Source organism: Plectrocnemia conspersa, unplaced genomic scaffold (genome assembly GCF_051122295.1).
Source record: "Plectrocnemia conspersa isolate PC_06_02 unplaced genomic scaffold, ASM5112229v1 ptg000013l, whole genome shotgun sequence".
Lineage (NCBI taxonomy): Eukaryota > Metazoa > Arthropoda > Insecta > Trichoptera > Polycentropodidae > Plectrocnemia > Plectrocnemia conspersa.
In genome coordinates, this window is record NW_028277177.1 from 28,860,381 (window position 1) to 28,983,315 (window position 122,935).

A 122,935-nucleotide genomic window follows, 5' to 3' on the forward strand; every position below is an offset into this window, starting at 1 on the left:
AAGGATTCTGAGGATGTAAACTCTGATAATAAAGCATTTCTCTAGTTAGAGGCGTTTAATTCCGTCGAGAGACGGTGGTCCTTCGAGAAGAAAAGACGCCTATCTCCAAAGGGGAGAGGTCGCAACAATTATATTATAAATAAAAAATTAAATCTGTTGTTTGCAGTATCAGTCTTTATCTTAATTTACATTGATATGAAAGTATTAAGCAGTTTTTAGGATACACCAGCTGGTCACTTAGCAATGACTTTTTATAGTATGTACCGTAGATTTCATCTAATGGTCTCTCACTCCTCCACGCGTCATTGTACTATTTCCCTCGAGATTTAAGTTTACTTCAATATGTGTGTGCGCCTTTATCTCCTTTTTGGCAAATGGAACAATCGTTGTTCGAAGAGTTTTCCCATATTGAATTGAAAGTCCGTTCGTCCAGCAAGTGATAAACGGTCGCTTTCCATTCCTTTTGTTTCCTTCGTGGCACAAGGATAAAGTCATTTATCACCGGGAATGTTCTGTTTTTTTCTCAGGCACTTTGCTAACAAGTGAAGAAATCCTGCGAGATGCCATGAGTCTCCGAGACGGGTGTACAATATGTCGAGTGAAAGCTTGAAGATTTGTAATTCTGCATGTGTACATAACGTACACCAATGCGCATTTGCGGAATGGTACAACAGCAACTGTTCTCTGCAAACTAGCAAGTAGGACACGTGAGATGAAAATTTAACTATGTATCTCAATTGTGAACATAATACTAACTAGTGTAGTAAGAGTAAAAGTTTTCCATATTTATTACCCATTCAAAATATAATTTATACATACCACATAATAATAAATATTAATATATTTATTAAATCACGTAAAAATAATTAAAAAATATTATTTTATTTGAGCATAGCTTCTTTAAAGAAATTACGACTTTATTTACCTAATTAAAGTAAAGTATCTATTATTATTATATTTATAATTTTAATGTATCAAATTGTAACCGCAAAATGAGTTATATCTTACTCACGCAGAATTACGTAAAAAATTCTTATAAAAAAAAGGTAAAATATTGTCATTGTCGTGACCATCACCTAAGCGTAAAACTAAAGCATAAAACTAATTTCTAATTGCGGCTTTTTAAGAAAAACTATATTTGTAGCACAAGATTGTTTCTAAAGAGCGAAAAACGTCCCTAAACTCTAAAATAATATATAAGCGCGAACAAAGCGTATTCACTAATATTTTTATATAATCATGTCTAATACTTCCATCAGTAGGAACTTAACTTAACTAAAGACGCAAGACTTAAACCGAACTTAAACGCCAAACGGAGCTACGCCCAGTATAGACCAAGACGCCCTAAGAAAGCCGAGGAAGTAGCCGCTTTCTTCATCACGTCAAACTAGGTGCAACTAAGACATTTTAATTATGATACTAGAACATTTCTGGGATCGATATAAGATATTAAAATAATAGTAGATGACTTTTATTACATCATTCTAAATAACTATAGCTTGTTCACATTCAAGAGTCAGCCGCTATAAATACAAATACATGCATAAGTCACGTGATCGTTGGAATATCAGAATAAACAAATTAGTTTATTATTTTTGCGATCGCTGGAGGGTAATATTTGATTGTAAAAAATAAAACATATTTTGCAATATATAAAATAATTGATTAATTAATGAAAAGAAAATAAAAACAATTTAAGTATACGATGTTGATGATATCGTTTAAATTAATTAATAATTATTGATAATTTGGATAAACAAATATTTGTTTTATCTCATTTCCATGAATTACTTTTAGCATTATATGTAATATGTTTAACTCACAACGCATAACACAATCGCGACAACAAACCAATACCACAAAAACTAAAGAACACATAATACTCATGCGATGTACAGTATTTCCGCTAGATTCTTGAAAGTAATCAGAACTTATCGTTACAATAAAAGACATTTCTATAATATTATATCAAGGACTGTATAATAATATATGTACACCACCTTCTCCCAACATTTTTGGATCATGGTTATTTTTATGGAATATCTTACGTAACACTTTGTTTAATTGTAATTTTCAGTGAGAAATTTCACGACGTTTACGACTACAGAAACTGCCACTTATACTATTAGGTATTTATACTAGTTATAATTTCTTATAAGGGCAGACTGCGCAAAGAGTTTCGTAACGCCAACGGTTATGGTCAGCGAATCAGGGTTCAGCGTTTGAATATTATATGCTGTATATCGGCCGGCGGAAAATTATTCCGGATGCCGGCCGATAAAAATCTATCTTGGGACTAGACTAGTTGACTTTTGACTGGTGATTCATATTTACTTTGCTGTTGGTTAGTGATCTCGCTAAAACACCAGTAAGAAACATTTAATACTAATATTTTGCGACTATGATATTTTAAATTTATTACAATAAATCATTAGTTGTATTAATAATAATAATTATAAGCTATGCAATACCTAGACAAGGGACCACATTTGGGGAAAGTATTCGGGAAAGTCCCCCCCCCCTTCCTTCAGATTTGTCCAGAAAAATTAAGGTCATTTAAGGAAATACTATGAATTTTAATGAAATCGAAATATCACTAACTGGCAAACGTTTACCACCCCATCCAGCTCCTAAAAATCTGAAATAACGTTCCTGATTCTGAAGAAAATATTTTCGGATTATCCTTCAAATAAAATCTAAAAAAACAGTCCCGAATCTATTCCAAAAATATTTTTTAAAATATGTCATTTCAGTGAAAATTTATCAGAATACATTTTCACCGGTAGGTATTTATGTTTTTATGAGTGAAAATATAATTAATCTGGCAGGTGCTAGTAAAATTATATGATTTCAACTTTTCCTTATGTAATAATATATACATTTACATACTTATTATTATTTATTCACATACGATGCATAGATGGTTGTATTTTTCAGTCAAGTTATATTTTCACTAGTGAAGTTCAAATATATGTTCCCCAGTAGATTTATATATCTTCTAGCGAAAATATAATTGAACTAAAATTCTATGCTGCTCTAAAATGTCAATGAATCTCAATTTGACAGTTGCGAAACGTACATTTTCTGTTTAAACCAAAACCTAACCTGCACGAATTAACTAAGCCCAACTTGATCTAATGAAAGGTATAAAACTAATACAATTTTATAACTTTGATTAGGTCAAGTCTGAAATACAAACTTAGACAACTCAACTCTCAGAAGGAAATAGGCGAAAAAAGAAGTAGACAGAATACTTATTCATTGCTGACAAAATCCACTTATAAACACTTGTTCTGATTTATTTGAGACATGCCCAGCAAAATTTTTGTCACGACCAAAATAATTGGACGAATATGTACACTGTTCTGTTTCTGTTGGATGCGAGAATGAGCTTATTTATTAGTAAATATATAAAAAATACTTACATATAAAGTGTTTCGCTGGTCTTTCGAAGCCCCGCGAGGGTCAAAGTCGCACGTGAATAAAAAGATCTCAACTTCTCTTCGAGAAGAGAAGTCAAAGCAACATATATTTTATGAATAATATGCAGTGGCGTATCTATGGGGGGGCGGAGGGGGCGGACCGCCCCGGGCGGCACTTGCTTGGGGGCGGCATATTCGCGATGGGATTGTCTAGTGTGGTTCTTAACCACTTGCGTACCGCGAGTTTAAAGTTAAACGTCACCTCAATGCCGCATGTTTTTAAATAAAAAACAAAGCCTTATAAATAAAGTAAAATAAGATTTATGAATTTATATTTACATGTTTATACAAGCTCCATCAATTGAATCCAAAATTAGTAGAAAAACACGCTTTTATTGTCAGGGTTGGCACTTCCAGTATTTTTTTAATTAATTAATTTATGGTATATTAAAAAACAATCACAATAAAATGTAGGGATTGTACCTAAGAACTTAAAATCACAATTAGTACTTGTCCTTCGTGTGATAGATAGTCTTTGAAGCACTTAGTTGGACAAAGTGCAACCAGACATTGTTGAGTGTGATATTTCGATAGACACTCGAGTGGCACCCCCTAGTGGCATATCCTGTCAAAACGTCGTAATTAAAAGTAAATACCAATCTTTAAAACCATTTCTAGTTCCATAAAGGTAGCCAAAGAGGTCTTAGTTTAAAAAAATCTAAATATGATGACGCGTCGTGTTCGCGTACAGCCAGGAGCCCACCTGTCTGTACGCGTCTGCGAGTCTTACTGTCTGTAAGAGTCTGCGGCATTGGTGGTCTGCTCAAGTTTTGCCCACCCGTGGGTCCACGGCACCCTAGTGGTTAATCCTGAATGCACTAATAACAAGAATAACAAGAGCTTAATAATAACCAATTTATTATTTTAAGAAATGTTGATTTTATGACCCTGCAAAAAATGTATGGGGAGGGGGCGGCAATTTTAAGGATCGCCCTGAGCGGCACATACCCTAGCTACGCCACTGATAATATGTACTTAATTTTTCCGTCAACGCTCTATGAAATTATAATTGGATCCTGGGACGATGGGAAAAGAAGATAAGTGAGAGTTTTGTTTTCCTTTCATAGGCAAATATAGTATAATGGGCCGGAATTCTCGCCAGCCTTTTATTAAAGTTCAGTTACGGTAATCAAATCAGGATCTGAGAACTCAGCCGAGCTTAACGTAAATTGTCCGATTTAGCCCGGCGCCAGTCGACCATACGCTGGAGTTCGCCGTCAACAGTGTGGGAGAGTGAGGGACCTCTTTAGAGCTTGAAAAACTCCAGGCTCTTAAGAGGAAGCAAGCTTTGTGAACACCCAACCGAGGTAGCGTCCTTTGGACTACCAATAACGAGAAAAGCACTGCATTTCAACCCCAGTTGCCTAATAAGGGCTCGGCCCTTAGGGACCGGGAGCTAAAACTAGAACTGAGGCATCACGAAAGTGGTGTTCAAGGATGAAGCATAGAAATGCAGGAGCATGCAACTCGAATGCTATGCAAAAGCTATGCAACAGATTTACAGGTGGTCAGGAGAGCGTTTCCCAACAACGCTCGGGAGAAACACTACTAAGACTCTAACAAATAACGTAGTACTACGGGGGGGTGGATCCCGCTCATCTGGCCCTTAAAAGCTAGATGCTGCCTATTGGGTTGGTCTCGCAGGGCCCTATAAAATCGAAATAAAAATTTATAAAATTTTCTCTATGGCGTACACTCTGAATAATCGCGATTTAATTTCATTAGATGCTATAAGAAATCAAGTCATAAAACTTATGGATCTTTTTTCATATGCGCATGTATAAAAACAACGGAATTTAAGCATGTTGCTGGAAAGGAATTTCGAAAACAATAGACTAGCGATATGACGCTAAAAATTCCTTACATTACATATTTTTATCCCAATAAGATTAGGTACCATTTCTTAATAAAAACCAGCATATTCATTATAAAAATTTATTAGATCACAAACTCAAAATAAATAAACACATCTACAAATGTACAATTATATTTTTTTTAATTAACTGAATTTTCAGGTACCCGTCATTTACACTCATTGATTTTCAATTAATTTATATTCCCTTGAATTAAAAAATGCCAATCACAAACAACCTTATATTCGAATATTTGCTAATAAAACAACTTGTATAAAATAAATCAATAAATATTTATCGAATATATGTATAATAAACTAATAAATAATATTAATAAAAACATAATTGAATATCAATTATATTTTTTCACTATACTTTTTAAATATTTCTTCAACATGTGCATAGAAAATTATAATAGACACCCATAATTTGTGCTATATTCCCTCAACGGAGCACCAGGAATACGTGAAAAATATTGACAAATGGTCAAAAATATACCACAAGGCACATACTCAATCAATACAATACAACCAATTAAAATTTTACAATTCACTATATATTTTAACTACTGCTTTATAAATAAATATCAATTACCTAGTAAATGGGAAAACATCACTCGGAAGATTTCATATAAAGCTTCTTTAAGTGTACATTCTAAGATATTACATTATATACCTGATTATTACCAATCACTCAGTGAGATTACATTATATTATGGCGTCTTAAAAATCTAATTTGGCAATGCAAGTGTTAGAATAATTCATTGAAATAAATCTTATAATATTTTATGTCATTTAATAGGATGTATTGATTCTTTCGTAGAATTCATAAGAATATTTAGGCAATCTTCTATGTATGTAAATATATTTTGTTCGTATATTATATAGTTATATATAACTGGCAAACGTGAGGTAGTGTAACCGAATGCTACAACTCTAAAAACTGGCAAAACACTATTAACTAATAGTATTCGTTTGGTAAAAAACATATTTAGTTATTTATAATAGTTCATTCGTATTAATTCTAGTCAACAAATAACAAATAAAGCTATATAATAAATATATAAGTTTTGAAGCTCAATTGAATATTTCCCATAATCATAAAAAATAATTAATCAACCAATTATTTTGGAAAAAATCTATCTTTCAGTCAAATATATTGAATTAAATATTATCATTCAGTTAAAAAATTAATAAATCAAACATTTTGCATTTAACATTATATTATTAAACCTAACATTACCATAATATCACATTAATTTTAGAGCAAGATTAAGAAATCAGATTGACGGCATTTACGACTGCTTCGATTGCAGTCTTTGAAACCTTGCTTTGAGTCCACCTTCTTTTTTTGGTTCATTTTGTATTTTGGAAATCCTCTCCTCGTGTTGACGCTTCTTCTCCTTCAACCTAAAAAATAATTCAACGATTAGATCTAACTTTCATATATCAACTTTCAAATACCAATCATACCTCTCTTTAATAATCATCTGTTCCTCCTTCTTCCATATATCTTTGAAATCGCGGCAGAATGGAAACCACAAGTCAAAGAATTCCTTAGGAGTGCAATCTGCCATCGGACCGGATTTTGGAGAGAACTGATAGAATTTCATGGTAGTAATAAACTTTTGCTGACACTCGGTCAAATTATCGCTCTCGGTCAACAGTTGCTTTTCTGCAGCTCCTAAGAAAGTAGTCATTTTATCTTTGAAGGGCTGCAAGTTATCTTCTGAAGATCCGGCGATGACTTTATCGGATTTACTTCGACACGCTACAACAATTCAATATATTTATAAGTAATCCACAGCTAAATATAAAAGCTATAACATACCTTTCCATTGATTCTGTAAAGCATTCAAATCAGCTGTAATATCTTCGAACAATATACAAGAAGCTCTTCCAATATCACCAGGCTCCGGAATAGGCAACGGAGAATCAATGCCCTCTTTGCACTTCGATATATAAGTTCTTACAATAAAGTGCAAAAGTGTAACACTAGAATCTTTCGACTGTAAACACAAAAATTAAACAATGATTATCAATGGAATAACTTATATATTCATTTTTAGAATTTATTTTTACCATAGGATTTACCTTAACGTCTCGCAGTTTCGACAAAATTTCCAATCCGAATCCGTCTGCTTGTCCTCTTTGCATATTTCCTCCATTCATATAATTACCTAGCGTCAAAATAATAGCAAATAGCTTCTTCAAACCTTTGCTCGTGATAAGAAACTAAAATTTTATATAAAAATATCACTAAACAAAACCTTTCATAATAATTTTAATCAAAATATGAATAACCAACATCGCAAGTTCTCTTAATATTATCCAATTTACTAGATAAAGCATTAATGCAATCATCAAATTCGGCCTGGAATGTAAAGCATGAGATTCGTTCTGCAAAGTTCTGTATTTCAGACAGATCCAATAGAAACTGCTCGGGTTTATCCAACGGGATCTCAGGAAAGTTCTTCAAATGCGCCTTTATCTGTTGAAGTTCTTCGTCAGTTGCTCTCTACAATAAACATAAACAATTACAGATCTTCACATCTCTAAATAACCTACAAATACTTACAACTTCGTATATCTGTTGTAACGACTCCAAATTCACTACAGTTATATCAAAAGTATAAACGGCATGTTCAATTTCGGTAAAATCCACATGTAAACTCTGTGCTAAGATTCCTACATTCTGGAACCGCTTCCCATCTAAAATTTTTGCGGCCTGCACTTTAGAGACCTTTTCGTTGACTTTCTTTTTGGTCGGTTTTCTAGTGATGACTTGCCTCGAAAACAAATCTGCAAACTCGCTTATATTCTCCAAGTTTGTTTCTTCAATTTCCTACAAGCAAAACAGAATACATATATGGTTATAAGAAAGTCTGTATATATTTTAATTTTAAAAACTCACAAGCCATAGAGGTTTAGAGACAACATCGTCTACCACAGGTGCTACAAGATTTGGCGCACTCGGTGCCAAAATTCTAGTCCAATATAAGGGTTTCATGGGTACTGTAGGATTCACTGGATCTTTTCTCATTGCTAATAAAATAAATAAATTGTATTAGTGATCAATATATCTGTACTAACATCGTATTCGTTTATAAAATAATGTAAAAACTGTCAAATACATATAAAATCCATGAAATATACGGTTGAGGATCTCAAGAAACAAATATAAAATATTGATTGCATTGATTATATTTGAATTGCTGCATAAATTTTATAATAACCGATTTATTAAGTAACTGCTAATCATGAATCATGAAAACGACAGCTTCGTTCTGGTAACTGCTAACAGAAGCAAACAGAACGCACAAGAGTAAACCACGAGAAAACCATTAGCATTACTTAACATAATTAAAACTACTTATATAATTTATTTATGATATTCAACACCCGCCTAGAAAACAATACGCATTTATTTTGCCATCATCTAGAAACGACCACAATGGTATCGCTCATAAAATCTAAAAACATAATCACGAGTGCGTAGTAAAAGTGTAATCGTAGTAAAAGTGTAATCGAGCATCGCCCGCGTGCGCCTGGCCCACACCAAACACATCTTTCCAAACTATGACGTGTGTAATGGTGACAATAATATTAGTGCATGGATAAATAATACCAAATAATTAATTTTATAAAGTTTTAAAATGTCGGACAGTAAAATTGATAGTGAAGACCTAGCACCTTGGGATCCGGTGCTAGGTCTTATAATCAAGAGTGGCTAAGCGAGCCAGTCCTGCAAACGAGCAAAGGAAAAAAGCAAAAGAAAAAAAACTATCACGAACTATTGACTAGGCCACACATCGTATATATATGAATCCCTGGCCGGAGAAGAAGGTAAAAAACAATGGAAGCCAACACACCCCAAATTATTGTATATGTAGTTTATAATATGAAATCACTTTTTGAAGTACTAGAAGCTCGAGCCGGAAATAATTATTAAACAAAGATAATCGAAAACTCTCAAGTAAGGTTTCAGTTACGAAATAAGAATACGTATCTATCGAATGTGAAAGAGTTGAAAGAAAAAAATAGCAAATTTCACTCATATCAAAACAAATCTGATAGAACATTTAAAGCTGTAATTCAAAGAATATACTACTCAACAGAAACGAAAGACATTGAAGAGGCACTTAAAGAACATGGCCACAAAGTGAAACCATTACTGACACGTGAAACGCTCAAACAAAAAACTAACAAAGACATATGTATATAAAATCGTAAGTATGCTCAACATTGTAATAAAAATCGAACCGCTGCGTAAACGAATAGAAATACCTCAGTGCATGCGCTGCCAAAGGTACGGCCACACCAAAAGCTTTTGCAATCGCAACTCACGCTGCGTCAAATGTGCAGGTAATCACTTCACACAAAATTGTGAAAAAAGGATAGAGTAAGCACTGCCCTTTGTGTCTTAGGCAAAGTCAAACTACAAAGGCTGTGTAATCTACCAAGAAATAAAAGCGAGAAACTTTCCTCCTATGAGAGAGAAAATAATACCTAAAGCAACATCCGGCAAAAACTCATCCAAAACCCAACCCAGAGTTAATTATTCTGACACGGTCAAAACGTTAACACACCAAAAGACTAACTGATGATGAATAAACTTGAAGACATAATGACAAAGCTAATGGAAAGGATGGACTCAACGCTAAATCTTCTAACACTGGTCATTTCTTAACTCGTGTCTGGGAGATCAGAATTAGTGATTATTATATAATTATAATTCCGATCATTATAATTATAATTATAATTCCGATCACAGATTAGGTTTACCTAGATTTCCTAATCTCACGGATGAATATCGTGGTGATTAATTAAAATCAAGCTAGGTCGTACATATCTGGTATTGAAACTTCTCTAATAATGAGCTTATACAGCTTATAGAGAATATCTTATATGTATTAAAAAAAAAGTCATAAAAATCAAGCATTACAGGATTATTTTAAAAACTTAACCGCGAACGAAGTCACAAACTACTCTATTTGGAAAGCAACAAAATAAATAAAACAGCCGCAATTGCATATACCCAAAATAAAACCAGAAAATGGAAAATGGGCAAAAAACAATAAAGAAAAAGTTACATCTTTTTACAGACGAACCATTCTAATCAGCTTGCGAAGAATTTAAAAAAAGTCCAATACAGGAAACGCCTGAAGAGGAAGGAAATCTAATAAAGCAAAGGCTAAAATGATATCTTCAGTTGTGAAGTGATTCGCTGATGGGCGACTAACCCACCTGGCATTAAATGGACAAACAAATTGTTAATGTCCCATAAGTATAGATTATAAAATTTTCATATACAAAAAAATGGGCTTTATTAGTATGATTATTGATCTAAATAAGCCTTTTTATCATTTGTGGGAAAATAATGCATTGTGATTATAATATAGTCAATGTTCTCACTTGCTCTATGAGGTTGCCATCCTCCAACTGGCGGTGCTGGAAACGGCACTGGAGCTGATCCAGAGCCCGGAGGAGGCGGTGGAACTCCAGGTCCCAACGGTGGTGGCGGTATTCCTGATCCTGGTGGAGGTGGCGGTATTCCTGGTCCCGGTGGAGGCGGTGGTATTCCCTGTCCAGGCGGAGGAGGCGGAATTCCAGGTCCAGGCGGAGGCGGCGGTGGTGGTATTCCAGATCCAGGCGGAGGAGGCGGTGGTGGTATTCCCGATCCTGGCGGAGGTGGCGGTGGTGGTGGAATACCAGGCCCTGGAGGAGGTGGCGGCGGAGGTGGAATACCAGGTTCAAATGGAGGTGGCGGTGGTATTCCAGGCCCAGGCGGAGGTGGTGGCGGTGGTATGAATGACTCGGGCGATTGTGTAAAATATTCAGGATCCATAGGCGGCGGTGGTGGTATGCAAGGTGCAGGAGGAGGTGGTGGAATTGGTATATTAAATTTCTCTACGATCGGTGACACAGTTTTAACGTCCGTTTCAGTCGTACTATTCTCTAAATTGTCAAGCTCGGTTGTGGGCGGTGGTGGAAGCGTTACAGAATCGTCTGTTGTTTTGTTCTCTGCATTTGAGTCGTCATTTTCGGATACGTTATTGTCTTTGGTGAGCGGCGAAGGTGGCGGCGGCGTTAGCGACGTCGGAGCTTCTTCAATGTCGGGCAACATCGACGACGGAAAGCTTTTTGTAATCGAAGGTCTATGCATTAATAATTCAGTCTTCTTCTCTAATCCGTTGGACTCACTGGACGATAATGACATAAGATCGGGAATAGACGGCGGAGGTGGGAAGTCAGCGTCTGACATCGGCGACAGAGAACGCATGTTGTTCGTATTCATATCCATTTCCGGCAGAGGAGGACTCATACACGAAATGGGAGAATCGCTTAAATTCTCTGAATCGGCAATCTTGTCCATGACGGTGAAAGAATTTTCTGATTTTGTACAGCACTCAAGAAATACGTCATCCTTTGACTTATCATCTTCTTTTGACGTGCAAGAATCGTACGATTTCGCCATTTTCGTCTCACTATCCGCAGTCAAATCGTTATTGAAAAACGGCTCTGCTCTCTCAATCTTTCCGAAGCGATTCTCCAATTCGATCGGTGATCTTACAACATCCACGTTTAACTTTCTTTCGGCTTCGGGTGAACCGAAATCTCTTAGAGCGTTCTGTGTTAAGCTTTGAATCTCGACTAACGTTTTATACCTATCCAACTCCCTCGAGAGATTGGTTATTTGATTTTCTAGCTCTTTTATGCGTTGATTGTTAACATTAGATTCACTACAGTTCAAATAGTTGATCGATTCACAATCATTAAACTGCATTTTCATATTAAATATTTCATTTTCGCCCTTCGGCGATTCTAGTTTATTGTCTAAGCTTAACTTCTTTCTTCGTGCACTAGGAGTGGATTGATCTGGAGTTTTTACGTTAATGACGTTTTCTTGAGCCGGAGGCCAAGCTGCCGTTTGGATCCGTCCGGGAGTAGCCGGCATGGCGGCTGGTGCTTCTGTATGAGCCCAATAGTACATCAGATCCGGCTGAAAAAATAATAATCAAGCATGATTAAATGTATAAAAATAATTAAAATAAATAATAGATCTAATACCCTGAATATAGACTCATTAGGAGCATCTTTGTCTGTAATCTGACGAAGCACCCCAGCCGCCAACAGATGTGTGCAGTACTGGGTGGCCAAAATCCTGAGATCCTGCCCAGTCAGCAACATCTTCAGATAATGGTCGTCCGCGAAGGCGGACACGAACCAGTTTACCAACATCTGACCTGCAAATAACAATAGTGCATGAAGTGGGTAAGTAAGTGGTGGAGAGCAAGTTTTGCAAGCAGCACCGTTGTTGTCATGTACACATATATTCTCAACGCCCACTTGCCGCCAATGTGCTTAGAACCAGACTGTTACTCTAAAACAATAAATCAAAACACGTCCATAAATCTCGGGCATTCTAATAAATTCTAGAGAGAGAGAGAGAACGATACCTATAGAACACGGATGTGTCCTTATATGGCGCTTTAGAAAAGACACTTTAAAATTACAGTCCTTAAATCAGTGTGTGCTTATTATTTATTAATGTAAGTCAATTGCGAACCTTCTTTGATATAATTATAAATCAATAGATCTTTAAAACACATTTCAAAATTCAATAATATTTTTACACTTTTCTTAATAAATTATGATTATTTATTCAGTCAGTGTAACTTTAGTGAAAATATATATATTCCGAATAAATACAGTGTATATATTCTAAATCAGTAACCATAACCATATTTATAAAGAGGCTTATAATATTATAAATATAATATAAGATGTTGTTTTTGGATCTTTGTGATACAAAAACTTTTTTAGCAACCAACCGCATTTAGATCATTAATTTAAATGATATTTACAGTATGGTTTTTATTAATCAGGGTCAGATTAAATATCAAATGATCAGAATAAAAATATAGGATTTTCAGAAATAGAATGATCATGTGAATTAAAAAAATATTATAATATTTGTAAATATAAATGAGCAATAAATTATTTATTTTTTATATTTAATCTTCCGTTGTAACTATACAGGTGTGAGCCAAATATGTTACTACGGGGTAAATATGTATCAACTTGAATCAATCAGATATAATGAATACCTACAAGTATTAACCACCAGACAAATTCTTGAAATTGGTGACATCTATATTAATAATTATTAATTAATATGTGTAATATAATTTATAACCAATAGATGTCACTGCAGCTGGGTCAGTTTTTTTAATAATAGCGCATTTTTTATAATTAAAAATTTGAATGCCGCTGCTGGGGATTGAACCCGGAACCTCAAAGTTACTAATCTGAGACGTTACGTACTACACTATTCCGTCTTATCTTATAAAATAACTCACTCGCACCTAAGCTGTTAGATAGGCAAGGAGTAAGCGAGCGGTAGCGAGAACGAGCGTTGGTCAGAACAGTGAACACTCCATGAATAACTCTCAACGAAACTGCAACGAATACTACCCAGAAGTTGATTTAAATACTAACCAGATAACTGTAAGCCAAAAAAATGCCTATAGCGACACCTGTGGTCGTCCAAAATAAAAAAACAAAAATGGTAAATATATTTTTTTTTAATAAATCCACTTTGCCGATATGTGAATGACAGTTGTAATAATAATGGTTGCAATAACATAACAATAACAATAACGATAACACTACTGCCAACTGAAAAAAATGATTCTGACCAACTGTCAAAATATTTGTTTCTTTTTAATATAATTTCTAACCTTTAAATATAAATTCCGACCATAAAATATAAATTCTGACCATCTAATATTTATTCTGTCTGCATATATTCTGACCTTTTAATATAAATTCTGACCCATGTAATATAAATTTTGACTACAACTATATTGAAATTCTGACCCGAAAAATACGAGCCAAATAAATTGACCCTAAAGCACTCCAAGAAAATGTAAAGCTGGTATATGTTCAGTTTTACCATTCATAATTATAACCTGACATTGATTGCTATTTACTTTTAAATAAAATCCGTCAGTATTCGTACTAATATTTGGTCAGTTAATAATTATAAATGATATAAACAGCCAGTATTTTTTCAACCACTGACAATGAAATTCATAATGATCAGTTTAGGGCTGTATTTAAAGAATTTTTGATATTAGTTTTTTTTACTTTGGTTGTAAGGTCCACCTTTTGAACGTGGGAATTAATTTGTTACAATTACCTGATTAAATTACAATAAAACTAATTTCTTAGGTCATTTGCGACTTGCTAAGAACAAGTCACGCCGAAATTGTACAAGGGCACGTGCCGATCGCCTATTTGGGCGGATTAAAACCACAAAAGACAGGTTTTAGAATTACAAATGCCCAGTGACAGTGTTGCCAAATCTCCAGCTGTTTAAATTATGACCGTTAGGCAAATGCATTTTTATAAGATAAGTGACAGTTTGGCAAATACGTCATTTAAAATTTATCAGACGTAGAAAAATGTTCAGACAGAAAAAGACGTCATAAAAAACTTTTTAAAAATATGATAGCTATCTTTACCGATATTACTACGGACTTATGATACGAGAGTACTGGTAAAAGTGTATTCAAACCGAATTTTATTTATCAGCGCTCTCCTATTGATTAAAATTCGGTTTAGATGTATTTCATTCGAAGTTTTTTTATAAAATTACTGTAAAAAATCTAAATATGAAAGCTAAATAACCGAGCGTTCCCACTGTAACGGCGACGGCAAGATTTTATTGATTTAATATTAGATAATTGTTTTTTGCGCTTTCCTATTGGTCAAAATTCGGTTTAGACATGCTTTATTTATTTCTCATTTATATTTATAGTCGTAATATTGTTATAAAAAGTCGTAATATGAACGCTAGATAACCGAGCGTTTCCACTGCTGATTTTATTGCTTTTGACGTGGATTCTAAACGGGGACTCCCTTGAATTTAGCTAGAAAATGTATGACATTTAATGAAATACAGTGAATATTGATGAAATATAAATATTTAAAAAACGACTACTGACTGGCCAGCTTTTGTCCACCCCCCTAGAAAAGTCTAAAATGATGTCCCTACAGTTCAGTGCCAATGCGAATTTGATGGATTGGAATGAGTCAGCAGGTATCATCTGGACGTTACATCATTGTCTAACTAGCTATTTAGTAGACAATAACAAATAAGTAAATTTCTACCCTGAAGCTACACATTGGCCAGACGGTCAAGAGTAAGAATAGCGAAGCGCCTCCCCTAAACTGTAAAAAAGTATATAAGCGCGCGAGCACAACGTACTTGAAACACTTCCACCGGATACTTATCTGGTCAGAAATTTCCACAAATTAAAACTTGACTTGACTTAAATCATAAATCAAAGAGTTCAAACCGATCTTCGGAAACGATTTGGAGATTATGAGATTGTGATTTAAAAACCGTATTTATAATAATTAATAAAATAATAATATTATATAAATTATTATCTTTTATAAAAAACCGTCAATAATTTAATTAAACAGTCAGTACTTATTATATGAAAAAATATGTTGGTACAATATTTTAACAGAGAACAATAGTATTCGTTGCTAGACTAAAAATCTAAAATAATATATGTGAAGACAAAAGTTATTTCAATTGTATTTTAATTGTAATATAATGATATCACAATCGATGCTTTACTGACCGTTTGTCAAATAGTTGCTGACCATGCATTACTAACCGATCAATTAAATATTACAAGTTACTGACTAATATTCTTTAAAAAACTGAGTATCTCATTTGATGGCGTCAGCTTCATACATATATTAAAAATAATTGTTTGTCAAAAAAAAAACTAATGATGTGATTAATGTAGTGACGTTGGATCTTTCCATATCGATAAATAAAGTTCACTGAAACTATTCTAAAACTACTTACAAAACTTCGTCCACCAGTGATGCACCAAAATTCGATAGCACAAGCACTTCGACGCATAGTCTTCTTCACAATTCACCTTAACCATCGCCCGCACTTTATTCACCGCGATGAAATTCTTGAACATCCAAAAGCCAAAGTTTCCAGATAGCCTGAGAGGACTCATCTCGTGCACCACAATCCTCACAACTCCAGATCTCAAATCGCACTGCAGAACGATGCTGCAGCTGCGTCCGTAGTAGACAATCTCACTGATGGACATCTCCAGGCGTAGCTTCAACTCCAGCTTGGATAGTGGCATCTAGACACGCCAGATCTACGCCAGTCGCTCAGTCCGACGACAGGTCCCCGAGAGAACTGAGTCGGATCTCTCGCGACGTTCGAAAGGCGCAGAAGTGCCCACACGAAACAGCCATGTGACATTCGGGCAACGGCTGTAGGTAGAAGAGCGAAGAATGAGCAGAACCAGGCGCGGTTTGCCACGAAACCACACTGATCTACACAGCCTAATTTATCTCGACAGGTCGAACGGTGTCTTATCAGCGAATACACACAGTGGCTTGAGTGTGTATGCCAAGAACGTGCACACTTTCGATTGTCGCAAACTGCCGATTAACCCTTCGATGACCTGCACGGTCCGTATGGACCCGTGAGAAATTTCAAAATAACTGGATTGCCACGATTTATACATTAAAAAAGCGTGCCTCTCTAAAGCATATGCTCTTGAAAATCAAAAATAAAATCATATTATGTTTAGCTTGTTTTGGAAAGAGGAGTTTTTTCAACTAGCCTCTCAATTATGTAAGCCTCGATGAACATTATTGATTCCTTCACAAGTCCTTTACCGATTTAATATTATACTTGGGTCTCTTTTTATGCGTACTATTTTATACGGTTTATATAGATATATTACAAAACTAAGTTCCAAATTATCACCATACTCAAAAGATGATTTATTAGAAAAAAACGGAACAAGCGCTCGTAATTTGGATTGAAGATCTAACTAAAAAAAATACCTATATGTAGTTATTTAATCAAGGAAAAGGCTCTTAAGTTTTATGAACAAATATGGCAATCGGAGCCATCTACAAATAAAGAATTTTTAGCTAGCAATGGATGACTGACCGTGTTTCCGAGTTCCTTTCACAATTTGAAGAGACTACATCAGCAGACGAAGAAGAAGAAGACGGTAGATACAGCCCCAATCAAGTGCTTAACGCGTCCTAATAAATTATCAATTCCTAAAAAATCGATCTCTAAGACCACGTGCTTTAAAAGGCAAAGATTTTAAGAATCTGTCTGTACATTAGATGGCTAATAGAAATGTCTGGGTAACAACTGCTGTATTTAATGAATGGTACACTAATTGTTTTATACCGGACGTGGAAATATATATGAAGCAGAAAGCTCTCGATTTTAAAATTCTATTGATTGTTGACAATGCATCATGTCATCCATATTTAGAACATCCTAATGTACAGGTACTGTTTTTTCCACCCAACACAACAAGCATCATCCAACCATTGATCATGGATCAAGGCATAATTTCTACTTTCAAAAAATATTACATTAAGAGCACTTATCGATCTATAGTGGATAAACTAGGAAATAAGTCATTAATAGTAACTGGCATTTGGAAAAAAAATATTTTGGACTGTTTAGAAGACCACAAACTTTAAACTCTTTGAATGCGTTGCAGTCAATGAAACCACTCAAACATCTACATTATCAGCTGAAATAATATATTTAGCACACGAAATTTCTGGGGAATGTTTTGATGCATTTACTGTGTTAATGTCGTGAATGACAGTCATATTATTGGTATAACTATAGATATCGTCGAAGAACCAGAAAACGAAAATAAATCGGAAGAATCTGAAACTCCAGTCATCCTTATTGCAAATGTATTTCGAGAATGTCTTCAACTTGGTAGTAAATTGACAAACCATTTCCTTACATGATATTACTTATTTTATTTTTAACTAAAACTTTCGTTGTAACCTAACAGGCGTACGCCCAATGCGTTACAATGGGGTAAATCTGTACCAACTGAGTAAGGCAATCAGATATAATGAATACCTACAAGTAAGTATTAACCACCAGATTGAAAGTCTAAGAATTGGTGACATCTATATTAATAATTATAAATTATTATGTGTAACATAATTTATAACCAATAGATGTGACTGCAGCTGGGGCCAGTTTTTTAATAATAGCGCATTTTTATAAATAAAAATTCGAGTGCCGCTGCCGGGGCTCGAACCCGCAACCTCAGAGTTACTAGTTTAGTATTTTTTGGGTTAGAATCCTAATATCGATGTAATATCTTATAAAGAAAATATATATTCGGAAAAAATGTTATTTACCTCTGATTCTTAAATGATGACGTTGGTTCTGGCAATTTTTGCCAAATTCAATTTCGGCAACCAAAGTGTTAAACCATAAAAAAGTTATTCTAATTAAGCAAAAATTATATTATTACCAACAGTGAGTCCAACAACCTAAACCTTTAACTCATTTAAACGACCAATTTAAATATTATTAAAAGGAAATAACTAAATCGCCAAACAAAATACCTAACAATACAAGAGAAGACCCAACGTTAAAGAATTGCGTAATAATTGGAAGATTTTACGGACCATCCAAGCTAACACAAAGTTTCACCTTGCAGTATACTAACATATTTCGTTGGGCCAATAATCACGCGATGCAATTGACCCACCAACATCCACATATGTGATTCGTCAGAGCTGTCTCGAATCAAGAGTATAAAAGATGCGACACTTTGTCACAAAGCGAACCGAGAGAGACTTCGGCGGATCGTCCAGAGGAAATCACAACAACAATACCAACTTGTACATAATAAAAATAAAGTTTTACCAGCTTTTCCGGCGTCTATTTTGATTGCAAAGTCACACCCTTTTGGCCGCAATACCAGTAATTATGAATTGTTGTTGATGTTTAAAATAACTGTGTATATAAATGTTCAATAGTAGAAAATAAATTCTGAATACATACATTTTTTCACATTACCTTTAGAATGAAATTGGTTTATACAAGTAATAAATATAAATAAAAAATCATAGTTAAATAAATATATTAACAAATTATTAAAAAAAAAGTTAAATTATGGAAATGCTGATATCATGTTTTTTCATGGTCCTAGTATGCAACTGAGCAAAATCTTAAACGGGTGGCATTTAAATTAAATGATTAAATATAAAGTAAATTCATAGCATGGCAGCGAAGGGGAAGTAGAACGACATTTTATACAGGGTCCTTAAGAATAACTATGCAACTTTGAGAATTTTATATAGAGCATATAAATAATATATCATTTTTTTTATTAAAAATATTTCTTTATGGATCAATGTTTTTAGTAATCTTACTCATAGTAATCACACACATAAAATTTCGTCATAAAAATAACGTTTAACGTGTTTTTTTCTGATAAGTGATAACAATACACACAAATTCATGCGAAATTAATCCTGTCCACGCGTCCAAAGCAGATACGACTATTTAAACAAGTTCAAAATACAAAATTTAGCGTGCCCAGGATTATTACTTTATCTACAAACTTATCTGGGATAGTAACTATTTGCATAATATGATAAAGTCTAGGCACCGAAATTCACAATCAGATAAAAATAATTAAAAAACATTACCTTCAAACTTTTCGTATATTTGGAAGTCCAACTTCTCGGGGACGAACTTCGGCTTGAAAACTTTGGACTCTAAAGTGGCTCTGTCCAGGGTCAATGAAGCTACTTTCCTCAGGACATTGGAATCTGCTCCAATCGGCGAGTCGCTCATGGAAGAATGTCTTCTGTGGTCTCTTGAGTCATTACCTATAAATAATCAGCTATATGTGAATAGTCGTTTCAGGGTTTGTTTGTATACACTTTCTTAATTATTATAATATAAACACATTCGTTCCGGTGTAACGTATTGTACGTAGTTGCGTTATCAATTAGCAAAACAGATCTAATTGTTAATTGTCCTATTTTTAACAAATAGAACATAAAATGTTTCGTAAATGTCGGTTAGTTAGCATTAAACTCGCGTAAAACAGAGGAAAGAGTCGTAAAATGATTTTTTTAACTGCAATGGAATCTCAAGGTATCCATAACTTTTAATATTAAATCCATACTTTTTGTAAACTAAATCTAACGAACAATAAATAAAAATTGACGTAATCGTTTGTGAATTCCGTTGGAGTTACGTAATTAGACAACTGTCTATAAGCAAGGCCATTGAAACTTTTTTATGTAGGTATGTACAGAATAAGTTATAAAAAAGGACACATGCTTAACATTAAATTTACAAAATGAGTCATTGTAAGTACTAATAACATTTATATTTAATTTGATTTCCGATAATAATAATTTAATATAACAAACAGAAATATATTGATTCGTTAAAATGTGATTTGTGTTATATCTAGTCATAGAATATCCAAATCAAAATAACCTGAATTAATTTTCTTATACCCAAACGCTATTTCTAGTATTAAATATTTGTACATCTTCATTTTTAGCCATTTATGAGGGATATAACCAAATTTGAGGACACAAAAACTGCTAGTATTAATCATATCGTCTTGAAACTTTTGTAAGTATCTCGGCTATGTTTTGTAGCCAGCCTGATCCGCCATATTGTTACAAAATGGCGACTATCCGCAAAATGTATATAAATCTCAACTCAAGAAATCTTATATTTTTTTTACATTTTTTGCTATTTATGTATGTGGAATATAACGAAATTTAAAAACACAATAACTGCAATAATTTTATAAATATCAACATGCAATTTGTTCTAAATAATGTTTGTAAAAATCTTGGCTATGTTTGTTAGCCAGCCTGATCCGCCATCTACTTTCAAAATGGCGACTATCCACAAAATGAAGAGAAATCACAAATTCATTAAAAAAATCTTTTAAATATTTTCTGCATAACAAAATTTGAGGACACAATAACTGCAGTGATTTTATAAATATCAAGATGCAACTAGTTCCAAAATAGCTGTAATAAAAATCTCAGCTATGTTTGCTAGCCAGCCTGATCCGCCATATTCACAAAATTAAAAAATTAAAACTTTATTAAATGAAAGTTAGAGAAAAAAATGTGAAAAAAAATTAAATATTTTTTATTACATTTTTGCCATTTATGTGGGATATAACGAGATTTGAAAACACGACAACTACCGTATTTTATCATATCCAACATGAAACTTATTCTAAAAATAACTTTTTATAAATATTTCAGATAAGTTTGTTATTAAACCTAATCCGCTTTTTTGTTTCAAAATAGCGGCTATTAAAAAATCGTAACTTAAAAAAGTAAAAAGGTATGAAAAGTTTAAAATTTTATAAAAATCGCATATAAAAAAATCGTAGCTTTGAAAAAAGTAAAGAGATCAAAAATGTATTATTATAAGCAATATCATACCTGGGGCTTTAAAAAACAATGATAAATTATTTTGGGTGCGATATAACAGGTTGCTTATTTAAATTGTGTTCAATTAATGAATCATTTTTTGTAACAGATATGTGCATTTATATAAATACTTTGTTCCATATAACGAATTGTTTGTGCATTAATGTTTTTCTTCGAAAAAGAAAGAATTCATATTCAACCTATCCAACAGTAATGCACAAACAATTCGTTTTATGAAACAATTATTTTATATATTGCATATTTAAATTTATTTATTTTTTGTACTATTTAATAGGTAATTATTTTGAGAAATATATGCATTTAAATATATATTTTTTATTCCAAAAAACAATTTTTTTGTACATTAATGTAATGTAAATCTCCGGAAAAGGATTCATTGCAGAGAGTTATTCATAATGTGAACATATCACTATTCTGACCTAATCTGTCCAACAGTAATGCACAAACAATTTGTTTTATGGAACAATTATTTTATATATTGCTTATTTAAATTGTCCTCAATAAATTTTATCAAATTTTTTGGGTGCTATTAAGCAGATAATTATTTTGCGAGATAAATGCATTTAAATAAATAGTTTGCTCCATATAACGAATTGTTTGTGCATTAACGTAAGGTAAAAAAGATTCGTTGCAGTGATCGTTGTTCTGACCTAATTTTATAACTGTAATGCACAAACAATTCGTTTTATGGAACAATTATTTTATATATTGTTAATTTAAATTATTCTCAATTTCTTTACTCTTTCCAATATCGATAATAAACTTAAACTTCAAAATGTACATTATCTTCCATTGATATCTCATTAAACCCTCTATAAAATATTTTCCTCATAAAAATTATCCAGAATACAAATAATCTGTTTTAAAAAAGAATTATCTTGATTATGAATCTATGATTAACTAATTTTTTCATTAAAAATTGGACTTGAACCACATTCATCTATAACGGTTTATATGATGAGCTATATTTTGACAGATGAACGTAATATGAATTATATTCAAATTATTTAAATTAAAAATCAATTACATTACAAATGAATTTAATCGACCAAACACAAATCACGTGGTTTGTTACTGCCGTTATACGATGCGTTCTCACTGATTCGCCGACAATAAACTGTCATAGATCATACATAGATAGCGATAAAACATATGTATTCTACTAACCTTGTGCAATTTCGCTGGGTTTGGTAGGAAGAATCTCGACTTTTCTATGCTTAGAGAGCGTGAAAGTCGGCTCCTTTAACTTGAAGTCCACCGCCTCCGTTCCCATTCCTATGCCGCTGTCGTCCGCGTCTGCAGACACTTTGGGCTCTTCCCTGGCGAAAGTCTGCGTAGGCAACCTGGAGCCCAAACCCGAGTCGACGGAGCGAGCGCTCTCCGTACACGCGTCGGGCATTATGAGCCGTTCGAACCTCTCTATCTGCTCCAGGCTGATGGTGGCTTCTCTCGACTCTCTGCGGCTGTCCTTCTCATCGGGCGTGGCGGTCACGCTCTCCTCCGAATAATAACACACGTTCAACTCTGCTGCGAAACCTCCGGGAGTCAAGGGGTCCGTAAAAGCGGCCGATTCCGAGCTGGAGTCCTCGGCACCCGGCGACTTCTTTCTCGCTTTGTTTTGGTTTTGGTTCTGCGAGCACGGTTCCGGTTCGACGACCGCTATCCCCTCCTTCGCTTCTTCTCTTTTGCTTCCGCTAACTTCGAGTTCGACCACCGGACCAGACGGGTTCGCACTTCGAGTCTCATCGCACGCCGCTTCGACGCTCTCCACAGCTTCCACCGCAGCCGAAACGAAACTCTGATCTTTACCCTTCTTCTTGCTCTGGTTCTTGTTCTTGCTCTTCTTCAACTTAGCCTCGCCTCCTTGTAGATTCCCCATTTTTTAAAGCCGGATCAAATCCCCATCATGTCCGATGATACGTCCGCCTACAATCTACATTCAGATTTCAAACTGCCCATGCGCAAACTGCAGCGCGGCCGATCGATATTTGAAACAAACTCCGTTTATTTCCGACCATGCTATCTCGAAGCGGGTCAGAGTTCAATTCATAAATGACGACAATAAAATAATACGCATGGCGCACGACTAACTCAACTTCAAAAGCGCATGCACATATAAATTGAAATCGATAATTATCAGATTACTTACAGTAATCGAATCGACAATTGCAGTAAAGTGTAAATGTTTTTGTTGTTTAATTATATATTATATTTTTCGAATATAATATTCACTTATTTCATTTTCAAAAAGTATAGATACACTGTACAGTAATAAAAAAATATTTTATTTCATCAATTAAATTATTTTTGATTTAATCACAGGGACGTCATACATTTTTACCAATAGATATATATTTATATTAGCGAAAATATAATTTAACTGGTATGCTGCACAAAAATGCAAATAAAATCCAATTTGACAGTTGCGAAACGTCCATTTGCTGTTCAAACCCAAAGCTAACCCGACGAAAGTTCTAAAATTAATTATAGTTTAAGCATATTGCTCCATAGTTTGTCTACGCTTGGATATTACACTGTGTTTAAAAAATATATACATATATGCTGTCCATACCGATATTAATACGAACTTTTGATATGAATGTTGGGACCTATTTATACTTAAATATAGATTTTCATTACGACCAAAACTCGACGGCACTCTGGTAGCACTGGCGTGACGAGTTTTCTCCCTACTGACAACCCTCGGCGCGTCCGCGTGTACCCGTAATTGTATAAATAACCATGTAAACATCTTTATTTCTCAATAAAATACTACTGCAGCCGCTCAATCTGTGTCTAATTGCCACCCGTCACCATTCCGTCGCCAAAAAAGTATTGGTAAAAAGGTATTCAAACCAAATTGCATTTGAAGAAAGAATAAAAATGAAAAAAAAATCAATGAAATCGAAATAATAATAAAAAAAATATCACTGACTGGCAAACTCCCCCCCCCTCCTCCTGGAAAAAGTTAAAATGTCGTCCCTAATTCTAAACCAGAAATTCTCAGGTTATTTATCACAGAAAATCTAAAAAAATACAGTCTCAAATCTATTCCAAAAATATTTTTTTAAATAGTTTCACCAGTAGATATCTATTTTTACCAGTGAAAATATAATTTACTTGTACTTACACTTAATTAGAGTATAGTTCGTACGCCATCGTTACACAACACAATTTTAGTAATTTATAACTACAATACAAGTTACCAATAAATTGAAACAATTCTTATACGTAATAAGCTGATCACTGAAAGAATATTTTATGGACGAATTAAATAATTAATTTTAAGCACATTTTAAACTTACTGCGACTGAATTCTTTGCTTTCTGAATTGTTCTTTTTACCTTTTAATGAATTTAATTAATTAGCTTATATCGACAAATATTTTTCACAGATGCATTTTTTAAAGGATTTGAATGAAAATATTTTCTATTCAGTATTTCTTAGTCAGCTGTATATCAGATTTTTTTATTTAGTATTATATTTTGTCCAACTAAATGATTATTTGCAGTCATTTTGTTAAAACTAGTTGCTAATAATTAGTGAATTTACTTATAATATTTGTTAATTAAATAATTGTTTTTTAGTAAAATTGATAAAAACAGCGCGAGAAAATGAATCTGTTCTGATTTATTTGGAACATGGTTGACATAAATGTTATGACCAAAGCCAACCATCGAGGCGACCCTGAATCGCTTACAGTGTCGACATCCGCCAATCGTAGCGTAGCGACTGTTTGTGGACTTTATTGTAAGTCATCAAGCAGCAATTGTGTGAATAAACGTGTTTTCATTGGTCCTTCGAAGCTCCATTAAGACACCATTAAGAAACAAGAATAAATGCCAGCTTCTCCTTAAAAGAAAATGTCAAAACATATTTTTTTTTAATTTAAAGGCAGTTATAATTTTTGACTGGCATATGTAAGCTTGAAGTCAAAACTAACAGTATACAGTAATAATAACTTTTTTCTAAATGTAATTTCAGTTGTGTTCTCATACTACAATTTATTACACTAAAATAGCTCTATTTTCCCCTTTAAAATCTTTCCGCCCACATAAATTAGATTAAAATAACTATTTATTAAAGTATTACTTATTTTAAGGTACTTAGTATTAAATATATTTACAATACAATATTTTAGGATATTTTACTGATAACAGTAAAACGAGGATATAAGAGTATAAAACCAAATAAACGACAGCCCCTTGTTTTTTACGTTTATTTAAATCGTATTTGGAATTTAATTTAATTTATAAATACTAATAATTAATTTATAAGTTGTATTACACTTCTTCTTTAAATAAATAATTTATTTTTATTTTTTTGTAACATTATTAATTATTTATTATTGAGAATCACTGATATAGATAAAATTAAATTATTTTGATACAGATTTTTATCTATTGTTGACGTATCTTGCAATTATTATGAACATTTTTGTTAATTTTTTAATAGATAAGATTATATAATTAAACAACTCTGATAATATTATCAAAATAATAAAGTAATTTGGGCCAATTTTCTTTTTAGGTGGCAACACTAAACAAAGTTTGTAATGGCAACTGTCAATGTGCTTTATAAAAATATTTTAACTTGTCTTATCTGCGAAAATTACATATAATGGAGAATAATTACTTGTGGAACGAGCGTTCGTTGAAGCCTCCGCCAATTATAACTTATAAAAATCAAAATGGCGACGCTGGTGAATATTTATTCTATATATATTGTATTGCGAATAATAACATAATTTTCTATTGAAATACAAATTTGCTACATTAATTCTAGATTAACAGTTCATATTCTAAGATCAATGTGAATTAATTAATATACGTTTGTTTTTAATTAGCCTTGTGTATTAGTATTGATAATAATATTGAATTGCTTTATAACCTAAAAATTAAATATATTTTTTGTAGATTTCAGGTGCATACAAACAATCGTCGAAGATGCAATAGATCTACTTAAAAAACAAAGTATACTTCACAAAGACGCCGCTGTCATGACCAGACTGCATTACAAATTAGGCAAGAAGTTTAGGTGTGATATCGGCTACTCATACTTCAAAAGAGCACACGTGGCCCTTTTGAAATACAACAACTTTCCCATTTTAAAAGACCTTCAAACGTTTCTAGACGTTATTACATCGAACGTTTACATATATGTACCATCGAGACAAATGCTCGATTATGTTCTTACCAGATTGCAAACGTTTTCAAAGCTGATGTGCCGAATCGTGGTATGCTCTAGAAAATGTGGCACATTTTACTATGAGAGAATTAGAAGAGGCGACGCTTGGTGGTATTCTTTAATGCCGTATGCCGTCACATCTAGAATTTGGTATATCACTAGACATTTATTAAAAAATTCGTGTAAATGGTACAATTTCCTGCTACCGTACAGAAATAAATTGGACGAAGTCGGAGTGCCATTTGTCCCGAAAGATTATGACTTTCCGTCAAATTTGAATGATTGGCTAGACGTTGAATGGCTGGATCAAACTGCAGGACAATGCTGGAATAATTCAAAGATCTATACACTGCTCAATGTTGATCCGGTTGAGCCAATCGTGGAAGAATTGAACATACAATTAAACAATAATCACAAAGAGTTCATAACGTACGCAACAACTAATTCTATTATTATTGATGATATAGGAGAAAGTATTTCACGCGATACGTTTCATAGTACCGTTGAATTGGAAAATACTAAGGAAACTAAAAAATCAAAAGTAAAAAAATCAAAACATTGTATCGATAATATAAAAGATAAGAAAAGTTTAGTGAATTTTATACAATCAGAGGAAAATTATAGAGAACAATCGAGTAAAAAGGCAATTACTGCTGATATGAGTTTTATGCAGTGGCAATCTCTGAAAATGATAGTCGACAATTTAATTTATAAGATGAATACTACAAACGAAGAGAAAATACTAAAAAAAATTAAAAGGACTTGGTGTGAGAGATGTTTTAATAAATAAAATATATTTATGAATTGTATCTTTTCTTTAATTTAATTTTAAAAAATAAACGTTTGTAAAAATAGATTAATACAGAGAATTCCAAGTCTTCCAAAGTTCTTGAAGATTGTTCATATATACTTTTAAAGTATCCGAGGGGCACTTTATCTTCTTATCTCTTAGTGACGTACCAATTATACGATTGGAATCTACAATTGTTAGTGACAGCTTAGAATTTAATGTGAGATCTCTATGTATTGCCAAACTAGAGATATTATTTTTATCTAATTTGTTGACAAGGAAAGCTTTTTTCCTTCTACAAAGAAACACTATTGAGACTGTTTTAGAGATTTTAATAAGAGTATAAATCACTATCGTTATGTCATCAGCAGATAAAGCGATTAGATGTTTCTGTTCGTTTTACATCACTTAATATATACCAGTCGGAGCGGCCACTTTTTTGAGTTGCTTCGCTCCGACATCAAAAAAAAAAAAAACTTGCTCCAGCTTCGCTGTGTTTAATATAAATGATATAATTCCTATTTTTAGGAGTTAAAATAGTTCTACAGAAATAATAATTCTGTACGAACGGCGTATCGCGATTTACGGGAAGATTAAATTTCATCATACTACTGAGCGAACAATTTGCAAAGTAGTTTGGCGACGGGTGGCAATTAGACACAGATTGAGCCGCTGCAGTAGTATTTTATTGAACGATTTGAAATTCCAGTTACATGTTGTTTATAAATGTCGTCATTCAGAATATTTATGAAGCTTGCTGATATTATGGCTTTTAATGCCTATAAGATACGGATCCATAAATATTCTGGCGAATCAACGATCGATGCCTTTTATGATGCCAACGATCGATGTTTATTAAATTTACCGATAGGAGGCGTATTTCATACACATCCTATCGGCAAATTTAGTAAACGAAAGTGTAATTGAACGATAGGAGAACTTTTATTTGCATAAACCGCATAAGTCTGACTAGGAAATGTGTTAATGTGCGTGCATACACAATGACAAAAAGGCATAGCATGGTCTCGTTCTACGCTTAATTAAAAATATTTCAGTTTTAATAATTCAACTCTTCTTAGTCGACAGTTTTGATAATTTAACTTTTCTTAGTATTGAAAAATGAAATTTATTATGTGATTGACCACTTTGTATCATCAAAATCAGTAAAAATGAGTCTTTAATTAACTATATTATTTTTTTTAAATTAGTGAGTCTTGCGTTTTGCTAGTGGTGCAATTTGAAGGGTGAGTATTGAGAGGCGCATGCGTGGGCCAAAACTAAATTTGCGCCCCTGCCCTGCCCTATTAATACTTTAATAAATAAATTATTGTGGTAAATTAATATTCGATATTACCCCACAAAATGCAAAAAAGTGATTATTAACTAAATTAATATCAATATCTATACATAAAATGTAATTATTGAAATAAAAATTTAGATTTTTATGCTGTAATATGAATTAAATGAATCGTTCGACATGGACAGTACAACGTGCGTTAAGACTGATTATAATCAATTTATGACAATTCGCTATTGGCCACAGTGCGTCAATAAAAATATGGCGTGACGTTTGGCAGGTTCCGGCTGTCAGGCCGCGTCTGGCTCCGAAACCGAACCGAACCGGCCTTGGAGTTTTCGACGCGAATCGTCCGCGCGGAGCCTCGCATTGCGCCACACGCACACGGGTACTTGTTATCTCACCTTGCCGTACACCCCTAAACTCGATAACAACTTTAATCTTTAATCTGATTAAATCGACGAATATCTTCTTGTTCGATTCTTTGTACGGTTCGGACTTGGTACCCGTCCCTTTCCAAGAACGTTGCTACCTAAAAAAGTAATTTGCATATAATTTGTATTTATCTTGCAGCTTCTCGTTGGACTTTAAAACCCGCTTAGATTATGCAAATATGGATATTGAGGACAAGTCGAACACAGTCAAGAAGTCAGGTAAAAGCGCACTGCCCGTGAAGTTGTGCGGAGTGTGCGGCGACAAAGCTTTGGGCTTCAACTTCAACGCTCTCACGTGCGAGTCCTGCAAGGCCTTCTTCCGGAGGAACGCCCTCGTCAGCAAAGAGTTCAAATGTCCGTTCAACGAACAGTGTCAAGTCACAGTATTAACGAGGCGCTTTTGTCAAAAATGTCGGCTAGACAAATGCTTCTACATCGGCATGGTGAAAGAATACATCTTATCGGAAGAGGACAAGGCGCTGAAGCGCGCCAAGATTGCGGAGAACCGAGCCAAGAAGAGAACGGTCAGATCCAACGACGACGAGGTCTCCAGTTCCAAGCTGATAAAGAGAGAAGAAAACGAAGACTCGACCAATTCGTTCGTCGATAGCATTTCGCCGAGTCCTTACTTCGATCTGCCCGCGGAGACGACTCAAGTGAGCGTCATCAAAAACAACTCGGCGGAAAGCAACGTCGAAAGTTCGTCGTCCGTCGACGTCTCGTATAAAAAAACAAACTGCGAAAATAGCGCACCTTATATTCAAAACAGCGCAATAAACGATCTGCTGTCGATGAATCAAGACAAAGATCACAACAGTATGATCAGATCCATGTTGACGACCTCGCCGCCCAACGACGATGCATCGAAATTATTCAACGCTCTCACCGACAGTAATATGGACCAACCCATTTGCGATAATAGCCAATCTACTAGTTTTGATGGATATCAACATAAAGCAGACATAGCTAGAGACGTATTGCAAGACGTCGAGAGGTGATTCTTGCGTATTTGCACGCATATATGGAAATAAAACGTGTTTTTTAAATTTCGTTACTATTTTAGAATACAATTGGAACCAAAGTCAATGAAGAATATATTGTGCGAAGCGATAAAGTTGGAGTTTGAGACGTATACTACGTTACCGCAGAGCAACAGTTCGAGTAGAGAGCTGAACGATGCGGAGCGAGCAAGATTAAACGAATTAATAGTCGCCAATAAGGCTCTGCTGGCGCCGTTGGACGATTACATGACTAGTCTCATTAACGATGAGTATAGATTTAAGGTATTACCTCATGTGAGTTGTTGAGTTATAATAAAAAAATTACTTATTTTTCACACTTATCTAAACTATCTTTATAGAGCAGAACTTATAAATGATGCTAATTTAACATTAAAAGATCAAATCAATATAAATTCTGCTTCAAAATGAACTCAACAAATAAGGAAAAATTTAAATAATTCTATTATTGTCCTTAATTTTATTACTCTAGTCAGAGAACAAATGGAAAAAAATTTTACAGTAAATCGTAAAAATATTATTTTTCTTCATCATCAGTGAATACTTAATTTAATATTTTTATGACATAAATATTTAATATAATAACACTTTTTGAACTGCGCGTGGTTTTCGCGAAATTCGCAAAACATTATGCTCTTTGGGAGAATTGGTGTAAATATATGCGAATTTTTTAGTTACTTTTAATATATAATATTTAAGGGCATCGACATACGTTGTTTATTTTGCGACACTTATCCTGTGGTTCTCAAACTATCGATTTAAATTTTATTTTTATATATACATGCTTGGCCATAATAATGGGGCACCTCAATAAATGTGTTATATCCTAAAAATAGTGAAAATATAAATAAAAAACTGATCAAGGTTGCTTAAAGTGTTTCTTTTAAGCTTATTTTTAATATTTAGTAGGCCTATCCTTAGCTTACAGCTGCAATCCTTTTTGGCATACTGTCAACTAATGACTTATAGGTGGAGGGAGACTATTTTCTTCATTCCATCTGAAATTTTTATCGCAGCTCAATTTCGGACTAGCAATTGTGTTGCGCAACCTTTCCTTTTAATTTTGTCCATAAATGCTCTATAGTATTTAGGTCTGGTGACTGTGTAGGCCATTCTATAATCGTAAACCAACCACTGATTTTTATCGAAGTACGGCACAGAGCGTTTTCTTGCTGGAATCGGATGGTAGGGTAGTCTGTGCTTGAAAATATTTTTCAGTAGGAATCCATTAATGTGGATTCCAACATTGAAATATAAATGTCACTATTCTTACTACCCTCGCAATTATACAGGTTTCCTAATCGTGCTACTGCTATTAAACCCCAGACCATAACGCTTCCGCCACAATATTTGACTTTAAGTACTATGCAATTCGCTAGATATTATTTTCCGACTCTTCGACGCAAGTGTACCACACTAGTGGTCGCAAAAACTTAAAAAGTATGATTATTTTAAAAAACGATTGCTTTAGAAATTTTTGAATAAATCTAGTTTTTTATATTTTTTTATAGTAATCAATTTTAGTTTAAAATTACCTTCTTTGATTTTGACTCACTGTGCTATCTTGTCAGTATCTCACACATTTGAAAACTAAATCTGAACCTATATATTTATTGTCTTATCTTCTTTGTCCTTTACCGCCTGTTGATTTTTTTTACTAATGTGCTATCGTAAATTACCGGGAAGTTTGTGTTGATGGAAATCAGAAACTGGTTGATGTCGAAGGATAATCATTATTTGATTCTACTTCTGTTTCCATCAATATATTTGCCTTCAAGGCCGCCGAGAGCGAACCCGAGCCCTCTGGAAACAATGGTTCTGGGCCTCATGACAAAAATGGCATCTTATATTGTAATACAATTTCTTAAATAAATAATAATGGTACGAGTTCACTCTTTTTATGCTGCAACAGCGACGGCACGGTTTTATTGCTTTTGATGTGGATTTTTGACTTAATTATGTTTTGTGCTCTCCTATTGTTCAAAAATCGGTTTAAATATTCTTCATTTGTTTCTCACTTAATGTAAGTCGTGATATTGTTATAAAAACTACTGACCGGCCAACTTTTACCCTCCCCTTTAAAAACGTTGAAATGACGTCCCTCTCTAAAAATTTATTTTCTTTCTTCAAAAACTTGGAACTAGTGCATTTATTTTTCGATTTGCAATGTACAGCCGATCATTGCACTCGCTTCTTAGAACAACGAAGTATACGGCTTTAGAAAGTGACATTTGCTTGATGGATATCTCCGAAATTGAATTGTGTAATGGGAATATTATGGCCTTACGGTGCTATTTGTCTTCCAGTGATATATTGTTTCCCGTGACTGTTTTGTAACAAATAAATATTCATTCAATGCACCGGAAAATCCTTGCGTGTTATTTATGGGGGATTCCTTTAGTTCTAGTCGTAACGAGAGTCTTTGTGTGCGATCGCACTATTGTCTAGTTTATCCTTATTGATAAATAATCACTTTCGGTCAGAGTAATTATGCGAGTTTCAAGAATAAGATCCCCTACAAATGAGTGCTCTGTGTAGTCCCTACAGAATTTATTATTTTATAAGTAGCAAATATAATTTATAAATATTTTTAATTTTATAAGTAGCACTATATAAATAACAAAAAATAATTCTCTTTCTTTGATATTAGTCAATAATATTGGTGAAAATTTTGTGTAAATGTGTGCATTTTTTGTTTTATTTTATTAAATAATTTTGTTGTTAAACTTTCTATTTGTAATTCTAAAATTGCACGAGCTATAATTATTTTAGTGAAATATAAAAATATATGGGCATTGTTACGTACACAATTTATTATTAAATGAAATAAAAAATTTTGTTTTTGAAAGAAGGGCGTTTCAAAATTTTGTCCTTGAAAAGTGGAAGGTAAAAAATTTTGTCGTCGAAAAATGACCGATGAGTCAATTAAGTTTGAAAATCTACGCTATATACTTATGCTAGTTTCTTTGATGGGCTCATTTTCATATTTAGTGAGTTCTGGCGTTTTATTTTGTTTTTTTTTACTATGATGGTGGTCCCTACATAGGCAAGCAGTACTATCTGAGTGTTTGATATCATAATATGATACCAAATACCAAACTATACAATATATTATATTATATAATTTAGTATTCTTAGATAGATTTTGCTCGTAATGTGAGTTACAGAATTAACACATTCTTGTCTTACAAGCCATTGGCGTTCCAAGCCACCAATTTAAGAAAATTTAACATTTTGGCATTCTAGTGATATATGTGGTTAGAAGAGTCATCATATTTTCCATCCTTCTTATGACTCAATGAATTGTGTATTGACTAATTATGGCTTTTTCCTTTCTAGACCCTCTATTTTTCATGACATTTTATTGCTTATCACATGCATTTAATTTGCGATTTATAAAAAATACAATTTACGGCTTTGCCTATCGATATTCTTATGTCTTCGTGCAATGAGTACATTATTGGGTAAAATTAAATGGCTGAATTATGAATGGCATAAAGGAACAAATTACAAATTGTGTCATTAGAATTATACACATAATTTTATATCCAGGATATAGGTAGTTCTTCAAAAAGGAAATAAAATTACATATACATATTTTTAAAATAAAATCAGATAATTACTGAATATAAAAATAAATAAAAAAAATCAAAATAGTCTTGAAAAAAATTATGTTGCTTAGGATCAGCTTTGTACGAATTTTATCGTTCCTTTTACAAAACTTATGGACTTTTGTTATTTTTATCAAAATTGTAAATTTTTTACCCTAATAAAATATAACACAAATATTGTAGATATCACGTGTCCTTCCTAATTCTTCAGTAAGCAAAAGACCAGTTACAGATTTGATTTGATCAATGAATTCTCTTGATTTCTTCTGATCTGTCTCAAGCAAAGATTTATTGATTATAATGGTTCTATCACCCATTAAAAATATGTAGAACTTGAAATTATTTTTCTTCTAATATTTTTCTGTAGCTTTAACTTGTTTTTTGTCATTGTTTTTTTTTTTTGGATGACCTTATGTATGTATTATAATTTTTATTGCAGCCTGCTCAAGGCCAAAGTGATCCAATGCTATTAGGCATCATCAATCTGACGGCAGTTGCCATCAGACGACTCATAAAAATGGCTAAGAAGATAAATGCCTTTAAAAATATGTGCGAAGAAGACCAAGTGTCTCTTCTGAAAGGCGGCTGCACAGAAATGATGATACTCCGAAGTACGATGACTTACGACTGTGCCAGGGATACTTGGAAGGTGAATTAATTAAGTGAAATTATACAATGCTATTTAATTAATACAATATTTAATATTTACCAGGTGCCTCATTCTCAAGATTCCATGGGTAATATAAAAGCTGACGTTTTAAAATTGGCTAAAGGAAACATTTATCAAGAGCACGATCGTTTTGTGAGAACATTCGACGCAAAGTGGCGCACGGATGAAAACATAATCTTAATCATGTCTGCAATTGTTTTGTTCACACCGACGAGACCAAAAGTTGTACATACGGACGTGATTAAATTAGAACAAGTAAGATTTATGTAAATCAAATAAAATTTAGTTTTCTATAATTTATACATCACTAGTTTTTACGCAGCAACAATATTTCAGTGTTTATTCAATCGCTACATTTCAAAGTATCTTATTCTACTGTTTTTAAATCAATCGATCTAATAGTATTTTTGCATTTAGAATCGCCAAAAACCTCCTTTAAAATGATTGTTTGAAGAAGTATAACGTAATCTTGCAAATTAAATTACCATTTATATCTTTTCTAATTGTATTTCAGAATTCATATTACTATTTATTAAGACGATATCTCGAAAGCATTTATCCGGGGTGTGAAGCAAAATCGGCCTTCTTGAAGCTTATCCAAAAAATCATGGAGCTGCAGAAGCTGGCGGAGGAAGTGATCGGAGTGTACCTGGACGTGAATCCGAGTCACGTAGAACCTCTGCTCATAGAAATTTTCGATCTAAAACAGCAACAGTGATAGTTATGTCGTCTATTCGGGTTTTATCGTTAATTAATTTTTAGATATGTGATCATATATGTACAACGTTTGTAAATACGATATTTTGTTACCAGAGGTTTATATAGCATATGTGTATAATCGTAACCAATTTTATTTTTTTATCATCCCTTGATTAAATTGTACAAAAAAATATATATAATGTTATATATTAATTTTATTGTGCACAATGACATCAAAGTTGTTGAGAGTGTATATTTTTTACGTGCCAAAATCATTTTAAGAATTTCTAGCCATGTTATGTTAAATTTAATTAATCGTACCTCTGACATTGCTGTGGTTGATCTCTATTTTTATTTATATGTTTTTAGTACGAAACTGTTAGGTTGAGTAATAAGTCACTGTATTTTTTTGTTCATATTTAGTTTTACAGACAGTTTATGTACAATGATATTTTAATTAGATTAATCAGCCTTTCAAGATAGTCTCATTTTATTTCATTTGCGAGTTTAGTGAAATAATATAATTATGCAACAAGAAAACACTATGATTTAATACTGAACCTATTGTTTATCCAAAGAATCTAACATGTTAACCGATTTATAGATTGAATACCTTACAAAATCTACTTTTTTTAAAATATGTAGTTCATAAAATTATTTTTAGTTATTCTGTACATCAATAAAATGTTAGTTTTTACACATACGCATTGAATATGACTAGTATTGCTATGACCTGTCTCGTATGTATTTCAATGAATCAAAAACGCCATTTTCATTCCATCGTTCGACTGATGTAACCCACTTTTATTTGTGTACATAAAATATGATACGAATGCAATACAATATATATAGAAATTATTTATTGTATGTGTGCTTAGACACGATTAGGTTTGTTTGTTACCTGTGAATTTTATCATGGGACGATTAAATGAAATGTGGGGACAATCAGTGTTTGTACAGTTGAATACCGGCAGAGTAGATAATTATGTGAAATTTTAATACTCTAAATATTGTTTTAAAATAATGTACGATACGTCCGTTATGTACATATAATGTATATAAGAAATGTCTCACAATGTAAATTTAAAATCGTCTCGTGCCTTATTGTACGTAAGGTGATTGACACATTTATATGAAAAAATATGTTTTAATTTTTTCCAGGTATTTAAATATTGGGGACTTGCAATTTTGCTCAATTTTTAAATATTTTATAAATTTATAAAAGAAATCCGGGATCTAGGGTATATACAAAAGATATTTTTTTATATAATCTATCTAATTTATAAATAATTATTTATATTTTATTCTGTGCCTCCATTTGGCTATATATGGAACTAAAACGCTTTAACTATCTGTGTTTGATTATTCATTTTGCTGATGTTTTTATGTCTTTTACCATTCTCATACGAAGATCTCGATTAAGCCTCACGTTTATCTTCTCACTTACCTTAAAAGCATCTCAATGTTTTTGATTGGAAACTTTTTATTTCGACGTTAGATTTTTTGGCTGTATAATAGTGACATATGTTAAGGAGCACATATACTTCAAAAATATTTAATAAAACAATTCTACGAACGTCACAGATTTTTTTATAAATAAATCACTTGCCAACAAAAATAATGCAGCAATACATCTGTGCGTCCTGTGTCGTTCTACTCCACAGAGGTATCTGTTTTGATTAACTATTAAAAACCATATTTATTTATTTTATCAAACAATTTTTTAATTTTTAGATCAGATCTACGGATTTACAGTAAATGGTAAATTCAAATAAAAAATAATAATTAAAAGCTGATGTAAATTTAAAATATTTTTGCAAAACATCGAGTGAATAATCGCTAGCTTTTATGAAATTCGCAATTGATCCGCAGTCTTAAAAGTCCTGTGGTGTACAAATAGCTTATCGACAAGATAAGAAAACATAGAATAAACTTCATGCAATTGAACAAAAAATATGTTAAGACGTAATTAAAATAATCAAAGTCAAAAACAGACTAAGCCCTACATAATCAAAGATTGTGATGTTTGGTTTAACAAGTGAGCATTCCTCAGCAATTTTAATTGTACAAATGCCGACAATAGCACCATAAAAGCTTTAAACATTTTATCAAATGATAAAATTGTAAATGGAATTTCATTGCAAATTTAAAGTACGTGCCAAAATAGCAAATCACATAAACTAACCACTTTATAAAAAGATTTTATAAAATCTATATTAATCCATACTATTTGTTTAAATAAATTCCGATATAACCTCGCTGAAGTATTTATGATGTAACTCAAATTTTAAATCTATGTCCATATTGACTGTATTTATTTTAGAATTTCCCAGTTTAACTTTAATTTATGTTATTTGAGCTGATTTGCTTTCACTGCTTCTAATTATTTCTGGATCTTGCTTGTATAATATTTTTATGCAACTACAGATCTTCTATTCTTTGTAGTGAGAATATTAGCAATGTACTGTGGCGATTATTTGCCAAATGAGATAACGACGTCTCTAGGAAACAGACTATAATTTATTAGATGGAGTGATTTTCGTTCCATTTAACAATTGATATAGAAGTATGACAAGGTAGCATTAAAGAAAAATTTACCAAAGTTCTTTCGACCCATTTTTAAAACCGTTTATCTCAAAATTATATTTAAACATAACATCCAAAATTGTAGAAAACGCTACTGTTTAGATATTTCTTTAAAAATATTTTTTTCTTATTAGCCTTGTGTTTTACTCCATGTAATTGCTCCATAAAAATCAGTTTATTTAGTAATAAACAATTTAAATAAATCGATTGGCTTCTGACATTCTTCCAGTATTTTGGCTCAATTCTTTTATTTTTCCCGTAACTGATTATAATGAAAAAAATACAGTAATTTAAAATCGCTACTATAAATAGTTAACATTAATTAAGAATGTCTTCTATTATTTTCGCAACCATGAAAGAAATACATTCCAATATAAAAGTATAGCTCTTATCACTATACAATTGGTTATGTTTAATAAATTATGATTTAATTTACAGAATAAAATATATTTTCTCGAAACTTGGATTTTATATCATAATATAATAAATTCTACATAACATAATCATATTAAAATATAGTTTGTTTCCTTTAAGTTAAATTATATTTTTTTAGATAATATACATTAATTCATAAAAATGTATTTATATATCCAATAACTGTGTCAGTCATCTTATATCTTTCTACTTTACGATAATAAAAGTGCATCTATTAGTGATATAAATGCATAAATATATTTTTATAGATAATTTCTGATCCTTCATCAAGCTTTATTATTGTATATCTTTTGAATATTTCAAGGTTTTATTAATTGAAAACTATAATTATAGAGTGAACAAATGTTGTTTATTTTAATGGTTGAGAATTGCTGATGGTGCAATCGGTTATTGTTGTCTAGATGTATCATTATGTATATGTTATGCATTTTCAATGTTGTTTTGTGCAATTAATGTTGATCATTGAATCGAAAATATATACAATATATAATTGTTATTTGTAATCTAAATCATATAAATCCTTTTCATCTCATGTTATGTTGAAAAATATACATAAAAATTAATATATAAATATTGTATCATCCATTTTTTGTATGGGTATTGTGGTGGTCGTCGGCGTCGATCTATCATGTAAGAGTAACAATGACAACATGTGTAATACCATCGAAACCAGAATCAACCTGTTGAAAATGATACATAATATTTAATGTAATATTACAGTAAATTTGTATTACCAGCAAAGGTATATTTTCATTGGCGTTATAGTGAAATCATATTCAAATACATTTTTACTAGCGAAAATATAATTTAACTAGTGAAATTATATGCTGCTCTAAAATGTTATAAAACTCAATTTGACAGTTGCAAAACGTCTGTTTGCTGTTCAAACATAAACCTAATGTAAATTATCTAACTAAACTATATTTGTAATCTATTATTTATATTTATTTAACTCTCATAATATTGTATTTTTTCGAACGATATGATCAAATACAGTTTGAATCAATTGCTTCATACATTTTAACTAGTGAAAATATAACTTCACTGGTAATACACATTCACTGTAATGAGGTGACCAGATTTTGAAAACATCAAAGAACACTAAAAATAAAAAGGTCATTATTGCTGCGGGAGCTAAAAAAGGTAATTTCGAATATTTTTGTTTGAGGAGGATAAATTCCTGAGAAAGCTAAAAAGAATGGGTCAATTCTTAAATTTTGTTCAAAGGTTATCTTCGAATTTTTTTTGCAGAGGAGAAATTACTACGGGAGCTGAAAATTTTAGTTCAAGAACAACATTTTTAAGGAGGACGTCTGGTCACCTTAACTGTAACATATTTATTAATATAAATGATTATATCAATACCAATATGAATATCCTGGATTTGAATGGTGGTCCGTCCCATCTTTGTCGAACATTGTGAATAGATATGAGAATTTTTGTGAAACGTTGACACCGTAATGGATTCCCCATAACATCAACACCATGAAACTCGAACCCGCTGAACAACCGTTCCAAATGTATAAACCTGAAAAGTAAGCATTTTTTATTTAAGTACTTAAATACTTTTTTTAATTACGATATAATATAGTTTCAGTTACAAGCTTTTTGAGAAAGCATGAAAAACAAGCAATATTGTCATTAAAATTAATTTATTAATTCAAGGGATGATGTCAGTTGCAGCATGCTTATTTTACTGAATCGAGAAATCAGTGGATAAAGAGAAATACATTACAACACAAACTAACACTCAAGGTTGATAGGCTTATTATATTGTTTACAATTTTTTTATGTAGCAGCTTGAACCCCAAATTCTCCTTACATTTACCATTAAATTAATTAAGTTAAAATGTTACTTAATATGGCAAGAATCTACTTGATAGATTAATGCTTTGCTCATGATCAATTTTATGGCAAATGTAAATATATTTGACTCAACTTGGTCGGATGCTCTCACTAAGAAGTGTTCATTCTTATTGGAAGTGCTTAAGTAGATAATTATGAGTAAGATTTCTCTGTATATTTTGCAAATAAAGTATATATATGATATAGGGTGTAAAAAATAACTTTTCTGGTAAAACTGTTAAGTGATTTTAAATGAAACTACCACCATAATTGATAAATACAAACTCACCTAATGTGCCATAGATTGGTTCTATAGGATTCCTGTTTGTATTGTATATACCAAACAATGCTGAAAGTGTTGCGAAAAATATCGATAGACTCAAAAACACAATTGTGCTAATGTAAATGTGTACGTTAAACCAAACAACTTCTGGAACTAAATTAAAATATTGTTAATTTGAAGTGAAATATATATATATATATATATATATATATATATATATATATATATATATATATATATATATATATATATATATTTATACTTAAAAATACATACTTGACTCATCTGATAGGACAATATCATTAGTACAACTTGGTTTCACATATTTTCCTTCGTAATACAGTCTCAACTGTAAATAATAGCATACATTAAAAAAATATTTAAAAATATATTAGATATATATAAAATCAAAGGCAACATTCTCCGTTTGTCTGTGCTAGGGTAAATGCATTTTTTTTAAATATAATGAGATTTTATTACTATAATATAAATATTAAAAAAACAGACAGGATGTTCTGCTACCAGCATTATATTAAATTTATATAATATTCTGTAAACAGAGACGTCATTTTTGCTTTTTCCAGTGGGGGGGGGGGGATCAAGAGTTGGTCAGTCAGTCGTAATTTTTTTAATATTTCGATTTTATTAAGATTCATAAAATTTCATTAAATGACATGCATTTTTCTGGCCAAATTCATTCACCCCAAATGTTTAGAATTCACGAATAGAGAATCGAATGAAGCATATCTAAACTGAATTTTTACCAACAGGAGGGCGCAAAAAATAATTATCCTTTCTCAGAAGTCAAAAATTCACATCAAAAGCAATAAAATCGTGTCATCGTCATCACTGTGGGAACGTATGAACTGACGTTCATATTTAGACTAGAAAAATATAAAAACTTATAATAAGTAAGAATCGAATAAAACACGTCTAAACCGAATTTCGCCCAATGTGATAGCGCTAAAACAATTATCCCTTCTCAGAAGTCGAAAATCCACGTCAAAAGCACTAAAATCGCGCCGCTGTTGTCGCAGTGGGGACGTTAGGTTATGTAGCGTTCATATTAAAAAATGTTATAACGATGTTATCACTTATAATAAGGGAGAAACGAATGAAGCACACATAAACCGAATTTTGACCATTAGGAGAACAAGAAAAACAACTATCATTTCTAAGAAGTCAAAAATCCACGCCAAAAGCAATAAAAGACATCTCTAATGACGTCTCTGTACGTAGACATACATATATGGATGCGCAAAAAACATTAAATTTATTCAAGCTCACAACTTTCAGAAGCCAAAGATTATTTACTATTACAAACCATTACAACATTAAAACAACCACAAATATTCAAGTGAATGAAAAATATAAATAAGAAAATATAGAAAAAGAAGTCTGCTTATACTTAAAAATATATACTTTTATGTATTATAAGGCAGCGTTATGCGACCAAAACGTACGCAGCAACGACTTAAACTGAAAAACGTTTTTAATCTGGTTCCGGGAAATATCGTTATCTCATTTGGTAAAATTTCGCCACAATAAATTACTAATATTTTCACTACAAAGGATAGGGGATGGTAACTGCATCAAAATATCTGCAGAAGAGTTTAAGTAAGATCCGGAAGTAATAATAGGCAATTTTACACAATCAAAAACATCACGGAAATGCTATACATGTGTAAAAAAGATAGAAATGTCAGAAAGATATATCTTGACAAGTTGAGATTACATCAAGATCCTAGCTAATTTTTAGTGGCATTTTGGAGAAGATCAAAGCAGGAGTATAGAATAAAACTTCCCAAATTTTCTGACGAACAATGGCTAAAAATACGTTGAAGAAATGTAAGAATAGCAGCTGATATATAAACATGTAATCTAGCGTTGAAAGCTTTACCGGCGCTTTTAATAGCGTGTGTGCAATTAAAACTACTGAAGAATACGCATATGTTAAGCTGAGCAACAGTCTCTAATAAAATTCACAGGCTTAACGTTGAAATTTTTTTACTTTTCAGTCTTCATTATTTTAACTACATGTCAACATAATTATTTCACTATTGTCTAAAGTGTATTTTATAGTTCAAACGTTATTTATATTCTGTACTAGCAATTTTCACTTCAACAGTATTTTAATACATAGATAAAGGACATAAAAAAGTAAAAACATTTACTAAATATTTCAATCGCACCTAATTTCACGTTGTTCTGGTTTATTTTGGGTCATGCCCGTTGCAAATGTCGTTATAGCCAAGAGATATTTTTATACTGATGGCTTTCATTTTATGCGGACACGATGATTTAGAAGTGAAATTCAACAAGTTAAACCATCTTTAGTGTTTTATTGTTCATGTGAGATTTTTGCCTTTGCTTTTATACACTTAAATTGAGTCTAACCTCATTTTCTCTAAGTTTTTTTGTCGGTCTACAACTATAAGCGCATACTTGTAGTTCGTAGATGCAAGTCACTGCGAAAAAGTAGAATTAATATCAATGCAATATAAATTAATCGAAAAGTATTCGGCCTGATTATATTATCAACTATGTTTTATGTATTTTTATGGCGACCGTTTGTTACGCCATGAGAGATGAATGACGTTTCTCTGAACCAGATAAGAGCTGCATGGCAATGAAAATTGACAATTTCTCAGATTTATATCATTAAAAAGTAATCAGTAATTTCCTCAAAATTGATTATAATTAATTATATATGTATAAACTTAAATGTATCAAGCAGAATACTTTTGCACCTCTCTGTATTTATGTACTCACTGTGTAGCGTGTTATTAACGTAATTTGTCTCATGTTTGCCGTTAAAAAGTCCATAACTAATGTAATCGAGTTTTCCCGACGTTCCTCCAGAGGAAAATCGACCGTCCAACTAAAACATACACTTCTATTTAGTATCCACATTATTCAATACAATTAAAAAGTCCAAACGTTAGTAAAATCTTCACTTCTAAGTGTATTGTGTTGATGCTTTTACCAGTTTTTGGTTAGACATTGAAATGAAATATTATTAATTACAAGTAGTAATGGCTCTGTATATATATTTTTATTTATATTTGACTATACTAATAGAAAATATTACAGATTTAAAATCAGTTATAGATTAATTCTCCATAGAACAAATATTTTAGCATCATGAAATAAATATTTCTACGACGATTTTTTATTTGTGCCTTTTTATTATTATTATGTATATGCTAAAGTACAGATATAGGGCCCTTTTAATATTGTTAATACATTAAAAAAAATATTTCAAATACATTTTGCGACCCAAAACTTGGAAAACGCTGTAATATGCACAAGTGCGTCTACCACATTTTTTGAGCAGTATATTGTTTTACAGTGCATTGCAATTAAAACGTTACACTTACCCAATTCTGAGTAGCTAGAGATATTGCTAGCACAACGATAGAAACTGAAGATAAAAAAAATGTTGCAAAAATCAACTTCTTGCGCGAGGTTAATTTAGTTTTGCCCATAATAATATTGATATTGGATCAATTGACACTATTATGGTAAAAGACTTTGGAGTACTGAGATGACACAAAATGTGGCAAAAATAGTTAAACTCATAGATAATATTTATCTATATGAATCTATTGATAAGATTAGTATAGAATTTTCATTATACGAAATGATCATATCTTTTTAATCATACGTATATACATATCTATGCAATAAAATATGTTGATACATAATGTATGGTGCTCATTAGCTAATAGGGTTGCCACCTATTATATCTTATAATATTAATTGGTGCAAATCTTAAGTCTTGTAATAAAAAAAATCATTTTTTTAAATATACAATTTATTGCTACTAGGTTAAAATATTTTCACAAAATTATCCTACAGAACAACTCTAGCCACTTATGATTCGATAAGTTTGTAAAAATGTTATTAATGATTTAAGGATCAAACTTGTAAGTGACGGCTAGGCTGAACTAAATCTAAATGTTGAAGTGGAAAGGCAACTTAGCTGCAGGGCTTCGTAGGTGTTTGACTGAAAATCTATGCTCTGGCTAGATCGTTAATAACAATTTGGTAATAGCAATGTGTGAACTGAGGTATATTCTAAATAAGTGTGTAAGTATAAAATTTTAAACATCACTCTCAAGAGTGATGTTCCGACTTTTATACAGATAAATTTCTGGAAGTGACTAAACGTTAATGAAGAATCAATTGTTTTTTATTTTATATTATATCGATTATGTGTGTTTTTATTAGTCAGTAATAAAATAGATAAGTAATGATGATACTCTTCGATGTCCGACACTTTTTGTTTTTGTATAGATACGGATTGTCCTTTTTTTATGTAAATTTGTAAAATGCATTTACAGGTGGCTTTTTATAGATATGAATCTTCGATAATCACGTGCGTCGACGTGACGAATAAACTTGCTCTGCATGTTGTAAATTCTAATAATAAAACAATAATTGCGACCAATTTCAGTCTCACGCTTGAAGGGTAGTCCTAAAAGCTATAAAACTATTATATTTCTCGTAAATGCGCAATTGTTCCCTATAATGGGATATTTTAGTAAAGTGATTTTTTTATAACGAAATCTAAGTCGATGCTTTAATGTATTTTTTAGATGGTTTTAATATTTTCTTATATTGTTAATGACTATTGACACCGCAGTAAACACTCTCCTATTATTGTCTATATGTCATCAACGAATAACAAAATCTGGTATCCTTATAATATTATAGATATAACCATATATTCAAATTAAAGGACATAAAAAAAATCTCTTTAAAATGTGTAATGAACAATCTCATAAAATTATTTTTCTATCCTTTCCAGTTGTATCTTTTTATAACAAAACTGAAATAGATTTCAGGTCAAGATTTTTATCGTGATAAATTTTATTTTCTGTTAAGGAAATAACAAAAAGAAACAACATAGGTTTTATTTGACTTTTTTGTGTATCGCTGTCGGTTCACGCTAAAGTTTCAACAAAACGGATTGCTTCCAATAAATTTTCTATGCAATTACTGGCTCGCGTGGGCAGATGCGAAAAGTTTTATGTTTTTGTCAGAAGAAGAAAAAAACGCGAGTAATTTCCGGCCGATGCGACAAAAATAAGGCTGAAAAATGGAAACTTGAAAAGGATTACTTACCTACATATAACGTATCACCTATCTATATGTATAATTCCGTAGTTCAATTTATGTTTTTCGATTCTAGGAAAGTTGGAAAAAAATTATGATTGCACTGTACAAGTATTGTACCACACAGATAAGTTTTTCCATTCATATGTAAAAATCCATATGAACTCTTGTTATTAATTAAAGTCGATTTAATTTTTGAGAATTTTTGCTAAAATACTCAAAATATATATATTTTATGATCTCTTGATTGTAAAGCTTAAAATCTATTTGCGTCTTAACTATACGATTAATAAAGCAGTTAAAAATCTTGAATTGAAGCTCTAGCGTTTTAAAATTTGCATAGCGAATCTGTCTACAAATTTTATACAATTATTTTTTAATTGAAAATTAAATATAATGATTTTTAAATCTCTGTGAGAGTCTGGTAGTAAAGTATTATTAATTATAATGTGGCGACCGTTCCTACGCCTAATTAGATATCGACGTTTCTCGGAACCACTTTAAAAATCATGATAATGCCTCTCTAAAAATATATATAAATCGTAAGCATATTAGACGTTTGTAAAAGGTTCCAAGAAACTCATCTCTTTTCCAATCGTCCGGATAGTCAAGTTTTGGGTCTTAACAGAAAAAACAGTTGTTTTTGATGCTCATCTAATAACAGTCTGATAAGATCTTTAGACAATAATAAAGAGTCTGGTTCCGCCGTGAATCATTTAAATGGTGAAATGCTTAATAAATATGTTAGTTTAACTATTGCCTTTTTCGGAAGCTTCCTCATAATTTTGCCAGTTAATCGGTCTATTAATATTAGTTATTATTTATATGACTACTTCTCTTAGTGTTACATATTTTATTTATTTATTTCCTTGGTTTTCTGTGCCATTGTTTAGTATTTAAATGTTATTTAGTTTTAAAAAAGAAAAAACATTAGTTTCAAATTTTATTTATCGCTTTGATTGGCGGCAGTTTTTGTTGCTTTTTAAAACAAATACTCTAATTATTTAGGTAATTATTTTTATTCTAAGTTTTAATTAGAATTGTTCGCCTTTGGTTTGATTCCATCTAGATTGATACCATCTTCTCTTAGCCAATAATTTTTAATTTACTATACTATATTTGCGTTAACACAGTCAGTTCGAGAGCTATTTATTTCATCATTATTCATAATTAAGAGAGAGTAGTTTGGGTTTACGCCCCTACTATTTGCTCTACAGCACACGATACGAATATACGTTCAATATACTTATCATTACTCCTGTTTATATTTTGAACAAATTAAAATCATTACTATATTTTTGTTGATTTATTGAAATATGAATTTCACAAAATTTCGCAAAAATTATATGATGCAAAATTCTACAACTATTCTTTTAATTCGTAAAACTAATTTAAGAATTAAATAGGTATTGAGAGCGGTGTATCTAAAAGGGACAGAAAATCCTTATTTAACATTCCGAAAGTATTGTTTCACAATGTCAGTTTTGAAACACAGTTCATTTCGGCATCCTCAAATATTTGCTGTAAAATAAAAATGTGAGTATTTGCAAAAAATACACTCGGGGGACGATAGTACACAAAAAAAACGACATTTTATTGTTATTATTTACCGTCAGTGATTTATGATCCAATCTTGCTCGCTCGTTATGCATCGGTTGATGGTTAGCACTCTAGCAAGAGATGTGAACAGATTTTTTAATATTACAATACAATTTTAATACAAATCACACAGAGTAAATTATTTGATTAGGTAATTATTATTTATTACTGATTTATAAGTAACCAAAAATATTTACTTTTCACTTTTGCAAATTTAAAAAAAAGTTGAAAGATAAAAAAAAAATTCTTTAAAATTTTATGATGCTTTCAAGTTTATAATCTGCGTGAGTTGCCGATTGCGGCACTTTAAAATGTTTCTGTTAATCGTTTGACTCGTAGTAGAAACACATTTTTGCTATCCATAATATATTGGGACGGGTGAGCCGTTTCACGTGTTTTTACGATAACCAAATTCATTTATTAAAATTGTCACACGGTCACGGACAAAAGGCGAGACAAGAGTGGTTCTGAAATATTTATTTGCCATTTTTTCTATCTTACTTTGGTTTCGTGACACAATTTAATCTTGACTGTGGACTTCAAAATTTAAATATTATGACTATCTTGGTTTTGCTAATGAAAAATATTTTTCATTAAAAATACGTCCTTTTTCCTGGGTACCTCTAATATATACAATTACTTACTAATCATTATTTATTTACATGCGATGTATAAATTTAACGAGTGTAAAAAATCAAGGACTGGAAGAAACGTTAAGTCTCTTATTAATCGATGGTGTATAGGCCGTACCTAACCACGTAATCGTACTTAAACACATTCGCCTTGACTTCCACTAGAACTTCAGTAGCATTTCGCATTACAAGAACTTGTACCAAGCGGAGTTACGCCGCATCGACTGAGACGATTCTTAGAAGCTCAAGAAAAGCAGCAGTTTTCCCCTTCGACAGTCCGATCAGGTCCAGTTATGCAGTCATCTGAATCGCCAAAAATACAACTATATATTTGGTACGAGTTAGAGACTACAAATAAATATAAATAATCATATAATTTGTCAGGAATAATGAGCCTTTCAATGCGCCGTTACGCAATATTGTCTATAAATGGATTTAAAAGTAGTATTCGTATATTAGTGTATTTCTTTGTATACGATTAATTTTATAGTGATTTGATTTATCTTTCAGAATAATGTAAAATAATAATCAACTGCATGGTAACATTTTTTATAGCGATTTTATACTAAAAAATATTATTTTAATTTCCATAATTAAACTTAGTTAAATTGCCCACGCAAAAAAGTATATTTTTTAACCTTTGCCACTTTGCATATAAATTTACTTCATGACTAAAATTAGTGTGCTTAATGAATACCTTATGGCGACCCTGATTTTAGAGATACCCCAAGCTTTCTTTTAAAAATCGATAGCATCTGGAATGCGAATCCTTTTAAATGACTTAAATATCTCAAGTCCGCAATACCCGCACTCGCACACATACATAAGAGAGCTTTTAAGTTTATATGTTCGGCAGAGATTCCTCCACGACCAGAAAGATCTTCCCGCAGCACTTCCAAGAGTTCCAAGTGGGCGATATAAAGTCTCGTCACGTAATTCGTCCGCCACATTTTTATAAAGCCTTCAATAATGGCCCGAGATTGTACGTATTGTATGCTACACACTTGTGAAAATTTTAATATTATTCACAAGCATAAAGATTAATTAAAATGAGTTTAATCCCTTGTGACCTAAACCACATTTCTGCTTTAAGATTTTATATATATGAAAATGCTTAATGTTTGCGTGTGTATGTGTATTGAAATCGGTAACGTGTTGGTTTAATGGAAAAGCGAATGGAAAAAGGAAAAATATAAGATTGCACAGCGTTGCACAGAGCTCTTTCTATGAATAAAATTAATTCTAGTTGTTAGATGGAAAGGCTATACGAATGAGATAGGAAAAATAAATAAATAATATTTTACCCATGAGACTTTATAAAGCTAAACTTTAAATGTAGTTACATCATTTTATTTCGAACAAATTATATTGGTATTGCGAAATATGTAGCTTTATATGTATGTACATAAATACATGTGTAGTTTATTTCTTTTAGCAAAATATCTCATTATTACAGTAATTTATTGGTGGATATTTAATTATTTTATTATATAAATTCATTAACAATACTTTTTTCCTAACTCTAAAATATATTTTTTTAAATCAGTTCAATTTTTTTTTATAATATTTGTATTTATTTAACCCATACTATTTATAAAAAATAATTTTATATGTAGCCAACTAATGGCCCACCAATTATTTACCACTGGGTGCCCTTTATTAGCGGAACCATTGTGCTCATTTCCCAAAGCCAACAACCGATACGAGTATCAAAACTATTCGGATCGCAACACAATGCATTTTGTTTCTAGATATATGTTGAAGATCATAAATAAATTGTTTGAGTACTTAACAACCAAATAAATATTTTTTTTTGTAATAACCTGAAATTAAAAACTATTTTTTTCAAAAGTATATGTATTATAATACTAGACCTTTTAATATATTTCTATATATGATTTTTAATGCCTATTTATTTTATCAGATTATATAAAATATTTATTATGTGTTCGTTTGCTGCTTCGATAGCTATCGAACTGACTGTGTTAACGCAAACAGAGTTTAGTAGTTTATGCTATTATCTGTAAACGTATACTACAGAGTATACAAAATATATTTGATACAAAATTCTAACCCTAATAATAGTTTTAGTTAAGCTTTTGTAAGGTATTTAATAATTTATATTTAATTTAAATGTAGCAATTTTATACAGGGTATTCTATTTAATATTAAGCAAAATATAAGCTTAAAATTACTTATTTAAAATGTATGAATTATTATTAAAATAATTTTTAGTATTTTTTTAATGTAAAAATATCGAAAAACAATCCTTAAAAGTCGTTACAATTAATGGATTTTTTTTCTACACACGTGCATAAAAATAACATTAATTAAGCACACCATTAGAATGTAATTTTAAGAATCGCTTGCGATATGATGCTAAAATTTAATTTCCGGCGCAATTAACGCCATTACAGTAGGGTCAACTTTTTTTCATAAATCATCGTTCTTCTTAAAAATTAATTAGTTTCATATACAGACATCACTGAGTTTTTTTTGTGATATTCATTGGTTTCAAAACAATACGTTTAAATAAATTGTAAACTTGATTTACCACTTACTTTGATTAATTTAGTCTTGTCCTCGCCACCAGTGGAGTTCATGCTAAATCGACACAAATACCATGGAAGTTTGGAGAAAAGCAGCATTTCCACTACGATCTGTTTTTGGTTTATTCACCTTGAATTGCCCGGAGACTCAAATTTCGAAGCAATGGAAACGGAGAAATTGTTGCTCTCCTATTAATCTGACAATCAGCAAGGAAATAACTCACATTTTAATTTTTACTTATCGCTTAATAAAATATATACTTAAGTTCAGACTCTGAAGTTACAGTGAAGCTCACTGTAAATCACCAGCTCGGAGAAAATGAACCTTTCCACTTCGATCGTCAGATTTGTATTTGCGTCGCCGGAGCATACATGACGACTTTTAAATACACTTGAATTAAATCTTGACCTTGACGCCAGTGGAGCTCACGACAAATCGATACAGATAACCATAGAAATCCGGAAAAAAGCAGCCTTTTCACTTCAATTGTCAAATTTATTCAGAAAAAAAATAATTTAAATATTTGTAAGTTAAATTTGAAGAAACTAGTAATAGTATCGCACATTAACCTTTTGACCGCGGATGACATCTATAGTAGTCAACAAGAAAATCACCAATATGCATTGCGTGTCATGAACTTTTGAGCTCTGTAATATGTTTTTTTGCATAATTTAAGGTTGAAAAACACTTATGGCATAAATAGGTGCTCCTCCACATATTAGCAAAGCGCGCAAAGTATCAGTCGCGGTGAAAGGGTTAATATTTAAATATTTTTATATTGTGGTAATGGGTCTAAAAATATTTTTTTCATAATAGGTTTTATAAATACATTATAATATATATATTTACAAAAACTTTATTTTTATAGTTTATTATACATCATGTTCACGTTTATAATAAACATGTATTATATTTTAATATTTTATATGCTATGACACAAATCACTCTAAAGATATTGGATTGTTTAACGTCCTGTCGGTCCATTCAAAATAGTTCTTCGGACAAACCTAAAATAATATTTATAAATACATTTTTTTATAATATTTAAGTTTAAGATATTAAAATGTATTACCATGTTTCTTTTAACCTCCCAAGCCTGCATGGCCTCCTTGTGTTTAACAAACTCTCTGCACCAGTCCTGATATATCCTGTGGTATGAACCATTATGCAATGGATGGCCGCACCTAAAATAATAATTATAAATAAAATAAATCTGAAAAACGCAGAGAATCTTCGATGTGTGTCTTAGAATAATGTTATCTATACAATAACGAGTTCTTTGAAAAAGGAAGCAACTTAAAGTTAGTATAATATATAGTTAATGGGTACCGACGAATAGTAAGATCCAACGAGATGGATTGATCTAATCTAGTTTGAAACTGCTTCAACCATAATAGATGCTCTTTGTTTGGCAAAGTGTCGGGAGAAGTGGAGGGCAAGGCGAGGAAAACGACGATGATGAAGAAGAAATCTCAAATGTTTCCTCGCACATTAAACGTCGGTATAATTGACAAGCGTCTATTGTTTGTATCGCAATTTAAACCCAATCGATTCCGTCATAATCCCCTCTTAGTCTTCGGCCTCAAAGTTTCACATAATTGAAGTCTAAGTGAGCCGAGGCAGATTAAAACCTTCAACTGCAGAATTAAGTTTAATTGGACGCCGAAGCTTCTAATTAGTTGCTAAATCGCAAATCGATCATTTTGACTTATATCCATATAAACGCGAGTGTTATATTATATAATATAAAATATGCCTTAATAAATATAGATCAACTACTCATAAAGTGCTGTATCAGATGTTGAAATTTTGATTATGCTTATAATCAAATTTCCTAATTTTCACGCTGGAAAATTAGGCCTCTTTCCATGAATAGTTAACTTGCGTAAAACATGCTTAACGAGAACGGACTTTTTACAAGGAAAACTTTTAAGCGATAATGTGATTTTCAGAGCCAATTAAAAGATATACCCCTAGAGACGTCTACATAATAAAAACCGAAACCATCCTATATAACTTTAAGCGTTTATAGAACAAAGTTTCTTACCTGTCTTCGTCTATGGTCAAATTGTAAGCGGCTATCAATCGATTTTCTTGCCTAAGTTCGAAAATTCCGGCGTCGTTCGTGCCTAATCCTAAGATCACCAAACTGTGGTCCGCAGTTAAAATGTACCTCTCAGAACTATGAATAAATTATATGTTTTAATTTTTTATTGCTTTTGAAAATCAAATTAAAATAAATCACCTGATTAAGAGGAAGCTGTCGCCGTTTCTCCTTCGTCGCCATATCATATTAGACCTTTTCATTACTTCCGGTAATGAAAAATGGCTGCTCATCATTACACTTTGACCAAAAGTGGCAGATATATGCTTGGGTATTATAAATTTTTCGCAACCCTTTGGAGAAGCGTTTTCTACGTCTTGATACAACCTGAAACCATATCAATAAAATACATCACATTCTCTCTTTCCGGAACATTGGGAATAACTAACTGAAAACAAATCCTCCCAATTTATTTTCGAAGGAAAAATAAAAATTACATGATACTTTGCAATGAGAAATAGGTTCAACATAATAGAGGCAAACTTTCACTGTGAGTTAAAAAAATTAAGTGGTTTTCATAGTCTACCAGTTTTTAACAATGCGTGGCATAGTTTATCGTAACAAGTATTTTTTGCTACTACTTTACTAGCAAAAAATGATTTTCTTTTCCTACTCTAATCGCCCTTAAAAGAACTATGTTATTAATCAGATAATAAGAAACTGCTCCGCGTGTAAATCGGCAGATTGTAAAATTGTATGGGAGCTTTTGACAGAGTTAAGCAATGAAATTTGTCTGTCGGCGAACCTAAATCTTTTTTTTTTTATAATTCAAAAATGATTGAATTTACTAGTAATAATACTAAGATTTGTATCTTCTGCCTCAAAAGTTTGCCGATCCACGAACTACATATATAGGTCAACGATATCGATAATATTATTTTTTATTACCTAATAGAACACTTATTCGTAATGCTCATTTCTAAACGACATCGTAATATCAAATTACTTCATAACCATTACCGTTAACGTAATATTCTAACACACACATCCTTAATAGATTCCACAATTCAAATATCACTCACCCGTGACGATAGGGTTCGCAGACGCTCAGATTAATATTCCAGCCGCAATAAGGGTCCCTGGAGCATCTAGAGCACCCTTCGTAGTATTTTTTGCAAATCTCGTCCGTCTTAATCTGCTTGAGCCGATGGCCAGAGGCAAAGTAGACACTTTTGTAAGCTTTGGACAGCGTCAAAGCCTCCACCGGCTCGTGATTGAAAACCTTCCACACGTCGGACAAAAATGTGTTGGCTACCCCTGAGTCGTCCCACTGGACCACTTTGTACACCAGCCCTGCGTCTGTCGTGGAAAGAAAAACAATGAAAGCTCAAGGATAACGCTAAGCAAACTCTGGCATTATAATATCAGGGAGTGCCTTGTGAGGGAAAAGCGTATAAAAGCTTCTTATTTTAAATTCTTTTTTTATATTTATAACCTCTATTGCTTTCATTGTTATTTATGTAGTAGATGATATATTATATTATACCAATACATAATTATAACTAGAAGAATGTGTATTCTACAGATATATTTACTCTCACATTAAAAACAATTTGATGATTTTGAGCTAAAACTTTTTTTTATAAATAAGTATTATATATTAAAATTATGTTCACTATAATCTAAATACAATAAATCCATCAGATATAACTTCTGATGCGTCAGATTTCACATTTAACCCAACAAAACACAACAATATCCGCGAGTGCCTCGCAAGCGCGTATAAAAAGCTCTTTTTATGTACTGTACTCTCCTTTTTTGATGTTCATCCTTATTTTTATCTTCTGGGAGGAGCAAATAAATATTTTTGCAAAAGTAATGAACGCCTCTTGATACTAATGGAAATGCTTTTTGCGCTCGGATTAAACCTATCAAACAAAACTGTTGGCAAGTTGTTCGGCTTAATGTGCATTGTTGTGTGAATTTATTACATTATTTTTTTGCTCAGCTTATGAAAAGTTTTAATAGATTTATTGCGCTAATATTATGTGTAGTACTTACTTGTGCCACAATAATAAACGTAATAGTTTTCCTCTTTGTCGCGTTTCACTCTATCCACAGCGAAAACGGTGAAATGTTCGTCCCTTTGAATGTACAAAGGCTTTCCATATTCGGCGTTTACTGTTTCGTACATAAGCGGATGAGATCTATGAACAATAAGCAAATACATACATTATATATTATATTATTTAATTTAATATATAATAAATGAAAATATAGTAATATTACAACAGAAAAATAAATAGTTGTTACACTATACATTAATTTAGTAACAACTCTTTTGCTATAAATTTAATTAAATATTATACCTTATATATTTAATTTATTAAAATAAGTTTTTGGCTCTTAGGAATAATACTTTTAAAAAGAAAAAATCAGTCAAAAAAACCTAGTAAAATTTTCGTTTTTTTAAAATTTTTATCGTCCACAGTTTTTCCTTCAATTATATTTTTATAATTATAAATGCTACTTATAAGTAACAGTTTTATGATTTTTTGTCTTAAAAATTATTTGAATTATTATGGTAATGTTTTTTATTAAATTTTCCATTGTAACTTGACAGGCGTAAGCCCAATGCGTTACAACGGGGTAAATCTGTACCAACTGAGTAAGTCAATCAGATATATTGCTTACCTACAAGTAAGTATTAAGCATTATATTTCTATTAAGAACTGTTTTAATCGTATAATGCTTCAAATATATAATACATACTATAGTAAAAAATATTTAAATTGGATACCTAGTGATGAAATCGAATAATATCAGTGCATTATTAAACAAAAAAAATTAAGTCAACCAATTATATTTATATATGGTAATATGGGGGCAAGCTAGTATGGGGGTCCGATCGAACTGATACTTCGCTTGTTTTGAAGCAAAAAACTATTTTTTTTTTATTTTATTTAGATGTAGTTTAGGCTTCTAAACGTTTCATGTAAAGCGATCTTTTTGTTAAAATACAAACCTACTGAGTTACGAGTGTTTAAGTTTTTAAACTTGTCGCCATTTTGCAAAAAAATGACACATTGGATTTTGCTAACAAACATACACAGGGTACTTAAGAATTCTATAATGTCACAAAAATTGCAATTTAAATATGTATAAATAAGCTCACACTGACCTTAACTATATTGCAAGTCTTATGAGCGTATGTATGGTGGGTCGATCGACTCATAACACTAAACGTGTTTTAAAAAAAAAAAAAAAATTTAATTTTAATTTTTTTTAAACGGTATCGTAAGTATATTTGAAAGCTCTATTTCGTATTAAAAATTCAAGTCTATATCTTTGAAAGGAACCAAATACGAGCGTTAACTATATGCCGAGTCGCATAAAAGCTCGTTCGGGAGCCCGGTCAATATACCGTAAGACTCGGTTTTTATTAAAAAAAATAATTAAAAATTGTTTTTAAATGCAAATTAAGTTTCTAAACACTTTTTGCATACGACATTTTTCAGTAGGATTTTATTTTCCAAAGTTATGACACTTTAAATTTTTACATTGGCCGCCATTTTGAAAAAAAAATTTTATATATTTTTTTCATACGAAACGTATAGTTCTATACGATACTAAAAATTTAATTTTTAATCTTTAAAACCAAGCAGTTAAGAGCGTTAACTCTTCTGAAAGTCTCAAAATGGCTAGTATGGGGGTCCGATCGAACTGATACATCGCTTGTTTTGAAGCAAAAAACTATTTTTTTTATATTTTATTCGGTTATCCAATTGATATTGCCCCATAATGCTTGTGTCAATATCAATTGGAATAAATACTAGAGATGGGTTGCTTTTTAATTTTTTAATCACTGAAATCTATGCAGAAAAGATTCCTTCATAATTTAAATAGGTTTTGTGATATTTAGACTTTTTTAAACTAATCAGCTTGTTTTTTTGATCAAAGATATTTAGTCATGATGTGATATCTACCATGACATACAACTAATTCTAGTGAATTCCTAATATAGAAAATCGTTATTTTTGAGTAATATTCTAATTTATTTTGAGCAAGAAGCAAAACGCTTTGTTGTGAAGCACGTTTTAAAATTCGTTATATATTTAACTCGCAAACTGACAATAATGGAGCACCTTTGTTATAATTATGTTGGTAATCTTAAATATTAATTCCATACATTTTACCTTTTTTATAGAAATGTCTGTGAATCATAAGTACTTCGTAAATATTATCTTTTTAATTTAAGAGATTTTTTAAAACCTGTTATATTTTTTCATCGGTTGAAATTGACTCAATTTTATTCATTAGAATATGAATGTCCTTTCCGCGCGAAAAGCCTGGCAAATATATTTTTTTAAGTATACATTAAGCTATCAGCTTAAAGTAGAAGAATTAAAAAAATATTAAAATGGATCAGGGGTAGCCAAACTTTTGATCAATACAGGCGACCTGCTTTTTAAATTATTGGCGGCGGTCTACTAACATCGTATGTGTTCAGTGATTATAAGAAAGTAGTAATTTAAAAGCAAAAATAAATTAAAATATAAAATAAAAAAAATAATGAAATTCAGAACCTGAACTATCCACTCGTGGAGCTCGCGCCAAATTGACACAGACCATCCACAACGCGGCAAAACTTTTTCGTTTCGTATTAAAACCAAAATTAATATCTTAAATATTATATTTTTGCGTTATATTATGCTTGTTTTTATAACAATATTCAAGTAGCTATTACCTAGTTGAAATTGAAGAATCAATACGGATATTATTTCTCCTGATTTTTATTTATTGGAATTTTTTTATTCATATATCATATAAAATCATATATTATTTTTATAATTACTATGAAAATCGAGCAGATTTAATAAGTTTAAGCACGTACAACTCAAAATAATATGAACCAAATTTGGAGCTGCGCGTTTTTTCAGTTTATTATTCAGTTATATATCCAATAATCGCGAAATATTTTACAATATCGCAATAATATTAATTTTATTCAAAGCGTATTTAAGCCTGTACATGTAACATAAAATATATAAATGAGTTGTACTGTCAATTGTGTTGTGTTTCATTCAATTTTTTTTAATACAAACGTTCGATAAGGGATCAAGGAAAACCCGTAGATTATAGATAGTCCCTTTAAGGACATGCAGACCGTAAACAGTTCTAAGAATTCGAATATCCTTTGAATTATTCGCTCAACGTTACCCCTAACCTTTTCTATTAATAAAATACGACTTTAAATATTGACCGAGTCCGGGTCAACAGATATTGTACAATGCGAATTTATACGGTGTAGTGTATATATTATATTAAATAGAGTAAGCTAAATCTTGTATACAAAATAGGGTAAACTTAAATCCATTCAGGAATTTGAGAGTACCCTTTGAGCTAGAATTTGATTTATCGCTACAAAATATTTGACTTCAAACCAATTAAATTGAAATCCTAGGAATATGTGTCGTAATTGAACTAACACTTCAATTCTAAAACCTTGATCGTCTACAAGCTATTTTCTTCTTCAGATGAATCTAGAAATATAGTAGATAGTTCTTAACTCTAGAATGGGTTGCTTAGCGTATTTGTCTTTCAATTTATATAATCCTTTGAGTAGTGAGTAAATTTAAACACATAAAATTTTTTATTTTAACACTTTTCTAATATTAAATTTTGTTAATTTGTTTTAGAGTACGCTCGGGATAAGGATTCCGGTTTGTTATTGTGTGCGTGAACTGTGTGGCTCAAAAAAATTTCGCTCAGAATATTTAATTTTTTTATTTTAAAAGAAAATATATGTTTATTTAACATACATACATCTGAGCTAAGCTGGAAATTTCAACGGACAATTAAAAATATATTATATAATTGAAGAAACCAGACATTGATGTCATTAATTAAATATTTGCAAAATTCAAATCTTTCTCTAGTCAAAAAAATAATGAAGTCTTTAGCTATTCTTCAAAAGCAAAAAGATATAAAATGGGGAAATAAATTATTCGCAGATTGTTTATGGCTCGACGACTCTATTAAATCATTAGAATCCATTGAATAAATTAAAAAATTATCATTGGCGCAACGATAAGAATAATACTTTTTTTAAGCCTTACAGAAAATAGTGTAAAAAAACCAACAACGTACGAAATAATGGAAAAAGAATTAAAATATTTTAATCCACGGGTAAGAGAACGAATAACTTAGTGTATATTTGAAGCCTTGATATCAATTAACCCAGATATGCCCAAGAAATTTTGTTAACTTGAAATTTCATTTATAAATAAAAAATAGTGGCACCAGTTTAATGACCTACCAATGGGACAGTGGGCATATCTGGATTAAACCAATATTAACACAAAATTATTTAAAATAAATCACTAGAGAAGATCGAACTTCTGTGCCACACTTCACTTTAATGACGAACACCAGCGTTGACGAATCAGCGACTGTCCTTAAAAGAGAAAGCGAGACAACGAAGTACACGCTACATCGCTTCTCCCTCTAATATACATGTACACGCACACAATAACAAACCGGCATCCTTATCCCGAGCGTACTTTATATACATATATTTTATATATTTTTCTGTTTTTGTGGAATTTTTTTATATTAATTTAAAGGCCCTCAATATTTTTTTATAAAATTAATATAACATATTTTTTAATATGTTCATTTACGTATTATTTTCTATAAATTAATTTACATCAAATTAAACTTGAAAAATTATTATATAAATATAATGTTTTTTATTTTTTATTTATTCAGTTATATATGTAAATATATAACTATATGAAATACCTCAAAATAGTGAAAGATCGGTCGCCGTACATGTACGGCGATACCGCTCAAAATTTTAAAAACATTGTAGATACTTTATTCTTAATTTAATATTTAAATAGTTGATAAAAAAATATTACTTTAATATCGCATTTACATTAGAAACACTATTAATAATTTAATAACAAATATGTATTTTACCTGTGGACTAAACGCTATGATATGAAATATTATATACATCACAGCATCGCTTAAATCACAACTCACGCATCGCAAATGCAATTTACATAAAATGTATTGATATCGACAGCTGTAATGAAAATAAATTTACAAAATCAATTTTATGCAAATTTGCATTGAGCGAGGGTGTATTTGAGCTGCGATTGAATTTCATAACCTCTCTTTTATAATATAGCGCGCATATTATATTCATGCCGAGATAAACGCTTCCGGATTAAGCGGTCCCGGATGGTGGCCTAAAAAAGTTTACGGCCCGGGAGCCATTAAGGTGAACTTCATCAAATCCCGATAGTCCCGTAACGACCGTAACGATCGTTGTTAATTGGCCAAGAAATTACTTACTTACTTACTAAGGTGTAACGTTTAAGTCACATTAACCTGGATGAATCGCTTTATCCTCTTAAAGGCTCAGTCCCGCAAGAGCAGCGTCTAACTCTATACTATCAAAATACTTATGGTCTACTAAGTGATCTATTGAAACTTGGACTTTATTTTAAAATAGTCTTAAGCAATCAACATCCTACATTTTAGCTACATATCATGTTTCAATCATGCTACTTTCTTGGAGTATTTTATTTACTAAGAAGATGGTTCAAAGACATTTACTGAGCAATTTTTAATAGCCATAATAAGTAGCATTATATACAATTTATTTTTTGCAGTGCCAATTTATTTGGCCACAAGTTAAGGTATTTAAATTATATTTATTGTAATAGTGTAATAATATTTTGATTATATAAGCTCTATGAATTTTTTACACCTATCCCAAGAATAATTTGTATCAGTGTCATATATTTTTTACGCAACTGTATCTTTCGCGAAAATCAAAGAACAAGAATATTATCGAAGCAAAAATATTGATTAAAAATTTTCTTTGTGGCAAATAAGCTGCAGGATTGATGAACAATGATAATTATACACAAAGATTTATAAATTGCCTTTAAAGCTAATATTTATTTGCACACCAAAGTTCGCAAAGAACTAGGCATGTTCAGACCTATTTATATTATATGTATATAAATAAATGTTTAGGCAAAATACCTGATGAAATTGACGACCTTGTCCGACAGTCTGGTCGTGTCTGGTACACAGCTTCCCGGTCGCGGTTCCGGGACTTTATCATCCGGAACCGGCTGCCGAGCGTCTCCGTTTCCGGTATTTTCCCCGAATTTTCCGGCAAAGGCACCCGCCAGCGACGACATTGTGAACGAACATATGGCCGATCCTGAGAAGACAGGATTTGTACCGCTGGTGAACAGACCGTATATCCGGGAGTCGTCTCCAGGAATTCTGTACACGTTCTCTGTACGGGAATAACAATAATAGATTTAAAATATTGATTAAATGGACTCTTCAAAATACATGTACAGGTTTATGACTCGTCTTTTAAAATACTGTTAATTATATATAAAGTTGAAGATTTATACACAGATGTATGATTTTTCAGGTTCTTTCTACTCAGTTTTAAAATATATAAACTATTTCTTATTTTCAAATAATTTTACAATCTTCTGAATATAAATGAATAAAAATAAATTCGATTTTAAATATTAATATAAAGTGTGATTACATTATAATAAAATTTAAATTCTTATTATACGATTTTTATGATATTTATCTCATAAAATAATTAACACAATCGTAGCATCAATAGTTCTTAAGACCCATTACAATAGCGGTATGACCTTAAAATTTAGTATTTTTTAGCAAAATCTTATATTTTTTCGAAATAATAACCCATCAAGCTCTTCTCAGCAGATCAATTGACGCGGCAGTAAGCTGCTAGCGATTAATTGCTGGCGGTGAATTGTGGGTGGTAATTGTTTCTAGACTTTTTCTTGATGAAACTAACTTTACTTTATTTTAAATCCTGATAAATATATTTTTTGAGAAAGTTATTTGCATTCTAAGCGATAATAATTATCCTGCTTCAAGTTCAATTAAGTCCATTTCACCACCAGATGTAAAAGAAAACGATTATTTACTCACAGTTAATTTTTTTTTTAAAAAAAATTATGTATTTACAAACAATTATATTATATTTAACGTATCAAAAAACACGTCACAGAAATCATAAGTATGCATTTATTAGAGTGATCATAAATATAGGAATTATTTTTATTGCTAATATGAATCCTTTTGGTTATTGTCTTTCGTTCCAGAATGATTTTTTTGATGAAATATTTCATTAACCGTAAAGTTTTATTTAAATTAGTTTTGAAAATATATTTAACAACTGATCCTGATCAGAATTTTAAGACAAGAATCACAAAAGCTGCAATGAAAAATAAGAAACTTGTAATAAAATATCTAGCTTTCTTTAAAAGGATTATTTTAAAAAGTTTCTTAGAGTTATCATAAATATAGAAATTATTTTTGTTCCGAATATGAAATCAGAATATTTTTTTGTAAAATACAATTGGTATTGACTGATCTTTGCATTGTTGTGATTCGCGCAGACGTACCAAATCAACCGTACAAAAGGTCTGAATCTTGAGAAAGATACAGAGATGGTCGAGTGACCAGACGAGACAGTTCAATTCGGCGACAAGACGATGTTCAGAGACAGTTCTGCGAGTCAATACAAGCAACGTGAGACTTTAAAGAACCGTGACGAAGACATCATTAATCTCAGCTTGGAACAAATAATATATAACTCTTCAATATTTCGCTTAGTATATATACGAGGTTAGGTCAATAAGTCCTTACAAAAGTTGATTCATTTTGACTTTTCAACATAGTCTTTTTTTAGCTTGATACATTTCGCCCAGCATAATCGCATATTTATTTTAAAAAATCTTACCTAGATTATGAAAATGAGGAGCGTTGCAAGACAGCGTGGCTTTGATAAAAGTAGTCCAATCCCTAGGATGTCTTGCACTTCCTTGATCGTTTAAGCAAACTCTCACAATCCTAGATTCGTGTCTATTACATGACCCATGCTCACGTATCAAAGCAAAGGCGTGCTCCTTCATTGTATATAAAGCTAAAAAATCTGGAGCTAGAAAAAATAGGTACAGATATTTTAAACACATTAAAAAATAATACATAAAGGCGAATGTGCGGAAGCATATTTTAACGCCAGTTTATTATGTGACAGCGGGCGTCACTCGCGACAGCCCAGGTAGGAAGTAGGACCAAGCCACAATCCACGCTAGCTAAATCCCTCTATAAAATTGTACGTATATATATTTCAAATCATTATTTTTTTTTTCAACTTTCATAAATGTTTGATACTATATATATAATTGAAACAGATAAAACAGTATGGCTATACACGTCAAGGTCTCCCGCAGATCCGCCCTATAGATACAATGCATAAGTTTGATTACCGTCCAACCATTTCGTATTGTACCTAGCGGTCCTTTTATATCCCAGTTCGCCCCTCTGAAGGTCCCATCGTACAAAAAGCCGATCCGCTAGGGTCGAATCTACGTATGTTCCCGACAAGAGGGCGAAGAAGGGACTGCCAACCCAAGCAGTGGCAGCCCTCATACTCGGCGACCCCGGGCACCGGCCCACTCCGGATCCTATGTGACCGAAGCGTATGTGACGGGGTAAGTGTTTGAGGTTTTTCTGAAAATAAAATGAATTTTGTACATGGAAAAAAATCGGTAGAGCAAATAAATCGGGTCACTTGCGCGAAGCGCGTGTATTCGTTGTTACACAATAATGCATCGGTTCATACCACAGCTTTTTGTTTTGGTTCATACCACAGAATTGTGAAATTGATCATCAGGATTATTTAACAAAATTAATAAAAATGTAGTAGGAAAATAGTTTTACAATTGCAATTGAAAGATAGATACCAAATGTGATAAAATTACCAGTATTTTATTCGTTAGTTACTCACTGACATTTCTATCAATACATTACTAACAAAAAAGCGCTCAAGGAGATAAGCTACAGCATTGTCGGGATCATCCATAATTGTTGCGTTGAAATTAGTCGTGCAAGATAACAACTGGGATAATGATTAATTATTATTACACAAGGTTATTTATAATAAATATTTTAAAGTGGTTAAAATACAGATATATTTACACATAATAACAAAAAAAAACAAGAGTAAGAAATAAAAACATAATAGAAAAGTTCTTAAATACAAAAAATCAGCAACTATAAAATAACAACTTTTATAATTTATTTATTAATATATATTATAAATCACCAAGTCTAAATGTATATATAAATTATATAGTTAAATGAGGTAGACATCAAGTAATTATTACATGATTTACAATAAAGAACGGTCTTTTTATATATTAGAGTTAATTTTCTCAGTTAACACTAAGGTAATCTAACTAGTTAATATTCAATAAACTACAATCTTGTTTTAGTGGTCTACTGTTATTGCTTGTTTAAGGACAAAATTACAGAATGTTATTATAGGTATATAAAGATGTTATATATAGATTTCAATTGTATATTATAAAGGGAAGCTTTATTGTAATATTCATTCATCTACCTAGAACCAATTTATTGGTTAATCTTACAATATCTAATATTAAAAAATAATAGCTGCTAAATAAACACATGTGCCTATAAAATGTATGTATCGTTATTATAAGATACTTACATATATCACTAGATCCCTTGGACTGTGAGCGTTGGTCCCGCATATGTACAGTAAATCTTCTCCGATGTTCTCGATGACATGAATGTGATTTCTGCATTCGTATATCTGAAATTTTATACTTTCTAGAGCGAGAGAATTTCATAATAGTAATAAAATTTATCTTTCGGATTGAAGGAAATGTGCGCGAAGGATTCGCAGAGATCGAGTGGTGATAAATGGATCAGCTTTTCCGCGCTGTCACGTTTTTTTTCTTATTTTTGTCAACAACTCTCTAATGAAAAATGATGTTTGCGAACTTATCTCTATCTTGGCATAAAAAATGTATATTCTTTTTATATTTAAATGAAATACGGAAACGTCAAAATAATATAATAATATATAAAAAAATATATACAACCTATTAAAAAAATATATAAATATGTAATATAACATAAAAAAAAGTTCTATATGAATTAAAATACTTTTTTTTAAATATGTGTAATTATTATATATTATATATGCCATAACGTGAGATCTTGTGGGATGTACAAACTGGCTTCTAATAAATTTGATGCGAGCACTGCACACACCGTTTCATCCCGCAGACAAGTAACACCGACTCATAAACTGTATAGATGTAAAGAAGTAGGCAAATATGAGCTCTTTTATCAATGCATATGTTAAATTACCAGTGAGTTGATCTACAAATAATTTTACATATTTAAACCCCTATGACAAAAGTTACATCATTAATCCGTATTATGTTTTAGTACTTGTCATTTATCCAATTAGATCAAATTAATAAAGTTTTCCTTTACCATAGTTAGCATATATCATCTCTACAGTGATTAAAAATATAACAAAATATAAAATGTATAGAATAGATTTAATTTAAAGATCATTCGTATTTATACCGTGATTTGGCGTTTTATGTTAAAAAATTAATAATGTAATGTAAAATGAATAATTTAACGAAAGCTCTGTATAAGACTTATATATTCAAGCTCGTTTTATTCTTAAAATACGAAACTCAAAAGCTGTACGTTCCAATTTATATCAACAAATCCTCAGTGGTATCAAATTCTAATATTTTAATGAAAGAATTTAATTATGAGTATCCTATTACCGTGAAGCTGAAAGACTTTAAGGAATAATTAGTGTGAATATAAATTTATTCTATGTACAATTTTATTGGCCATTAATGTTGTAATATATTAGTGTATTATACGTGTATATTTCCACGTATACAACAAAGCGTTCTCTTTTGAAAAATCACGTAAATAAAAGCAGTAAAAAAACCCAGAAAATTTATATGTACAGTATAATAATTACACATAAATAAATGTTAAGATAATAATACAAATTATTATTATTTACTTATTTTGTAGATAATCGTATAAAAATATGAATAACAAAATGTTATTTATTAGTTTTATATGAGATATAGTAAAAATATATTTATTACGTTATTAAGCCATGAAAAATAATATTCAATCACTTTTTAATGTGCAATGCTTAATGGCAATAAAAAAATTTCATTACTTTTTATTAAGGATTCAATTTTGAACTGATTTATCTGAGGAATTAAATAAAAAATAAAAGATTGTTTTTACATGTAATCATATAATACAAACTTAATTTAATAAAATATTGTTCTTTTTTTCTCATGTATATAAAACTATTTTTGTATAAATAATAGAATTATAAAATAATTACATAAAACAGACATTGTGTCGAAATCAGTTAAAAGACTAAAAGTGTCATGAAACTAATTGATATTTGTCACTTAAAGTTGTTTTTGTAAGCTAAAAAAATATCCATTAGTATTTCTGAAAAGTACACTAAAAAATCGGTAATAAATATTAGACACCTCGTACTAGGTATTTCACATGACGTTGTCAAATGTACCAATTTCAAATCAATGTTACGTTGTAATACACAAAAAAGGTCATAAGACAAAGAGTCTAGTTCTGCCCCGAATCATCGATATTGGTCAAAGCATCGAAGACTGGAAGGAATGTTCGACTTCCCCTCGATTATCAAGGGTATACATATAAGCTAGAGCACTCGTACTAAAAAAACTAACTTTCGCCAATTCATCCAGAGCTACCACTTCGCTTTCGACTTAGAATAAACAAAAGTTAAACTGAACTTACCAATGATATATAGGCAAGAACGTCGTATTAAATCGCTTTCATTTCAGGGTCCGGGGCGCTAAGCATTCTCGGGCTGGCCCTGATTGAACCAAATGGACCGAGACCCTTGGAAGCAATTTTTCACTACAACTGTTCGATTAGATCAACTAAGTAGTTGATCTAGTTCTATGAAGTGCAAAAACTATTCTACAAAGCCGAAATATCATTTGTTGCTTATTGGCTTGTGTTATCTAGCTTAGAGTAAATATATAGCAGCTATTCTTGTGACGGATTTTCAAGGTTAATCCTTGAAAATCCGGAGCTTAGCGACGGTGTGCGAAAGTTACAGACAGGTGTCCTAGAAGCCTTAGATTTTGTACTGAAAATGAAATAGTCAAATTTCGTTAATAATATTGCGTAATCTCATTTCTTCTAACACGATTTTAGCTTTCATGTAAGTAAAAGGTTTTACATCTCAAATTTCATAGTAATATAATATGTGATATATTAACCCTTTTAGTACCAAGTGAAATTAGGCGGTGCATGCTAAGAGTGCCAAACATTTTTTTGCCAAATATAGATGATTTTATAAATATATTTAAAAAAATCATTTCTGAAAATTAATTTTTTTTATTATAAGAACAAAATTAAATCTAGTTAATATAAGTAAATACCCAAAAAGTTATTTCATAATTTTATAAAAAAAAATACTAAATAGAAACTGACACCCGCATTCTAACGGTATTCAAACGGTTAATAATATGATTTTATTTTTATTTTCGCGTGAGAATCTCGGTTCAGTTTATATTTTTACAATTACTAGTTTTATAGAATATTAAACATAGAAAAAATAACAAGTTAACGGGCTCGATTATGTTATAGGAAAATGTTTAAGTACATCACCAATATGATATTTCTACGACAGTGGTTGTCAATCGTTGATCCAAATTAATTTAATTTAAAAGTAACTAAATATATCGATAAAATAAATATATCAAACTTATGGCAAAAATAATGGAAGACTGGTAATAGCCACAACTTTACATAAACAAACATATCGATTTTAGAAAAAATTCTATAAAAATACTTCAGACTTTAAACAAAAGCTTCCATTACTGCATCCATATTTTTAAACATCTGGCACAGATCCTACTTTTTTTATGCTGCGGTATTAAAAAATGCAGCGCTTCTAAAATATTTCTAAAAATTTAATTTTAAACAGAAAACATTAAAGAGAAAACAACAAATTTATTTAGAAATAAAATTTCAACAATAGCTTTTACGAAAGCATGCATATTTTTGAACATCTAGCACAGACCCACCCTTTCTCATGCAGTGATATAAACACAAATGGTTGTAATGCATTTATAAATATTCGTACAAATAAAAACAAAACAAAAAACTAGTCTTAAGGTAGTCATTCCTGTTTTTAATATGTTTACTTCCCTTACCTACAACATCAAATTTAGTGCATTTGGTTAATTTATGTATTGAAAAACATTTTTATGGATTGATTTTGTAAAATACTTTTCTAGGCTATTTATTTATTTAAATTAAATTAAGACCATCGTATCCTACTCTAAACTAAATTTAAATAAATACTACTAAAATAAATTAAAATTATATGATACGAACCGGACCAGCTCCTCATAGCTGATATTAAACAAATCAATGTGCAATGCAAAAGTATATTAAGGAGCTGGATAGTGACAGCCATAGTCATAACATCCTAGCTCTAACGGACATCAAAAAAGGACACGATCGTGATTCTCAAAGACATTATTTAATCTACAACTGGAATTTCTCGAGTATAGTTGAATCTCTAACAACACACCTTAGTAGTTCAAAGAAATGCAACATACAACGTTCTGTAAGAACTCTGTTAGAAAATGTGTTTAAATACAAGAAGAGATAATAACCAAATATCCTCTTATAAAGATATCTCAAGAACTATTTATGTACTTTTTCCATTAAGGCTGCGTATTTACTTTTTCAGGGATTCCAAATTATAGATTCTGATTCATGAATGCTTCAAACCAAAGTATCATAGAAGACGCAAAGAACTGATGGATAGTCAAAATAAAATGCGTTCTCCATAATAAAGCTGAGCATCTTGGAAGACTTATCACAGACGTCAGTTACGTGTAGAGAAAATCTTCACTTGATTTCAAATGTGATTATGGGGTCTTTAATGAAAGTTTCTTTAGTCAAAATGTTTCCACTGAGATCATAGGAATAAGCTGATGACAAATGGGATCAAAAAAATGACGCGGTATGGCATTAAAAGGCAGACGATTGCGCCTAGAGAATCTAAATCACTCTATAGAGAGAAGAAATCGAGTACATTAAAAAAAATCATCTGCATATCGAAGAAAAATTTAATTTATGGCATCAATAAATAACGTAAAGAGCAGAAGACCTTAAAAAAACTTGAGGAACCTTAAAAAAATTGTCGAACATTCAACAATTTTTTAATAATGACCCATGACAGACATTGTCGAAGGCCTACTCAAAATTCATATATGCGACGTCTACTTGAATTCCCGCATGGAAAGATTTTTTCACCGTTTTAATGAAAAATAGTTTAACTTAATATATATTTAAAATTTGTATTTATTATATTTAAAACACATTCATCTCTAACAATCATTAAGCATACTTTGAATATTCTAGTAGGGCAAGGGCTTACGACACATTTCCCTCGAAATTTATATACTGTAGGGATTTGTATAATGTCCGTGTGGGATAAAAAAAAAGGTTAAACGATACTTTTCTACGCTGTAGCTATGAATTCAACGAACTTCTAAACACCCTGTACGTACATACAAATAACATATGCACGCTAATAAATTGGGCTAAATTATTTAAACCGAATTATGGGAATATGGGATTACGTTTCGAACCGCACGAAAACTTTCCTAGGAGTTTCGTTCAATTCATTTGAATACATTCAGCATATGTACTTGTACATATACATAGTACGAATGTTCTTCTATGAACCATTATAAAGCGGCCCTTTAGCCCCGGTGTTAGTTCGGACAACCAGTCATTAGTCTTTCGTGACAGAAGCAAATGTTTTTGAATGGCCTCAACAGAAGCGGCGAGATCTTGCCCTGTATAAGGATTTATTATCGGCTATATTTTATTATGAACGCTAAGAGAAAAATAAACCGAGATAATTCACCCGACGGGGTATATTTATGCATTGTCTTCTTATTCTTAAAAGAGAACGAAATTAACGCTCTGAGATAATAAAACAATGAAGTGACCCAAAGACGAAAGTGAACCAACGCGGAAAATTGTTTGTGTTGTGTAAAGTTTTTCTTTTAGACATTTTTTCAGGAAAGTTAAAATCTATACTTTTATTATAAAGAGATCGGTGAAACTTGGCAAGTATTAAATAATTTGTATATACATACGTTTATACTTTTAGCAGTCTAATATAAGTTTGGCTAACAAGCCAAGTTTTTAACTAAATACCTTGCCGTTTAATTTTAGAGCTCTCTATATATAATATTAATTTTAATAGAATATAAAAATAATACAATTATGCTTAACAAATTATTGTAGTTTTCAAAAACTTAAGAACAATTCGTAGCAACATTTCTCAGAACCACATTGAAAATGATAATAAAAACCTTTCTAAAAAATATAAAAATCCTTGGCTTATCATGCGTATATCTTAGTGCTTTTAAAAAACACCATCTTTAGCCAGGTTTGAGTGATATCAATAGTGTTAAAGCACGCCGGAGAGCAGATCAGAGCAAAGATGACTCGTTTAAACCTAGTTTTTAGCACCACAGTGAGCCGCTATTTGCCAATCTCTCGTCTCTAACCAGACTCAACCTCATTTATTACATTAAAGGCGCTCTCTACCGTAACAGTAGAATTTTGAGTTCCCCCTTAAAGGGTCAGCTAAGAGTTTGCGCATCATTTTCATGAGAATGATAACACAAGAACACGCATCGCCTACAACAGCCCTTAGATGACGCACCGCCAAAGGTCTGCGCCCCATAATAATATGCTCCGTAAACCATATCCACAGTGGCGTGTTTAATTAGTGTTTTTTTATTTATATAAGATCCTCACAAATTAATGATTTTACTGCAAAGACTAATAAAAATATAATATAAAAATTACTACTACCAAAACTATAAATACTATTAAAAAACAAATAACAGTAATAGGCTGTTGACTTCGACATTATTGCAAAAAATAATTAAGCATAATTTTTGTAGCAGCTTTTGAATACCAAAAAAATATTTTTTTATTAGTGAAATAAATAATTTTATTCTACAGTTTTTAAAATACAGAAGTATTTATTTTGTATCAAAATCTATTTTATATTTTATTATTGAAATAATTAATTATAATTTAGATATTTAAATCATAAAATATTATTATATAACAAATATTTTGTGTACATTGACAAATCAAAAAAATATTTAAAAATATTTAATTTTTAACAAATATTTATTAATAAAAAATATGTTTGATAATAAAACCAGGTACAAGATATTATTTCCGTCATTCTTAATATTTTCTTTCTTTGTACGGTAAGATACATTCTCTTTTGCTCGCTCACGTGTTAAGTAACGAGAGTGAGTGAGAAGAAGTGGACGTGCGGAGCGCATGTAACGCACGCCCTTATCTCTCACTCACTCTCCTCACTGAACACGCGAGCGAGCGAAAGGGAATGTATCTCACCGTACGCTCCTAGTCAATAAACACAGAATATTTATTTTTATTTTAATAATAAATAATATAGATTTAAACACAAAATTTTATTATAATTCTATTTTGTAATGTAATTAATCATATAATATTTTTTACTAGTAACGTAAACATTAAAATATCAAACGAGAAGAAATTCGCATTGATATTTTTTATATATATTGTAGATACTATTAATTAAAATATAATTTGATAAAAATCGAACATCGATTTATCGAACAATAATATTTAATTTTTTTAAATTACATAATTTAATTTAATAATTTAGTTTGTAATTAAACTATTGAAATAAACGTATGTTAAAAACTTATATATAGTTTTTGTGCTACTAAAATAGTAGATATTACAGTATTTTATTCATATTCAAAATAACAAATAATGTAACATATGTATATCTTACATTTTTTTATACATTTATAAAGAAATAATATAAAATACAACATTATTATTTTCATTCCATTCAATTCGTCGATTGAGCGAATCAAAAATTGTCTGTTTTTTATATAATATTTTTAAAAAAAATACTGTGTTATTATATTTTTAATTAAATATGCAATATTTTTAAATATTAATTGCATGGGAGAGTGTATCATATATTTATAAACTAAACATGATGACTTTTTTATTATATCTCAATTTTTATATATTGCATACAATAAAAAATATAAATTCTCTATGCTTTAGATATACAGCAAGCTCTTAATTTATTTATTCTTATTTGATTTTTCAATAGATATAATATGTATTATCTAGTATATGGCATAATCATAAATATTTAAGCAAAAAATCATGAATGCTTTTATTTAGCGACAAAAATGCGCGCACCTTTTTAAAATTCAATTTTATTTATTATGTAAAAAAAAGCCTGGATAATTTTTACTTTTACCGTTTACTTTACTGTCCCTTATCGTGTTGTATTATGAATCATATATATATATATATATATATATATTTATATATATTTTAATAAAACGACAACCGTAAATTACAAAACCGCTCTCAGTATTTGCATAATAATTAATGTACATTTAATTACAAAGGTTTCGTTTTAAATTATAAAATAAAATAAAAATCATGAGACTTATATTCATATGTATTCACGATACAAACGGGAGTTTCCATTAAATCAAATACGTATTAGGCGAATGATTGAGTTATTTGATATATTTTGATCTTTGTAGAGATCTTGCAAAGGTATTTTAATCTAGGCTTGTTGGATATTGTTCCGGGAAACAAATTAGAGCTAAATTTATACAATAGTTTTCAATTTATTCGTGCTCATGTTGTGTTATATACTGTTGTGGATAGCTATAATAATATAATACAACAATATTAAAAACACACAAAACTTGGGAAAAACATGCGTTTATATAATATGGAAAAATCCTATTTTTATTGTAGTGAGGCAAAGTAGTAATAAATATATACATTAGGGAAAAAGTGACGAAGATGATGATGATGAATTGAAGCGATACTATCAATCTGATTGATAAAAAATCCTACACGATAAATGCTTTTACACTCAAGGTGCTGAAGAACTTTTACACGTGGGAAAACGATGCAGTTTTGCGCCACTTTTAATGTACAAAAAAATATTTTTAAGGTTTTCATCTGACTCACCCTCGCATATATACATATAATATATTATGTATGTCTCTATCCGTTTACTGCATAGTGCCAGGATGGAATATTTTTAATAAAACATTTTTCCCTCCGCATCTTTCTCCGCTTTGATTCGTCAACGTCAACCGACCCTCGACCGAAGGGTGAGCGTTATTCGCAAATTTCCCCATTTCATATCGCATCAATCGCGAACAACACGTCGGAAACACAAAGACGCGCCGAACACTTAATCACGAGCCGCCGCTGACTGCGGAGGGCCGCTTCAAATTTTCCGACATATTAAACCCGTCCGCGATCGGCTGCACCATTATTTAAAATTTACGTTTAACACAAAAATGAGGAACGGCCCGACTGGTAATTGGCTTCATGTGATGCATGGAGAGCTAGCGCATAATTGATAATAGCTCCCAGGAGGCTCGTTAAGTGCGCTAATGTGTCCATGAGTCATTTTAATACGAGCTATAAATTTAGGGAGTAATTTAAAGGCTATCTTTCAGTTGTCATAAAAAAAATTGTGATACTTAAATGCGTTATTTGTTACCAACGAAATGTGTTGTGTATTGTGTTTAACTAGACTTGTTCAACACCCAGGACACGAGTCTCAATTCTGGATAAATAATTCAAGTATGAATATACATTGAAAAACTTTAATTTTATCAAATCTGAAAGCTTCAAATATAATATTAACACACATTTTCTGCCTTTGGTTCACACTAGGACCATTGCATCGTCTTTGAAAACTAGAGGATTTTTTTAATGATTAAAACTTAAGATAAAAATAATCTATATAATCAAAATAAATTTGTAAGCAAACACTTTTGATCCTTAGGAAAGGGATTTTTGCAACACTATGTGTTTAGTAGTTGTGAATGTAAATGTTTTTCAAGCGAAATTTTAAAAATTCTCTAAAAACTATAACTTTAAATTGCCAACGTTCTTCAAAATTTAAGCACATATTTTTTCTGTATAGAGAAGCTAATACAAATTCACATTATTTATATCATATTTTAAATCCCGTATAAACTAAATATATTTTTTTAAATATTTTTTTTAGAATTTGATGATTTTTTTTACATATTTTGATGTGTTTTACAATTTGAATCGATAAAATCAATTGCGTCGTTAATTTTCAAGCGCGCCAATACCCTGGATTTCCCACCGTCAGACACTTTCGTCATCTGTCAAGCGCGCGCCGGGATACAGCTTAGTGCGATTAAATAAACGTTTAAATATGTTATAATCACGGCGTTTTTCTTACAAAGTGTCAATTGAAGATGATTCAAAGTGATGTAGCATTTGGAATTATAAACAATATAATCAAAACTATAAATTATGAGTGTGCCAGTAAGTGTTTGGTTATATGAATAATATATCACGGTTATTTTAACAAAATTACCATTTACTTTCTAGGAGCTAATATTAAAAGACAAACAGCGGTGATTGGGCAATTAAAGGTCTATATACCAAAGTTAATTAAACGTAATACAATGCTTGTAATAATGAAAAATCTCGTATTAGTGTAAGCAAAAAGTTACATTTTACCCACTATATAGTATCGTTTACAGTTAATTTTCAGACGCAATGATAGATTTAATAACATTTACGTATGGCAAACAATTAATATATGACATATTGCGTCAATTTTGTAAGCGATGAAGAGATGCCAATCTACGTGTTTAATCCTCTACAGTAACTTGACTCAATTTTGTTTTTCGGTTGTCGTTTAAATTTAATTTATGGATTATATTAGTAGTAATAATGTATTCAATGTTTACTCTTGATAAGGTCTTATTGTTTTTAATTATTTTTCAGAAACAATGATGGAACAATTTGATGACCTATATGGCTACAACGTAGAATTGTTATATATAAATAAAGAGTGAATCATCTCATGTTGAAGTCACTGTCAGCAAGTATTGTCTTTTTATAAAGAAAATACTACATAAGTTTGATGTAACTGAATATTTTGAATTTGGCTATTCCGAAAGAGGAATGATGGCACAGAACAAAAATTGAATAAAAACCATGACGTATACATATTTTGCCACATCGGAATTAAAAATAACCCACTCTTAGCTATTTTGGCTATCGATTATTCCAGGTATGCAATCACATATTTACAATCATTGTAAAATGTCGTTTATTAGATAACATTCAAGAAACTACACATATATAAGCTGTCCGTTGGCGTTATATATATAGCGTTCCAACTGCGACAGCGCTGATTTGATCGACATTAACTTTCAATCCTCATACATACTAAAAATATATTACACGTTCACGTTTATTTGCAATCTTAAAATCTAACGAATATGTGTATTAAATCGGAAGCAATGATAATGTTTATGTAATATAAAAGGAAAAACTCACTTTTCGGCTTCGGAGCCCGGCGACGGGAATTCAAAATTTGAAGATTTCAATACGAAGATTCTTTTATGATTGTTTATCTAATGTAATCAATGTATTCTTCTTATCCTAAACACATTATGTATATATTTAATTTTCATAGTTATAACACACTTAGTTAATTTGCAATCCGATTATTTGTAAAAGGAAAAACTCACTTTTCGGCCTCGGAGCCCGTCAACGGGAATTTAAAATTTGAAGATTTCATTACGAATATTGTTTTATGATTATTTATCTAGTTTAATCAATGTATTCTTCTAATCCTCAACACACTATGTATATATTTAATTACCATAGTTATAACACACCTAGCTAATTTTCAATCCGATTATTTATATTCAGACAAATGAATTAATGAAAATTATTGTCGCGTAGCAAAATTTTATTATTAAATAATAATTATTTAAAATTGTTGTCACGGTACTGTCAGCCATCTTGTTTTATATTTGAATGCTTATTTTTCATTGGTCGAAACAACAGAACGCATTACCAGCTGCTCGAAAATCAATCAGAGCAAATTAAATTTTTATTTTTATTATTATAATTTAATATATTTCATTAACATACACCGTTCATACAAAGCTATACGATTTAGAGAGTAGAAAATTGAGCATATAATTTTGACAGCGACGGCTTAGAACAATTATTTATAAGATTATATTTACTGTATTTTATAATATTTACTATTTAATTTTTTTATAATAAAACTGGTCTTGTTTATGACCAACAGTTAATTTTACTCTATGTTTTTAAAAACTATGTTAACCCATTGGCGTACAAAAAAATCTGTTCTACACTACACAATCAATAAATTAATTGAGTCTTTTCAAGTTGTTCCCATTGAGGAGATTGCTGCTACGATGTTGACGTGCTGTTGAAGCCTCGCTTCATGTTTAGCAGCAAAACGTTTTACAGAACTATGTATGTCTATCGTGAACATACCACAGGGCATTCACAATATTTTGTAGCACTTTATTTAAAAACTTTTTAATCATTTTAACACGGCACTGTTTGGCACATCCCCGTGTTTGCTTTATGCCGTATTGTATGCCATAAACTAATTTTAGAACTTGGTTGTATATCTTGATTTTATTAAATATTGATAGTTTAGAGTTTCTTCTTATAGCTTTCTATATTATATTGCAAGTTCTAATTTTGTATTTCTCACATGTTTTTTCCACCACAGTTTGGTATCCAAAGTCATGCTAAGGTACTTAATTGTATGGGAGTGTTGCCGTTTTTGAAAATTTGCAATTCATCGGTTATATTTTTATTGGTGAAGTTGATGTACTTTATTTTCAGCGGCCTGTTGCAGTTTTTTGATGGTATTCGCTATTTATTTTCCCACTGCCAGGATTTCTGTATCATCCGCGAATGTTACAATTGTGATATTTGTGGAAAAATCATACATGTACCACAAATATGGTATCGCCCCTAGAACACTTCCTTGTGGGACTCCAGCTTTTATTTATTTTAATTCAGAATTTTCATTATTTTGTTTAATTTTGAATAATCAGTTGGATATGTACGATTCAAATAATTCTACATATTACTTCTGTACTATACTGTTTAATTTTTGAATTAAGCCTCTGTCAAAAGCTTGAGTATCATCTAAACAAATTTATTCCTGTATAAAAAATCATAATTGAGAAATTGTAAACCGTTTTATTTTTCATTTCGTTATTTAATTTATTTAACTTAAGTCGCATTTGTTTATAAATTAATTTGACACCTATTTCTGAGAACCACCGGTTAAGTATAGCGCAATAATTTCAAAAAGGAATAAACTATGAGAAAAGAACTTGTCGCATATACGCGTTTGAACACCTGAATTTCCTCGATAATTTAAGAATTTTAAAGTAGATAATAAATCCTAAATAGAATTATACCATAAGTCTAAAACAATGATTTATATAAATTAAAATTAACTATATGTCCTATACATATTTTTTTTTAAATAAATTTGCTAAAAAATAAAAAATAAATAATAAGTTATATTAGGAACAATTCGTTATTAACTAATACATATTGACAGAATTTTGACAGATTTTGTACCGCAGTTTATTTTATTTTTGACCTGCCACTTAAAAATTGCTTAAATAAAACGAGTCGTAACTGAATATTGCTTACAAGATTTTATCTCGAAGTTTATATCATAGATACAATTTATTCATTATTTCAAAAGATATATTTCATTTTATTATGCAATAAAAGCCTATCCCTAAACAGATTTTGCACCGCAGTTTACTTATTTTATTTTTGGCCTGCCACTTGAAAAATGTTTATTTAAGAATAGCGTAGTATAAAAATAAGTCGTAACTGAATATTGTTATTAAGATTTTATCTCGAATTTCAAAAAATAATTTGTCTAAATCAATGTTTTCAACCTACGGCCCTCCGGTCAAATGCGGCCCACATTACTTAAAGTTAAACATTTAATTAATAATAAGATTTCAGAATGTTTCATTATTTTTTAGCGTTGTTTCTACATTATCTCTTAATAAAATAAAAAAGACAAAAAAAGCGTTTCATGAAAATGAGACTAAAGACTATTTTTGGATGGAATAATAAAGCATTTTTTCAATGCAATAAAACATGATTTTTTAAAACATTATATTTAAGTACTTTAAAAAAACTATTTCGAAAAGTGACTTCTCATTTATTAGTGAAGGGAAATATGTGGTAACGAATTTAAAATAAGTTTATTAAATTATTGTTTAAAAGAGTAACAGAAATAATGTCATAAAAATATATAAATACTTCTAAGTATTATTCCATAGCTTTGGACTGAGTACTTATGTTATAGATAAGGCACAACTTCTGTCGAAGAATTGATAATGAATTTAATATTACCGAAGAACTGACTTTCCTAGTTTCTCTAAAGAGTAAGTTTTTTTACAGATTTGTATTAAGCAGAAAAAGATTTCGCACTAATGGTTGAATATAGGAAAGAGTAGCGAAGCTAGTTGATAACGATACAACATTTCTGCATCACTGCATTCTATATCAAATATGCACAGTATTAAAATTGACATTAATTCAGGAGTTATTATGGAAAAATTTATAGAAAAACCCCTGTTTTCCGCATTCAATGCGGAATGCGGAAAATTAAAGGTCATTTGTGTGAATATATATTTAAAATAAAAATATTAAAACTGAAATTAACATTAAACAAATAATTAATAGTATTTTATGTATTATTTGATATATTTAAATATATTATTTAAATATAAAATAAACCCTCATATTTGATATGGCTTTATTTTGACATTTTAATTAAAAATTATAATATTTTTGCTCATACTAATAATTTAATATACTCTGGAAACATTAACAATTTATTTTTTGAAATGTTAATATAATTATAATAATATTGTAATTAAATGAGATATATTAATATTTATTTTCTAATATACATTTAGTTAAAAATAAACTATATAGCATTGCAGTACAACCATATAATCAAAATTATTAAAACAATCTAGATGTATATGTAAAGATAGCCAATCAAAAATCATAAATTTACTTTGCAATGAAATTTTCGAGTTCATTGTTCTGAAGAGTAATGACGAAACATTTCAGTCCAATCCAATCTAAGCAAAATCTTGAATTTGAAATTCATATTTTGATAACAATATAAATTACATTATTTTATTTTTTAGAGAGCATATTAAATATATAAAAAAATAATTTAATAGACATTTATTCTAAAATGCGCTCTTCTAAGTGAAGTCTAAAAGGGAACGACTTTCTCTTGGGATCTTGTGAATGTTATTAAAAAAAGTTGAATAAACAAAAAATGAAAGGTGAAGTATATTGCTTATGAAATTGGAACTCACCTCGGATTTGCCGCTCTTTATACATTTAGAAGTATCCGTCGCCTCCAGATGTAGCGAGTTTTTCTGAAACATTACGTATTATTTTATTTTCGCATATATATTTTATACAGTAGCGACAGTTTATCTTGATTGACTTTGATGTGCGTCAATTAAGTTAGCAGAAACTTAACGACGTTAACACTAAAAGCATGATACAATGCGTGATCAATTGAATTAGCTAAACGCGAAGGCGGAAATACTTGAAATCGATCACAACAAAGCCGAATCGGTAATGTTTAAAACGGTTTAGCCCGATTCGAAGTGGGGTTGAATCATAATGAGGGTGGAAAATAAAAAAAATGTAAAAAAACGCGCGGGCTAGGAAAGATTTTTAGAGAATAAAATATATAGTATAGTATGTTATGAATAATTTATTATATATATATTATTTGATACAATAAAAACAATCAATATTTTAATAAAATAAATATGAACTTTTGTATTATAAAATATCTTTTGCCTTAATATTTTTTATATACAAGAAAAAGTCGCATTGTGAGTCAAAATTTAATATTATTACATCATGTACACACACAATCGTATTATAAATAAATCATGCTTCGAACACTCTTACCCCCAAAGGCGGCGAAGCAACAAGATAGATGGATTTATACGAATGTAACAGAAACAAAAAAAAAGCAACAGCTAACCAGGGATTTGGATGCTGCATTCTCTTCTCGCCGCACCTCGAAGATATAAGCCAGAAGGCAATAAAAAAAATAATTTCGTATGCAGAGCAACATTTAAAAACATCTCGACCGACCGAACATTATTATGGCATTATTGTGTTTCAGTCAAATCACGTAGTATCCGTCATATTGCGGGCATCCCAAACGAGGGTCATATTTAGTGAATTTCCCTCTTGCCAAAACATAATATTTTGCCCCGAGTATTTCTTGAAGTATCTCGCGTTATTGACGCCTAAGGGAAACTTTATTTTTCTCCACCTCCTCCTTGGCGAGTAATTTTATTCGCCGGCAATTTGTTACTGCCCGCTACAGACATTGGAATCGCTAATTCGATTCTCTATTTCGACCCTGCAGCACGTTTTTTTCTTCACGAGACTTGCACGTATTCTCTCATCATTATCAACTCTTAAAAATGTGGAAAATGGTTGTGGAAGAAAAAGCAGTGGTGACTCATTACAGAAGAATCCTTATCACAAATTAAATTCCTTTCGTGTTTTGCCGCACCCGATCTGAATCACCCGCTCACGCCTTCGATCTTTTTTGTTAAATATTTTTTTTAAGCAAATTGTATTTAAATACAATTTGTCATTAATTATATGTTAAAACAGTTTAAAGAATAAACTATATATTATATTCATAGTTGGCATTTAAATTAAATTAATCAGATATTTCGAAATGACTGCTTAAAATATACAAAAGATACCTAACAATATGTTGTGGGGGGGCTTAACGACCGGCACTATATATTTTATAAATCATTTTATCGATCATTTTGAACAAACAAAAACAAGTCTCGAAAGCTAGACCACACAAAATATTTTCACAACAATGGAAAAGAGATCTTGCGACCAAACAATTGCGTGTAATAATTGGAAATATTTCATGTGCGTTCTACCCTGCGTATAATACTATTTTTTTACCCTTTGATTAACGAGTGGTAATTTGGACCGTTTCTAATTTATAATAAACACATTTCGTGGGTGTGTTGCAATTGGCTCAAAAACATCCTCATCTGCGACTCGTCAGAGCTGTTTCAAACCAGCAGCAAGTGGTTTTTGTAATGACGTTAGCCCATATGACAGACAATACGACAGATCCCAGCTGCTCCACAAAATCACAGCCGGCAATAATACAACTCTATATGCCACGATTTCTAAAAGCCGCATTACTGATACAACTTTCAAGCCCTGTTATTTTTACTTCACCGCCTGATAATGACATATACATTTTCTTATATATGTGGTAATTTATATAGGTAAATGATATAAAGAAATAAACTATTACCAGCTTTTCTAGCATATATTTTGGTTGCAAAATCACACCCATTTTGCCTTAAATTACCTTAGCTGGATTTTTTTGTATTGTAGAACAATATTTATTGTTAAAAAAATAGTTAAGTCAATTAATATGTGAAATTCTAAGCTGAATTTATAAGTTTTTCTATATATTATAATTTAATATAAAAAGATTCAAAGAGATATTTTTAATAGAGGTACATATATAATATTAGATAGTTATTATTTAATCAATATAATATAGTGAATTATATATTATATAGTGACTTTCAGGTCTTGTATGTCACTATATAATTATTCACAGTATTTTTTTATTGTTGATTTATAATAAATAATATATATTATTACCTTTATTTATTTAACTTATGTTGTATTTTTTATATTGCGCAAAATACTAATTAGTGTATTTTTTTTAAATATACATATGCTTAGAAAATTTTGTAGTAACTTATACTAAAAACTTTTTTAATTACAAAATCCAAATTTAATCATTTATAATAACATATATAAAATAGTTTAACTACAGATTTGGCATGTGTTAAAAACAAAATTGATAAAGCTAAGATCAACATGAAAATATAACGTTGTTTGTACACAAATAATTATAAAAATATTGCTTCAATAATCAGAAATAATTGTATAAAATTATACAAAATTAATTGTAACCTAACGAATACTTAGAATAATGGTCGAATTAAGTACTAAGCTTTATATTTTATTAAAATAAATTTTAATATTGATTTATAAAAATTGTAAAAAGAGCAAAATAAATTTTAAGTGAAAAGTTAATTTTATAGAAAATAAAGTATGAAAATAATATATAATATGAAATTACATATATCATATCTTATATCGAAAAAAGTTGTTTTTTCAATTAATCAAAGCTTTTAATGTTACACTTATTTATTTTATACATCTTATACGCAAAATATTCGCAACTAATAATTATTATTGATTTTACTAAATGAATAATTAGTGATTATCGTATATTTAGTAAGGTTATTATTTCAAATCATATGTTTTGTAATAATAGGCAGTAAGCCTTAATCCTAAAAAGGTTTTGCGCAGCAGTTTTCTTTTTATTAATTTTTCTTTGTCAATTAAATATTGTTTAATTAAAAATAGCGTAGTATAAAAAAATACAAAAATAAAAGGAGTCATAACTGAATATTATTTATAAGACAAAAATGTAATTAAGCAATAGTTATTTTACTTTCATATGACGAATGGATATATTTTTAAATCGCTATTATTGACGATATAAAAGCTAATTTATATAGCTGTTGAATATTAAAGTGATAATAATATTTTTATAAATGTTTTAAACCTATTTTGCGATCAAATTTATTTTTTAACTGATTTCTAAATAGTTTATATCGTAGATTAAATTTATTTATTATTTATTATACAATAAAAGCCTAACCCTATACAGGTTTTGCACCGCTGCTTACTCATTTTATTTTTTGACTGCCATTTAAAAATTGTTAATATTAAATTATATATTTTTATTTTATTACAAAAATTATATATTTTATCACAAAAAAATATTTTATTGTAAATCAATAGATTTCAGATTCATATTAAAAGACAATAAAATCCTAATCCTGAACAGATTTTTACCGCAGTTTCCTTTTTTTATATCTACCCGGCTAGTTAAAAATTATTATTGTTATAGTAACAATCGAATAATATAGCAATAGTGAGACAACATTTAATAAGCACTATAAATAGATTAAAAAGTAGCATATTTTTTCAATTGATTCTTAAGAAACATATTAAATAGCGAAATATTTTAAAATAAAAATGATTATGTAAAAGACTTTCCTGTAGTTAAAGATCTCTGTTTAAGACCAACATAGAACAGCTTTATATTCTACAACTTGTGTATGAACTTTTTTACTAATGATTTCATCATTAAAAATATACAAGTTATAATTAAATATTAATATTAAAGTTTATGTAGATTAAATATAGTTATTATTTTAAAGTACATATTTTGTATAATTTAACAATAAAATATTAAACCTAAATTTGTTTTGAGTCGCAGTTAACTTTATTGTGTGTTTGTTACAGTCAATATAATTTAGCGAATACACTAATTGTAGCCGAAATTTGTTTCACAATCATACATCTACCTATATGCAAAATAATACATGTACTTAATTAACGTAAAGCTATTTAATAACTATACAAAAAGGTAACAAACGATATTTATCTGATATTGTTCTCTTGTATAATATAAGACGTATACATTATAATGATATCAAAAGCTCATTATAATATTAAGTTCATATAAACTAAAATAGAATAGATCGACCTTCAAACTTCTAGTTATTGCTCATTGTTTAGTAATAGGGACCAACTACGATAGGACCTCAAAAGCTACCATAATTGCAGTTTAAGTTATTCTCAAATAGCATATACATATACAGATGTAGCTATTGAATTATAAATAGAAATAATAATATTACATTTCCAATTAAAATTTGCATACCATAAAAAAGGTTGTTTACATGCGCCACTAAATAAAAATCGAACAACCGCTCAACCCTATCTGTATAATTTACAGATAATGATCAGTAGGCTTGGCCAATATTGATAATGGCTAGCGAATGAATTCTGGATGTAATTCAGGCTTTGATTCAGGTTACACGATAAAAGTATATATACGTATACTTTGGTCCGTACATAATTCACCCTTTAACCCCTTAACGGAAACTTTTTGCAATCACCTATATATGTGACAATGTATTCAAACGACTTTTATAGCCAATATTAAACATATTGAAAATTCCTATCAATGGATATTAAAGAACAGGCTTGCTCGCGTAATCCTCATTGTGTATGTAGCCAACGTTTAACCACCCAGTTGATCCATATTTTATCACATGCATTCCGCTGCGGAAAACCACCACGCCCTTATGCATAATCTATCAGCATTTGCGTACACAGTAAAGAGACGTAGATATAATGGGAGAGAGAGAGCACTTGACTTTGTGAACACACTGTGGCCGCAACAGTCTGCGTTGTACGACATGAAGCAGAACAATGGCCACATTCGAAATCGGAAATGGAAAATAGTTTTGCAAGCGTACGAATGTGTGTATCTGTGTGTTTTGCTAACCAAAGTCTTCAAGTCTAAAACTATTGTATTCAGATACGCACGCACAAGTTCTTGTGTACAAGTTGAACATGATAAATACAGGATAAGGAAATTAATTGTGAATGTATGCACTTGTATGGACTGATTTTGGGGTAATGTTATCTGGGGGTTGTTTGAAAATTATAAATTAATTTTAAGTTGTTTGTAAAATAAAACTGCATAACTTTAATTTTAATATGTGTGCAAACGAGTTTTATTTGGTTTATAAACGAGGATCTAGAGGGCCACGAAAATTATGTATAAACGCAAGAAGTATACTAAAAACAATATATTTATATATTTTTTTAATTTAAGTTAGTGTATATGATTTATATATCAAATAATAGCAATAAATTAAAGCGCGCCAAATAAATTAACATATTAATAATTTTATAAAAAATATCGAAAACCTCTGTATTTTTATAAAAAAATCCACAAAAGCCAAAACGAAATTTAGTAATAGAAAGGTGTTAAAATAAATCATTATAAAATACTAATACAAAAAAGTAGTAAGATAAATCAAAGCTGAGAATCAGTGATATTTTTATAATAAAATAATAATTAATCAATTTCAACAGAAATATTTATAGAAATTTCAATATATTAATATTTAATTTCCGCCTTATTAAATAGCATGTTTATTGAAGGCCCAGAATTAGAAATGTAATTAATTATTTTAAGTCAAACTGCAAAATAATTCAATGTCTCAAAATGCTTACAGATATTTTAGGGTCCACAGTGAACACTTGTAAGTGCACAGCTTCTATTGAAATTGACGCACCGACTGTAAGAACGCACTAAATCTATTTATCATTTATTAAGCCAGCTAGTGCGGACTGTACGTGACAATAGACAGAATAAAAGTATCAATGGCCACTCGAGATTTTCTGCAAGAGTTATTTTTATATTAAAAAATAGCAAACTTTTAGATTTTTTTAAATATTTAACAGCCGTTTTAAGCCTGTTTATATGACAGGTTGAAACCTATTTAAACTCCAACGAAACGGTCATTATTACCATATAAAAAAATCTAATTACACTTTTAACTCGTTGTAATTGGTCATAGCATGAAAAATGACGAGCAATACATATCCCTCAAGCTGGCCATATGTATAAAATCGGATACACAGCGCCCAAATTAACAAATATTATTTGAGACTTGCTTCCGACAATAGATCAAGCTCCCCAATTTTTGAACACATGAAGATTTGTATGACTTGAACCAAAAGAAGCTGTCGATTATCAACAAACGAAATCGAGAAAGCAGCTGCTTCCCTCTTTACGTCAACTCTAGTCTTACTCGACGTCGAGAACCAAGAGCTTTGCAGATGAATGCATCCTCTGGACGTAGACAAGGATAAGATAACCTTGCGTATTCGCTCATAGAATTATCATATCATAATTTAAAACTGATTTTACCGATATATAAATAAAAATAATATTTTTTATACATTTAAATATTTTATCCATATATTAAATAAGTTCTAAATTTCTTATTTTAATAAAATTAATATACATATAAAATACAATGAAATAATATTTTCCCTAATAAGTCGCTCGTTGAGTGATTCACAGAATTAATTTGATTTCAACTACAAAAATGTGTGCAAATGATGCTTAAGTGAAAATTAACAAAGGATCTTTAAAAAAAATAAGCCTTGCGATGTAAGCAAATTATTTTTGAAAATATAAATGATCATATTATGATACATATATTTACTGCATATATAAACATGAGTATACAAATTATATAACTCACCTCGCAATCTCCTCTGCTGATGTCTGACAAATTCAAGCGAAACACATAATCCCTGGAATTGTAAAGAGACATTAAATATGCTATATATGTAAACGTATTATATTCGGTTCTTTAGAAAGAAAATTGTGTTAAAACTCGGCGCTGTTTTTCATACATTTATTTTTGTGTGGAATAATAAATAGTGAAATATAATAATAAATATATTTTTCGAAGAAGTAAAAACCAATTTAATAATTGTTTTTTGTTTTTGTTTTTGTTTATCTTACGACAACAAACAAAACAGATTTATGATCAGATCTTATAAAATATATTGATTATCGGATACTACAATAATATATATACATAAAAAAATATTTAGTGTTGTAAATAAAATTTGTTTAAAATCCGATCATTATTAGCTAGTTTCATTGCAGCCTCTTTTATAATGTAATAAAGCTGTTTCCTGATTATACATTTTTTACCGAAAAAGTTGGGAACCGCCGATGCAGATGTACATAAATATTCGCAGCGCGAATCAGTTGTTGTCTGGGAAAATTGACGTCTCAAAGGGGTTTATCCTGTCTTCCGTTCGGACACTTTTCCTACCTCGGTGGATGAAATGCAATTCTATCCGAGGGTAGACTTTAATAAACGGAACTACAAAAGGTCCTCACTATTCAGAAATATTTCACCTAGGAGACGACATCCAATCTCCTCGTCGAATCTCCTCTTTCTCTCTCGCTCCCTATCTATCCGAGAAGTCGTCGGTAATGAGGGCCTCTAGTCTGTGGAATTGCATCCGAGCAAACCGGTGAGACATATATTATATTTTCATATGGTAAACTATCTGGGAGATTCGGGAATCTTTCCGAGAATTCGCTGGATATTAGAGTCGAGCAAAAGGAAATTCTTTCGGATATGATTTCGATATGAAACGCATCGGCATCGCAAGAATTCGTTTCACAGTAGCAGAAATTAAATTATTCGACTTCTAAGTGTTATATTAGGAAAAACTATTAATAAATAAAATAATATTTCTATATAGGCTACAAAAATACATATTGTTCCATTTATATATTTATTTATATATTAGCTCATAAAAAAATAATAATTGACACACATACTAATTTAAAAACAGTGTTACATTTTATACTATATGGGTTAAAGTTACTTCTTAAATATATGTTAGATTTTTGTGGTATTTCAAAATAATGTAATCAAAATTATGTTTAAGATATTATTATATTTTTTCCTAAAAATACTAATTTGAATGATTTGCATAAGACTAAAATTAGTAAACTTAACTTTTTTAATATGTATATACAGCAATAATTTATTTATAAAATTAAAAGTATAATTAAAAAAAATAATCTATTTTTTTTTAAATTATTATTCATTCTTTTATATGTAATAAATAATAATAAAAATCTATTTTTTCAAAATATACTATTCATTGCAGGTTTTTTATGTCCACAACGTTTCGCTAAAATGTGTTTCAGCATCATTAAGTGTTTTTTTTTCTGGAGGAGTACTTTTTTATCACCGCACGATTTGACGCGCATCGATATTTTTGGTTCTCATTACTGAAAAACGTTGTATTAATATACCTCAAAATAAACTTATAAAATTCGAGAAGAAATGAAGACAGAAGACAATAAAACAAATTATCCTATAATTAATGTAAGTGATGATGAAATTATAATATTAAAAAGGTCTCGATGGACGTGATTTTAGATGACACTAACAGTAATTAAATGCATAATTATACGATAACAAAAAATAACTCAAAAAACTGTTGCTTTTGACTCCCTTGGCACTCGCAAAATCAATGACATTCTTCGCGCACGTGTCGCAATAAAAACATAGGGCACGTGCTCTTGTTTACAAACTAAATATAAGGTCATTTACTACATAAAAAATGAGAAATAAGTTTGATTTACTGATTTTGTTAAACTCACAAAATACAGTTGAAAGAACCTAATCCCAAATTTTGTATGGGTTCCTAGTCCCCTATAGCGTAGTATTCCTATAACGAAGTCACAATCTCTATTACGCTATAGGGGGGTCAACTATTTGAGTATGTAATTAAAATTATTACCAAATCCGAATTACAGTATTTTTTTTATTTAATACAAAACAGAATTGATTTTTGCTACTTATCATTAAACTAAAATTTGCACTGCGGGATATTAAAATAATTCTAGGACTGTTTAACTGTCATATTTTAGTTTTCGAAAAATTGACAAAAACCGACAAAAACAACAATTATTGTCTAAAATAAACGATACTATTATATTTAGTAACTAAATAATAATTAATTTTAACTCATAAGTATATATGAAAAAAAAACTCTTTTAAATATATTAGAAAAATCGAAGATAATAAATTATTAAGAGAACTAAAATATATATACATATAAAGATTTAAAATACCTTTATCATGATTAGTTGAAAATGATTTACTGATACACATTTATGTCGATTTATTATATATCAAAGTTAAGTAAATCCATTTATCTTAAACACACATAAAACTTTCTTAATATATTGTATATATCATTCTTTCTATAAAAAAACTAATCCTTTATTTCAACGATTTATACGATCACAAATGTTATCTGCTTTTTCAAAGCAACTCAAATCTAAATCAAGATTCATAACAAGATTAGCTAAATTTACTACAAATATCATACAATTATATAGATATAAATCTAAATAAATTGTATATATCCACTTAATATGATTATGAGTTATAGTTAGTGACAAGAAAACTTAAGTATGCTAATAGTGCATAATATAATTTACATGTACAATAAAATATATTTTTAACAGCTCAAGACAAATATATTTTTAAACTTTGTAACTTAACACAGATGCTGTAACGATATATTACGTAATCAAAGCGACTCTGCAATGGAACAGCATTCATATTTAATTTTTCTACCACTCTTGTTTCTACAGTATAATAATAAATTAAAAAATATTTTTACTCACATAGCTCCCACGTACAAAAAACCGGTGGCATCGTCCACGTGGAGCGTTTTGTAAAAAAGGTGGCCGCAGGTGAACTCGGAGATGAAATCTGTCAAAAATGACTCGCATCAAACAAAACGGTTACGCCACTAACTTCGTTCTTTCTCTCTCTCTCCGTATCATTTCCCGAGAACAAAATATTATATTACGATTTTATTTTTTTTACTCCGCACACAGCAGCGCACATAGTATATTATATCTCAACATCATGAATAGAAAATGATCTCGTAAATCAGCCGGAACTGAGGGGTGGCGCCCCAAGCCGCCTCGGGGGTACAAGCAAATGATTTAAAATGTGTCGTGACGTATTTATTTTTTCATCTATAACGTGTTATTTAATTTTTAAATATTTAACACTTTTTAATGAGTAAATTTGATAATTACATGATTTATCAAAACAAACACATAAGTCACTTTACCATTCTAAAATAATATTTTTTTATTTAGGATATCTTTAAAAGAGTCACTAACTATTATCCTGTTCTTTTTTGAGCCTTTTGAAATTACTATTGCAATATCGATGTATTATTATATAATAAAACATATATTAAGAAAAAATAATATTGTTCCTTAAAGCATATATTTAACAGCTCATTAAAAATATGTAAATCCGATATTTCTTCAATCATTAAATCGGATACGTAAATTCTCACCAAAGTAGTAAAATCTGGTGTATCAGTTCATGACAAAAAAATGGTTAAGTTGTATTTACAAAAATCAGTAAAGTTTACCGATTAAAAATAATATTTTTTTACCATTGCCTAATTTTCAATTTAATATATAAATTTATTTTTGCGAAAAATTTTGAAAAGAAAAATTGCCTAACTTTTAATTTAAGTTAAGATTCCGGGACTTTTAGAATTACTACTTAAATATTAATATACGTATGTGTTACATTAAAATAATAAAATATGTTCGTAAAAAAAATATTTTCTCTTGAAGCAGATACTAAAATGTGTATATATGATTTTTTCAATTATGACGTCAGATCCGGAAATTCTCGCGAAAGTTGTAAGAGCTGATATATCAGACTTTAGCAAGCAAAGCTTTAAATTATATCAGAACCAGAACCAGTTAAGTGAAAATTCATACAATTTATGATATCCTAGTAATTAAAGATAACTACTATTTTAAATCATGGTTTATTCTTAATAAACAAATTATATTATGCAATTACATTAGGTTTTAAATAAATTTTTTTTAATAAAATAACCATTTTCTTTCTTAAGACTCAAATTTTTCTCATCAGAATTTTCATCACTATTTAATCTGTATTTACTAATAAAAACATAAATATGTATTGATTAATGCTATAATGAAAATGAATTAATATGTTTCCTCTTCTATATAAAAACCCTTTATATTACAACATTTTATTGAAATAAAAAATAACTATAAATAATATAGTTATTTTTAATACTGGCATTTAAAATAAATATTTTATATTAACAATCTAATTAAAAGTAGTATATTTCAAAAATGAAACTATAATAATATTAGTAATTGCAAGACAATATAAAATATGATAAAGATATTGATTTAGGTTGATTTAAAAATCGAAATATAAATCTAAAAAAATTATATATGATTTTATATACCATAATCAGAGATGCTGCAGAAAAGAAAATTTACGTTGGTAAATGCTTTAAGATTCAACATTACTAAAAGCTTATAATATTTTTGGTTATTAAATTAGAAAAATAATAAAATAAATTAGCATAAAAATATATTTTTTATGATTTAGTTGTAAGCTTCAGATTTTAATATAAATAAATATAACAGCTAGAATAATTAACTCAATATTGAGAAGAGATATTTATTCAACTCTTTGAAATTTATCAGTAACACATAACCTTAAAAAATTTCACAGAAATTTAAATGAAGAATACGTTGTCTACTAATAAACTTACAACGACCATTATTTATATTCACACTGGAAAACCGTTTTAAACCACTGTGAAAATTACCCACACATTTAACGCTGCTTCAAACTAAAATACTAGCAGAAGATATTATGATACTAAAACCAGGAAAATTAATAGAAAATGTTACTGCTAACCGGTTATTTTAAATATATTCGAGGACTGTTCCTAAGCCAATATTCGAGGGCTTACCGGTTTGGCTTCCTAGAATAGCAATCAATCATAAAACAAGTTGATCTCATCACATGTGTCATTGATAAATAATTAAAGAAAAATATATGCCTAGTGAGACATGAGCTCGAATTCGCCACATATTGAAAGTAAACATTAAATGAAGGGCAAACTAGACTAAGCTTAAATTCATTTAGCATAACGTAAAATTAACTCAAAAAGAGTTGCTCCATTTGTAGCCCAAAATTCGATATGTAACAGAAAAATCGCTTTAATAAAAAATAATATATGAACAACTAATTAGACCAGTAATAACATACGCTTGCTCGGTACGGAGTAACGCCCGTTTTTTTTTTTAAATTTCTGAATTCATTAAAAATAATATAATATGTAGTTAAACTCTTTTATTAAACATTACTATAATCAAGATAAAACACTATATTAACCCATTTATCTCCAGAATCAGTGACTACGACAAGAGTATAAACATAAAATACCTAAGCACATATTGCATTTGAAACACAAATTTACTTTTTGTAGCTCAAGATTTTTTATAATTTAATTATTATTTAGAGAAATATAAAAAAACACTAAAACTCATATGAGATTCAAACTCAGGTATTTCAGATTAATTATAATACAGTATACACCAAACTTCTTAAAAACATAAATCATAAGACCTAGATATATTGAGACAAATACAAACACTAAAGATCAAGTATTAATAACTCAAACAATTCACAGTTTACAAATAATATTATCTTTTGAATGATAAAGTGACTTATAAATAACCAAAATCAACCCTTTTTATCTATAGAAGGAACGAGTTAGTTTTAGCGGCTGCTGTGGCTTATAATGCTACTCTAGTCTTAATTTAATAATTACAAAAATAAAAACATAAAATTTACCTTTATGTTTATGGTGTCTGGCGGTCGACATGCAGCACGACTCTTCCGAATAATATTGCCAAGCATTTTCGTATTTCGTGGTCACCCCATCAGCTAGAGCGTCCCAAGCGAGCGTAGAAAACACGAGGAGAAAAAGGAAAATCGGCAAATTTTCGCGAATGCCGGCCAAAGTTTCCGCCTTCGACGCCCTACCCATTCGACAACTTTTCCCGTTTCCATCGCCGATGCTCATGTTACCATATTTTTTCAACTTTCACCATCGCCTGAATAATGTTATGGAGCTGCGAGGATACCGCTTCTTCAGCAAAACTCATTATTCAGCAACTATAATAGGAACATACGTATGGGTGAGAGAGGATAAAAATTCAATTTGGAGAAAAAATGAGACAAAAAGGTTGAAGAAATAAAAAACTCAAGTATGATTAGAACTGTTCTATGTATACTCATTAAAGTAACAATCGATAAAGAAAATTTTAAATCATATAGACATATCTTAAATTATTTATAGTTTTATCATACCACACTATATGTTCAAAGGTAATCCTTTAAACGTTGAAGGTAAAACTTTCTCTGTCGTAAAACGTATAAGGGTGACTTTGAGCTAGTCGAAGGTAACTATATTTTATTAATATATTTCAAGTGTCATCAATAAATTCATATAACATATATTGGTATAGCATGTAACCTTTAATATGCTGAAAACTTCAAGCAAAAGATACTCCCACGTTTTTAGTAAATATTTAATACACTTTATAAGTCGTATTTTATATAATGTATATGAAAAATATATAAGAATCTACAAATATCTTACCTATTTATAATTAATTGAATTAATAAAATCATACTATTTTATCTATTCTTATATAATATAATTAACACTTATATTTATGTAATTGCTTTGTAATAATTTTTTTTTTTTTGTACTAGTTTTATTAAAGTGTAGATTATATTTTTAAGTTCTAGAATATATTTTTAAGGAATTTAATAGTAAAATTCTTCAAACTAATTACACAATATATATTAATATAAACTTTATTTAATACACTTGTACACAGTTGAATTTGTGTTTACAATATACAATCATATATATGATTGTAATTAATTTATTAATTTCTCTTTAAATAAAAAGTAAAGGAAAATTGGTCTATTAATAATTTATTTATTACCAATAAATCACTTAAATGAACAATTGCTAAAATGACTAAATTAACAATTGCTAAAATCTTTATGTAATTTTAAATATAAATAATGTAATTAATAATAATAATAATAAACATTTAAAATGGGTATACCACAAAACTAAAAGCATTGATAGCGCTTTTTCGAGAAGTTATACGCGTGTATACGACTCTAGGGATTCGTATCTTAATATGCCTTTTGATATTTAACAAATTTATTTTAAACTTTCCTTCGCAATATTTGACCACAATAAAAAAATTAAGTTCGAAACAGATCCTAGAATGCTATTGAAGAAATTGTACTGCTTATATTTTCTATGTATAAACTAATGTAATTTGCCATAATAGAAAGAAACACGTATTTTAAGTATATGTTTCTTTTTATTATCGCATTTTAATTTTCATTTTGCATCTATTCTACATTTAAGCATTTTAAAATATATATATATTGCATACTTTGTGCATGCAAAATATCTGAATGATTCTATTAAACTCATTTCTGCTAAAGTTTTGAGAAAAAATCTCAAAAAAAATTTTTTTTTTTAATTTACAATCTTAGCATACACATTTATTCAAATCTATAATAAATTTAAGAATATACTTAGCATGTATTTCAAATTCTAATATTACTAATTATAGAATATAATATTGACAAGAAACTTTTTATAAAAAAAGACCTTGTAAAAATCTCTGGCTAAGCACGTTAGCCAGCCTACGACATGCTATTAAAAAATAATAAGTTTGTAAAATATAAATTTTAGAAAAATAATTAATGAGATAAAAACGTCTAAAAATATTTTAACGTAATTTAAATTAAAAAAATATTTTTTTACATTTTTGGCAATTTTTATAAAAGCACATAATAATTGCTGTAGTTTTAATAATATCATCATTGATCAAAAATAGTTGTAAATACCTAAGCTAAATTTGTAACCAGCCAGATCAGCCATTTTATTTCAAAATAATGGGTATTAAAAAATATAAAATCGAAAAAATTTGAAAAAAAATGTAAATATTTAAACCATTTAAAAATAAAGATAAAAGTTAAATTTAATTTAGAAAAACATTTTTTTATTGTTTTGAATACCCATAATTTAAAAAAAAAAGACGAATCAAACTGGTTAGCAAAATTATTTTTAAAACGTATTTATTTTAATTTTATTAAACAAAATTATTTTTCACTTATCTCAACTCAAAAACACACAAATGACCAAAGAATATAATTTTCGTTTTACCTGTTTAATTTTTTCAAAGGATTTTTGAATTTCATCAGACTTGCTAACGAACTTAACCGAAATATATACAATATATATTTTCACGATATCATTAAGATCGTATTCTTTAAAATTCAAAATAATGGAAAAAAGCGTGAAAAAGAGCATTTTTTAAATTTTTATTTTGTTCCAATTTTGTAATGCGTCTTTTTTCTCTCAGATTTTAAAATCATATTTTTTTTAATTTTTGGCAATCTTTAATGACATCGTCTTTGTTAAAAAATAGATTTTGTAAATATCTAAATTTAGTTTGTTAACTAGCCTGATCAGCCATTTTATTTCAAAATAATGGCCATTCAAAAAAGTATAAAATCGTACTTTTAAATAAAAAAACTAGAGAAAAAAATAAAATTGTAACTTGTTTTCGCGTTTTTTTACAATAATAAAAATGTTTTTTTAATTTAAATTTAATTTTAGTAGTTTTAATGATATCGCCATAAAATTTTAAATTTAGATCTTGTAAAATCACAGATAAATTTGTTAGCTAACATAATCCGCTATCTTATTTCAAAATGGTGGCTAAATAAAAATTAAAAAAAAACTTTGCTCATCCATGTAGACACGATAACTACAATGATTTTACTGATCACGAAACTTTTTCTAAAAAACTGCTCAAAAATAGAAATTTGTAATAATGGCTAAAAAATGAAAAAATAAAATTTAGTTCGTTGAAAATCTGAGAGAGAAATTATGCAAAAAAATTTAACAAAATAAAAATTAAAAAAATGCTTTTTTTCACGTTTTTTGGTCATTATTGTGCATTTTTTAGGAAACGATAACTGCTATTGTTTTAAAGAAATCTTAATATCTCGGCTAAGGTCATTAGCCACTCTAATTAAATTTGATATTTTGTTTAAAAAATCCTTTAAAAAAAAGTTAAATATGTCTTTACGAATTTTTTTTTTTTAAATAATTTTGCTACCCAGCTTGATTCACTATGTTGTTTTAAAATTGAGGCTATGCAAAACAATAAAAAAAATTGTGTCTATTCTAAAAAATGAAAATCCGATAAAAAAGTTATTAGGTGACGAGCGTTTAAAAATAGAAATAAAATAAAAATTAATACAATAAAAAGTATCTCAGCTTAAAATAGTGTTAAGATAAAAATATAGAGGTCAAAAATATTACATAAAATATTTAAAAATAGAATTGATAAATTACATAAAAATCTTTTTTACAGAAAATTTTTATAACATATAGAATATATGTATAATATAATTTAAAAACACCTAATAATTATTAAATTTATGCATAAATATATAATATAATTTTTTTGTAGCAGATAATATTTTTTATATTAAAAAATAATATATATAATTTTTTTTAAGAGATACCACTCCCATAAATAATAAAATCGGTTATTATTTCTAATACAAAATCAAGCTATAATTTTTAATTTTAAATACGTTACTTTATATTTACTTAGATTTTTTAATATTAATAAATGTTATAGTTTACTGTGCAAAATGATCAGTACGTCTACATAAAAAAACCTTATAACAGGTTAACTATAGATTATAAAAAAAAAAAATATTGCCAATAAAATCGAAGCCGAATTTTACTTTTATATTGAGTTGTTTAATTTTTGTAGAAATATTTTAAATCATCAAAATATCTAAATATTCTAGCTAGCTGTATAAAATTAGTTACACTTAAATAACCACAACATTAAATATTTAATAAAAGTTAATAATTTTAATTTTTGACACAAAATCAGTAAATATTAATCCGAGCAAAAGTTATAAGAATCAAATGATAATAATATAATTAAACTGACGATATCAACAAAAAAATACTAATGTAATAGATATATATTTTTATCGAAAAAGAGTGCCTCTTTTGTGTCTCTAACACATATTGAAGGGACATATAAAAATAATAAAAATAGTAAATAGTTGTTCATAGATAAATACACCGAGTGCTATTTACAATTATATACAAAAATAAGTATCATTATATTAAATACATAAACTTATCTTACAGTTTTAAAGTCTCAAAACCCACGTAAAGTCACACTTTTTCACAAAACCTTGAGACGTACTCTCCCTTCGTTCCTCCACCGGCAACTGAACCATTTCACTTTGGGGTGAGTTTTCCCATTCGGGTATGTGTGTGCGTGTAATCACAATACGAATCGCGCGCATCCCATTCTCGCGGATTACCCTGAATAATCTCACACAACCAAATTTCAATTTGCTTGCAAAGTTTAACGTTCGAACAAATTCTAATGTGCTTTATTTATACACCCCGTCGGAAAAAAGATTAGAGCACTTTTTATTGGGCGCGTGACGCCATTTGTTCAACTTGTTTCGCGTAGGATATATTATTTGGGTCGCTCTCCAAACACCGATCGGAAATAAATCTCCGGTCGGTTAATACAATAAGGGTGAAATTTTTCAAACACAGTGTAGGGGTGTGCGACAAGACGACGGTGCACGAAATGTGAAATATTTAAAGAGGATTTTTGGGCCGCGCTGTATTTTTTTCTTTATCACGTTCAAAATTGGTTGCCGGAACGCGTGTCTCATCTCTTTTTATGCGAATCGGTATATTTTTTTTCAAGGACCTTTGTGCTTAAAATATTCATTACATCCTTTATATTTTAGTATGTATGGATATACTAATTTTACGGAAGATTTAATAGCGGTAAACTTTACATTTCTCAACGATATTTAAAATGTCAACGGTATCCTATTTACAGCAACCTTTTAATCACACAGTAATTTTATTTTATGGTATATATTTATATATATACTTAATAAAATATGAACATATGTAAGATGTAGATTTTATTTAATATAAATTTAAGGTTTCTGTATCTTCTGCTCGTGAAAAAAATTCATTAAACCCGAAAGTTTTTTTATGTTTTTGTTGTTTACATCCATTTTGTAAAACAGATTATTGAAATAATTTTATTTCAAAGAAATGCCATGTATTTTTAGCTCAGTGGTATTAAAATAAAAATTGCTCAGGGCGCATTCTCGATTTGATGTTTTTAAAATATTTCCAGAGCTCGGATTATCCATCATTTTAATAAGTAACCGTAACTTAATTACATACCCTCAAAACCTAATTGAAGTTTAATGTTTATGATGAGTTTTTTACAATTCCATCAATCTTAAACGACGCAAATCAAACTGCTTGTCAAACTTGAACGAACGCTGTAACAAACCATTAAAATGTTATTGTTGGATGCCAGTGTTAAAATATATATACGTTTTAAATGTTGATCAAATGATAAATTTAAAAGTATGTAAATCAATCGATTTATTTAGAGCAGTGATACACCAAAACATTTTGGGTAACAAAGAACATTAACAAGTGAGGATGAAACAAGGAATTCATTTCTAGTCAATTAAATTCCATCCTTAAATTTGTAAGGGGCTCTAAAAATTTAACATCAGCCAGTTTTTGCAATCAGTGAAAGAGAATTTACTAAAGAAACTCTTCTAAAATGTGCACGAGCTATATTTCACGATATTCAAAATAAAGATGCTATTATTTCTGAATCACAACTTATTAGAAAAATCATCAAAGACTGAACATAAACCTACAGCATTAATAAAAAAGGTTAGCCAATAGTTACAATGAGAGAAGAGTTGATAAAGGTAATACCAGTGCTAATAATACCAGATTGATACCAAAATAATACACCGTCATGCGGGTAAATCGTATATCATATATGCACGTTAGAGTGTGTAGTATAAATGTGGAATACTTAGACAGCTGCTAGATTCGTGGGTACAGTTCGCGGAACTACAGACGCGCGTTTGGCGTGTCATTTGCCTGTGTTATGTATGAATCGCTACAGTTTTTTTCTGAATTTTGACAAACCGAACTCAAAGGGTTCGCTATCACTGATCTACTGTTATGAAGATGATCTTTTTATGTCCATCTTATGCGACACTAATTTATTTAATAGTTTAGTGCCTTGTATTGTTTTTCTATATCTATCTTCAATCTAAAATAAAATCATTTTCATATATTATAAAAACCCAATATGTTATGTTGCTATATTATTGACAAAAGTCCACTATATATTCAGCTTTTTAGTAGATAATCAGATCACTCAAGTCGTTGAGACAGGAGAACGAACTTTTCCGAAGTCCATAATACGACACCGAATAAACAGCTACTATTTTGGTTATCTAGAGCAGTCCAAGGACTTCATGTAAAAAACTATGCAGTTGTTGAACTATTGGGTGATGTCACAAAAGCGGATTTGAAAAAAATATATTTTTATTTCTACAAAAGAGAGTGCGAATTGTATTCGTATCTGTATCTTGTTGGAACACAATTCATTGAATTATTGAGGGGTGGTGTCAGCAATCCATCGATGCTCAGCGATTTTAAACTTTGAAATGTAGGCTTTAAATTGCCACAAAGAGTGGAAACCCTCACAAAGTTATATAAAATAACTTTTATAATATTAATAGATATATACAGAGAGCTTAAAATAATAATTTAAATACGTTTTATAAAATTGATAAAATTTCTACAAAATCATAAAGCGACTATTATTTACAAAGTTTTAGAATTAAATTATGTAATTCTTAAAAATTGTACATTTTTACCAAGTATTTACCAAAAACTAAAACAAATTGAGTAAATAGTGAAAAATTTTAAGATTTTTTTAAAAATTTGCACTGCGCTAAAACTAAAATATATTATTAAAAAAATTGTAATATACTTATCGTAGTCTGATGTACATATATAATATTATATTATTTCCCCGAAATAAAATGCTAATGATTGTCTAGTAAACTACCATTTTTCTTGTCCATATTACTCGTTGAGCGTGAGATGCTCAGAATTTACCGCAATTACTTGTTAAAGGTGTGAGAAAATATTTTTAACTTGCAAAACAAGTGTATTCGTCACGCCGACATTATAAAAACCACGTGACACTTATATTTTGGGTGATTTTAAGTCACTTTGAAATTGAACAAATTTATTTTTTGTAAAACTTTTGTTGTAACGTGACAGGCGTTATTCCAATGCGTTACAATGGGTTAAATATATAAAACACTAGACTGAAACTAAATAGCACATTTTTTATTAATTATAAATAATTATTACAGCTTACAATCAATAGATGTAAGCTGTAATAACTGTATTCTTAACAACATTTCTCTAAAAAACTAGGTAAACTAAATTGTAATAATGATTATTTAAAAATCACTATTTTTTCTCTCTCCATAAAAAATTCAAACTAAGGTAGTAGTCATCATTTTTCATTATGTTAATTACAACAGAACCAAATACAATGACAATGTGTTTAAATTAAGACCGTCACGCAAAAAGCGATGATTTGGGGCAGAAACAGACAACAACAACGTCTGTTTCTGCCCCAAATCATCGCATTGCAAACGTTGAGAGTAAAAATAGAATTTAAAAAAAGTGTATAAGCCTAAACATAGCTGTTCCATTCTAATGGAATAATAAATCTTAATCATAGAAGTCTAACTATATATTTAATAGACAATAACAAATAATTCTGTTGCCGCTCTAAAGCATCGCATTGGCCAGATAGTCGAAAGTAGGAAGGGCAAAGCACCTCCTCATTACTCTAAAAGAGTATATAAATGCGAATGTGCTATACTCGCGATTTTTTACTATTATCAGATACTTTTCCGAACAGGAACTTCTTTACTACTTTACTCTGAATTAGCATAAAGACAAAAACGGCTCTAAGAAGACCAGAAAGCAACCGCTCTTTAAAATCGAATTGAAAATTAGGATATCTAGATAAAGCAATGAAAACAACATATATCTATAACACTGCATATTTTTTACGTTAGCAATAATTTTATATTCTATAAAATAAAAATACCAAAAGGCTCGCATATATTTATCAGCACAGTCCGAATGATTAGGAGTTTTTACTAATTTTTTAATCAATAAAATATGCAATAGATTAATAGCATATCTCATTGAGGGTCATGTGTTTAAATGCCAGATAAATAACAAGAAATCCGAGGGTTTTTAATTCATATCGTATTTAAGAGATCATAATTTAGTACCACAAAGTTGTATTTCCTAATATCACGATTAAATATCAAGGCGATTTACTAAACTCAATCAATATTAAATTAAAAATAATACTAGTTACATATTATTCGAGAAACCACACATTGTCATTGTCAGCCTTTATTTATATGATTGTGCAACAAGATAGTGATAAATAAAATAAAAATTAGCTGCAGATGTAAGAATCACAAATTTTAGATAATAAATTATTTTTACTACATTTTGATAAATATTTATATATAAAAAGGGCGACTTACGTGATTATATAACAACAGAGACAATGTAGAAAAAATGTGTAATACTAGAAAAAGAAACAATGACATTGCAATATTAAACAGATAAAAAATATGTAAAGAAATGTCCGTTCACTTTTCTGGTAAAAAATATTGTAGATAATAAATTAACATGTTTGTAAAGCTTACCTTATCAAAAATATATTATTATATTTAATTAAATATATATTTACTATCGATTTTTAAGCACGCGATATCTTAATAAAATATTGAATTCTTAAACTTTTTCAGCTCATATTATCCTGTCATGGTTATTAAGAATTTTTTATCTAGTCACAAGTTTTTTATATACTATAATGTAAATCATGTATCTACATCACTAATGAGTTGAACATTGAACTACTTTTTTAACGTCTAAAAAAATGCAATAACCTGCATAAAATGCGAAACAAATAACGCTTAGTAATGCTGATATGGCATTAATATAAATTTCAAGTAATTAGCCTTTATAATAAATGTATTTGGTACTAGATTATTTATGAGCTATTTAAAATACCGGTATGTGTCATAAAAATGTTTTCTTAGAACAGAAATGATAAAAAGCTTACCAGTAATCGGTTTATAAAATTTCCTTTTACGCGTAATAAAAATGTGAAATATTGGATTAGCAGTTGATTGGCACAACTCGAAAGTTTACTATAGAATTAATTGGATTTTGTCAGCGAAAGCTTCCCGTTAAAGAGAATAAGTTTTTTTAGGAGGAGTTAATCTGTAAACGGATGAGTCGTGATTATAATATAATACGTGGATTGAAAATTTCATGATTTTTTTAACCAAGGCTATGCTAATAATTATTATGTATCATGCGAATAATCGTGATCTATAAATTACCTTATAAAATAATTTGTTTTTCCTTATTTGTCGAATTTTATAATGATTTGACCGATTAATGTGTAATTTAACCTTGCATATTATTCTTAACTGATTTAGCCAGTTTAATTTTAATGCAACTATAAATATTTTGCTATTGTGTAAGTATATATTAATTATTTATAAATACACAGTCATTAGTGTATGTACAGAGGTATTGTATTCCAAGTTTCCGCTCAAAGTTGACAATATGCTGTTACAGACAATAACTTTTGAAAACGTAGGCTCTATATCCTATACCTACGGGAGGCAACCTTTTTGTTGAATAATTACACAAATTTAATAATTTAAATTAGCGGTATATGTCATTGTTTATTAGTCTATTATAATCCCATGTAAGATCAGAATTAATGTTGATTTTAAAAGATACATAAATATAAAAAATATTGTAGTAAAATGATGCAGATTTAAAACTTAATTTTGATTAAATACAATGGCAAAATCTTTTAATAAAAAAAATGATTTTGTAGAGATAAAGATTCAGTAATAATTTGTATATATTTCTATATTCCTATTTAACAACTTGTGTTGTTAAATGGGAATATAGAAACACTTACAGCAGTGGCTCATTGTGGTTTAACATGAACTTATTTAATTAAATCGTATAATATTATCATAACCGATAATTTTCAACGACACTCAAAAACAACATCGATTTGAAACTTTACAGCGAACAGCTAGTATTATAGTACCAAGTGAAAATCACTTTGCAACAAACGAAAATAACAAAATTCGATCATATCTCCCAATATAACCGCGGTCGGTTATTGTTGTTTGTGCAAACTTTCGTCGCGACTTAAAAACTATCCGCGGGTATAAATTGCAAATTTTATCACCCACCACCCCCTATACAGTGGCGTAGCTCTTGATTACATTTAGCACTATTTTTTTAAATGACACTCTCACACCCCTCCTAAATCTAAAACAAACAAGCAATTGTATTGCAAATATTGATATAAATTAATGGTTCACCAAAAGACACATCAATTGTACACCTGTGATATTTCTTCCTCTTCCTATTTATTAAATAAGCAATATAATTCTATAATACCTGATTTTAAATATGTTTTATCCTGATCTTTTTTTAACCTTCATAATCATAACTTTACCATTACGCATAAGTCCTTGCCGTTTATTTTTTTATCCACTATGAGTGATTGATTATCGACAACATTAATAGCAGATAGGAAGCATTAAATTTATTTTTTGTAAATCTTTTGTTGCAACATTAATAACGTTAGCCCAATGTTTTATAACGGGATAAACACAATCAACAATAAATCAGAGTCTGTATATCAGTGACATTTTAAATATTCATCACTACACTCACGAAAGTATTTGAATGATAACAATTATTTTGCGAGTTTATATTACTTTAACCGGCCGGCGGCCTTATCTTTGCTTTAGTGATCTAAGAACCCGCTCTTATAAGATGAAATTACGCATGGAAATCGACAGAATGCATTTTTTTATTATAATCTGTTATTAACAATTGTCTCACGATTTTTATTTGACAGCCGAAGAGATCTTTAATTCTGAACTAAACTTGAAATTTCAACGGGCAATTAAAGATAAATTATATAATCGAAGTAGCTAGACATTGATGTCATTAATTAAATATTTGCAAAATCCAGAATCTTTCACTAGACAAAAAAAGAATGACTTCTTTAGTTATTCTTTAAAAGCAGATATATATAAAATGGGAAAAGAAATTATCTGTAGATTATTTAATGGCTCGACTAAGGACGTTTTATTTTTTTTATTTATTCATCACTACACTCATCTATTAGATTTTCTGAAAGTTATTTTAGTCATATATGTATATGATAAAATTTATTATAACAAAAAATAATATACGAGAGTACTCTAAAAAGTCGCGATCGCGTCTTTTATTCCTGCACGTTGCGGCTAGGACGTCAGCGCTTGAGAACGCTGCTCTTGTACGAGCCATCCAGCTTCTCAAAGAGCTTGCCAAGCACAATGATGTTTTCAGAGATAGATATGAAGCATTTTTATTTTAAAAATATTTTATGATAAATTTTTTTAATCACATAATATTTTTTCTATGGGCGTATTACATAATTATTAAAGAATTTTTAATATCTAACATGTACGATCTAGCTTAATTTTAATTAATCATCACGATATTCATCCTTAAGATTAGGAAAATCTAAGAAAACCTTATATATTATGGTTCATCGGATTCATAATTATATATTAATTACTAATTTCGATTTTTCAGACACAATATAAAATAAAAAAAAACTATACGAACCCAGTTCTTTTGATTATTAGTCACTGACTTATACCACTGGTATTTTGTGCTTAAAATTTTAATTAAATTGACAAACATTAGCCCAATGCATTACAACAGGGAAAATCTGTACCAACTGAGTAAGTCAATCAAATATAATGAGTACCTACAATTAAGTATTAATCACCAGACTGAAAAAGTCTGGGTATCGGTGACATCTACATTTTTAATAATTATAAATTAGTATGTGCTGGGCCAGTTTTTTTTTAATAGAAGCGCATTTTTTATTATTATTAAAAATTCGAGTGTCACTGCCGGGCCTCGAGTCCACAACCTCAGAGTTACTAGTCTGAGACGTTACGGCCTACGCTATTCCGTCCTTATCGTTCTTATATGTATCAATAGTTGTTTTTATATTCTCTTTATAAATGTTTTAAAATGCTTAGCAAAATTAATTGTTTTACAACACATGTGCTTTAAAAAATGATTTATGATATTATTTGCTATTACTTCTTATACTTTGTGTTTTTTGCCATTGAATATATAACTACGATGCTTTATAAAACATTAACTTGACGGCACACGCGACAAATTGTAGTCTGGCCAATGTCACGAATTTGTATATTGGAATATTGGAATTATTCTTATGAATAATTTACCTGTGTCTTAAAAGAAACATTGCAATACTCGGTGGTTATCCAAAAAGCAAGCTGTATCAAAGATCTTAAAAGACGTTTTTAAAATTGGAAATATGATGAAACATACTGAGGAGCAAAAAAAGCATAAAGCAACTTATCTGCAGCTTAGTAGTGTGGATCAAGCTCTTAGAGTCTTAAAATCTGTACTAATATTTTTTAAATGTTTACAACCACTGCCATTTTTATAACGCTGCATAAGTAAAGACGTATTCAAGCCTAATATGCATACTTCTTGGAAGGTTTTCATAGGGTTCATGGAAAGACAAAAAAGTGTTTAAACATTTTTAACACTCGAACTCGACTTATTTTTGCATAAGTAATAAAAAAAAACACTCAAATAAGAAATCTTTTCAGGTGAGTTTGTGCCAGATGTTTGAAAATATGCATACTTTCTCGGAAGATCGAAAGTATTCGAATGATTTTATATTACTTTAACCGGCCGGCGGTTTTATCTTAACATTGGTGTTCTAATAACGAAAAAAAAATTATATTGTTTTTGTAAAGTAGTAACAGCTGTTATTTACAATTGTCTCACGATTATTATTGACAACCGAAGGGCCCTTAATTTTTTTTCGGAAACAATTATAAAATATTAATTCTGAACTAAGCTTGAAATTTCAACGGGCAATTAAAGATAAATTATATAATCGAAGAAGCTAGACATTGATGTCATTAATTAAATATTTTCAAAATCCAGAATCTTTCACTTATCAAAAAAAGAATGACTTCTTTAGTTATTCTTCAAAAGCAGATATATGTAAAATGGGAAAACAAATTATTCGTAGATTATTTAATGACTCGACTAATTCTAAGGATTCCATTAAATCATTAGAATCCATTGAAGAAATTGAAAATTTATCATTGGCGCATTAATTAGAGAAAGAAATTTCTTTCAGCCTTACAGAGAGTAGTGTAAGAAAAACAACATCTTAAGGATTAATGGAGAAAGAATACAAAATATTTTAATCGACGGGCAAGAAAATGCAATACACGAAATTTTTTAACAAAAATGTTTGATTCTACTTCAGATACCATGTGTTTTTTAAAGGATTATTTTAAGAACAATATGTAATAATGTATCTGCATTACTTTACAGTAATACATACATTTTTCATTCATAAAAAATTCTCGAGAATATTCCCTTCAATCAAATTCTATCAACAAAAATCCAGCGTAGCGGGTAAAGAGCCATAATGGCTAGTAGTGCCACCAAAAATAATCTCAAATTTTATATACATATATAAAAAATATTTAATAATACATACTATTTTTGAGGGGGAGTGGCAGATGAAGGCTTTGTCCCAGACACGACTTTTACTTTGCACGAGCCTGCCCTTGAGGGTCGTCTTGGTCGATTCGGCGATGCTCCGCCTCGTTTATTCCAGGTCGAAAGCGAAGTGGTAGTACTAGATAAAATATAATATAATAAGTATGTGTTTAGTACGACAGTATTTTTCATTAAGAAGTCTGACGATCCTCCGAACAATATCGATGAATTGAGGTGGAATCAGACTCTTTGTTATTTGTATAATACATATCTCATGATAATCTTTGGCATAAATAACAAATAATGAAATTTCCGTAATCTGAGAAAGCTGTGTTTATTACTTGTTAGGCAGATACTCAAGTATGGTTTCTGCTTTGAAACTGTTTATGAAAAAAATTAACAATATAATGGGAATTATGTATAAAAATAATGAATAAATTTAATAAATAACTTAACGTCCACTTATGTAATGAAATAATATTTACATGTGTATTAATGAGCTTATACCTAAAATAAATAAACTGTATATATACTACATAGTTCATCGTAATCAATCATAAAACTGTAATCGAAAAGGGATGAAAATCGACATCTAAAAAATCCCTTTTGACCTTTGCCGCAAGAATCAGATGTGTGTGAAGGAAACGGGAAATTTCACGTATTTTTTATCTATGATGGATTAGGATTAACAGAGCTACGAAGTTTTGCGCAGTCACCATTTAGAAACATGATGACGAATCGAAATAACTTAGAAACTTAAACTAACACTAATGATACAGCTAATATAAATTTGAAATATTTATATTAGCTGTATCATTATGTTTATAACTTAAATATAACATACTAATAATGTAAAAATATGGCAGTCAAAGCATTATAATAGCTAAAAAATGGTATGAAAATTCGATAGATAGGTTAAAAAGTGACCCGAATAAGATGTGGAAAACAATAAAAAAATTAATAAATCCTACTCAGAAAAACGACATAATAAATATGGAGATTGATGGACATATATATAAAGATTCTCATATGATAGCCCCTTTAGAATCTATGTCAAAAGCAATAAAATCGTGCCGTCGCTGTGCAGTAGAAACTCTCGGTTATCAAGCGTTCATATTATGACTTTTTACATCAATATTACGACTTGCAATAAAAATCGAATATGAAGACGCAAAAAAATTATCCCTTCTCAGAAGGCAAAAATCCACGTCAAAAGCAATCCAATTTAATCTTACATATAAATTTATGTTTCGATTATTTTTTTTTAAATTAGCTAAATAAATAAAAAAATATTTAATTAATGCCTCTCTTCTCTCGCGTAGCGTTCCACTGTCCCAGTACACCACTGCGCCTACCTACCTATGGGGTATCGAATGGAATGGAAACTTCCCCGTCTCCTTGCCAACACAATGGCCGAGTGGAAAATGATTTTAGCAGACGTGGACAGGACTCTTCCGGTGCGGTCTGTGTTTCCAGGCGTCACGCCTAGGGAAATTCTCTGCCGCTCTCTTTATTAGAGAGGCGTCGTCGACGTCGTTTCTTTATTGAAAAATCTCATTCATCATCTGCGAGGGGTGGATATTGACACCGGAGTCTGTTTTCGCATTTTCCGAGTGTTCACGGTCAGGTGGAGGTGCGACGGCGACGCTTCGAATATTTTCTATTGCATGATTTATACGCGGCCATTCATCTTGTTTAAGTATAATGGCCGAGGGAGGCGTCTTTTGGTACTACTTTTGATTTAGCTTTCGGTATATACCTACTATATGTGCTACTTGAAATATAAATTTCTCTATAGACAAAATATAAGTTTGATAGATCGATTTTCATTGAAAAATGATTATTTATTAGTACCTCAATTATTCTTGAAAAGTGAAAAAAAAAATGAATTATGAAATCAATATCATAGAAATACATTTACATTATAAATATTTACGCTAAGCATATTTTTTCTACGTTACTGCATTAAAATGACAAACCAAAGTAACAGAAAGATAATAATTGTAGCACAATAAAATTAGAGACGTCGACGTAACGCAATTTAAACAACGTATTACAGAGATGCAGCTGCACACAAAAACTATAATACTATCGTTTGCGAAGTATTTAATATCCACAGTGTCTAGCAAGCAGATAAACCGCCATGAATGTTATATTATATAAGCTACAGACTTTAAAAAATTCAATTCATTACATATTTAAATCAAAATGCCAATTAATTTATTTACTGTGTGGACCACCTGGCTAGGTAAGAAGCACTTGTCCCGTATACGCGTTAAAAGCGCAATAAAACAAAATGATATCAGTCTTATGCCGAAATTCATTTACACATCATCAACGAAAGCGTAAAAAATGCATCAAAAATGACCACAATACACAATAATTGCATCAAAAACGACCGTTCAGTGCCTCCACAAACACAAAAAAAAAAGTTTGCATAAACACGCCGGACATTGGTGTAATATGCTACCCAGAACGACAAGTAGTGTTGCAATATCTCAATATATTATTCCGGTGAGAATTTTTATCAATAACTTGCACTAGTTACCTCTGAATTATACACCAAGCATTGCCTTATATTTATTTAGAAGACCAATGAAGCAGCTGCTCCCCTATTCACAATAGTATTAACACAAATATTACGTGATTCAAACATTGTTACACATTCAATAGTAATTTATAGCTAAATAACTATGCCTTCAATATATTATTATTGTAGCATAGTTTATTTTTTTTTAATGAATAAATTTTCAAAATGTATATAATTTGACTATTCAACAGGCTAGTGTGGTCAGTCATGTTTTTGTAATATGTTTGTGTTACATTATGTATAGGGTGACCATATTTCCCTCGAAGAATCATTACTTTCATCAAAGAAACAGAACGTGCAATTATAATGTACAAAGAAAAATTAATGAAACATGAAGATATAAAAAATCATGTTTATATAGAAATAATTATAGTGCCGCTAGCGAATTTTTCCTGAAACGTGTAAAATGAACAGTAAATTAACTACAAATGTTCTTAAAAGATACTCTCGGTTTCTTTTAATTACAAAAATTATGTGCAAGCAAAAATTTTGAAATGAGATATAAATGAAATATATTATATTTCACTTTTATATAAAAATAAATAGGACGATGTAAAATAAATCAAGTTACTTAGTTTCTTAACTATCCTTAAATATGGATAATATAAAGTATAAGAAAATGAGAACAACCAGGGGAATAATGTACGAAAGTGTGAATTTGTATCATTATATTCCTAGGAGTATCCGCAAAAATAAAAATATCCCATTGATAAAAGAATGAAACACCTTTTTGCATTAAGAAATTATTAAAGTATTTTTTATATTCTTTGTATATTCACAGATATTATGTTTTATACATATGTTTTGATTCAATTTGTTTAGTGAATAAACAATTAGCTATATTAGCTAAATAAGTTAATAAAATAAATAATTAAAAAAGTTTAGATGTTTATCGGACATTTCGTAAAATACAGGAACATTATTTTATCCCCTGTGTCTAATTGCCTTTTAACTATATATTTTATTTGACACCGCTGATCGAATGTACGATTTTCATATATTTTTATTCCTGAAATTAAATCTTCGTTTAAGATATCCTGTATTTCTTTCTATTCAAGTATCTTCCTTAGAAGCGTCCACTTGAACTGCTCGGTATTTTCTAAATTTAATTTCCACCTATTAATATATTCCAAGCTGGTTCAATAATAATCTTAAATTATATAAAAAAAAATCTATTTCACTAATTTTGTTTAAATCCACTGACATTTTTAGTTGATTTTTAACGTCGCTTGTAAAAAAAATCGTCTTTTAAAACCTCAATTTTTTAACAAGCTTTTCAACATTTACTGAAATATTATTTTTTTCAATTAAACTTACATTATTTTAAAACATGAATACTTAATCTATCATAAACGATAACCACAATTTTATACACTGATATTTAAATAATTTTCGTAACATAACAAGAAGGAAAGAAAGTAAAAACATGTTGAAAATTATGTCAATCGATATACCTAATTTAACAATTTATTATAATTGTTATTTGCGAACTGACAAAATCCCTTCAATTATTATATATATATGAAAGTATTTATATACTTTCACTACAAAATATTCTATATTGAAGCAAACAGCACATTGAAGGCAATATTTATTTTGTATAATATGTGCTCCACAACCAATACCAATAGTGTGTCTCTTCAATTCAGTTTGAAGTTTTCGCCATTACGTTATTTTAACCAGGCCTTTGGCAGCCTCCAAAATTGGTATTTGTATTATCTGGCATATTTCATTAGAAAAATTTGACACATACTTTTATCAATATATCACACCGCAAATCAGATGTTTCACTAAGTAATGAGATCGAATCTTTTATTTTGAGCACCACAATTTGGTAAAAAAATATTGCACAACAATTGAGAAAATTTATATGTTCATCTATACTAATAGTAATACTACTTTGCCCAAAGCATAAAGTGACAAAACATTTGTGTTTATTGCTTCGGATTTGGTACGTGCCAAAGAAAATTTTGGCTCATATATTTTTTTATCAACATTGCTAAACAATCGTTAAATCGAAAGCCTTGATAATGATGCACAGTGTGATAAGCAAATATAGTTTTATTATCAGAAATTATATTGCTATAAAGATCGTCTGCATGTACTACGAAAAAAAATATGTTTGATAATGTAGTCAGAGATTTTTCAGCATTTTCTTGCTACATTACTTCTATCTAATCATCGCACTTATTAAATTTACTAAATTTAACCTTTAAAAGTCCATATCATGCCCAAAATGGTTTTATCATTACAATCCAAAAGCACCTATGTCATGCCCAATATATTTACTATTTTTGAAGCCATTGACTTGACTGTAAAATTTTCACTATTTTATTTCATTAGTTACTCAGAAATAAAAAATAAAAGATAAAGTAATCCCTAATCATTTTACCTGGAATTGTTAAATTACTACAATTCATCGTAAAATCTGTTATTCAATCAATGGATTTTGGAAACAATTTTTTGACCAGTCAGTACCAGCCACTCAAAACCTAGACATCTAAATTGTTATCTATGGTTCTCAGCCCAAAAAGTTTTGTTTTTACATTTACGTACATATTTTCTTTAAATAAAATAAATTACTGCTTTTAATTCAACTCAATATTTAGACAATATATTTTGAGAGCATTAAATTCCGAATTGTGAAGTTGATGTTATATGATTTATTATTTTGTGCCTAAATATAAGTCTATAGCAAGAATTAATTTCGCTGAATGTTTTATTTTAATCAAGAGTAATCCTTCAGTTGTACGATAGATTTTTGCGATAAATTGTACATGCTGAAGGATATCATATATAAAGGATATCCAACTTCTGTTTCCAAAAAAACACAAATTTGAACATTTGTTGTATTTCATTAATTATGAAAAATGATATCAATTAAAAAGGAAATGTTGGTTTTTAGGTGCTCCAACGGCGATAAATCGCATAAGTTTGGCAGCCAATTGCCCCCCTACTCTTTAATTTTACCATAAAAATGCATGTCGTTTATTATGATCTTAATGAAAAAACGACTTTTGCATCCCTCCCTTGAAAAAGCTGAAATTCTTAGCTAAGCCCTAAAAAATCTATTCGGAAAACATTTTTTAAAATATGTGATTTCAGTAAAATAATATCAAAATACATTTTTGCTGGTAGATATATATTTTTACTAGTGAAAATATAATTTATCCGACAGGTGCTAATAAAATTATGATTTCAACTTTTTCATACGTAGTAATATATACATTTACGTACTTATCGTTATTTATTCACATGCTATGTATTTTTCAGTGAAGGTATATTCTCACTAGTGAAGTTCAAATACATTTTCACTAGTAGATATATATTTCTACTAACGAAAATATAATTTAACTGCTCGATAGTGAAATTATATGCTGCTCTAAAATGTCTATGAAACACCAATTTCTATTCACACTCAAACCTAAGTTCTAAAACTATTATTAGTTTTAGAACTTTCATTAGGTTAAATCAAAAATATTTCTCTCAGGGGAAAATAAACGGAAGAAGAAGTACAGACAAATGTCGCATCGTGCATATTGCTCCATATATTATAGATATTACTAAGAACTTCTAATATAAAAGGACTGATCAATGTATATTCAAACCGAATTTTGGTCAATAGGACGACGCAAAAATAATTATTACTTCTCAGAAGTCAAAAATTCACGTCAAAAGCAATAAAATCATGTCAGCGAGTGAACGCTCGGTAACGATATTCAAATCGTTTTGCATTCTGCCGATTCCCATGCGTAATTAATTCTTATCAGAGTGGGTTCTTAGATCACTAAAGCAAAGATAAAGCCGCCGGCCGGTTCGAATAATAGAAAATCGCAAAAAAATGTCATTTATTCATTGAATATAGATAAAAAGTCGTTGAATATAGACTTTATATTTAAGGAAAAAAGGAAACAAAAAGCTCAGTAATTTGAATATGAAGCTTCTGATGATTATACTAATTTTAATGATACTGAGAAACTTCGTCTTATATACACATTATGTTGACACAAAAATTCATCAAAATTTCTTGATAATTCGCATTTTTCGAGAAATAAAAATCATCGAAAAATCAGAATGGTATACATAAATAAATGATACATAAATAATAGGTAAGAGCACTAATTTTTGTGATTAAATAAATTAAACCGCAGAGTATTCCATAAGAAAAGAGTTTTTTTCCGGTAAAGGTTTAATTTTTTTTTTTGGATCATTAAAAATACAGTTTCGCTTTTTTAACATGATTAAAAAAAACAGGAACAATTAAAAATAATTATAAAATTTTTAAAAAAGTATTGAATAACTAATTTTACATACCAATAAAACAGACAGCAATAATGTAGTATGTCGTATAGTAATATTTCATATCACAACTGAAGGCACTGAACTTCTCGAAGTCTTAGAATGAAATGATTGTGAGTGCATCTGAAAAAAAAAACAAGTTTTAAGCATGTGTTTTCTATTATTAAATATTTCGCAGGTTGGATCATATTTTATTGTAATAATGCGTAAAACTAGAAGGGGTTTTTCAGTAGCAGGTAGAGAGGACACAAAAAATGTGAAAACGGAACAAATCAAACCATTTTATGAAGTACAAAAATAACGGAATTTTGGTCACCCTATTTATGTATGATATAAATTGGTTTCATAATATTAGTTGTTACAAATTTGAATTTTTATACTCTGAAGGCAATGTGTAAAGTATTTTTAATTGAATTAGATTAACAGTATCTCTCAAAAGAAACTGATTATTCATACAAATATTTTACTTGAAAAATAAATATGTCTCAGATATCTGTGTAAGTTATACAAGTTCAACAATATTGTAGTAAAATAGGTGTTAAAGCTATTTTACTCCTAGCTTCGTCTATTAGAAACATGCTTTTAAAGATCAGTTAGAAGATCGTTTGTAAAATATGAGCTATCTACGTCTTTAAAAGTTGCTAATGTGAACTATGCGATCGATTAAAATAATAGAATAAAATGGAAAATCCGCAAGGCTTTGTTAGCTTTGTTTTTATCTGTAAAATTTAGTATGTTACGCCCATCAAACATTTTATTATTTCATGTGTTTCAGCGATGAGTTAAAAACCAGTATCAAAAAAAAATATAAAACCAAAAAAGTGTATGTGTAATATTTCATTGTTCGTTACAGAAGAAGACAGGATCAATAAATAACAGTACTTGACACACATATGATTACTCTAATCAGTGTCTGATATTCAAATTGCGATGTCATGTTCACGCATATTTTTAAAAAAGTGCAAAATCACTGCAGGAAAAGCAGATACAAATATTACCATGGCCATGAAACAGCCCGGATGAATAACATAAAGCAGAATTTAATGAAGGAGCTAATTATAATAAAAAAACTAGGTTCAAATGTCTCCTCTAAATCAAGAATTTGTTTACTATTTATAAAGACGTCATTGTTAACATTATGTCGGTTTTATATACAGTATTTTCTTTAGATAAAATATAAAATAATAAAAATGTTGTTCAAGTCAATAATTTATACACGTTTGTACCTGGAATGCATTTATGTTATATCGCATGGAAGGTGGTAAAAACTTCGATCGCATTTTGTCGATAATCTTATCAAAAATTAATACCACTGGGAATTCCCAAACACTTGTGACGTATAGAGTATGTCGATAAGATAAAAAACACCAATAACGAAAACAGCAAATAACAGAACCTCCCAAATATTGAACCAAATTACGACATAAAAAAATACTACAAATGTATTTCATTTTACAGCTAATTTAAAGTGGCGACAACAAAAATAATTTGCATACAGATAACGTCATATTAGACTTTTTTCTCACCTTAAGTTCTTCACAGACTATAATATTACCGGTAAGTCCAACTATGCTGTATTATAATATCTCGAGTTTTATAGCAATAAGGCTGTGATGAAAATTTATAACGCACGCGTTGTCATGGTAGCGTTGTCATGGCCTATAATAAAATACAAAAAAACAAGATGCTTTTGTTTCTTTGTTATAACGACGAAAATTGTTTGAATGACTTTATTAAACGAGTCTAGGAAAAATTATCGCCCGCAATTCACCGCCGACAATTGATCGCTAGCAGTTTACCGCCACGTCAATTGGTCGTACAAACAATTTATAGCCTATAAATGATCGCTAGCATATTTTTCTTAGTTTTTTCCTTAACCCTTTGATGTGAGTTATTTTTTTTGCATATATAATCATGAAAATGTGTTCGTTTTTTTTTTTTAAATTCGTTTTGTTTGATTCTGTCAAATATCGTAATTTTAATTTATTGTATTATATTTATTGATAAACCAATTTCAGTGTTTCTCAATTTCATTTTTATTTACATATCACATTTACCATTATTTATATTCATTATATTATATTTATTGATATAGCGAAGTCAATGGTTTTTAAAATTTTATTATAATATTTTTTTATCTACGTCTCACTTTTATTAAATTATTATTATTTTATTCACGTATATATTTATGTAAATGTTGCTTTATTAATAAAGTAATATATTGGCCCACAATATTTTATTTTTTGCGGTAAACTATGCTTAGCATTTTTTTTAATTCTATGAACTATTAAAGAACAGTATGGAAATAAAATAATAGTAAATTTTCTGGACCTCATATTAAATTTTTAGACTAACAAATAGTTAATGAAAAATAGCGGAAATAGTAGTATGTTAAGAAATCGTTTACCAAATATCTCTCATAGTTAACCCATCTTATACATTTTAAAAATTCATTCATGATACTATCTAAGCAAATAAAATCTTACTGATTTTTTATCGTTATACGTAAATAATTATACTTGCGTTTAATTGCGTTTTTTGCAGCTATACAATTACGGAAAATTGTAAAATAAAAAAAAAATTATAATTGATCAACCAGTGAATACGAACTGGTTTAAAGTCTTCCGGTTTCAACACGTTAACTACGCGAAGGTTAACTATCATCTCGCTGTATGTATAATATATAGATCGAACTCAGTAGATAATTAACTCTTAACTATATTTTTCCCATTGAAATAATCAATTATTTTCTAAATCGACATTAAAATGTATAAATACCAAAATTGTAAAATACTTGTTTCGTAAACCAATATAATAAAATGCAAATAGCATTCTAAAAGCATTTGTAAATTCATTCGTTTGACTGGCGTCGATAATTGTCACGAAATTATCTACAATATAAAGAAAAAAATCAAGACATAGTAATAAATTATAGTTTAAAATGAAAAAAGTCCTTGGTACATAGAATTGTCGTAAACAAGAAAAACCGGACTGATCGACGAATGCGTTCTTAAATACAGTTAAAACGTTCGTGCGTAGTTGAACCATTTCGCAATTAATGGTAATACATTTACATATGTATACATTTATTATGCATATATTTTTTTAATTTTAAAAGTCAATATCTGATTGACGGGAAAAAACGAAACTGTCTATCTAAATGTGACATTTTAAGGATTTTTTATATGTGTTTTTTTACAAAATTATAAAATACGCTACCGTGCTTATTAATATCACGTTTATTCAACCAAAGGTCTGTCTCGTAAGTAATTTAATTTAATGATGTAATATCTTAAATTAGTGTCACAAGGAAACTACGATATTTTATTCTTATATATACTACGGAAATAAATTAATAGCATATACATTACTTTAAATACTACTGACATTTATATGATGTTTTGACTTATGGATAGATAGCAAAATGCTACAGTTTCGTTAATAGGTCAACGAGCAAAAAATAAATGTGATTCGTGCTTCCTTGAAGAAAGCAGAAATTAAATAATATAGCGTTAATACAACTCAAGGTTATTAAATGCAAACTACTCACATTAATAAATTATTCCACATCATCTTCATTAGTTAAAAGTAAGTATCATAAATAAGTATTTATTTGTATATAATTTTCCTCGTAAACCATAGTAGTTTTTTCTATGATTTTTTTTTTAAGCCAATAAGTAGTTACAATTAAAATCGCTACCTGTGTAACAAACTGGTACATGACTCGATAAAAATCCCATTGATTTTCGAACTTGAGATCACGTCATAGTTCTCAGTAACTATTTTGTATAGATTCATCAATCAACGTAAACTAATATTTTTTTTATGCTAACGCATGTGAACTCCTTATGTATAAATCGAAGCAATTAATGGTTCTCAATCTCTCCTCATTTTAAATTTTTAGTTTACTGTATAATTATTATTAAACACATTTAATGAGTGATAAAACAACTTAAAATATTGTGGGTAATATGTCTAATTAAATATTTTTTTCGATTTTGCTAGGAAACCTATTTTTGGCTAACCACAAGGCATTATTCTTTATACTATATATATTAGAAATGATATACCCTAAATATTAAAAAATACGTTCAAGAATTAGGTACATTTCTGTATATAAAAGTTTGTAAAAATAAATTTACTTATTTATATTATTTTAATATTATTTCTCTTTACTTTTTCTATTGGGTTACTATCTGCTTATTTTTTTCTAAACCAGTTTTTTAAATATTTTTTTTCTAAGTAATGGTTTTTTAATTTTTTTTATAATAAATTGGTTAAGTTCAAAGTGTGTAAAATTCGTTTTTTTATTTTAGTCCAGTCAAATAAGGGTTTAACCTCGGAATGAAAGATAACAAGCTGAAATTTTGCACAGACCTTTGTTTTGGCGTTCTTAAGATAGGGTGAAAAGTCTCATAAGATATCGTGTCTGCTAATCAAGATATTAAAGGTCAAAGGTCATAAAAATCGTTTTTTTTGCAAATATCTCGCCTTTTTTGCGTCGCATGTCATTAAATGTTTAACAAAACTTATAGAAAATAAAATTTTCTACAAGTTTGTTATAATTTATTTCTTCGTATGGTTAATGGTTTTCGAGATATAGCGCGGGGAGTGGGAAGCGCGCATCCGTTTATAGGATAACGCTATGTAAGCTACGGAGCCAGAGTTCTTCCACAGTTTCGTAGAAAACATCGCAAATTTTTATCTGCTGAATGAACTCATCTAAAGCATTATAACTTTCAATCTCCATATCTTCAAACATCATCATCGATAATGCAAAAAGTAAAACGTATGGCCTCTGATACTTCTTGCAAAAGCGGGACCATCCAACATTTTGTCGACAGAATTCGATGCATAAATTGTACTGAGAGCTTCCTTGATTCCGCTTCCATTCATTATATACCCTATGCATCCAATAAAAGACATAAGCATATGAAAGCCTCCTAGTTTCACAATTACTCTGGACAAGTCTGAGCTAGCATCTGAAGCTGATACGATTTCACGTACTTTTATGTACAACGGATGATCAAAAGTTATTAAGCATGTTCTTTGTTCATGTTTCTTGGCAGTGTTTATAGCACACTGTAATGTAGTGTAAATTGTGTACATATTACTCACAGGATGATGAATAAAAGTAAGAAACAGAATTTGAGAAGTTACAAAGTTCTCATTGTTTTTTGTAAGTTGTTCAATAAATCCATTCCACCCTGGCAACGGTGAGATATTTTTCCACTTTCCGTACTTCCACAACAAATCAAATACATTAAATATTTGTTCGGTTAGTTCTTCTACATCATTAAAATTTTGAACTTGAATCTCTTGCTCAATCCGGGTACGACATGATTTTCATACACTAGAAGGGGTATATGTGATAGTGCTGCTAACTCCTTTGCACTTGGTTTTGTTGTAAATTTCTTTATGCGGTCATCAGATATAACTTCAGATTTTGGAGTTATTATTTTTATCATTCCCATTATATGAACAGTATTATAGCCATCAAGAGTATAAATATTTTTCTGCATTATCCGCTGCATACTGTACTAAGGCACTTGACTATGATGGTTGATTACGAGGCTGTGGGTGATAAACAGCTGAAATTTAACATTTTACAGTATCACTATATGAAGCGAAAAAACCTAAACTTGACAAAACATCCAAAAGTCTTTTTGGATGTTTGGCCTATCTGTATTTCTTCTATGAAGAAATACAGGTAGGCCTATTAATAACTGCGAAGAAAAGGACCGTTTTCGTATGGAAGTCATTATAGCATGACTTATAGCTGTGTATTTCGTTTTAAAATGCCCCGTCTTTCCTTTTCTGTTCTTTATAATAACTTCTTGCAGAAAATGTAATAAAGTTTACGGAATTTCTTCATTAATATTTTACTCGGAGGCGGATAGGACTTGGTCTCAACAACAGAAGATCGAATATCTTCTCTAATAATCGCCGCAGCAGCTTCCACTACGCGCAAGTGTTCTTCTTCCGAAGTGCTTTTTTTATTTTCATACCAAGCTATGGATAAAATTTAAGCTTGAGCATCGCGAAAAGAAAAAATAGGGAATGATCCAATCTTCGTTGTAATTATAATGTCAGTTAAATATTTTTCTCTTAATTTGGAAATGATCTTCTTATCATCTGGTACATACTCCGTAAGGACATCTCTCAACTCTTTCAATTTTTTCGCACAAATTTCTAGTCGAGCAATATTTCATTCATAAAAACTAATAATACAATAAAAAAGTGATAAAATTATGGTTCAAACGACTTGCCGAGACCACTTTTTTCACGATTGCTTACTTTTTCAAAGCTTATACCAAGTTAAGCAGGTAGAAATACTCGCTGGATTCTATAAACGGATGAACGCCTCCCACTCTTCGCGCTATATCTCAAAAACGGTTAAGGATACAAAACAAATATTATAACCAAACTTGTAGAAAATTTTATGCTTTACAAGTTTTGTAAAGCATCTAATGACGTGCGACGCATAAAATGCGAGATATTTGCAAAAAAACAAATTTTGTGACCTTTGACCTTTGATATCTTGATTAGCAGACACGATATTTTATGAGACTTTTCACCCTGTCCTTAGAACATCAATACAAAAGTCTGTGCAAAATTTCAGCTTGTTATCTTTCATTCCGAGGTTTAGCCTTTATTTCGCCTTATTTGACTGGACTATTTTAATTTTCATATTATTTTGATTACTATTGCAGAATATTTTTTGACCTCGTTACATTTTTCTCATAATTTTTTTATTTGTTAAATAGTCGCCATTTTCAAACATTATACCAGATCAAACTTAGCCAATATATTTACAAGAGCTTTTTTAAAACAAATTGATTTCGATATTATTATAAATATGTAAGTAACCGTATTCTCAATTTTTATTATATTCCATTAATGAAACAAAAACATTAAAAAAATATATTTTTCTTAATTTCTATTTTAAAACATTTTTAACATTTCTACTTTTTGGGCATCTAACCCTAAGGGGCGTGACTTCGCAGCCAGTAAGATCCATATGGAAACTAGTGAGAATTGTATTAGATTATATTACATATTACGACAGACTATGATGGGCGAGATGTTGAGAAGCTGGAGCAGGGATGTTGTCCGCAGCGGCGGTATTGCGGAGGTTGATCAATAAATTATTAAGTTATTTTCAAATAACAACTTGTACGATATTTTACATATTAATTGAGTTATATTTCAGGCAAAAAGTACATAAATTGTAAACATAAATAAAATATACTATAATTCGTGAAGACATAATAAGCAATCTTAAAAAAATTATCACACAATAATTTGCTTTTTCTCATCAAAAATAATAATAACGAAGATTTTAAAAGGTAAAGTAATTAATATTAATAGCGCAATAACTTCTGAGTCATGACTTTAAAACGTGCAATTCAATATTTTATACATAAGTATAACGCAATATGTTTAAAAACTCATTATTAAGACCCTAAATTAAATAAAACTATACTTTTTGTAATAATCTTAAAATAAATAAATATGTTATGTAATTTAAATTAAATCATAAAAACTTTTTCAAATATAAACTTGATTTATAAAAAAATGATAAATAAAAATAAGTTAAATACCTCAAGATTTAACACTGAAATATATTAATAAGTTGGTCATCCTGTACGACTGCTTATTATTATAAAAGACAAAGGGAAACCACAACAAGTTTATTTCAAATATTTTGAGTCAGACTCTTTGTTATAATATATTATACTATTTAATTTCTCCTTAGATTGAATCATATCCTTAAAGTAAGTATTTAAAATAGTCTTTCCTCTCCGAATTCTAAATAATTTAGAGAACCTAATTATTATTAATATTTATTTCGATTTGTATATGTTAATCGTTTTTTCATGTTTGACTTTGTCAAGAGGCTTCTCAAAGTCAAAAAAACATATGTTAGTATACATCTAATTTAATATGGCTACAATGTATTAAACTTGTGTAATAAAAAACTTTTTTCAATATATTGATAATTTTTTGAGATATAAATACATACATATATTTAATATATAGCTCATTATCAATATATTATTTATCTATTAGGTATCTATATATTTAATACACACCTCATTAAACACATCTTTCAGTATCAATAGCACCTTTTGAAATTGATAATTTTGAACCAATTTAACAACCAAACTGAAATTCTTATCCCATTTATTTCTTTATAATTTTATCTGTATCCTTCTATGATTTACTTTATAAATCCCTGGCATTTTACATTTCATAAACTTAGGTTGATCATCAATAAAGAACTCATGAAACTTGTAAATAAATTGTATAATAAAATAATAATAAATAGATTGTTTAATTTTGTTCTTTTGGGCATTCATCGTTAAAATTTTAATTCTAATTTTTGAGTCGTTCTGTATATTGTCTCTGAATCATAATAATCTGGACGTCCATAACGGCAATAAAACAGAGCCGCATTCAGCTAATTCAAACTTATCTTTAAAAGTTCAAAACCATCTAGACTTTTCCCGCTGTTTTAATTCCGCGGGGTGCATTACTCAAAAATCTCACGGCGGAAAAACAAGTAAGTTTTCTCTTGAAACTGAGAATGAGAGAAAGAGAGAGCGAGGGTTCAAATTATTGCGCCGCGGGCAATTATCATAAATTACAAATCAAACGGCGGTAAATTCGCAAAGTTCCACATCATATAGCTCGTTAAGTTTTATCTAGTAAAAACGATTGCCGCTTTTGTTCGCCGCCATTAAAAGTCTCATAACAAACTCGTTACGTCGCTTTGTGACGGACCTGGGCGGAGAAATTGTTTCCAACAACGGAAAATGGAAAAGTGGATTGTGTGCAAGAAAAAATGCGAAGGCAGGTAACGAGAGCTTAAAGCTCGTTCTGGTTAACAATGAAGCGTACGTATGAAAGTATATACTATGTCCCAATTTGATTTAAAATAGCAATTTTAAATCAAATTACTACTCTTATGTTTAAAAATGTTATTATTTATATTCTTTGATAAAAAATAATTTAATACAATAAGTATGTCTTTAAAAATAATATTAATGATAAAGAACATGTGAGACCAGAAAAATATGTATCAACTTAATAAGCCCAAAAAAATAAATGAACCGTATGCTTAATGCGTTTTTGATGCTAGTTCAACTCTAGATTCCGGACGTTGAGCTAAACCAGTGGATGCGAAGAGAGAAGCGGTTGCTTCTGCGATCTTAGCTGGTCTGAAATTGAGTTTAAATGCCTTACTTTTTAACATATTGTTGTATTAAATATTTTAAAATCAATATGGAATTTATAAAAATTGTAATTTATGCAGATTATTTTTATATAAAATATAATTGAATATTATGTAATACATAATTTAATTTAAATAGTAATAATATATTTATAAATATGAATAAGCTCTTAAAAATATTGTTGTATTTTGTAGTGTTACAATAAATACATATATTATTAGAACGCAAAATTCATCCAATAGATCAGCAAACTAGTTTTGTGAAGGGCTAGATTGTACATATTTTATACTCGGCGGGCCAGGAAGTGAGTTTTAAAAAAAAGCAGCTTATTTTAATATATGAGCACTGTTTTTCCTTCTATTTTTTTATTTTAATTAGTTAAAAAAATCACTGATATTTGCAGCAAAGGCAAATTTACAAAGCCATTTTGTATTTGATAATATTTTTATGTTGAGATAAATTTTAATCGCTTCTCTGCATTAAAAAATCTTAAAAAAATTCAATATCACTGAGCCATTAAACTACTGTATAAATGCTTTTATTTCTGATAAAAAAGTCATGAAACTTACGACGGTAAGATTACGGGAGCGAATAAAAAAGTTCACCGCTAACACAACTGGTTCAATAAATCATGATATATTACAATGCTTCCTGCAAAGTACCTACTGTGAATAATACAATGAATGCTTTAAAGCCTCATATTTTTTCCAACGTGTTCTGCATCGTATGCGAAAAAATTTATATATGTAATTTCACTTTATGATATACTTTGTTAACATTTTCTCAATTTCATATAAAATATTTTTGTCTAGTTGTTCCATGCAGACTATTTATGGAAGCTAATTCTTCACTTGAAGCTATGCATTGAATCCGCGAAAAAATAATGTGGTGCACACCAGTAACTTACTTAGTATTACATTGGTATTTACTGTTACTATTTTACCTAACCCTTTAATTATACAAAATATTCGCTATTATTCAAAGTGCACTTGTTATAATTTTACATGAAAATCTTAAAAAGTCGAAAATTTTTAGTACATCAAAAAATATTTGCTATTTAATTGCCTATTGATGTTACTCACAATGTGCTCAACCCTTTTAGCAACTATTTTTGCTGAAAAACTGATTTTAATCAATTTCCCAGGGCACATATCTTCAGCTGTAACAATTAAACATAATGAATATAGATGATTTTTCAGCTTA

The 122,935-nt window shown here is 29.8% G+C and overlaps 5 protein-coding genes across 12 annotated transcripts; 2 read left to right on the top strand and 3 right to left on the bottom strand.

The window, feature by feature from the left end:
- Positions 1-5,872: 5,872 nt before the first annotated feature.
- Positions 5,873-24,467, bottom strand: capu (formin protein cappuccino). 4 transcript variants are annotated; one of them, XM_088202041.1, is made up of 11 exons: positions 22,852-24,467; positions 19,894-20,076; positions 12,406-12,581; positions 10,750-12,337; positions 8,249-8,379; positions 7,913-8,179; positions 7,643-7,852; positions 7,429-7,569; positions 7,166-7,343; positions 6,808-7,105; positions 6,461-6,744 (listed from the first exon to the last, which is right to left on the bottom strand). In XM_088202041.1, exons 1-11 carry the CDS (start codon positions 23,561-23,563, stop codon positions 6,630-6,632), a joined length of 3,999 nt encoding a protein of 1,332 aa, XP_088058167.1. In that variant the 5' UTR covers positions 23,564-24,467; the 3' UTR covers positions 6,461-6,629. The 4 variants fall into 4 exon arrangements, with proteins under 4 accessions (XP_088058168.1, XP_088058167.1, XP_088058166.1 ...); XM_088202040.1 differs by having other exon boundaries at positions 7,417-7,569; XM_088202042.1 differs by lacking the exons at positions 19,894-20,076; positions 22,852-24,467 and adding an exon at positions 16,229-16,797 and having other exon boundaries at positions 5,873-6,744; positions 7,417-7,569.
- Positions 24,468-26,202: 1,735 nt separating this feature from the next.
- Positions 26,203-27,678, top strand: LOC148227768 (uncharacterized). The gene is made up of 2 exons (XM_088201504.1): positions 26,203-26,386; positions 26,601-27,678. Exons 1-2 carry the CDS (start codon positions 26,305-26,307, stop codon positions 27,659-27,661), a joined length of 1,143 nt encoding a protein of 380 aa, XP_088057630.1. The 5' UTR covers positions 26,203-26,304; the 3' UTR covers positions 27,662-27,678.
- A 1,487-nt stretch (positions 27,679-29,165) lies between these two features.
- Positions 29,166-38,908, top strand: Hr96 (Nuclear hormone receptor HR96). 2 transcript variants are annotated; one of them, XM_088202416.1, is made up of 6 exons: positions 29,166-29,346; positions 29,532-30,386; positions 30,456-30,687; positions 34,462-34,671; positions 34,735-34,947; positions 35,207-38,908. In XM_088202416.1, the coding sequence occupies exons 2-6, from the start codon at positions 29,572-29,574 to the stop codon at positions 35,408-35,410; spliced, it is 1,674 nt and encodes a 557-aa protein (XP_088058542.1). In that variant the 5' UTR covers positions 29,166-29,346; positions 29,532-29,571; the 3' UTR covers positions 35,411-38,908. The 2 variants fall into 2 exon arrangements, with proteins under 2 accessions (XP_088058542.1, XP_088058543.1); XM_088202417.1 differs by having other exon boundaries at positions 30,456-30,675.
- Positions 36,961-44,092, bottom strand: LOC148227770 (clarin-3-like). The gene is made up of 7 exons (XM_088202419.1): positions 43,921-44,092; positions 43,313-43,421; positions 42,938-43,008; positions 40,817-40,889; positions 40,547-40,693; positions 39,778-39,940; positions 36,961-39,092 (listed from the first exon to the last, which is right to left on the bottom strand). Exons 1-7 carry the CDS (start codon positions 44,026-44,028, stop codon positions 38,972-38,974), a joined length of 792 nt encoding a protein of 263 aa, XP_088058545.1. The 5' UTR covers positions 44,029-44,092; the 3' UTR covers positions 36,961-38,971.
- A 7,190-nt stretch (positions 44,093-51,282) lies between these two features.
- Positions 51,283-112,624, bottom strand: LOC148227771 (semaphorin-2A-like). Of its 4 annotated transcripts, XM_088203017.1 has the most exons (16): positions 112,509-112,624; positions 105,603-105,743; positions 91,741-92,064; positions 88,701-88,788; positions 85,729-85,780; positions 78,805-78,867; positions 64,089-64,193; positions 62,842-63,085; positions 62,313-62,510; positions 60,551-60,812; positions 54,548-54,693; positions 53,569-53,845; positions 52,688-52,873; positions 52,490-52,624; positions 51,515-51,626; positions 51,283-51,449 (listed from the first exon to the last, which is right to left on the bottom strand). In XM_088203017.1, exons 3-16 carry the CDS (start codon positions 91,970-91,972, stop codon positions 51,384-51,386), a joined length of 2,166 nt encoding a protein of 721 aa, XP_088059143.1. In that variant the 5' UTR covers positions 91,973-92,064; positions 105,603-105,743; positions 112,509-112,624; the 3' UTR covers positions 51,283-51,383. The 4 variants fall into 4 exon arrangements, with proteins under 4 accessions (XP_088059143.1, XP_088059142.1, XP_088059141.1 ...); XM_088203016.1 differs by lacking the exons at positions 105,603-105,743; positions 112,509-112,624 and adding an exon at positions 96,174-96,261; XM_088203015.1 differs by lacking the exons at positions 78,805-78,867; positions 112,509-112,624 and having other exon boundaries at positions 105,603-105,740.
- Between the last annotated feature and the right edge of the window lie 10,311 nt (positions 112,625-122,935).

Excerpts from the sequence above, each read along its gene's own strand:
- capu (XM_088202040.1), bottom strand. The coding sequence starts at position 23,563 with ATGGGGAATCTACAAGGAGGCGAGGCTAAGTTGAAGAAGAGCAAGAAC. Across the intron at positions 7,853-7,912 it reads TACAACAGATATACGAAGTT|AGAGCAACTGACGAAGAACT; the intron begins GTAAGTATTTGT and ends TGTTTATTGTAG. Across the intron at positions 7,106-7,165 it reads TTTACAGAATCAATGGAAAG|CGTGTCGAAGTAAATCCGAT; the intron begins GTATGTTATAGC and ends GAATTGTTGTAG.
- LOC148227768 (XM_088201504.1), top strand. The coding sequence starts at position 26,305 with ATGGAGAATAATTACTTGTGGAACGAGCGTTCGTTGAAGCCTCCGCCA. Across the intron at positions 26,387-26,600 it reads AAATCAAAATGGCGACGCTG|ATTTCAGGTGCATACAAACA; the intron begins GTGAATATTTAT and ends TATTTTTTGTAG.
- Hr96 (XM_088202416.1), top strand. The coding sequence starts at position 29,572 with ATGGATATTGAGGACAAGTCGAACACAGTCAAGAAGTCAGGTAAAAGC. Across the intron at positions 30,688-34,461 it reads GATTTAAGGTATTACCTCAT|CCTGCTCAAGGCCAAAGTGA; the intron begins GTGAGTTGTTGA and ends TTTTTATTGCAG. Across the intron at positions 34,672-34,734 it reads GTGCCAGGGATACTTGGAAG|GTGCCTCATTCTCAAGATTC; the intron begins GTGAATTAATTA and ends AATATTTACCAG.
- LOC148227770 (XM_088202419.1), bottom strand. The coding sequence starts at position 44,028 with ATGGGCAAAACTAAATTAACCTCGCGCAAGAAGTTGATTTTTGCAACA. Across the intron at positions 40,890-42,937 it reads AAAAACTTAGAGAAAATGAG|TTGAGACTGTATTACGAAGG; the intron begins GTTAGACTCAAT and ends TATTATTTACAG. Across the intron at positions 40,694-40,816 it reads TGTCCTATCAGATGAGTCAA|TTCCAGAAGTTGTTTGGTTT; the intron begins GTATGTATTTTT and ends ATTTTAATTTAG.
- LOC148227771 (XM_088203017.1), bottom strand. The coding sequence starts at position 91,972 with ATGAGCATCGGCGATGGAAACGGGAAAAGTTGTCGAATGGGTAGGGCG. Across the intron at positions 62,511-62,841 it reads CAATACGAAATGGTTGGACG|CTCCAGATTTTTTAGCTTTA; the intron begins GTAATCAAACTT and ends TATTTTTTCTAG. Across the intron at positions 54,694-60,550 it reads AAGGTCGTCAATTTCATCAG|ATCTCATCCGCTTATGTACG; the intron begins GTATTTTGCCTA and ends TATTGTTCATAG.